Raw genomic sequence first — 121,327 nt, 5'->3', positions numbered from 1 at the left:
GTGTAACCATTAGCCAATCAGCAACCAAGGTGCTGGGATTATGGGATGCTTTGGTGTTTCAGCCAAACATATTCACCAGTTGTAACAGGAAGACAAATCACATAGTACAGGACACAGCAGGAGAAGGAAGTAGTTCATGTCATGTTTCACTATTGAACAAACAGACTAACATGCAAACTACAAACAAAGCTGAATAACACCAACAAGATCAGAAATGATTCTACCAACTCACCATGTTGAGATGACATGAGATGAGCATTCTGTTTTAAAGATGTTCTATTTGTTAGAAAAAGTGTTGAACGTTGCTCCTGCTTGTAGTCAAGGACAGCAGGAGGCACACTACGACCCTTCATAAGCAACATGTAATCACTAACTTGATTGCATGGTTTTCCCTTTAAACACCTGATTGATTCCTACAGTATATATATGACTTCATAGTCCACTGTTTTACTGAATTGGCCCAGAGGTGTTAAATCTTCGCCTTGGAGGGTTCTCGGATTGGGAAACAATAAAGCATAATATGGGATCCTACACAAAAAAGGGTGTATATTATAAGGTATTATTATCATTATTAACTGCTAAAAACATCTATCAGGCTAGCTTTTGCCCGTGGGCCTCATTTTGGACGGCCCTGCATTAGACATTGTTTGCAAAGTGTATGTTTATAACCTCAGGATAAAGGCGCTACAAACACCATTTACAATAAAGCTCCAACGTATCAGATATCTTTATATAGGAAAACAAATGAAAACTTTTTGTCAGAGTCAATAAAACATTTGTGATTAACTGATTTGATTCTTCTTCTTTTCTTTTCCTTGCCTGCCAAATGTCCCTCTGGGAGAGGAGCTCCCTCTTCCTGTTGTCTAAAACAGAGCAACCAATAAAGCAGATCACCAACTGAACTTGGCAGCACACAATGGGAAATCACATGAAGTTCATATAAAGCTGGTAACAAGTGATTGTTTAATGCAATAAGCATCTTAGAAAGATTAAGGCCCAAGTGTGACGTAGAATAGGTGACTTTCATCTCCCCTTGTTCAGGAGAGAGGGGGGTCATAGTCATGTGACTTCTGTGCAGGATCCTGGGCTCTATAGAAGCACAAAAGAAACACATTTAAATAAAACATTTAAATTCATAATTTGTGTTTATAAAAAAACAGTTTTTTAAATCATAAAAGCCATGAGGATGACACAACTTTTAATCTGTTTAAAGCCTGGGAAACATTCAGTACAGACGTTTAGTTTTTGATATGTATCATGTTAGCTACCTGAGGAACTGTGTATTTGTCACTGACGTCCATGCAGTGATTGGTCTGAGCTGAGGCTTCATCAGTGTCAGCTGTGCCTGAATCTGAGAGGCTGTGAGAAACCACACGTCTCTTTTTAAAATACTGAACCACAAACACCACCTAGAAAGAGAGAAGAAAACAGACACTGTCATATTAGAATAACATTTCTGCATGATCAAAAAAGAATACCAGAATACAGTGACAGAAAACAGAGACATGTTTCTGTGACCCAGGTTTTTGTTCCCATCACGTACACAAAAGAAGAATTCAAGTGTATTCATGCAACAGCAGCGTGTGTGTGTCCTGCAGCTGTTTAGTCCATTAGAGCAGTTTTGTGTTAGGAGAGAGCCTGAAGACACATGATGTGCAGTGACCTGACTCTCTGAAGACACATGATGTGCAGTGGCCTGACTCTCTGAAGACACATGATGTGCAGTGACCTGACTCTCTGAAGACACATGATGTGCAGTGGCCTGACTCTCTGAAGACACATGACGTGCAGTGGCCTGACTCTCTGAAGACACATGATGTGCAGTGACCTGACTCTCTGAAGACACATGATGTGCAGTGGCCTGACTCTCTGAAGACACATGATGTGCAGTGGCCTGACTCTCTGAAGACACATGATGTGCAGTGACCTGACTCTCTGAAGACACATGATGTGCAGTGGCCTGACTCTCTGAAGACACATGATGTGCAGTGGCCTGACTCTCTGAAGACACATGATGTGCAGTGGCCTGACTCTCTGAAGACACATGATGTGCAGTGACCTGACTCTCTGAAGACACATGATGTGCAGTGGCCTGACTCTCTGAAGACACATGATGTGCAGTGGCCTGACTCTCTGAAGACACATGACGTGCAGTGGCCTGACTCTCTGAAGACACATGATGTGCAGTGGCCTGACTCTCTGAAGACACATGATGTGCAGTGGCCTGACTCTCTGAAGACACATGATGTGCAGTGGCCTGACTCTCTGAAGACACATGATGTGCAGTGGCCTGACTCTCTGAAGACACATGACGTGCAGTGGCCTGACTCTCTGAAGACACATGATGTGCAGTGACCTGACTCTCTGAAGACACATGACGTGCAGTGACCTGACTCTCTGAAGACACATGATGTGCAGTGGCCTGACTCTCTGAAGACACATGATGTGCAGTGACCTGACTCTCTGAAGACACATGATGTGCAGTGGCCTGACTCTCTGAAGACACATGACGTGCAGTGGCCTGACTCTCTGAAGACACATGACGTGCAGTGGCCTGACTCTCTGAAAACAGACTCTAAGATTATTTGGTTCATTTGAAAATGTAACGTTTAACCAATAATGTTACCCAAAGACTTACTATAGATTTATTTGACTGATTCATTGTTTTTATTGATGGATTAACCCCTACAATAATTGAATCTGTCAAATGTTTTCTGGATAGCTTTGATGTACTCTTCTAAAGTGTTTACAGTACATGCTGTAGTCTAAAACAGGGGTGTCCAAACTGTTTTCACTGAGGGTCACATACAGAAAAACATACGAAGGCTGGGCCCCTCACTCGAGGTGAGGTATATTGTCTCATAAGTTAAGTTATAAGTTAGCTAAATCAATCAAACGTAGGTCCATTATTCTTGATAATTGAATATATGAAAAAAGCTGCCTACATCACAGCTCTCCATAGGGTTTACTTCAGTGTGTTCCAAGCTCTTTCCTCAGAACAGAACCCCAGATTGCAATATGCAAATAAGTTGCTGGCCTTTTTTTTTTATCAACTAAGATTTGTTAGAAAATGTTTTCAACTTGAATTGACTGAATGTATTTAAACATTGGGCTTATGAACACATGAATACTATTCTGTATGCTTCATGTGTATATATTCCATTATACTTTACAATTTGCTGAGGGCTAATTACAAATGGACCACGGGCTGCATTTGGCCTCCGGGCCGTAGTTTGGACACCCCTGGTCTAAAACATAATAACATTGAAACTCATATGGAAGCAATAAGGAAGCACACTCCACTGTCTTTTCCAAATTATAAACATGACAACTTTTGTAAACATCACTGTCTCACAAATAAAATGTATATAATATTGAAACCGACCCTAACGCATGAAGCAGAGCAGATCATGAGCTCTGCTCTGTGATCATCAGGACTGACACCACACACTTCATGTTTAGGTGCTGTAAGCTTCTTTGTGACATGACAAGCTTTAGTATTTGAGGCCCGGGGAGTGAAAGATTAAACACACAGCTTTATTCACTACTCAATAATAGAGTGTTGCAGTGATGATTTGTTTTTGTAGGCAATCGCAGAAGTTAGCATCGCAACGGCTCCCTCGAAAAAAGCAATAGGACTTTCCCATTGGACCTGTGAGAAACACAGGTTTATGATTCGTACACTTTTTGTGCCGAAGGGTAATCTCCACATATTAACACCACTTTCTAATAGGAGTAAATGCAATAGACATACTGTAAGTAAAAAGCTAACGTTAGGCTATTACAAAAATGACATCACGATCACGTGACTTCACATCACCACCGCTAAGCTAAAGGCGGCTAATGTTTGGTGCAATGATATTTAGTCGTCTAACTTAGTATCTTTTTAAGACAAATAGAAGCGTCAGACATTCACCAGTGTGATATTTACTGAGGTATTTTATGCCGTAGGACAAAACGTGAAAATGTCAATCACGCAGACCTTATTTCAGCCCTCTAACTAAAAACATGATCACAAAGAACGATGACTTTGAGACAAAGGAACCGGGAGTGGTAAAAAGCTGACTCATTTCATTTCCTACAGATTCTAAGAACGAAGTGTTTTATCTTGTATAGACAGATGTATAACTTAAAACATAAGTGTGGTCTTAGTAACAAGTTAGACAAAACACAGTTTGTTAGATTGATCACGAAGGGGAATTTGAATGGCAATGAAGCAGTGAAAAGTGTCATTAGATGTATGGACACGTATAACAAAATATATAAATAAGATGAATGATAACAGACCAGAAAGACAGCGATAGCGCCCCCGATGGCTTGTCCTGCGATGACATCACTCCAGTGGTTTCGGTACTCGGCCATTCTGTTGATGCCTGTGAGCACAGCCGCACTGACCAATGAGAGGCTGAGGAGGGGGCCCATCAGGCGACCTCCACTGGATCCCACACAGGACATGACGTACATCTGGAAAGGACGAGTATTTTACTGTGTGACACGGCTCAATGCTGTACTGTAAGGGTAGATACACTGCTGGTCCACTCACTGCCAGATACACAGCTGTATACACACTCAGGGCAGCCTCTTTGGAGGGGAACGTCTTCCTGGCTCTCATGATGTCATCAGCATCACCAGTACAAGCATCTGATTGGCTGACAAAGTTAGCCGTGTCCAGGCAGCCGAGGGCAGTGTAATTGGGCAGGCAAACAGACAGGAAGTAAGGAGCCAGACTTCCTGTGACCAGCTGACCTGCGCTGATAAAGATGTCTGTTGTAAATAGACCGAAGATATACACACCTGCAGAAAAACACACAAAGATGAGATGAAATCAAGCTCAAATAAATGACTCACATCCACACATTGGTGATATTATTCTGTATTTAAATCCTTTACTTAAAGATGCGCACAAATAATGAAGCAGCTAATGATGCTGTCAACAGAAACAGAGCTAACAGTGTTAATCCAGGCCATAACAGCTAATAGCAACATTTTATTACATTTAATATTTAGTATTTTTGAGGTTTGGTTGAGGTGGAGCTTAATTGCATTATTTTATATAATGTTGCATAGTTTACTCTAAACCAATGCATGATGTTTAAAAAGATCATATGTTCTATGTAAAGTCTTAATTTGTAAAGTAACTATTATAACTTTCCCAAATAATCTATTGAAGTCAAATGTATTCCATTTCCCTCCCATGTACTTGAAATGAAAGTAAAGTATCACATTTCCTCCATTTCTATACAAGTTGATGTGCTAAGTTACTTTGAACCAATGCATTTTTCGTTTTTCTGTTCTTACTGTTAAAACAAGTATACCACTCAATGTTTCGTTTCCATAGGTGGGTGGGTCTCCAGTGCCTCCTTGCTTCTGATTGGCTAGTTTGCCCTATGCTTGCGCTGTACTCTTCAAAATAAAGGTTCATACTCTTTGCCTAGACAGTGCAGTGCGTGTTTGCACGAATATACATTGAATATATGGCTACATGCAAAACATACAGAAGACAGTCTGTCCGTGTGTGGGTGCGTATGTGTGTGCGCGTCTGTCGGTCTGTCTGTCTGTCTGTCTGTCTGTCTGTCTGTCTGTCTGTCTGTCTGTCTGTCTGTCTGTCTGTCTGTCTGTCTGTCTGTCTCGCGATCTGTCTATCTGGCTGTCTGTCTTGCACTGTCATGAATCCCTATCTTATAAAGTAGAGTATCTCTCTGTTTGATGTTACTGACACTGCTGAATTGATGCGGCCGTATTTCCCGTTTGCGTGGTCAAGTCAGCATCGAGGTTTTTTTCTTCAAATCTATATTAAAATAGCTTGGAGGTTGAGGATTGATAAATACTATTACTTTTACTGTGTACTCTGTCAAACTCCCCTCTTGAGTACAATAATGCATGTTTTCTGCTATCTTTGATGAGAGATAAAATGATGTTCTGCCATCAATTCTTAATGAGAGTGATACTGTTTGGCTAATTTAACTACACCAACAAGTACTTTTTCAGGTATTCTTTTTCAAATTCCCCTCCTTAGTACAAGAATGCATCTTAAATAAAAATGTGTCATTCGACTTATATTGTTGGACAGAGTATTTGAAGAGGATATGGTAGACATGATATCAGCACTACTTCCAGTCAGTACTCCAGCAGCAGCTTTTACCCCTTGGGAAATCTTCAGAGAATATCCAGCTGGTCTATCCTTCAGCAAAGTGACACACCCTGTCACTCTTGTTGGCCTCTTATGATGATGCTGTCTTAACCTTTAGCAGCCAGCGCCACCATTTGGTAGAGCACATTTTGTGTTTTGATATCTTGTTGAAAAATAAATAAAAAAGTGTAACTCCATCTGATTCAGCCAGCTCTATCGTTTGGTTGACATGTTATGCACAAAACAACCTCTAGATGTCACTGTGGTTCGAACAGAATGCCCTTCAGCTAGCTTCCACTGAGAAAGTTGGCATGCTAAAAATCACTGCTGACGAAATCACTCTTTTTGGTCAACTTTTGTAAGGTAACCATATCATTGACATATCTTAGTGTCAGAGCACTGACTGAACATTATTATATAACTTGATGCACAAAACATTTTTGTAACAAGGGTGTAATTACTTTTTTGAAAATATGCTCAACCAACTGGTCGAATTGGCCTTTTATGGTAAACTAGCAATATGACTTTTTCAGAGTTTCAGAGATGTTTTCCAATAAAATATGGTAAATAAATGTCTAGATTCATGGTAATATTACTACATCTAGTACTGCCTTATGATTCTCAGAGTGAAAGAGTGATCATTATTTATATAGCACCTTTCATGCATGAAATGCAGCCCAAAGTTGCACACACATCAGCAAGTTAGGCCAACACAGGATATAGATATTTGCTGTTAGGCCAGTTGTTTGTTGTTAGGCCAAACTTTTTATAATGAAAAACACTTTCCATTACTTTTTTCCATTTCTTTTTTGTTTTACAAATATAATTTATTATTTGTTATGAATATATCTGGTTGTATATATTGCTCATCTTCCATAAAAGAAAAAAATGTATTTGAGTTTGTGTTTTATTTGAGTTTGATGCATACAAATACTGTACTATATGATGATTGTTGACCAGCTCGACCAGTTGGTAGAGGCTCATAAAAACAAAACTGTGTGGTCAGTAACAAAAATAAAAATGGTTTGTGGTTATTTGTCCTATTTGATAAAAAAATGCAAAGAAATCATTTTTCCATAGATTTCTTCTTGGTCTGGCAATTAAAGGGTAAAAATTAGGGCTGTCAAGTTAACGCGTTAATAACGCGTTAACGCAAAAAAAAATTAACGCCACTAATTATTTTAACGCGATTAACGCATGTGTATTTTTTGTCCTCGGCCGCCGTAGTTTCAGAGCGCATCGAGTTTAAAATACCATCTACAAGCTGATGCTGACAGCCCCGCTCCTACCGCCCGCTTGTGGCAGACCACACTTCCACGCTCACCGGCAGGCCCGGACTGGCCATCGGGAGGACCGGGAGGGTGTGTGTATGTGTGGCGCGAGCGAAGCACACCTTACGTGTTGTTGTTAGCATCTGGTGCTAGCTAGCTGAGCTAACGGATATAAGGAGCTGTTTCAATGAAAACAGAGGAGCGACATTTCGCCGACAACTGCGCCGAGCACTTGACTTTATGCAGGTAGCCAGACAGCACACTCAGCACGGATAGTACGCGCAACACAGCTCATACACACAGGCATATATGCCTTGAGCTGCACATAGCTCCAACGATCCTCCACACACACACACACACACACACACACACACACACACACACACACACACACACACACACACACACACACACACACACACACACACACACACACACACACACACACACACACACACACACACACACACACACACACACACACACACACACACACACACACACACACACACACACACACACACACACACACACACACACACACACACACACACACACACACACACACACACACACACACACACACACACACACACACACACACACAGTATTATTGTATGAGAGAGGTTCCAGGTTGAATTGAAGCGAATATTTGTAATGTTCAGAGGTTGTTGTGTTTAATATTCATGAGAATATTTGTCATTGTTCAAATGATAATAAACAAACATATAAAGCATATTTGTCCACTCATATGTTGATAAGAGTATTAAAAACTTGAAAAATATCCCTCTAAGGTACATTTAGAACAGATAAAAAATGTGCGATTAATTTGCGATTAATCGCGATTAACTATGGACAATCATGCGATTAATCGCGATTAAATATTTTAATCGACTGACAGCCCTAGTAAAAATATGATTATTTCTCTGCCCCTAGTTCGTTCCTCGCAGATTCTTCAGTCTCATCAGCCTCATCTTTCCATCTGTCCCAGTCAACGCATCAGCCTCCAGCACACTTTCAGTGTCTGACTCCATAGAGATATTGTCCTGATGCTGTACAAGGGTGATGCCCCATGATCACAAAATGACCCCTGTAGAGTCTGAGTGCCACTGACCTCTACATGTCACTTGTTAGTTGCTTTTACCTTAAAGCGACTTACATACACTCAATACTATGGATAATCCTCACCGGAGCTATTTGGGGTGAAGCCCAGGGACACAACGACATGCTGACTGCAGTGGGGATTGAACCAGTGCCCCCCTGATCCGAAGATCAACGCACGATCAGCCACAGCCTCCCTAGCCATATTATGTCTGTCATTAATAACCCCTTATAACGATTTTCTTTCCTTTCTTCTCTTTTCTCTTCTCTTGACTGAATTAAAAAGTCCAGTCTTTAAGAAATATTTGAAGTCCTTTTCCTGCACCTTTTTAAGGCTACTGTATGTTTGCAATATGTATTCAAAGGTCACTTATTTAAATAAATCAATATCTGAGGTTAGCAAACAGATACTGCCTTTATCTAGAGAGCCAATGACACCCATGAAGAATTGCAAATCTTTTCATCTGCTCTATTAATAAAATTGCCATGTGTTTTCAAATTGAAAATAAGGCACCAGAACATTATACAAAATATATATATATTTTAAAAGGGACCCGTAAGGCTTAATCAATGTTATATATAGATCTTTATATAATATCAATATTATAATAAACTTCAACCAAAGTCAATTTCAGGAGTGGCGTTTGACACAGTTTACGTTCAATTTCAACTATTCAACCTTTTTAAATAATTTACTTTAATTTAGAAAAGGTTTTTCTGAGAAAAATGTACTAACAAATTGAAAAATACAAGTTTAATAGGACAATGTGGATCTATTTTCTCTCACCTTGTAATTACACAATCAAAGAATCTATAATACGACTTTGGACTTCACTCAACAACCATTTTCTTTTTTTATGTTTTGCATTTGTACTATTTTGTAGTCAATTTGGACAAATATCTGTCGAACTAAAAATATCCTATGATTGCATATGGTGTGAATATATGCTCACTCAGTATTATTTTAGGTACAATTTATATTTTAAATGTAATGAAAAAGCCAACTCAATAGTGTGTTAAAAATAGACTTTAGGATATTGTAAAACAAAAAACTGCTATATAATGTATTCTTAACCCTCCTTTATCTTCACATTTGCTTTACACCCTCTATCCTTGGTGGTCATTTTGACCCCAGGAGTTTAAAGCTCAAGAAAATGATCATATTCAAAATTGTTAACAAAATGTACATTTCAAGTACTTTATGTTTCTTACTGTAGTTGACTATCTAAATAAAACACTACCCCCACCTTCCCCCTCCACCCACAGCATTATACATCCATCATTCCTATTATGTGACCATTGTAAAATATATAAATCACCATAAAATCTCACTGATTGACTTAACATTTTAAAGGATGATCTTATGTTGTCAAAGGATCTATATTATTTTCAAGTACAATTTTGGCATTTAAGAAATGTACAGTATATTATCAAGGAGAGTAACATGTATTGTGTTTGGGGTCATATGGAAATATTTCCCTTCCAGTGTCAGCATTCCAAAGGCATGCCGTTGCCTCCCTTTTTGATTTCTACACTCCTGTCAAAATGAACAACCCAATGTGGGCTTGTAAGTGGTTCCCACCCAACTCCTAACTGTCCCCATGCATGCATCTCACCTTCAAATTCACAATCTCAAGTATATTGTCTATCAATCCTCTATTGATGGTGTTATGAAGAGCTCAATGCTGACTTCAGGTCTTAGACATGGCTGACAGCGTATCTTGTGGGGCCTGGAGCCATTTTCATTACATTAGCAGCACTAAGCGTACCCTGTTTTTCACGTGGGGAGCGGGACCAAGATAACTTTCCATTTTTAGAAAGTAATGTTTCTGCTTGTGTTTGACAGACAACAGGAGCATCTGCATGGGGTATTCAGGGTGGACTTTGACAGAGGACTTCTCTGAAAGTACAAAATAAAAGTATTTTATAGTCTTTGCACTAGTAGTCTAACTACTGAGTCCAAAATGATCAGTCTTCTTAAGAACTTAAAAGTATTTGTATTGCTCGTCACATATAGCAGCAAGACAGGCATTGTTGTACCATGGAGGGGACTTTGACAGGAGAGTATCAAGAAGTACACAGTAAAAGTATTTCATAGTATTTGGGATAGTTGTAACTACAACTGATTCCAACTTCATCAGTCTTATGAAAAACGTATGGCCAAAAATAATGTTATCGCTCATCAAAGATAGCAGAAGCTTGTTATTTGTGCACTGTGTAAAGGCAAAGAGTTAGAACCTTTATTTTTGAAGAGTACAGCGCAAGCATAGGGCAAACTAGCCAATCAGAAGCAAGGAGGCACTGGAGACACACCCACCTGGAAACGAAACATTGAGTGGTATACTTGTTTTAACAGTAAGAACAGAAAAACGAAAAAACGAGCTGAATTGCTGTTTTTCCGTTTGGGGCAAAATTGAAAAACAAAAAAACGACCCGTTTCTGTTGTTTTTTTTGTTTCAATTAGAACTAAAAAACAAACGGTTAAAACGTACCTTCGACCTAACCCTAACGCTGATTCAAAAATGGTTTTCAGTATAATTGAACCACAATTGAATATGACATTATGAATGAAAATAACAGCTCAAAGTGGGTTTAATTTAGTAATTATATTACCAAGGAAACGGAAGGTCCTGCGCACCATAGGGTTCACGTAGCAACAGTCTCCCATGACAACAACCTTGTCCTGGTCGTACAGGTTGTCTGAGTTGTAGTGAAGGAGGAAGATAACAAGCTCCACACCTGAAATCTGAGGAACACAGAGAAAAATACTTTCGGATGGAAATACTTAGTAATACTTGGAATTAAATAACCAAAATTGAAGCAAACTGGCACACACATGCACTCACCTGCATTTAAAACCATGCAGAAACATGTCGTCTTCTAAATTCACTATAGCTAATTATTAGTTCCCTCACAATAATGAACACGTGGGCCACTTTGAGGTGGGAACACCACTGCGCATTGATGCAGAAGATCTGGGACATTTTAAACCCAGCGGTCAATTGTTAGCTTCATGCTCTGAGCACCTGCCTCTCCACCATGCTGTATGCGATTCTCTATATACGGAGCCAGCACTATAAAAGCTACTATAAAGTCTGTCCTTGAATGAGTAATAAAGTCACACCACTGGTCTGTTAAATGTTGGAGTTCCTATTTGAAGGCCCGAAAGCGTTTCCTCTGTTTACCGTCCCTCCCACTAGAATAACCCTTTAACAGCCAGCGCCACCATTTGGTAGAGCACATTTTGTGTCTTGATATCTTGTTGGAAAACAAATAAAAAAGTTTTACTCCATCTGATTCAGCCAGCTCTACCATCTGGTTGACATGTTATGCACAAAACAACCTCTAGATGTCACTGTGGTTCGAACAGAATGCCCTTCAGCTAGCTTCCACTGAGAAAGTTGGCATGCTAAAAATCACTGCTGACGAAATCACTCTTTTTGGTCAACTTTTGTAAGGTAACCATATCATTTTTGACATATTTTAGTGTCAGAGTACTGACTGAACATAATTAGATAACTTGATGCACAACAAAATATGCTCAACCAACCGGTTGAATTGGCCTTTTATGGTAAACTAGCAATATGACTTTTTCAGAGTTTCAGAGATGTTTTCCAATAAAATATGGTAAGTAAATGTCTAGATTCATGGTAATATTACTACATCTAGTACTGCCTTATGAGTCTCAGAGTGAAAGAGTGATAATAATTCATAAAGCAGCTTTCATGCATGGCATTCAGCCCGAAGTTGCACACAGATGAGCAAGTTAGGCCAACACAGGATATAGATATTTGCTGTTAGGCCAGTGGTTTCTTGATAAGCCAATTCAGCATATACAGTAAGATGAGCAAGTCTTTTTTTATTATGAAAAACACTTAACATTACTTTTTTTACAATTATCATTTATTATCTTTTATGAATATATCTGGTTGTATATATTGCTCATTTTCCATAAAAGAAAAAAAATGTATTTGAGTTTGTGTTTTATTTGAGTTTGATGCATACAAATACTGTACTGTATATGATTCTTGAAAATGCACTTTTACCATAGAAGGCCAGCTCGACCAGTTGGTAGAGGCTCATAAAAACAAAACGGTGTGGTCAGTCAAACAAATACAAATTGTTTGTGGTTATTTGTGGCCCATTTGATAAAAAAATGCAAACAAATAATTTTTCCATAGCTTTTTTCTTGGTCTGGCAGTTAAAGGGATAAACGATAAATCCCCAAAGGAAAATATTCGACAATGTGATGCACTTAATAATACACATGCATATTACTCTACCTGCCAAGCTTATCATCCCCCAAGAAAAAAGGTCTACTCAGATATTCTCCTTGGACCAAAAGCAGATTATCAACACAGGCATTTAACTGAGGTGATAAGTGCATAATATCTAGTGAGGGTCATACATAGGTGCATTTAGGCTAAAGTAAATGTTCAACAAATGTAGTTATTACTCTTATAGACTTAAATGGTAATTTCTTAAAAAGTGAACAGGAACGAATATTAAACTGCAGAGGGTTCCAGCTTTATTTGAAGCCGGCAAATGGTAGTGACAGGCCTTAACATTGAATGAATTATGTTGAATTTGGTCGTATTTTAGTCTGAAACTACCTTCTGTTAGCTCTTTTAAAAATTCAATTAGGGCATTATGCTGTTAAAGAGGACGTAATATTATTTTTTGGGTTTAATACAGTAGGTTTTGGTGCAGTTAAATGGTCTGCAAAGGATGGGAGTTTCTCTTAAACTCAGTTACTCACCAGTACCACAGGCAGCCCCCCCACCACAGAGAACAGTATGACGGGCTGCAGGCGGCCGTCCTGTTCTGGGCCGGGGTCTGGTTTGGTGAGGCTGGGGTCCCTGCAGATGAAGCCCTGCAGGGCGGGGCTGAAGGTGTCCGTGAACTCAAAGTAGTACGCCAGCATGGCTGCAGCGGCCAGGATCACCACCTGGAAGTACAGCATGGCCCCTCCAACAGTCCTGCTACCACGGCAATAAGGGATTTAGATCCTGACTACTGTCGCCACGGTGATGTAGAATCCAATTTATAACTTCCAATTACTGCTGTGTTTTCAAATCCAATTTTGACAACTTTTTGTTTGCTTCACGAAGTCTTGAAGCATATTCCAGTTTTCAAATATAACAGGTAATGATGATGATGATGATGATGAATGATGATGATGATGATTATTATTTGCTATTCCAAGACAGACAACGTTGGTCTTCTTCGTCTTCTTTCTGCATGAGGGTATTCTTGTCCTACCGCTCCGTGGACTCTTAATCCACTGAGTGCAGAGCAGCAGAGTTCCTTCTGTCTCACTGAACACTCTCTAAAGAGCAGCCTGCAGTCTGCGGAGCACTCAGCAGGGCTGGGCAGGGTGGGGATTAGAGAAAGTGCAGGGCAGACTGACAGTAGAGCGATGAAACATGCTATATCTGAAACACTGCATTAAATTAAAGCAAGCAGTTGCCTATTTATTGACAAATCCAGTCGACACAGAACTATATATATATATATGTATATATATATTATCATTCATCAGTTATTGGATTATGATATATTAGATAAATAATTTTAGTAGCAGCCAGTTTAATGTTATGGATGTTGTTTCAAAGTTCAGGTGTTTAACAGTCTTATTGCCAGTGGGATGAAACTGTCCCTGAGTCTGGTGGTTTTAGTCCTGATGCTGCGGTACCGCCTGCCAGACGGCAGCAGACAGAACATGGTGCACCTGAAGGTCAGGATCCTCTCTATGGTGCACCTGTAGAAGGTCAGGATCCTCTCTATGGTGCACCTGAAGGTCAGGATCCTCTCTATGGTGCACCTGTAGAAGGTCAGGATCCTCTCTATGGTGCACCTGAAGGTCAGGATCCTCTCTATGGTGCACCTGTAGAAGGTCAGGATCCTCTCTATGGTGCACCTGAAGGTCAGGATGCTCTCTATGGTGCACCTGTAGAAGGTCAGGATGCTCTCTATGGTGCACCTGTAGAAGGTCAGGATGCTCTCTATGGTGCACCTGAAGGTCAGGATCCTCTCTATGGTGCACCTGAAGGTCAAGATGCTCTCTATGGTGCACCTGTAGAAGGTCAGGATCCTCTCTATGGTGCACCTGAAGAAGGTCAGGATGCTCTCTATGGTGCACCTGAAGGTCAGGATGCTCTCTATGGTGCACCTGAAGGTCAGGATCCTCTCTATGGTGCACCTGTAGAAGGTCAGGATCCTCTCTATGGTGCACCTGAAGGTCAGGATGCTCTCTATGGTGCACCTGTAGAAGGTCAGGATCCTCTCTATGGTGCACCTGAAGGTCAGGATGCTCTCTATGGTGCACCTGAAGGTCAGGATGCTCTCTATGGTGCACCTGAAGGTCAGGATCCTCTCTATGGTGCACCTGTAGAAGGTCAGGATCCTCTCTATGGTGCACCTGTAGAAGGTCAGGATGCTCTCTATGGTGCACCTGAAGGTCAGGATCCTCTCTAAGGTGCACCTGTAGAAGGTCAGGATGCTCTCTATGGTGCACCTGTAGAAGGTCAGGATGCTCTCTATGGTGCACCTGCAGAAGGTCAGGATCCTCTCTATGGTGCACCTGTAGAAGGGCAGGATACTCTCTATGGTGCACCTGTAGAAGGTCAGGATCCTCTCTATGGTGCACCTGAAGGTCAGGATCCTCTCTATGGTGCACCTGTAGAAGGTCAGGATCCTCTCTATGGTGCACCTGTAGAAGGTCAGGATCCTCTCTATGGTGCACCTGAAGGTCAGGATGCTCTCTATGGTGCACCTGTAGAAGGTCAGGATCCTCTCTATGGTGCACCTGTAGAAGGTCAGGATGCTCTCTATGGTGCACCTGTAGAAGGTCAGGATCCTCTCTATGGTGCACCTGTAGAAGGTCAGGATCCTCTCTATGGTGCACCTGAAGGTCAGGATGCTTTCTATGGTGCACCTGTAGAAGGTCAGGATCCTCTCTATGGTGCACCTGTAGAAGGTCAGGATGCTCTCTATGGTGCACCTGAAGGTCAGGATACTCTCTATGGTGCACCTGAAGGTCAGGATCCTCTCTATGGTGCACCTGTAGAAGGTCAGGATGCTCTCTATGGTGCACCTGTAGAAGGTCAGGATCCTCTCTATGGTGCACCTGAAGGTCAGGATGCTCTCTATGGTGCACCTGTAGAAGGTCAGGATGCTCTCTATGGTGCACCTGTAGAAGGTCAGGATGCTCTCTATGGTGCACCTGTAGAAGGTCAGTATCCTCTCTATGGTGCACCTGTAGAAGGTCAGGATCCTCTCTATGGTGCACCTGAAAGTCAGGATCCTCTCTATGGTGCACCTGTAGAAAGTCAGGATGCTCTCTATGGTGTAGTCAATGAACAGCATTCTCACATGTGTTCCTCTGGTCCAGGTGTGAGAGGGCAGTGTGGATGGTGAGGGCTATAGCGTAGTCTGTGGACCTGTTAGCTCTGTAGGCAAACTGCAGGGGGTCCAGAGAGTCAGGGAGGGAGGAGGTGATGAAGGTTTTGACTAACCGCTCAAAGCACTTCATGATGATGGAGGTGAGTGCTACTGGGCGGTAGTCCTTGAGGCTGGTGGTTTTAGTGTTTTTGGGGACAGGAACGATGGTGGAGTGTTTAAAACATGTGGGGACTACAGACTGCAGCAGGGGCCTGTTGAAGATGTCTGTGAACACCTCTGCCAGCTGAACTGCACACGGCCAGGGATGCCATCAGGTCCAGGAGCCTTGTGTGGGTTAACCCTTTGAAAGGATTTGAACGAATGAACGAAGGATTTAACTGAATATTTCTACACACTGGTATTACTACATTTACTCAAGTAAAAATATTTGAGTACTTCTTCCACCTCTGGTGATATGAAAGTGTATGTAAGTCACTTTGGATGAAAGCATCAGCTAAATGATATGTAAAGTAATTTGAAAGAAAGCAACACCTTTTAAATAAAAAGGCTAGATTACCAATCAGGATACAGAGGGTTCCCTGCATGGAAATAGTTTGTTAATAATGTGTTAAAAAGCTTACACCATCACATACAGGCTGCTGTGTCGTCTAACTGATGGGGTAGGGGGGGTAGGGGGGGCACCAAGAAAGGAATTGGCAACAAAACTTGTCTTAAATGAAAGAGTACCAATTAATACTTAATCCCCACTCATTTTTTCAAAAACAAACAAACACTGACCAAACCTGTTTTTCCTTGTTACTGTCTATTGACATTGTTTTTACATTGTTGTTCAAATAATATTTCATTAACATGTTCCATTTGTATAGAGTTGGTGCTTCTTTTCTTTTCCAGTTTTGCAAAATCAGAATTCTAGGTTCTCATGCTCTGAGCACTGCTGCCCTCCAGTGGTCATATGAGTAATATCACTCCAAGTTATGACACACTTCTACATTATAGCAGAAGTGTCATTCAACATAAATTGAACAATATGGTCAACATAAAGCAGGGAGTTTATGTCTCACATCCTCTGATGCAGTAATTATTTGGTTTTTCACATTGCTTCCTCTTGATGTCTGTCACTGGTGCCATCATATCAGATTGTATTACCATGATGTCTGTTTGGTTCCCAGTTTCTCACACAAGCCTTACAGGGGACCTATCATGCAAAATGCACTTTTTGATGTCTTTTATACATAAAGATGTGTCCCCGGTGTGTCGGGGGACTCACGCAGCGTCAGCAAATAAAACCCTCTCACTTTTCCTCCGTACTCAAATCTCTAAAAACGGCAGATTTGCGGCCGATATGACGTAAAATCACCCGACTGTTTTGGACGTAATATGGTCGGTGTTTACATTAGCATCGCTAACACTCAGAGCTAACCTGTACTGCACAGAGCATGTGTGTGAAGAAGCAGGAAATAAAAAGGAACTCACCTTGTGGTATAACCGGCAAGAGAGAAAGCCTTTGAGCTCCATACTGTTTCAGAAATAATCCTTGATCTAATAATCCTTGATCTAATAATCCTTGCGTTTCATCACCGCAGCATTTTAGACAGTATCTGCCAGGTCCCGCATGAGCCAGCATAAGCTCCGCCCCCTCTTATTTTATTTTTTTATTTAGCCTTTATTTATACAGGTGAAAATCTCATTGAGACACAGGGTCTCATTCTCAAGAGAGACCTGTTTATACCCAGAATCAGCACTTTTGGAACAGGAAGAGAAATAGAGGGATATGAGGCATGGCTAGAATGGGTGATCTGTTTGGTATTTTGACCAAAACACTTCATAGACATGTTTTTTATATATTTTATATATCTGAGACCTATGCTATTGCGTAAAAATAGCATGATACTGCTCAGTGTGATTTATGGGACCTGACTGCAATACAGTTTCCATTTTATTCATTTAGCATGAGTGTTCAGAATATTTCAGTTAAAGGAGATTAAAATGGTTGTTTGTAATCTCATATTATTCTTTTGCCTCGCACCATTTCAGTAACTGTCATTGAGTCCCACACAGTGATGACTGATCAGATAAGGGATGTCCGAAGTTTGGCAATGTGCATCTTTATACTATGAGTTCAAATGATCCAACTACCATTCATTGTCATTCTACATCACAGGGTTGCATAATGATATGCTACACACTAAAGACATGGCAACACAAAACAGAACCAAAACAGTAGCAGTATTCATGTAGTACATTTTGTATTTAAATCACAAGGAATGTCAACAAATACAAATCATTTAAAGTCCTCTGTTCCCTAAAACGTTAAGAGTGTTTCTTTCATTGTTATCTCTGATAAATTGAGACATTTTATTTGGTCATAATTCTAAATTAGCATCTGCACTGGACAGTCAGATATATCTATATATCACTTTAAAGTGGCAATAGACAACCTTTAACTTCTCATTATGAAGTAAGATAGCCATATTCTAGACATTAGGCATTTACAGCGGTTCAGTGATGATGTATCTCTTTAGGCCGACCTAGAAGTTAGCATCAACATACCGTAAACCAAATAGATGTTTCCATGGGATTTTGGATTATTGCAGAAAAAACTGCAGTTTATAATACATACATGATTTGTTCAGCAGGACAGTCTCCACATATTAACACCACTTTAAGATTTTTGAAGCGTAAATGCCATTGCCAGAAGTAAAAAGCTAACGCTAGGCTATAAAGGAACTACATCAAGGTCACATGACTTCGGTAGTCTCATTTAGCCACTTTTTAGCAACTGACATTTTTATGACACTTGGAGCTTCAGACATTCGTCAGTCGTGTGTTTACTGATGTACTTTATGTCGTAGAGCAACAGGTGAAATTATATTGTGTCAACCACAGACCTTATTTCAACTATCTAACCAAAAACACGTTCAAAAACGCTGACTTTGGAGATGAGGAAGTCGGAAGTGGCACAATGCTAACTCATCTCAGGGTTTTAGGACTCATTCCTGCACCAATCTATGTTTTTCTTGAGATAGACATAGAGATCTGACAGCAGCATAAAAACAAACAAATATTTGAATACATTTTAAGGAGATAAACAAACTATTAGCAGGAAGCTTCAGGAGACGTCCCCACAGAGGCAGTGTTGTAGTAACAATGGTTCTCTTGATGTTCAGTGTTTCTCATTTGATTGGGTGTATGTAACCGGTGGGTCAGTCCTCTGGAGAGCTGTTCCTCAATAGAGAGGCGAAGTCCCTCCCCTTCCGGTGGGACTCATGGGACCTTATTTCAGAAAAAGTTTGTATTGAAGTCAATGGAGAGAGAAAGATTATCTTTCGATCCCGTTTGAATTGTGCCATGAATTACACATATGATGTTTGTCAATCTTAAATAATAATTTCCATGTCAAAAAAGTCACAGTTTGTCATAAAACTGTTGAAATATAAGACTATGAAAAATACGCAACTAGAAAGACTACAAATCCCAGAATCCCGGTCCCGCATGCTGGCTCTTACGGAACCGACTAACTCCCCTTGTGTGTATGTACAGCTCTCAACATGCCAGACTTGGAGTGATTTTCACCTCTTTTAATACTTTTCGCCTCATTCTGAAAGAAAGAAGTGAAATGTGCCAACGTGACGGCCGTCTTGGTGTGTGGTGCGAGACGGGAGATGTAGGTCATTGAGCAGTTTCACACAAAAAAAAGTGTTACTTCACAGTTTTACGACACATTTTTTTTTTTTTTGACTTGCAAAATTATCTTTTAAATTGACAAACATCATATGTGTAATTCGTGCCACAATTCAAACGGGATCGAAAGATAATCTTTCTCTCTCCATTGACTTCAATGCATAACTTTTCCGAAATAAGGTCCCATGGAGCTCAACCGGAAGGGGAGGGACTTCGCCTCTCTATAGGCCGGCTGTTTTAAAATCATCATTGACTTAAAGGGCCCATGTCATGGCCATTTCCACTGATCATAATTACATTGTTGAGGTATACTAAAATAGATTTATACTGTGCAATTTTCCAAACTCACATTGGTTTCGCATACAGCATCTCTGTCAAGCATGTGTATTCAGCAGTATTCACTTTCTCCACTAAACGACTCGTTGGAGCTCTTGCCCCCCCCTCCCTGTGAGCCTAGTGTGCTCCGATTGGTCAGCTCGGCCACTCGTTCTGATTAGTCAACCACCAGAGAGGCTGCGCCCATGTCAGTGCTTTTCCCGGCTGCTCTCAGCGTAACATCAGTCTTATCATGGCGTCGGTACAGCGGTATATTTTATATACATATATATTTTTAACTGTTGTTATAGAAGAGTGTGACGGCCCCAGGGCCTTTGTCTTACGATGGGGTGGAGCTGAAGAGGGTAATCAGCGCGATCACGGACACCTCCGGACACTACGGCCCCAGTCTCTCTCCAAAGCGGCTGCAGGAAGACTAACTCTGCGATCCTCTCAACCACCTATCTTTGCATTTACCACAATAAATGTGCCGTGGTTTTGTAAACTCGTGTATGTCTCCTTGTCTTTCCGTTGTGGCCTACGAGCTACTCTCATAACAAAGAGTAAGTTATTTTTACCCGTTATAAACTACTACTGTTTGATGAGAAATCAAATCATGGTTTGCTATATATGAATTCAGGGAAGAAAGGATAGGCCTACTAAGTATTTCCATTAAACTTTATTTTTAGAAATGTACAAAATGAACATAAATATACATATATACACGGTATATCATCCATTCCTCCTCCTCTTGCCTGCGCACAGCCGGTGCGGTGCGGTGCCTTTTAGCACGACGCCTCAGTAGTAGTAGAATCCCTTCCCCGTCATGGATTGTCCGCCAGGATCTGGCTGGACGAAATCAAATGCAAATCACAAAATATTAGAGAAACTTAGTTGTTTTAGATTCGTTAGTAGTAGTTGTGTAATGAACAGCTTGCCTGCTAATATGCTAACCTAGCTTTGTTTACCTTGGTAGCTAACACGATATGAACGTTAGCTTGGAGGAAAGGCAACTATAATGCAGTGTAATAAAACTACTATGAACAAAAGCTAGTGGTTCATATTAGGCTAGCAATAACGTGTTTATAATTGCAATCGTATACGGGTATTCTGCTACCATACAATGTAACTTGCATGAATACATTGTTTTGCGCTAGCATACAGCTAGCCTCGTTAGCTACATGCAGTATATGTACGGTCACAATGTACGGTAAACCGGAGTATACTGTATGAGTATTCCGTGTGTGTGACTGCAGACATTCTCCTGCCATGACAAACATGTAAGGCCATCTGCTGACATTGTAGTTGATATATTTAAACGCTAGCAACGTAGCATCACAAAAATGTTTTTCTGACCAAAACTAGCTCAAGCTCCGTGTGTTAGATCGCTACGCCAGCTATAATGTAATTACGTTTCGCGACTGACCGGCAAATCACCCGCAGTATACTGTCAATAGGTATTTTGTGTGTGAATGCAGACATTCTCCTGCTATGAGATACATGTATGCAAGGCCATCTGCTGATATTAGAGTTGATATATGGAAACTCTAGCAACTTAGTTAGCACAGTTAGCACTGTGTCAATGGCTTAGCAGTCCAACACAGTTTACACATTTAAACAGTCTTGTTTGATAAATACACAAATAACAATGCAAACTTACAGGTTGTATACCCAGATCTTCCCCTGCTCCAAACGGTCCAAACAAGCTGTGCATATCCGGCCTCAAACTGGGCAATGTTTTGGAAGCTTTCGTCTGTGAAATGCCGGTTCTTCGAACCTCTGGAGGAGGAACACGCCGCTGCTGGTGTGGCCATAGCTCTTCGGGATTGGTCCATTTCGTTCCGGGTACCGCATGACATCAGGCGGTACCCGGAACTAAATGGAAGACTCAAATGGGCAGTGACGTATCTCCAACGAGGCGTTTTGGGGAGGTATTTTCTGTGTTAGAGTTTTACTCGCTACAGGGTGTACTTTGAGGGTTTTGACTCTGCACACCGTTTACATGCATAAAAACCTTCATAACACACAAGGGGACGGGTAATAACCGGAAAAGCATGACATGGGAGCTTTAAATGTACAGCGCTGCAGTGTAGGTAACCATGGCGATCCTCCTTGTGATAAAGGCCCCAGCTCTCCGATAAAAACTAGCAATGTGCAGCGACACTGTTACAGTCAGTGGAATATTTAATTTGTATACAAATATATATTATACTTCATGTGAACAGGTCCCGACAGTCATCCAGCTCTGGCTCTGATTCGTAGCCATGGAAACAATCAGTTTGATGGTGTCGTCCTTTCTTCCGCCTCCCTTTATACACACTTGTTTTCTCCTCCTCTGTCTGTTGTGATCCCTGTGAGATGGGAGGATCTGGGATTTGTAGTTCTTTTTGTTTCTCCGTAGGCATGGCTGCCAGGAGATTCTGGTGGAACCTGGAGTTAGGGCAAATAAAATAATGCCCCCTGCTGCTTGCTTGGAATGTTTTATTTTCCTTTTCTACTTATTCAATACATTATTAATACAGACAGTTAATGACTCAGACAACCGAAAACACAATGAGTAGAAGCGTGAGGGCAGAAAGCATAGCTCATAAAGAAAATAGCCCCCGGTTAGTCTTCCAGTTTCAGTGTTTTGGGTCAGTTAACTGCAAACTTAGGAGGTGGGTTTCCATGTGTGTATGTATATAAATACAACCTAAATAAACAAAATGATATATATATATATATATATATACATACACATACACCTATGGACTGATTTCCAGGGCGAAAAGAAAGGTACAAATGTATTCATGCAGGTCCATGTACAGATTACTATACAGTTTTTCTAAGTACAGTTCATTTCTCATCCTATTTTTGTATAGCAGACCGACCTGTGGATGAATCTCAGGTTCTCCTCCATCTTCTGATTGGCTGTCTGACACAGGAAATGGATGTAGTCATGAGGCACCAGGAGCTTCCCTTCATGGCTGAGAGGAGCCTCCAGGCCGTGGGTGCTGTGGACGGCCTGCAGGGACACCATACAGCACGGACACTTTGACTTCTTTTACAAAGCAGAGCGATAGTTCCACTGCCTAGATTGTCTAAATGTCCATTTGTATTAATTGACAATATTATTAATATTCAAGATAATCTATTAGTACAACCGAGGAAGTGGCATTGATGTCCCAAGCCTACCGTGATGATCTTGCCCGTCTTGCTGACAGTCAGGCCGGAGTTCCTGAAGCCTGAGTTGATGGCCACTGAGTGCTGGAGGAGACCACACCTCACTTTAGTAATAGACAGTAGAACAGCAATGCACAGAAAAATACCCCACACCATAACACAAGCTACCACAACAAAGTATGGGCTTAGATTTGTCTCATACATATTTGTGTGAACATAAAAATAGTTTGTGTGTAAATATGTGATTTGTAAATGTAAAACACCATCCACAAATGCATTTAAGAGAATTCATTTACAAATAAACAAAAGGAATTTGTGAATATCTCTTTAACATTGACAACTTTCGATCAGGCATTTGTGAATCCATTTTGTATTTGTCAACCAAAAATGCGCTTGTGGATCTCAAATCTCTGCTTGTGGATCGTCTTTTTACACACACAGAGTTTTGCAGTCTGTGAGTTGTTTGGACTCGTATCCAAGGAGACAAAACAGGAAGCTGTCATACACTCTGGAAGCTACCATTAGCAGCTAATGAAAACTCAGTTTTTGACATAAAAATGGAATTATGGATCATCAATCATTTTTTCAAAGTGACAGACACATTGGATTAACCTATGGATTAACCTTCAGCTGCGTTTTTCTCGTTTTTGATCAGAATTGTTATTCTGCAAAAGGTGAGCATATCTCCGTGTTTTGCTACCTAAAGCTACATCGTGTGATGTCTGTATTTGCTTCCCCTGTCGCGAGTTCTGATCGCTCAGTGATGATACTTATATTTCTAGAATCTGTGGAATCTCAGCTTGTTAGCATAAGCTTGTTTGTGCATATCCGATAAGTATATCGATTGATTTATACCTAGAGTGCGTTAGCATTTTTTCGCTCAGGGCTCATTTAGACGCTTCTTGTGAGACTTGTGTTTTGTTTCGGTAAACATGGTTCATATCATCAGTTAGCTGCGTTTCCTCTGAGTAGGACACATGAATAGTTTATTACATTTTAAGAAGCCCTGAGACACAGTTTCGTGAGAAAAAAAATGGGGGAAAAAAAACCCCTTAACAGGTTAAATGGGAATTAAATCATTTTAAGTAATTTTGAGTGTTCCCAAAGCCCCGGTGTTCTGCAGTTTGTGTGGGCCTACTGTACTGTTGCACAGTTTATGCTGTAGAAACTATGTCCAGGACAAGGTGTTTGGAAGTTTTGGAAGATTCATAGCTAACCACACTGAAGTTATGGAGGTATTGATCAGTCTTCTCATATTTTTAAACTTCAAATTGTCCTTCCCCCCCTCTAACATCACCAGAAGTCATAATTTAGGGGGTCTTTTCTCAAAAATCTTTACCGGGGGAGCATCCCCCCGGACCCCCCTAGTATTGTTTGATCACCATTTCCACAGCCCCACCTAAAATATTTTCCACCAGCCGCCACTGTATGGGTGTCAGTGTATGTTTTGGTCATTGGATTTTCTTTTCACAAATGGATATTCAAAAACAAAAAACGACTGGATATTTAATTTTCGTTTTAAAATTGAAAAACCAAAATTGAAATACAAGGCGTTTTTCTTTATCATGGTCAAAAAGGGATTTACTAAACTTAAAAAACGGGATGATATTCATTTTCCTATTCCTCAAAACAAAAAATAAAATCACTAGAAAACAGAAACAAAAAAACTACCGTTTTTTCATATTCTGCTACCGGAAGTTACCTTACAAAATAAGAGCGCAGATGAGGACGGTCAATCCGTGTATCTACGGTCCATTTGTTTTCACAACGAAAACAGCCAAGATACATATCGAGCCCAGAAAATGAATGTTATTAAGGGCTGTAAATATAATAAACCTGTGTCTAAAATGGACAACGCCCTGGAAATCAGTCCATAGGTGTATGTGTATGTATATATATATATATATATATATATATATATATATATATATATATCATTTTGTTTATTTAGGTTGTATTTATATACATACACACATGGAAACCCACCTCCTAAGTTTGCAGTTAACTGACCCAAAACACTGAAACTGGAAGACTAACCGGGGGCTATTTTCTTTATGAGCTATGCTTTCTGCCCTCACGCTTCTACTCATTGTGTTTTCGGTTGTCTGAGTCATTAACTGTCTGTATTAATAATGTATTGAATAAGTAGAAAAGGAAAATAAAACATTCCAAGCAAGCAGCAGGGGGCATTATTTTATTTGCCCTAACTCCAGGTTCCACCAGAATCTCCTGGCAGCCATGCCTACGGAGAAACAAAAAGAACTACAAATCCCAGATCCTCCCATCTCACAGGGATCACAACAGACAGAGGAGGAGAAAACAAGTGTGTATAAAGGGAGGCGGAAGAAAGGACGACACCATCAAACTGATTGTTTCCATGGCTACGAATCAGAGCCAGAGCTGGATGACTGTCGGGACCTGTTCACATGAAGTATAATATATATTTGTATACAAATTAAATATTCCACTGACTGTAACAGTGTCGCTGCACATTGCTAGTTTTTATCGGAGAGCTGGGGCCTGTATCACAAGGAGGATCGCCATGGTTACCTACACTGCAGCGCTGTACATTTAAGTCAATGATGATTTTAAAACAGCCGGCCCAGCGCCATATAGATAGAAGAGTTACGACAGCGGAAGTCCAAAATGCTTGATCGTCACGTGGTTCAGGGAGAGTCAATAGTTCCCCGGAAGTTCGTGGCGGGACATATGAATGCATGATTACCGGAGATAGAACTACGATTTTTGGTAATAAGTAGTGAATAAAGGTCTTGATTTGCAATATTTATACAACATACCGATATGTGTATGTATTTACATCAATATGTTTTAAAAATAAAATAGAATCTGCTAATATTTATGGATAATATTATGAATAGTGTGAACAGCTAGTTTACTTGTTAACATATACATGTTAGGTTATTACCTTGGTTAAAGAGCCTGTTGCTGTTGTGTATTGCTTTGAATTATTTAAAACAAATATTATCTTCTTAAACAGGTATGGTAGTCAGGAGCATCACTTCCTAATGTTTATTGATATATTTAGAGGTAGGGGATGGCAAGGAATGCTTCAAAATTTAGATTAGATTAATTTCTACCATTTTTTTAATTCATGGTGGTTTCAGTAATCCCATGGTACTTGAGGACATAAGTAATCTAAATGACTAATGTACTCTTTATGACTTTCAGAAAGGACAGGAGACCGACAGGTGACTTATCAATGGACTAGCAGCAACATGATTATGACGTTAAAAGTGTTGTTTTAGGAACATCCATTGTAAATACATGGAATTCAATAAACATTGAATAGCATGTCATGCAGTTTGTCTGTGCCTTTTCCTCCGTGTTGTCCTGGCATATCGTCTCCACCATGGTTTGCTGTGCTGCCTGGGGATGCTCCAATCGCTCAGAGAAAGGAGTAAGAATCAGAATGTACGGCTTCCCCACTGACACAGAGAGGAGGGAAAAATGGCTAGCTCAAGTCAGCAGGAGCAATTTAACAATCAAAACAGACAGCCGCAACAAAATATGTGAGGTAATCATATTCAAACACTGCATTTGCACTTTTTCACAAAACGAAGACCACACCATTGGGAAGCTTAATGTTTGGTTTAATACAAATAACAGGGAAAGGCTTGAAGAACTCTGAGAGTTGAGACTCAGGGTGCAGGGTGAGGGTCTCAGTGCAGGTATTCAGGCTCTATTGAATCCCCCTCTGGTTCGTGTGCTGAAAGAGGGAGAAACAGACAGGAGAAAGGGTTATACACACCTATATAGCACATCTATTGGATGGGAAATTGCCTTGGGGAGATAAGGTGTGGTCTTTGTTTCCAACTGAAGTTATGGAACTTTATTATTTGTGAGTTTAACAAAGTATGACAAATGGCATCAGTAATGGATGTGATATGAATTTGTATAAAGTTGTCTCACATTCTTGGTCGTATTTTACGTACAGTATGTAATGAGTGTATACATGTCCAGTAAGTCCTCCACCTGTAACATCACTGCCCCTCCACCTGCCATACAGTAGGTTACTTTTTGTTTACTGTTTGGAAGTCTCAAATATGCCCTCTAAATTCATATCAATAGCGATGTATCACACAAATAGCTCTCTTCCTTATTATTGTGTAACGTTAACTTTATTATACTAGCTTGTAGGTCTACTCCAAAATGGAGATCGTAATTTCTCCACCTCCACTCATTACAATCACACGTGACCCAATGTTATATTTAACTAATATTATATTCCTCCACCCCACAAAAAAATCACGTTTAGAAGCCCTTTTTCTCTAATTCCACAACGTTGGATGAAATAACATTAGGAGAACGGATTAATAGCTGTTCATGGTTAACGTGTGTTGCTAACTTTATCCGGTATCCTAGCCTAATCTGTTATCTGTAAACGTTCCCTAAATCTACTGATTTAGGGATAGTCCACTAACATCCTTTAATACACATGTTCATTTGACTCAGATGTGCTGATAATATCCGCAATATAAATCTTTAAACGTCTTCTTACCTTTAAAAGTCCATCACGAACGGTCTATTATGCTGCAACTGTACTGTGTTGCTGGTCGCAAAAGTTCCCCGGAAGTCAGCGGCAAGCTAACTTCCGGGGAACTATTGACGGTTCCACGATCCGCCATTAGCCGCGTTCACACCGGAGTACTTTCACCGTACTTTTCGCGTTTTAGTTCCGTGAGTACCCCTTATGTCGCGTTCACACCAAAAATCGTACTTAATCTCGGGTACTTTTACCCCCATTTTTAGAGCCAGCTCAGAGAGCGTACTTTTCTGTGGGTGAAAAGTGCTCCAAAAGTTCCCCAGTGCTGATTGGCTGGGCGAATTGCAAACCACGCCCGTACAACTCTGAAAATGTTCTGTGGAGACGCCATTGTTTTTCCTCGCTACAAAAACACAACGCTCCGTGCGTTGTGTTTGTTTTTGAAAGCAGTTATGGCAAGCATCAAGAAATGATGAGGAGGTGTCGGCGCTTCTGGAGATCTACGCCGAGGACGCGACCCAAGGAATGCTACTGAAGCCAGTTCGGTAGCTTTCACTCGACCTGGGAATTGTGCACAGCCGGCTAAATATAAAGAAACTCAGGACTACAAACGGCGGATTCAGTGGCCAACGATGACTACCACGATGAAGGTAAAATCAACTACATGCACTGGGGTTTTAATCTGCACAATAATGGTCTCAGATGTACTTTTATTTGCTCAGTAGATCAAGCTAGCCATGCTAGCCATAATAGGCTAACACCGGCCCCGGCTAGCTACATCCTAGCTAGATATTCTCCGCTGTATGAAAACGTTTTGACTTGTGAATAACTGTGCAGTGTTTCTGTAATTTGCTCCACTAACTCATGGCACTAATCGTCTGTTTCAGGCGAGGATGGACAACTCTCGGGATTGGAAACAAGTGAGCTTTGCATTCTAGATCACAGCGCTTTGTCGTCCTCCTTACCAGCAACCAAACGCAAAGGTACACACACTGTAACTTGGTCTTGAAAGAACGTTACGCATCGAACTGATGTTCACAATCATGTTTATTTCATAATATTCATCATATTTTATGTTTAACTTGCCTCAACAACATTAAACAAAGTTCAAGCATACATGAAGCACTCTTCAAAAAGGAACAATCCTCCGTGTTTGAACCTCTTGAATCGCTGCATAGCCGATTTATTTGGACTGGATTATCCCAGAGAGGCCAAACATTCTTTATAACACAGTTTCAGATTTGTGAAACCTTAATTCTATTTGTGAAAATACAAAAAAGGGAGATTTCAGTGCTTTTTTTACATGTAGACCACATTAGACCAGGTCCTGATCTAAAACCACTATACCTAGACTCATCAAATCTGGACTGGATTATCCCAGAGAGTCAAAAGATTCTTTAGAACACAGTTTCAGATTTGTGAAACCTTAATTCTATTTGTGAAAATACAAAAAACACATTCCTAGTATGTTGTAAAACTACATGGCGACTAAGATCTTGTATATTGCTTATTTTCCCCTCTTAGGAAAGCGGACACGGGATGCGAATTTCTTTGACACCGCCCAGGCGTTGGAGGACCGGCGTGCCGTGGTGAATGAGTCGCTGCGTGGAGATCAGATGGTGCTGTTCACCAAGGCCCAGGAAACGGAGGACAAGATGCTCACCTCGATGGAGCGCCAGGCAGAAGTGTTCAAGCAGCAGATGGAGCGCCAGCAGCACCAGGATGAAGTGTGGGCGCTGCGCCATGAGGAAGCGTCGGCGCAGCGGCAGGATGAGCGACAAACTGCATTTAATAACAGTTTATTTGGTATAGTTTTTGTAAATACTGACACACGACACACAACGTTGCACTAAGGTGGGTTTGCTGCTGAGACTATCCCTACACCTGGGACAGTTTATTTTATATTGTTATTACTGTTGTGACTTTATTTTATATATAATGTTTACTGACATGTACAACTGACACTTTATTTACATTTAAAATTGTTCTATTTAATGTTATGTCTTGAGAGTGCAATAAAGAAAACCGACATGGCGATTAAGCTTATTTCTCCTGACACTTTATCTTTTGTGACCTGTGTAGCATCCTATACATCACATGTAAGTGATTATTCTGATACCATCATGTTTCATCGGTTATAAACTGGCAAAGCTTTATTTGTCATTTATTTATCATCAATGTTGCAACCTTGTGGGGGAATGGCAGCGGCACATACACAAATATGATAATTTATATCATTTTAAATATTATTTGACCTAAACTTTTAATTCCCCCCCATTTCACACAACACAACATGGAGTCCACTATGGGCCAAAACTAACATGTATGTTTGCATAGTGTTTATGGCAGACGGATGCAGTGGGTCTCAGGAAGATATATAATAAAGGTGGGTTTGCTGCTGAGACTCCCTACACCTGGGAGTTTATATTGTTATTACTGTTATTATATAGTACAACTGACACTTTATTTTATATTGACAATGTTTACTGACATGTACAACTGACACTTTAGTTACATTTAAAATATTTCTATTTAATGTTATGTCTTGAGAGTGCAATAAAGAAAACCGACATGGCGATTAAACAGATCCTGTATCAGCCATCCTACGGTGAAACATGGCAATCGTGTGCTTTCCGTCGGCCAATCCTTTTCCTAAAGCTTTTGATGCTGAAGAAACTTTGCGATTATAGCATTCGACGTGTGGCGGCTCCGGATTTTTGTCGGACGTCTAATAGGCTCAGGCTCTGGCCGCATTAACGAAGTTACAAAGCTGTATAACATGAGCACAAACAGCACAACTTCAGTCGACTCCATCTCCATCATGTCTGAGGTCGGAAGGTAAACAACAGACAGTATACGCGGGAAGTTTTTCTTCTTCTCTTGTTTTGTAGCGGATTGCAAACAACTTTAAGGTGCTTACCGCCACCTACTGTACTTGTAATCTTCCCTCAGGGAAAAGTACTCCGGTGTGAACGCGATCTGTACTAAGTGCCCTGGGGTTAAAAGCGCCAGGGCTCTTAGTGCCGGAACTAAGTACAGGAAAGTACTTGGTGTGAACGCGGCTATTGCTGTAAAAAAACTGGTCCATTGGAGTGAACGGAGATGTCGTAACTCTTCTATTATACGGCTCTGAGCCAAGCCCCCAGGAAGTGCGCCGGACTCTGATGAAAATATTCGTGCTGGCCAAACGGCGGTACTACACTTCCTTTTGGTTGCCAGGCCCGGAAACACTTTTTCCCATTGACTTACATGGGGAAAGAGTGGTCTGTAAATCGTTGGATAATTTTTTTTAAACTAAATAAACTACCCAGTATGAACACTTGTATAGCCCTTATTAAAAACATTCGTTCCTCAAGTTGTAAAATGTGCTAATAACGTTATTCTGAGAGTTATTTCCCTCTGCATTATGAACGCGCATCGAACCCACGGGACCGCGCCGCCCGGCACGTTCATGTTACGTGTTCAGCACTACATGCGTTTATCTTTACCCATGGATGCACAATAAGAACGGACCCATATCGCCTTACTGCCAGCCCACGGAGCTGTAATAATGGATATATTGCACATGTTTGCTGTAATTCATCATTTATAAAATATTATACTACATGGGCTGTATGATTAAATCTTGTACCGTAAATGTTGTATTAAATAAAGTTAATATTACCGACGTAGATTAACGTCCCTGTAGCTTCTTATTGCACTAAGAAGCTTATTGCACTGTGTGTATATATATATATATATATATATACAGTGCAATAATTCTTTCATGCTAAATGAAGCTCTGTTGCTTGGATATCACTAGATCCTGTTACAGCGTAATATAAAAGTACATAACGATTGATGTGTAAATTAGCATAATTACTAGCTAACCGCTAGCTGCTAACTGCCGCCTCGTTAATATCAAATCTATCATAACAAACATTACCATGCTGTCATGAACGTGCGGTGCTGTTACGTGTACGCAAATTGACGTGCTTGATGTGAACGAGCATTTTGGGGGGCATGGTTAAAGTTGCGCATGCGCTATGAGCGCACATACGGGTACTTCTCAGGCATGCCGGGTAATCTGTGACGTTTCGCTCTCTCAAAAGTTGGGCCATTTTATCATCATGCGCGAATGAGCAACTCTCATAGGAATGAATGAGGCCCCGCCTCCCACGCTGTATCCAGTTCTTATTATACATCCATGCTCTGAGCCGGCCTATAGAGTGGCGAAGTCCCTCCCCTTCCGGTGGACCTCCATGGGACCTTATTTCGGAAAAGTTATGCATTGAAGTCAATGGAGAGAGAAAGATTATCTTTCGATCCCGTTTGAATTGTGCCACGAATTACACATATGATGTTTGTCAATTTAAAAGATAATTTTGCAAGTAAAAAAAAAAAAAATGTGTCGTAAAACTGTGAAGTAACACATTTGTTTGTGTGAAACGCTAAATGAACTACATCTCTGGTCAACCACACACGTCACCAAGATGGCCGTCACTACTGTCTTGTCAACAAACGATTGACTATCACCACAATGAAACACGTCCTGAAGAATGTCATGCAAAGCTGCCTGCCTGCCTTCCTTTGATTCTCTCTGAACTGCCTGGTCGTTTTAATGTTTAATGTCAACCATTTGTGCAGATAGCATGAAGTAGAAAAGATCGCCGATGCTAACGTTAGCGTTAGCATTTCTCCCCCGGAATTAAATGGTGTATTATAGAATGATCACACCGGTGACAGTACTATTCAAAGGGTTCACGAAATATGACTACTACTCTTACTGTTTAACATTTTAGGTTACTTAATGTTACTTCATGTTAAGGCTAATAAAAATGACAAGGCTGTAATGCTAACTAACGTGCTAGCTACTAGCTAGGTAGCTAACTTGATCAAGCCACTCCTGGTCGTTTCATCAGACGGGAAGCAAAAGAACGAGCAAGACCCATTGCTGGTATAATAACAACCTGGTACTAAGCACACAGGCATCTTGTTAAAGTTATCTTATCTTAGCCAGCGCCATATAGATAGATTATATCTATATTGCGCTGATTTTAGGTATCTGAATGGTGGAGGTAAACAATTGTGACATCACTTACGCGACTCTGGGATTTGTAGTCTTTCTAGTTACGTATTTTTCATAGTCTTATATTTCAACAGTTTTACGACAAACTGTGACTTTTTTGACATGGAAATGATTTTTTAAGATTGACAAACATCATATGTGTAATTCATGGCACAATTCAAACGGGATCGAAAGATAAGTTTTCTCTCCCCATTGACTTCAATGCATAATTTTTCCGAAATAAGGTCCCATACCCCGGAAGTAAGTGGGAGGGACTTCGCCACTCTATTGAGAGGCGAAGTCCCTCCCCTTCCGGTTGAGCTCCATGGGACCTTATTTCGGAAAAGTTATGCATTGAAGTCAATGGCGAGAGAAAGATTATCTTTCGATCCCGTTTGAATTGTGCCACGAATTACACATATGATGTTTGGCAATTTAAAAGATAATTTTACAAGTCAAAAAAATAAAAATGTGTCGTAAAACTGTGAAGTAACACTTTGTTTTGTGTGAACCGCTCAATGAACTACATCTCCCGTCTCGCACCACACACCAAGACGGCCGTCACGTAGGCACATTTCACTTCTTTCTTTCAGAATGCGGCGAAAAGTATTAAAAGAGGTGAAAATCACTCCAAGTCTGGGCATGTTGAGAGCTGTACATACACACAAGGGGAGTTAGTCGGTTCCATAAGAGCCAGCATGCGGGACCGGGATTCTGGGATTTGTAGTCTTTCCAGTTGCATATTTTTCATAGTCTTATATTTCAACAGTTTTATGACAAACTGTGACTTTTTTGACATGGAAATTATTATTTAAGATTGACAAACATCATATGTGTAATTCATGGCACAATTCAAACGGGATCGAAAGATAATCTTTCTCTCTCCATTGACTTCAATACAAACTTTTTCTGAAATAAGGTCCCATGAGTCCCACCGGAAGGGGAGGGACTTCGCCTCTCTATTGAGGAACAGCTCTCCAGAGGACTGACCCACCGGTTACACACACCCAATCAAATGAGAAACACTGAACATCAAGAGAACCATTGTTACTACAACACTGCCTCTGTGGGGACGTCTCCTGAAGCTTCCTGCTAATAGTTTGTTTATCTCCTTAAAATGTATTCAAATATTTGTTTGTTTTTATGCTGCTGTCAGATCTCTATGTCTATCTCAAGAAAAACATAGATTGGTGCAGGAATGAGTCCTAAAACCCTGAGATGAGTTAGCATTGTGCCATTTCCGACTTCCTCATCTCCAAAGTCAGCGTTTTTGAACGTGTTTTTGGTTAGATAGTTGAAATAAGGTCTGTGGTTGACACAATATAATTTCACCTGTTGCTCTACGACATAAAGTACATCAGTAAACACACGACTGACGAATGTCTGAAGCTCCAAGTGTCATAAAAATGTCAGTTGCTAAAAAGTGGCTAAATGAGACTACCGAAGTCATGTGACCTTGATGTAGTTCCTTTATAGCCTAGCGTTAGCTTTTTACTTCTGGCAATGGCATTTACGCTTCAAAAATCTTAAAGTGGTGTTAATATGTGGAGACTGTCCTGCTGAACAAATCATGTATGTATTATAAACTGCAGTTTTTTCTGCAATAATCCAAAATCCCATGGAAACATCTATTTGGTTTACGGTATGTTGATGCTAACTTCTAGGTCGGCCTAAAGAGATACATCATCACTGAACCGCTGTAAATGCCTAATGTCTAGAATATGGCTATCTTACTTCATAATGAGAAGTTAAAGGTTGTCTATTGCCACTTTAAAGTGATATATAGATATATCTGACTGTCCAGTGCAGATGCTAATTTAGAATTATGACCAAATAAAATGTCTCAATTTATCAGAGATAACAATGAAAGAAACACTCTTAACGTTTTAGGGAACAGAGGACTTTAAATGATTTGTATTTGTTGACATTCCTTGTGATTTAAATACAAAATGTACTACATGAATACTGCTACTGTTTTGGTTCTGTTTTGTGTTGCCATGTCTTTAGTGTGTAGCATATCATTATGCAACCCTGTGATGTAGAATGACAATGAATGGTAGTTGGATCATTTGAACTCATAGCAGTGTTGTAGTCAAGTCACCAATTCACGAGTCCAAGTCACTCTCGAGTCACCACTCTTCGAGTCCGAGTCCAAGTCCGAGTCACCAAGGGAGAGTCGTAGTCGAGTCCGAGTCCAAGTCCGAGTCACCCAAGGAATGTCCGAGTCGAGTCCGAGTCATCATTACCTGTGTTCGAGTCCGAGTCCAAGTCCGAGTCACCTAAGAAGAGTCCAAGTCAAGTCCGAGTCACAAGTCTTCATGTATTAATCTTCATGGATATATGTGTTGAAATGTAGCTGCTCCTCTACATTGCTTTTATCCTGTCATGTTATACTAATCTGTCTATTGAACTGCTGTGAAGCCAGTTTGGCTACAATTCTTGTAATAGGTGCTATACAAATATAAAGCTTATTACTAATATTAATATTATTATTATTATTATTATATATAAACTATGTTTAAAATGAGTTACCTTTTAGAGAAGTGATTATATTTGTATGCCAATATTTTCCTATGGTAAAGTTTTCGTTTTGCACTTTTATTTTGATAGTAATAAGATCGGGACTCTTATTTTGAAGGAACTTTTACCGGTTAAATCGGTTTACTGATAAAGATTTAGCCCCAGAAAGCACATGGCTACTTAGCATGCAAAATGACGTCATTCTGCATGTTAAGTAGCCATATGCTTTCGTGTTATCGGCTGAATCTTTATGTATTGATTAGATGACGTTACTCTGATGATAGTGTTCAAGACAGCCTATATGTCTGAACTCGATGTTTAGAGTAATGTGTTACGGAGCCTTCTCTTCAATATTGTTTCCACATAGAGCATTTTGCGCTGCTCTTTTCCAATGTGGAAGCAGAATGTGTGAAAGCATACAGCACGATGCGGGGTGTGTCTCTAGACATCTTTAGACTGGAATAGCGGGGCCCAGTACGTGAACTCGCCTCGCAGCCGGTGCACACGCCAGGATAGAGGACATCAGACTCCATAGAAAACTTGCTCGAGTCCGAGTCCGAGTCCAAGTCGGAGCGTCAATGTACAAGTCGAGTCCGAGTCATCATGGGGGGAAAAATTCACGAGTCCGAGTCCGAGTCCAAGTCAGCGTACGCGATAATTCACGAGTCCGAGTCCGAGTCCAAGTCATCGTGCGCGAGAATTCACGAGTCCAAGTCCGAGTCGCGTCAATCAGTGCGGGAGTCCGAGTCGAGTCACGAGTCCCGAAAATCGGCACTCGAGTCCGACTCGAGTCCGAGTCCAGGACTCGAGTACTCCATCTCTGACTCATAGTATAAAGATGCACATTGCCAAACATCGGACATCCCTTATCTGATCAGTCATCACTGTGTGGGACTCAATGACAGTTACTGAAATGGTGCGAGGCAAAAGAATAATATGAGATTACAAACAACCATTTTAATCTCCTTTAATTGAAATATTCTGAACACTCATGCTAAATGAATAAAATGGAAACTGTATTGCAGTCAGGTCCCATAAATCACACTGAGCAGTATCATGCTATTTTTACGCAATAGCATAGGTCTCAGATATATAAAATATATAAAAAACATGTCTATGAAGTGTTTTGGTCAAAATACCAAACAGATCACCCATTCTAGCCATGCCTCATATCCCTCTATTTCTCTTCCTGTTCCAAAAGTGCTGATTCTGGGTATAAACAGGTCTCTCTTGAGAATGAGACCCTGTGTCTCAATGAGATTTTCACCTGTATAAATAAAGGCTAAATAAAAAAATAAAATAAGAGGGGGCGGAGCTTATGCTGGCTCATGCGGGACCTGGCAGATACTGTCTAAAATGCTGCGGTGATGAAACGCAAGGATTATTAGATCAAGGAGGATTATTAGATCAAGGATTATTTCTGAAACAGTATGGAGCTCAAAGGCTTTCTCTCTTGCCGGTTATACCACAAGGTGAGTTCCTTTTTATTTCCTGCTTCTTCACACACATGCTCTGTGCAGTACAGGTTAGCTCTGAGTGTTAGCGATGCTAATGTAAACACCGACCATATTACGTCCAAAACAGTCGGGTGATTTTACGTCATATCGGCCGCAAATCTGCCGTTTTTAGAGATTTGAGTACGGAGGAAAAGTGAGAGGGTTTTATTTGCTGACGCTGCGTGAGTCCCCCGACACACCGGGGACACATCTTTATGTATAAAAGACATCAAAAAGTGCATTTTGCATGATAGGTCCCCTGTAAGGCTTGTGTGAGAAACTGGGAACCAAACAGACATCATGGTAATACAATCTGATATGATGGCACCAGTGACAGACATCAAGAGGAAGCAATGTGAAAAACCAAATAATTACTGCATCAGAGGATGTGAGACATAAACTCCCTGCTTTATGTTGACCATATTGTTCAATTTATGTTGAATGACACTTCTGCTATAATGTAGAAGTGTGTCATAACTTGGAGTGATATTACTCATATGACCACTGGAGGGCAGCAGTGCTCAGAGCATGAGAATTTAGAATTCTGATTTTACAAAACTGGAAAAGAAAAGAAGCACCAACTCTATACAAATGGAACATGTTAATGAAATATTATTTGAACAACAATGTAAAAACAATGTCAATAGACAGTAACAAGGAAAAACAGGTTTGGTCAGTGTTTGTTTGTTTTTGAAAAAATGAGTGGGGATTAAGTATTAATTGGTACTCTTTCATTTAAAACAAGTTTTGTTGCCAATTCCTTTCTCATCCTGTAAAAAAAAAAAAAAAGGAGAGAACTTTCGAGTTTCTTCACTTATTTAGTGGTGTCTACTAATATAACATATTTATATTAAATTATATTTCCCAGGGTAAAGTCATGGCTGGTGGAACCCTATTGGCTATTGGCCCATCCCACCTCCATCATGATGTCTTCTGTAAACTGTGTTAATACCAGTAAATAAATGTAGTAATACCAGTGTGTAGAAATACTCAGTTAAATCCTTCGTTCATTCGTTCAAATCCTTTCAAAGGGTTAACCCACACAAGGCTCCTGGACCTGATGGCATCCCTGGCCGTGTTCAGTTCAGCTGGCAGAGGTGTTCACAGACATCTTCAACAGGCCCCTGCTGCAGTCTGTAGTCCCCACATGTTTCAAACACTCCACCATCGTTCCTGTCCCCAAAAACACTAAAACCACCAGCCTCAAGGACTACCGCCCAGTAGCACTCACCTCCATCATCATGAAGTGCTTTGAGCGGTTAGTCAATACCTTCATCACCTCCTCCCTCCCTGACTCTCTGGACCCCCTGCAGTTTGCCTACAGAGCAAACAGGTCCACAGACGACGCCATAGCCCTCACCATCCACACTGCCCTCTCACACCTGGACCAGAGGAACACATGTGAGAATGCTGTTCATTGATTACAGTTCAGCTTTCAACACCATTGTGCCCTCCAAGCTGTCAAGCTCAGAGACCTCAGGCTCAACAGCGCCCTCTGTGACTGGATCCTGAACTCCCTGACGGGCAGACCCCAGGCAGTGCGGGTGGAAAACATAACATCCTCAACACCGGAGCCCCTCAAGGCTGCATGCTCAGCCCTCTCCTCTACTCCCTGTTCACTCACGACTGCGTGGCCACACACAGCTCCAACACCATCGTGAAGTTTGCTGATGGCACGACCGTCATCGGCCAGATCACCGACGGCGACGAGACGGCGTACAGAGAGGTCGCAAACCTGACATCTTGGTGCCAGGATAACAACCTCCATCTCAACGTCAGCAAAACCAAGGAGCTGATTGTGGATTACAGGAAGCAGCAGGGAGAGGGACACGCCCCCATCGCCATCAATGGGACTACGGTGGGGAGAGTCAGCAGCTTCAGGTTCCTCGGTGTCCACATCACTGAGGACCTGACATGGACTCATCACTGAGGACCTGACATGGACTCATCACTGAGGACTTGACTCATCACTGAGGACCTGACATGGACTCATCACTGAGGACCTGACATGGACTCATCACTGAGGACCTGACATGGATTCATCACTGAGGACCTGACATGGACTCATCACTGAGGACCTGACATGGACTCATCACTGAGGACCTGACATGGACTCATCACTGAGGACCTGACTCATCACTGAGGACCTGACTCATCACTGAGGACCTGACTCATCACTGAGGACCTGACATGGACTCATCACTGAGGACCTGACATGGACTCATCACTGAGGACCTGACATGGACTCTTCACTGAGGACCTGACATGGACTCCTCACTGAGGACCTGACATGGACTCATCACTGAGGACCTGACATGGACTCATCACTGAGGACCTGACATGGACTCATCACTGAGGACCTGACATGGACTCATCACTGAGGACCTGACATGGACTCATCACACTAACACCATCACCAAAACAGCTCGACAGCGGCTCTTCTTCCTCCACAGGCTGAGGAGGTTCAACATGGACTCCAGGATACTCTGCAACTTCTACAGGTGCACCATAGAGATGATCCTGACCTTCTACAGGTGCACCATAGAGAGCATCCTGACCTTCTACAGGTGCACCATAGAGAGCATCCTGACCTTCTACAGGTGCACCATAGAGAGCATCCTGACCTTCTACAGGTGCACCATAGAGAGCATCCTGACCTTCTACAGGTGCACCATAGAGAGCATCCTGACCTTCTACAGGTGCACCATAGAGAGGATCCTGACCTTCTACAGGTGCACCATAGAGAGCATCCTGACCTTCTACAGGTGCACCATAGAGAGCATCCTGACGTTCTACAGGTGCACCATAGAGAGGATCCTGACCTTCTTCAGGTGCACCATAGAGAGCATCCTGACCTTCTACAGGTGCACCATAGAGAGCATCCTGACCTTCTACAGGTGCACCATAGAGAGCATCCTGACCTTCTACAGGTGCACCATAGAGAGGATCCTGACCTTCTACAGGTGCACCATAGAGAGCATCCTGACCTTCTACAGGTGCACCATAGAGAGCATCCTGACGTTCTACAGGTGCACCATAGAGAGCATCCTGATTGGCTGCATCACGGACAAAAATATTTTGCGTATTTGCAGATCCGTTTTACATTTGCAAATTTATTTGTGAGTTTGCAAATCTTTTAAATGCATTTGTGGATGGTGTTTTACATTTACAAATCACATATTTACACACAAATTATTTTTATGTTCACACAAATAATTATGAGACATATCTAAGCCCATATTATTGACACGAGCGGAACAACTCTGAAACGCATCTTTGTTTACGTTGATTCTTCTTTTTTTCTGTGAAACATGGCTTCTTCTTCTTTTGTTTTAGACAACCAACAAATTGGTTGTTTACCGCCACCTACTGGACTGGAGTGTATTGCAGTCAGGCTTCGGAGGGTTAGTTCAAAAATGTATTCTGTTACAATTACTAGCTACCTGTAGAACATGTTATCAGTAATCTAAGTATCACACTATATATACATATCTTTTGTTACTTGTCAAATGCAATGCCAATAAATATCAATACTTAAGTGTATTATGTAGGGCAACAGAACAATGCACGGAGAAATCCAGATATTCAGTATCAAAATGTGTCATCTTAAATTATAGGATAGGCCTACAGAATAGTATAGTTTACAAATGCTGTTTCAGTATAACACATGAACATGTGCACATCTTTCATCTAGTTGAATCCGTTTGCATAACACAGATTCATGTTTTCCAGCTGGTTTAATGCCGGTCACTTTGTTGCCAGAAGGGATTTATTCATACTTGATGAATAATTTAATATAATTAGAAAGTGTTCCTCCCTTCTACACAGAATGTGTTGTGGGGAAACAGCATATGGTCATATTTTGTCAGCCCAAAACAAGTGATACAGTACATTTACGGCCTCCCATGAGACTTGTGCTGGACATTTAAAATTATTTAGGTTTTATCTAAGGTTTTTGGTGTTTGCTGGGTTTTTACTCACTTCTCTGAACCAGCTAAGCAGAAAAAGGCTATTAAACAAAAAGGATGCATTATTATTAATTGGGGTATTCACACCAGCTCCAACATTGAATCTCATTCACATTATTACACAAACTAAAGTTATTTGTTTTGCCAGGAACCAAAACATATTTATTTGTGATATTTCAGATTTGGACACTTTCATAATAAGGCAGCATTCAATACAGAAACATCAAATTACACTTTCAACTGACAATGTGTTACTATTTGAATGAAGAAAGATCACAATTATTATTTTGATTAAGAAAACAGATTCCTATGATGGAGTCACTGACTCACACACTCTTTTTATTTGTTTAACTATTTGTAAATGTAATTTGTATTTTAACAAAGACTTTTATATAATATAAAAGTAAAATATGAAAGGACTAGATCCGTTCTACTCTGGAGATATGGAGGGGGAATAGGGAATAAGATGTGTGTCTGTTATTTGGGTTTAGTGGTGGAGTTTCTGGAGGTCAGAGGTGCGACAGCTGAAGCACTGAGGTTTATGGAGTGATCTGTTTTCTGACTGGAGGGCTTCCTGAGGGGGGGGGGGGGGGAAGAGCCACAGAAGATACAAAATAAGCATATTGAAGAACACATTTACAACCAACTGAATTGTCTAAAAAAGAAAAAGTAAATTTATCATTGCAAAATAGGATTAGGGTTTTATTGTTATACAGTGATTGAAGTGCTCTTGCTTGCAAAATAAGGTGAACGATGCGTTTAAGGTTATTTGTTCTATAAAAAATCTGTATTATTTGTAAAATGGATACAAAATGTCTCATAAGATGTGTTATTCTTTCACCAGAGCCAGTTAACAGGACTCCACACACTGCAGAACAGCAGGTGAACAGACCTGAGCAGAGGCCCCTGGAGGCTGCTGGACCCGGCGGCTCCCCTCCTGGAGGGGGTGTGTTTGTGCTTCCGGGTGGGGGGGGGGGGGTACGAGGCCCGGACCAGCCGGGTTTTGGAGAGCAAGCTCAAACTGAAAAGTCTGAGCTGGATTCAGGGTCAAATCTCTGTAAAGACACAAGGAGATGATGATGTAACATAGCAGAAATCTCTCTGCGGAGGGCATTACATTACAGGTCATCTAACTGTTGCTTTTATCCATAGCAACTTACAAACACTTTTAATAGCAACAGCTTTTCTCTAAATAACATAATTGTACTGTGATCGTGATTGGATATTCTCCCAAAGAAATGTACCAACATTTGTCATTAAGAATACTCAAGTATTTATTTATGTAATTGATGGCCACTAGTGTCAAATGTATAGTGCAGTAATACTCTGTTACAGTAAAAGTCCTGCATTCAAGATGTTACTCAAGTAAAAGTAGAAAAGTATTTGCATCAAAATATAGTTAAAGTACCAAAAGTAAAAGTAGTAATTGTGCAGATTGGTCCATTTCAGAATAATAGATATGATATGTTTTATAATGATTGATCATGAAAGTGTTCTCAAAGCTGGTAAAGGTGCAGCTAGTTGTATACTGCAGGGTAGCTTGTGAATTTACTCCAGGTGGAACTAAAGTCTGATTCAACCCTTGATTAGATTTCACATTATAAATTAAGATCTGCAAAGTAACTAACAGTATTACATGTAGTGGAGTGAAAGTACAACGTAGCATAAAATGAGTACCTCAAATGTTTACCTAAGAACAGTACTCGAGTACATAGTAACTTCCCACCTCTGGAAACTTAACATTTTCTTTTGGTTTATTTTAACAATGTGATCACATGATTCCTTACGATATTATTGCAGATCTACCATAAGCTAGCTAGCTAACATAGCTAACCAAGTCATTTCAAATATATTGACAAACACAGTTATGAAACAGACTGCCAACAGAGACATCTGGCCTGCTTTAAAATCCTGAACATCAATAAGCGCTCCTTTCCCAGCTGTGTGCGTCACTTTTTAGTGTCCCCGTTTCCGTTGTGATTTTAGCTTCTTGCTGTGTTTTGTATATTATTTGCAGCTATTGTTTTTGCAGCGTTTTTTCATACTGTTGCATATGATGAACACACAGGGGCGGACTGGGACTATAAATCAGCCCGGGACTCTCGACCGGCCCACTTCGGTACCGCCGGCCCACCTCGGTACCGTAAGTTAATACCGCGAGGAAATTGTCGACGGGGGGGGGGGTGCTAGTGACTTATCCGACCGGCCCACGTCGTCCGACCGGCCCACTTCAGTACCGGCCCATCGGGATTCGTCCCGAACGTCCCGATGGCCAGTCCGCCCCTGTGAACACAGTTGGATGTGGACAGAACAGAGGCCTGTACTGCGAAGCTGGTTCAACCTAACCTGGATATGTTTGAGTTAGCCGGTTGGCCTAATCCAAAACATACGCGCTCTGGCTAAGCGGTCCTACGACGCGGGTTATCAAGTGGATCGCTCAAGCCAGCTGTGCCCTATCTAGTTAGGTGCGCGTTCACATGAAAGGGGTGGGGTTTGGAGCATTCGACCAATCACAAACATGGACAAGTGCACTGACAGCGCAGCGTCATACTTCCTGAATGAAAAGTGAACTTTAATATTAGTCAAATATGAAGAAGTTAAACTTTAAACATCCATGACTTAAACACTTTATCCAGGATCAAAGCCACATAGCTGCACCTGCAAGGTGAATACAGCTGGTAAAAGAAAAAGTGTTTGAATGCGTACATTAACAGGTTTATGATATCACTGCTGCCCCGTCTAAGACACGAGTGGATCTGACTTTAATTACATTTGACTCGAGTGTTTCGTCAACTTAATGTGTTGCTTAAAATAATACTTTTGCATACAGTATGTGACACTGTGAGTGTTGCACGGCCAGATACGGCTCAGCTGACTCAGATAAGGAAATATATGATACATTATGATGTGATATCATGTGATATGAATGATAATGGGACACATCGACGTCTGCACTCACAGTGCCGCGGACTGTAGGCTACGTAATGTTACTTTGATCCGGTTACTTATGTTGTGGCAGATATTTAATTAAGCTTTCTTAACATAATAGTATAATAATAGTATAATTAGGCGCGTTCACACCAAGTACTTTTCCCACAATAGTTCATGAGAACTCAGTTCATGAGAGCTCTTTTAGTTCTGATGAACTAAAGCAGATCGCGTTCACACCAAAATTAGTTCCTGGGGGTGGATTAGGCAAATGAACCGCTGACGTCACTTCTTCTTCTTCTGCTTTGGGTTTACTGGCAGGCCGCAAACAACTTCACGGCGAGTACAGTAGGTGGCGGTATGCACCTTAAAGTTGCAATCCGCCAAAAAACCGAGAGAAAAAGAAGAAGAAAAACCTACCGCGCCCACTTGCTGTAAATGAGGCGTCTGTTTACCTTCCGACCTCAGACATGAGCTTCGTCTGAGTTATTTAAGCAAACACAAATACAGATCGTCGACCAGTCAAATGCAATAGCAATGCTGATTCGGAAGCGAAGGCGGTTAAGAAGGATTGACAAAAGGATTGGATGACGACATGCACGCGCTACGCTACGTGTGAAATGAATAAACTGTGCCAGGTGTGTCGTATGCACACTAAATAGGCTCAGCAGCTAACACACCTTTATTATATATCCTCCTGAGAGCAACTGCATCCGTCTGCCATGAACCCTACAGAAACCTACGTGTTAGTTTTGGCCCATAGTGGCCTCCATTTGTGTCTTGTAAAATGGGGGAAATCAAAAGTTAGCAAATCCCCATGTCATGTTCATAAAAACATTTAGTTTTAGGTCAAATCATTATTACACTGCTCTGAAACTCACTACACTAACTCCTAAGATGTTCCCTTACTATAATTAATTAAAAATATTGAACTCACAACACTGGTAATAACAAACTTAACCATTTCTCTTTCTATAAATAAATAGTGCTTGTGTTGGACGTCATTTTGAAATACAATGAAATTATCTTTTTGAAAGCCACAATAAATAAAGCTTCGCCAGTTTATAACCGATGAAACATGATGGTATCAGAATAATCACTTACATGTGATGTATAGGATGCTACACAGGTCACTGTAAAGATAAAGTGTCAGAGGAGAAATAAGCAAGCTTAGTTACATGAAATGTAATGAAAAATGTAAGATACAGGCTCTGTTTAATCGCCATGTTGGTTCTCTTTTATTGCACTCAAGACAATATCAATAACAGCATCACGCTGTCCCAGGTGTGTCGTATGCATGTAAATAAAAGTTAACATTTTCAATATCAAATAAAGTGTCAGTAGTATCAAAACATATATATAATGACAATATAATAACAATAGGTAGGCTCAGCAGACACACCTTAGTGCAAAGTGAAGTGTCAGTATTAATAACAGTGGCATATATATATAATCACAATAATACAAAATTAACTGTCCCAGGTGTAGGCAATTTGGGGTGAAGTGTCTTGCCCAGGGACACAACGACATGCTGACTGCAGTGGGGTTTGAACCTGTGCTCCCCTGATCCGAACACCAACGCACCAGACCACTGCACCACACGTCTCCCAACAAGTCATTGTACAGTTTATCAACGACGACAAGTTTTTCTTAATTTTTTTATTGAAGGCCTGTTGGATTTAATCAGCTCGCTTAGCACTGCCAGAAGCCCAGCCTGAAAGGTATTTTGTTGCTCCACCTGGCGCGCCGACACCTCCACCTGGCGCGCCGCCGAGTCAGCATGGCGCAGCATCACCATGAGCAGCTGGTCGTCCGATTCCTGGGCCTTGTGTGAATGCAGCAGCCGTTCCTCGTGCATCTCCTTGGCACGCAGGTCCTCATTCTCCTTGCTGACCATGGCACGGCGGTCCATCGCCATGATGGTGTCAAGGAAGCTGTCATCCCGTGCCCGCTTTCCTAAGGAGAAATAAGCAAGATACAAGATCAGTTTAATCGCCTAGTAGGTTGTCAACAGAGACAACATTGGACATGGTGCAGGCAGGGACAGTGTACAAAATGCAGGTGTAAAGTAGAAGATAAGATAGGATCAAATAAATATCAAAGTGCCCTTATTTATTGTTTTGTGCTTAATGTATGCTTGAACTTTATTTTATAGGGATTAGTGGACATCAGTTAGATGCGTAGCCTTCTTTCAAGGCCAGAGTAGTAACAGTGTAAGTGGATTGACATCTAACATAACATGGCTAAGTACAATTATAACAATCAATAAAAAAAAGGAAAAATAAATTGAATTTCAATTACATTTTTGCTTAAATGTGCAAAAATATTAGAACATCAGTCTCTGTGGCATGCAGGTAATCAACTGTTTAAGCTTTTACCATTAACATGTAGAATGAATGTTGCAAATGATGAAATTATAGCAACTACAATGTATTGTTAGAGGTAGCATTATGTCCACCTAGCATGCTAATTGCTAATGTTATATTATCGTTTTATCCCGGAGGGGAAAACTAGTTTCCGATCCAGAGAGAAACACCTCGCCTGAAACACACGATTAGTGCCATGAGTTAGTGAAGCAATTACAGAACATTGCACACTTATTCACAAGTCAAAACGTGTTCATAGCGGGGACGGCTGAGAATAGCTAGCTAGCTAGATGTTGTTAGCCAGCTTGGACCTATGTTAGCCAGTTCTAGCATGGCTAGCTCGATCTACTGAGCAAATAAAAGTACATCTGAGACCAGTATTGTGCAGATTAAAACAGTGCAGTGCATGTATTTTAGTTTACCTTTGTCCCGACATGACTTTGCCAGGTCTGCTAACTTTGCTGAACCACGGAAACTGCATTCAGTAGAAGCTTCTGAATGCGGCGCTTCGCGTCCTCCGAGTAAATCGCCAGAAGCGCCGACACATCCTCATCACTCCACCGCTCCGATGATTTATTTAGTGTTGCCATAATAACTGCTTTCACAAAAGTAATCCACTCGTGCGCTGTGCTGAGCTTAATGCGAGCAAATACAATGGCAGCCTTCAAAAAAGATTCTAGAGATTCACGGGGCGTGGTTTGCATTCCGCACAGCCAATCAGACGTATGAACTATTTTCTCCCACGACAGTCCCTGCTCTCTAGCAGGGACTGAAAAGCGGGTCAGATGAACTAATTTGAACTACTTTAGTTCCTGGGGCTTTTTGGTGTGAACGCAAATATATCGTAGTTCTGATGAACTATTGTGGGAAAAGTACTCCGGTGTGAACGCGCCTATAGTTATAGGCTAATAGTCAGATTGCTCTGAAGATGGGAGGTGATATTCTATTCATTTTCACGTTCACACAGTCGGTGATTTTGGCCGGCCGTCTTTCCTGCAACGGCAGTTTAAACTGTATTTCCTCCGCACACTGAGCTCTGATTGGTCAGCAGGCGGTGCTTTCACTGAGTTGATCTCTTATCCTGGAACCTATCCTGCTCCGGAGCAGGGGGGTATACTACGAATCTAGTTCAACATATCCTGGATATGTTTTGAGTTATCCGGTTGACTAAATCCAAAAAAAAAACGGTCTCGCTACAGGGTCCTACGACGCTGGCTATCAACTCGATCGCTCAAGCCAGCCGTGTCCTATCTAGTTAGGTGCGCATTCACATAAAAGGGGTGGTATTTGGAGTGTTCGACCAATCACAAACATGGACAAGCCGTGTACTGACAGCGCAGCGCGTCATATATTTCCTGAATGAAAAGTCAACTAATATTAGACAAATATGAAGACGTTAAACTTTAAACATCCATGACTTAAACACTTTATCCAGGATAAAAGCCACATAGTTGCAGCTGCAAGGTGAATAGGCTACAGCTGGTAAAAGAAAAAGTGTTTGAATGCGTACATCAACAGGTTTATGATATCACTGCTGCCCCGTCTAAGACACGAGTGGATCTGACTTTAATTACATTTGACTCGAGTGTTTCGTCAACTTAATGTGTTGCTTAAAATAATACTTCTGCATACAGTATGTGAGACTGTGAGTGTTGCACGCCAGATATGGCTCAAGAAGCTGACTCAGATAAGGAAATATATGATACATTATGATGTGATATCATGTGATATGAATGATAATGGGACACATCGACGTCTGCACTCACAGTGCCGCGGACTGTAGGCTACGTAATGTTACTTTGATCCGGTTACTTATGTTGTGGCAGATATTTAAGTAAGCTTTCTTAACACTAATATTATAATAGTCAGATTACTCTGAAGATGGGAGGTGATATTCTATTCATTTTCACGCTCACACAGTCGGTGATTTTGGCCAGCCGTCTTTCCTGCAACGGCAGTTTAAACTATATTTTCTTTCTCCTGTCATATGAATTGATCGCTTTAAACTCCGCACAATGAGCTCTGATTGGTCAGCAGGCAGTGCTTTTATCCTGGAACCTATCCTGCTCTGGAGGCTAGCCGTTCAGAATAAGTTATCTAGCCTGCTAAAAAGTGAACCAGCTTCGTAGGACCGGAAACCCCTGAAGTTAGCTCGCTAAACGAAAATCCTGATTCGTAGTATAGGCCCCAGGGGGGTATACTACGAATCTAGTTCAACATATCCTGGATATGTTTTGAGTTATCCGGTTGACTAAATCCAAAAAAAAAACGCTCTCGCTAAACGGTCCTACGACGCTGGCTATCAACTCGATCGCTCAAGCCAGCCGTGTCCTATCTAGTTAGGTGCGCGTTCACATAAAAGGGGTGGTATTTGGAGTGTTCGACCAATCACAAACATGGACAAGCCGTGTACTGACAGCGCAGCGCGTCATATATTTCCTGAATGAAAAGTCAACTAATATTAGACAAATATGAAGACGTTAAACTTTAAACATTCATGACTTAAACACAGTGGCGAGCCGTGAGCTTTATACCTAGGCCCTCTGACCCCCACCAATTCCCTCGAAAAAAAGAAAAAAAAATAGTTATTACGTCACAGCGTATACTTCAGCGGAATATCAAAACAACGGCCCAGGGTGCAAAACGCATCAATGACAGCGACCCTCTACCACACAAAACAACACCTGTGAACCCAATTTGTGTTCTTTGACATTGAAAATGATATTGCATTGTGTTTGTTACTTTCGTTGCAGTTGTATGTCTTAAGTGTAATTTGGCATGCTTTTATTTTGAAGGCGAGTTCACGCTGTTGACAGGAAGTTGTTGTTGCTATGGAAACAAGAAAAGTTTCACAGCGGGCGGAACTTGTCATAAAGTCCGCGATAATAAAACCCACCCATTTAGAGGGAAGATATGATTGGTCAATTGTACTGTCATTTGACATTACTCTCTCGTTCAGTTACTATAGCGGGCCCTCTGTGAATCGCAGAGAGGGCCAGACGAGCTTCTTTCATGTAACCCTTCACATTCAACAGAGACTGAACAGGCAGATTCAAAGGATTTATTTCTTTGGAAATGTTATTTTAAATACAATTAAATCAAGTTTTCTTTCGGAAAAACTAATGAAAAATATAACAAAAATAATATTAAAAAAATATATATTTAAAAGAAATATATATTTTTTAAATGTTTTTAAATATTATTTTTTAGAATATCTTAAGCCCTCACAGAGGGCCTAGAGGGCCCTGACGGCTCGCCACTGCTTAAACACTTTATCCAGGATAAAAGCCACATAGTTGCAGCTGCAAGGTGAATACTGCTGGTAAAAGAAAAATGTTTGAATACGTTCATTAACAGTTTTATGATATCACTGCTGCCCCGACACGAGTGGATCTGACTTTAATTATATTTGACTCGAGTGTTTCGTCAACTTCTACTTATGTGACACTGTGAGTGTTGCACACCAGATACGGCTCAAGAAGCTGACTCAGATAAGGAAATATATGATACATTATGATGTGATATCATGTGATATGAATGATAATGGGACACATCGCCGTCTGCACTCACAGTGTCGCGGACTCTACGTAATGTTACTTTGACCCGGTCAGATTGCTCTGAAGATGGGAGGTGATATTCTATTGATTTTCACGTTCACACAGTCGGTGATTTTGGCCGGCCGTCTTTCCTGCAACGGCAGTTTAAACTGTATTTCCTTTCTCCTGTCATATGAATTGATCGCTTTAAACTCCGCACACTGAGCTCTGATTGGTCAGCAGGCAGTGCTTTTATCCTGGAACCTATCCTGCTCTGGAGGCTAGCCGTTCAGAATAAGTTATCTAGCCTGCTAAAAAGTGAACCAGCTTCGTAGGACCAGAAACCCCTGAAGTTAGCTTGCTAAACGAAAATCCTGATTCGTAGTATAGGCCCCAGGTTTGCCGTTCAGCATAAGTTACCATGGAGATCTAGCCTGCTAAAAAGAGAACCAGCGTCGTAGGACCGGAAAACCCGAGTTTTCCCTGAAGTTAGCCGGCTAAGCGAAAATCCGGCTTCGTAGTACAGAGGCCTGTACTACGAAGCCGGATTTTCCTAACCTGGATATGTTTGAGTTAGCTGGTTGGCCCAATCCAAAACATACGCGCTCTGGCTAAACTGTACTACGACGCTGGTTATCAAGTGGATCGCTCAAGCCAGCCGTGTCCTATCTAGTTAGGTGCGCGTTCACATGAAAGGGGTGGTATTTGGAGCATTCGACCAATCTCAAACACGGACAAGCGTACTGACAGCGCAGCGTCATACTTCCTGAATGAAAAGTGAACTTTAATATTAGTCAAATATGAAGAAGTTAAACTTTAAACATCCATGACTTAAACACTTTATCCAGGATAAAAGCCACATAGCTGCACCTGCAAGGTGAATACAGCTGGTAAAAGAAAAAGTGTTTGAATGCGTACATTAACAGGTTTATGAAATCACTGCCCCGTCCGAGACACGAGTGGATCTGACTTTAATTAGGAGAATTTGACTCGAGTGTTTCGTCAACTTAATGTGTTGCTTAAAATAAGACTTCTGCATACAGTATGTGACACTGTGAGTGTTGCACGCCAGATACGGCTCAGCTGACTCAAATAAGGAAATATATGATACATTATGATGTGATATGATATGAATGATAATGGCACACATCGACGTCTGCACTCACAGTGCCGCGGACTGTACTTAATGTTACTCTGATCCGGTTACTTATGTCGTGGCAGATATTTAAGTAAGCTTTCTTAACGCTAATGTTATAATAGTCAGATTGCTCTGAAGATGGGAGGGGATATTCTATTCATTTTCACGTTCACACAGTCAGTTGATTTTTGCCGGCCGTCTTTCCTGCAACGGCAGTTTTCCGGTATTTCCTCTATCCTGTAATATGAATTGATCGCTTTAAACTCCGCACACGGAGCTCTGATTGGTCAGCAGGCGGTGCTTTCACTGAGTTGATCTCTTAGCCTGCCACCTAACCTGCTCCGGAGCAGGTTTGCCGCTCAGCATAAGTTACCATGGAAATCTAGCCTGCTAAAAAGAGAACCAGCGTCGTAGGACCGGAAAGCCCGAGATTTCCCTGAAGTTAGCGAAAATCCAGCTTCGTAGTACAGGCCTCAGGCCTCTGATGTTATTTGCATAACGTTATTATTATTATTATTTGTATTATCATTACATTTTGATATTGTTAATTTGTTCCACCAGTTAAGGTCTGCGTCATTCTTTTATTGAGCTTAGGTGATATTGGTCATACCAATAAAGCTTATTTTAATTGAATTAGTATTTGAATTTTGAATCTGTAAGTGAGCCTGACCTGAGTGCCTCCATCTCCCCCAGGACTCCTGTTTGTTTGCTGTGGAGCTGCTCCACCTCCTGCTGACAGTCTTTCAGCTCCGCCTGCAGCTGCTGACACTTCTCTGTGAGCTGTTCCACCACCTGATGGACAATCAATATCATGTATGCAAACATCATTGAGTTAAAATGTTGACTACATCAGCAGCGTGCAGATGCGTGTTCCTCTCACCTTCTTGTGGACGCAGCTTTGGCGGGACGTCTCTCTGAGCATCTCCTCCAGGTTCTCCACCTCCACCCTGAGCCGACCCTTACGCTCCCGCAGGGCGAAGTTCTCCTCCATCAGGTCGTGGTTCTGCTCTGACAGCTGGCTGATCAGACTCCTAACCTCAGCGTTCTCCTGGAGGGCCGACCTGGCTGCCTCCGGGACCTTCTGCTCCACCAGCTGCTGCACCTCCGCCGCCATGACCGCCACGTGGCTCTCCATCTCCTTCTCTAACCTATAGGGTAAACGTTTAGGGACAGCTTATTTTATAGAAGCTTGAGAATCGATTTTTACCACGCTTTCCTGCTTTATTTGTATGTTATTTTTCTTCCTGCTGTGATAGTACGTTACAAGAACGTGGTGCAGGAATGAGTCTTAAAACCTGGTAATGAGTCAGCATTTTACCACCTCTGGTTCCCTTGTCTCAGAGTCAACTAATCCTTTACGGTGTTTTTGGTTAGATTCCCCAAATAAGGTCTGTGGTTTACACAAGCTGACAAGAGATGTTCACATTTTGTTCTCCGACATAAAATATGTCAGTAAATGCTCCACTGGTGAATGTCTGAAGCTTCAATGTGTCATAAAGTATTCTTCTGGCTAATGTTCAGTCAATTGAGAATAAACTAGATGAACTTAGAAGTAGGATTGCTTTTCAACGGGACATTAAGAACTGTAACGTGATAATTTTCACGGAGACTTGGCTCAACTCCGCTACCTCGGACTCCGCCATTGTTCCAGACGGATTCACTATTTTTCGCCAGGACCGGACTGTTAATTAAGGGAAAAGTAAGGGAGGAGGTGTGTGCGTCATGATAAACAATAACTGGTGCACAGATGTGGGGATTATTTCTTCGGACTGTTCCCCTCATTTAGAGCACCTCATGATCACATGCCGGGCTTTTCATCTGCCAAGAGAATTTACATTGATTGTGATTACAGCAGTGTACATTCCGCCACACGCTGACAACAACACAGCATTAGGTCAGCTGTTTGGTGTAATCGACAGGACCGAGACTTCACGGCCAGAGGCAATATAAAGAAAGTCCTGCCGAGATACTAGGGATGTAACGATCCTGTAATGATGCTGTATGATGTCCTTTTTGTTGTTCTGTTTATGTTTTTAATGTTTCATGTGGAACCTACTTGAGCAGGTCTCCCTTGAAAAAGAGATCAATGATCTCAATGGGATACACCTGGATAAATAAAGGTTTGAAATGAAATGAAATGAACGATAAACTCAACTCACGATACGATTCACAAATTATGACTGAAAAATATTTCTGTATTTATATAAACTGTACAAAACAACGTACATGTTCACATCAAAAGTGCAACTGAAACTGTAACTGTGCAACTGTATTTTATCTTAAAGTGGACCTATCATGCTATATTATAATAATATAGTGTAGGACCATACCTATACTGTATAAGGCATATTTATACTTTTTTTTTTTCAAAATACCAAACAGATCATGCATTTTAGCCATGCCTCATTTCACTTTTTTACCCCTGTTTTAGCAAGGGCTGATTCTGTGAGAACAGCACCATCTACAGGCCTGGCATATGTACTACAGCGTAATGGCCGTGGCTGTCTCCTCCTGATTGGTGGAGTTGGCCCAATAGCCGTAGCGCCACTGTCCTGACGTCAGGACAGTGTTCAAATCTGGATCAGTTTTTATCAGATCCGTTGCAGCCCCTTTTTTAGAGATTTGGGTATGGAGGAAAATAGAGAGGGTTGTGTTTTCTGACACTTGGTGAGTTCCCTGGAACACCGGGGACACATATTCATGTATAAAAGACGTAAAAAAGTGCATTTTGCATGATAGGTCCCCTTTAAATAACTAAAAGATACATAATTGGATTTTGAAAACAAATCCCACATCAAAACAACACATATTTCTTTTTATTTATGGATATTTTACTAATCACTCCCCTTTTGAACTGTATTTTTTTTATTTATTTACTGTCCTATAGTACACATTGGAATGATTTCTTACCTTGTTTTTTACAACTATATTAAATAGATAAAGGTGTGCATTGGAAATATTTGTTTACATAGATGACCAAACAATTTGAGACCCACTGAGATAACTTAGACTAAAGTTAAAGTGTTATCTAAACACTCAGAGTCCTTTACCTCACTGAGCTGTAGTTATCTCTCTCAGTCTGACAGGAGAGAGCTCTCCCTCCCCCGTGTTGTATTAACAGCTCTTTATACCCGTTAGCGCAGCTAGCACCAGATGCTAACAAGTAAAAACAATCCCAGTAACTGATGCGCGCTCTCTCTCGCTCACTGTCACAAAATGCGCTCGTGCCACACACACACAAACAGAGTATGTGTGCTCCTCCGTAGAGATGACGGCTTGCGTTAAAAAGTGCATACAGAGCAAACAGGTCCACAGACGACGCCATAGCCCCCCCCTCCACACTGCCCTCTCACACCTGGACCCGAGGAACACATATGTGAGAATGCTGTTCATTGACTACAGTTCAGCATTCAATTCCATTGTGCCCTCCAAGCTGGCCATCAAGCTCAGAGACCTCGGGCTCAACAGCGCCCTCTGTGACTGGATCCTGAACTTCCTGACGGGCAGACCCCAGGCAGTGCGGGAGGATCCACCCTGATCCTCAACACCGGAGCCCCCCAAGGCTGCGTGCTCAGCCCTCTCCTCTACTCCCTGTTCACTCACGACTGCGTGGCCACACACAGCTCCAACACCATCGTGAAGTTTGCTGACCACACGACCGTCATCGGTCAGATCACAGACGGCGACGAGACGGCGTACAGAGAGGAGGTCGCAAACCTGACATCTTGTTGCCAGGATAACAACCTCCATCTCAACGTCAGCAAAACAAAGGAGCTGATTGTGGATTACAGGAAGCAGCAGAGAGAGGGACACACCCCCATCGCCATCAATGGGACTACGGTGGAGAGAGTCAGCAGCTTCAGGTTCCTCGGTGTCCACATCACTGAGGACCTGACATGGACTCATCACTGAGGACCTGACATGGACTCATCACTGAGGACCTGACATGGACTCATCACTGAGGACCTGACATGGACTCATCACTGAGGACCTGACATGGACTCTTGACTGAGGACCTGACATGGACTCATCACTGAGGACCTGACATGGACTCTTCACACCACCACAATCACCAAAAAAGCTCGACAGCGGCTCTTCCTCCTCCGCAGGCTGAGGAGGTTCAACATGGACTCCAGGATACTCTGCAACTTCTACAGGTGCACCATAGAGAGCATCCTGACCTTCTACAGGTGCACCATAGAGAGGATCCTGACCTTCTTCAGGTGCACCATAGAGAGGATCCTGACCTTCTACAGGTGCACCATAGAGAGGATCCTGACCTTCTACAGGTGCACCATAGAGATGATCCAGACTTTCTACATTACTGCGTTACCGCAGCATGAGGTCTAAAACCACCAGACTCAGGGACAGTTTCATCCTACAGGCGATAAGAATGTTAAACACCTGCACTTTTGAAAGAACATACATCACATTAATCTGTTTGCAACTCACATATATCATATATACCAATATTCCAATTACTGTATAAAGACTATTCTGCACAGTTTCTATCATATTCTGTTTCTATTATATTCTATTTTATTTTATTTACTTGTAAAAACTGTCTATTTTATCTGTTTATTGTGTTGCACTGTTGGAGGAGCCTGAGACCTAAGATTTTCATTGTCATATTTACACATGACAATAAAAGCCTTGAAACTTGAAAAAACTAGCTAGCTAACAAGTGACTAAATAAGACTACTAAATGTCTTTACGCTGAACATTAGCCGCCTTTAGCTTAGCCATGGTGAAGTTGAGTCATTACGTAGTTGGTTTATAGTCTAATGTAGCTTTTTAACTTCTGACGATTGCATTTACCCTTACAAAATCATAAATATGTGAAGATGTCCTGCTGAAAAAAATATGTAAGTATCATTAACATGTGTTTGCCAATGGAAAAATCCCATTGCTTTTTGTGTATGGAGCACTTGTGATGCTCATTCCCGGGTCGGCCTACAAAGATACTTCATCACTTCACCACTCATGTAATGCTGTAAGTCAATGAGCAGTTGGAACCTCTTCTTCTCCAGCAGTGCTTTCATCTCCAGGCTGTGGATGGTAGCTTTGTGTTCCTCCTTCTGATTGGCCAGCTGCTTCTCCAGAGACTCCATGTTGGACATTATCTGCTCCCTCTGCTCCTGAAACTCCTGCAGCGCTGACAGCCTGGACGCTAGGAGGAGGAGAGAGGAGAGAGGAGAGATTTTTGAAACCACCTTTATTCACAATTATTCACAAAAACAAACAGACTAATAATAAACGTTTTGTTTGACGTGGTGCTCAACTTAAAATCAGTAACATTGTTTAACTTTCACACAAAAACCCCCACAACTGAGATCAGGAAAAACATAGCATCTCTGGAAACGAGTCATTAGCCGCGTTCACACCGGAGTACTTTTACCCGTACTTTTCGCCTTTAGTTCCGTTAGTACCCCTTATGTCGCGTTCACACCAAAAAGAGCACTTAGTGCCGGGAACTTTTACCCCCATTTTTAGTGCCTGCTGAGAGATGGTACTCTCCTGGGGGCAAAAAGTGCCCCAGTTCTGATTGGCTGGGCGAATTGCAAACCACGCCCCGTACAACTCTGAAATGTTTTGTAGAGCTGCCATTTTATTATCCTGGCATTAGCATTATTAGCATTAGCATTCGCCCAGCGCAGAAACGCAGAGAGACTAACTTATGGCAACACAAAATAAAACATGGGAGCGGTGGAGATGAGGAGGTGTCGGCGTTCTGGCGATTTACTCGGAAGGCTTCAGTAGAAGCTGCTGGGAGTCCCAGCAGCTTCTACTGAAGCCAGTCCCCAACTCCGGGGACTTCCGGCCGGGGACTCCGGGTGGCAGTATACGCCGTGAAGTTGTTTGCGGCCTGCCAGTAAACCCAAAGCAGAAGAAGTCGAAGTGACGTCAGCGGCTCATTTGCGTAATCTTCCCTCAGGGAACTTATTCCGGTGTGAACGCGATCTGTACTTAGTGCCCTGGGGTATTTGGGTTGTCATTTGTGAACTTCAGACCATTGCAGTGAGCAGCAATCAGTGCCAGCTCTGCAGCAGGAGGCTGCTCAGACGTGAGGCCAGGCCTGCAGCGTTGTCCAGGCGGGGGCCACACACCTCCACCACCTGGCCCAGCGTGAGGATCCTCTCTTCACAGAGTCTCTGTTGTAGAGAAGGCCCAGCACCTTGAAGAGACCTTCATATGCCCATTTCACACCAATGCGTTTTCAGCGCTGGCTCGGAGCTAGAGCCTGAAAAGTACCGGTTTTTCCTGTTCACACCACAGCGGTGCCGCCTCTTAGCTCCGGAATCCGGTTCACTTCCAGCTCCAAAAAATTGTCGGTCTAGAAGCAAGAGCTTCGGAGCTAAGAGGCGGCGTCGCTTACGTCTCTCTTACATCGAGGCGTGCAGGAAACTAAACCCACCTCCCCTGAACATGGGTCGACTGAAGAGTCTCGTCATGCCTGCCTACAAGCAGTAGCGCTGAGCAAAGTGACGAGAAGCCAACCACACACTTATAAAAAAAAACACACTTTATAAAGTCAGGCAACACTAACCAGGCTTCGTGTGATTCTGTTTATTTGTACCTTACTTTGACCATCCGTTCGCTGTTATTGATCATTGTGGAGAGCAGGCAGACGTTTTGTTTGTTATTATAGCAGCTATCGGATGGAATCAATACATGGGCTGCACAGGTTGTCATGTCCGACTATCACAAGTAGAATCATAATGAAAAATACGCCGGTAAAATGTGCCTGTAGAAAACGGCTTAGCAAGTAGTCAGTTTAGCTTCGGTTGCTATGCTAACATCACCCATGTTATACCAGAGAAACTTTCATAACAGCGTTGTGATGCCAAACAGCGTCAATTCAGACTGACACACATTCACTTAAAGGAGAGGTGTCATGCTTTTCCGGTTATTACCCGTCCCCTTGTGTGTTATGAAGGTTTTTATGCATGTAAACGGTGTGCAGAGTCAAAACCCTCAAAGTACACCCTGTAGCGAGTAAAACTCTAACACAGAAAATACCTCCCCAAAACGCCTCGTTGGAGATACGTCATTGTCCATTTGATTCTTCCGGGTACGGCATGATGTCATGCCGTACCCGGAACGAAATGGACCAATCCGTGGAGCCGTTACGTTACGTCCGCGGAGCCGTTACGTTAAGCCCCCGCTGATTGGTCCAATTTGACCAATCCACGGACTTCCTCACACACACATCTGTGTGCAGGGAGCAGGCAGCTCTGCTGATTTCTCCTCCCTGGCTGCAGGCTGATAACAGACAGTTGGGATCGCGGCGAAATTCTCTCTGCAGACCCATTCTCACAGCGTTTATCAACCTTTTTCTTACTCAATATCAAGCCACACTTATTGTTTTTACTTCGGCTGTGACTTTGTGTGTGCTCAGGATGAATTTGGCTGTGTTTCGCTGTGTATCCTAAACAAGGAAACAACACCTCCACGGAGCTCAGCGCGATTCACAACGTCCCGACCAATCAGAGCACACTGTGCTCACAGGGAGGGTGGGGGCTGGAGCTTTTGGAGCTACAACGAGCCGTTAAAGGCAGAGAGTGAAATTCAGTGAATACACGTAGTTTACAGAGATGCTGTATGAGAAACCAATGTGAGTTTGGAAAAATGCACAGTATAAATCTATTTTAGTATACCTCAACAATGGAATTATGATCAGTGGAAATGGCCATGACACCTCTCCTTTAAGGGGAACTGGGGATATGTATCAGCTGCTTGTGTGACAGTCAGACAGTGAATACTTTAGAGCGGCCGCTGCCATGTGAGCTAACCCGGAGCTAACGGGAGAATAAACTCCCGTGGAAGAGCAGCCAGCACTGCAGCGGTCGGTAAATGCCGCTGAAACACATTAATAAACAATGAACCACGGCACTCTGGAGAAAAGTATAAGGTTGGAGAAGTCGTTATTTAATTTAATCTGGCTTCGTATGATTAAAAGCAACACGATCATCGACCCGACGCAGTCCCCCGTTGTTGTTGTGAGCGCCGTTGGGGAGCAAATCAGCGATGTAAACGGTGACGTCATGAGTCATGACGCAGCAGCGGCAGCACCATCCCGGCTCTGAGTGGTGTGAACAGAGCGGGAGCAGAAAAGGGAAACTGGAGCTGAACCAGAAAAGCTCTAGCTCGGAGCTAGAAAGGGAAAAGCGCTGGTGTGAAAGCCGCAATAGAAACCCGAGAGATTGTTCAATTGTAATCCTTTCTGGTCCATCAGGAACAGCGACTCAGCCAGACCCAGCCCACCACAGCACTCCAATAAGGCCCGAGCTACAGGTCTCCAGACCAGGTCAGCAGGTCCAGTCAGGAAACTCTGGAGGAACCGGAGCCTGAAGGCAGCCCCTCTGCTTGCCAGGTGAACCAGGCCATGTCCCCCCTCCTCCTTTGGCATGAACAGGACGCTCTGAGGGACCCAGTGCATGCGGTCCCAGAAGAAAAGCACCACAAACAAAGATGCTCTCTTAGCATAACGATGCAGCCATCAACGCATGTAAGCGTATTATGGGGTGTCAAATGCCGTTGCCATGGCGACAGACCACTCGCCATGAAACACGATGTCGCTGTAAATCCAATCGACACGGTCCAATCGTCCCCCAATCTTCACTTGTATATCACCGGTCCATGCCTCAACAGCTCTACGCCAAATCTGAGATCTCACCATATGCCATAAAAGACGATGTCGCTATAACTCCTATGAAAATGTTCAAAAAGTGCTCAAACTTGACATGTGTGCTAACAGTCCAGCCGTGAAGACATCTACGGGACATGCCGTTGCCATGGCAACACAATGCCCGCCATGAAACACGGTTTTCTCATAACTTCAGTGAAAATGCTCCAAATGGCCCAAAACTTCACAGGTTTGGTAACGATGCAGCCATCAACGTATCTAAGCGTATTATGGGATGTCATCAAATGCCGTTGGCATGGCGACAGATCATTCACCATCAAGTTAGTTCAAAAGTTTGCAGTTCAAATATTCTGCTGCTTTTCCAAGCCTTTTTACTTTCTTTTCTTCTCTCATCACACATTCAAGCCCCCAGTGTTCATGTATCATTTCAATCTAAATTATTCACTTTCTTCTTACACATTACATTTCAGCATAGCAGTTTAGCGTCAGATTTTCAGCATAAAGCATTCCCACTAGCAATTTCTTCAGGAATTGCATTCTCTAGTTAATCTTGTTTCTAGCCATGGTGAATTAAGTTATAATCAGGGGTGCACATAACTGGGACGCAGGTACGCATGCGTGGCAAATCTGAAATGCGTAACGTCACCTATGTCACTAAGCGCTTTTGCGTACCGACGGACCTGTGAAGCTTTTGCAGGAGGCAGAGGCTTAGATCACTGGACGAAAGAGTTGGTCGCCGTGTGCACAGACGGGGTTGCTGTTAACGTCGGTGTGTACGACGGAAATGTGCAAACTACGGCAACTGGCTGCGGTGGGAGACTTCCCTGTGCACATTATGTGCCCCGCGCACACACTGGAGAACTGCGCCAAATCAGCTGATCACAACGTTCCTTACTGTGAGACTTTTAATCGCTTTGTGGTCAAGCTGCTGCGGTTGTATTTACCAAAAGGTGGAGCAAAACACACAGCTGCAAACTTACTCAGGGTGTTAATGGAAGAGTTTGAAATCAGACAGAGGTGGAAGAAGTACTCAGATCTTGTGTAGGAATACTCTGTTACAAGTAAAATGTTACTCAAGTAAAATTAGAAAAGTATTAGTTATAGTTAAAGTACCAAAGGTAGTCATTGTGCAGATTGGTCCATTTCAGAATAATAGATATGATATGTTTTATAATGATTGATCATTAAAGTGTTATCAAAGCTGGTAAAGGTGCAGTTAGTTTGAATGACTTTGTATACTGCAGGGTAGCTTGTGAATTTACTCCAGGTGGAACTAAAGTCTGATTTAACACTTGATTATATTTCACATCATTCATCCACATCTGTAAAGTCACTAAAGGTATTAAATACATGTAGTGGAGTCAAAGTACACCATTTACCTCAGAACTGTAGTGGAGTAGAAGTACAACGTAGCATAAAATAGAAATGCTCAAGTAAAGTACAAGTATCTCAAAATGTTACTTAAGTACAGTACTTGAGTAAGTGTACTTAGTTACTTCCCACCTCTGAAATCAGATATGACTTCAAGTCATGTGATCATTTCTTAGTATTTGATCCTTCAACTTGGCCTCAGGAAATGCAAGGACTTCACAGTTTTGGCAACACTTTTTGAGACAGCAAATTGGAGGCTTAAACAGGGGCAGTGAGGAAGACTGCAGCATCTTCATCATCTACCATGCAAGAAGAGGAACTAGAGGACAGTGAGGAAGACTGCACTTATTAACACCACGCTTGGTGAGGGGTGAGTACCAAACGCTGTCTCCTGGTACTCATCTGAGTAACTCACTAAAAAAGTGATGTGCACCCCTGGTTAAAATGTCCTAATGGAAATGTTCAGGGCTGTGGTAACATGTTTGCACCTGTCGGCCACCGTATTTTATAGCACGTGTATCTTTAACTTCATAAAAATATTTATTTCGTGAATTTCCCGACGGGGTTAAATAAAGGCCCTTCGTATATTTGTATTTTATTCTAAGATGGAGCAACTTTCCCAAAATCCTATTAACCCAGGGATGAATGAATTATTCATATTGTTTGATTCACATTTGCCTTTGCGTCAGTGTTCAAAACAATTGTATACATTTCATGTTCTGCAGGTGCTTTCTGAGTGGCATTTTCCCTTTAAAAACAGTAAAAAAAATTGTATTTAAAGGTCACCCATTATGCAAAATCCACTCTTTAATGTATTGTATACACAAACATGTGTCCCCTCTAAGGAGACTCAGAAAGTCTCAGGAACAAAGACCCCCTCTCTTTTGGTCCTGATCCATTTATATAAAAACCTGTCTGAAAATGAGCTGATCAGATTTTGGCCACTTTGTGATGTCACAATGTTTTTTTGGGTTGTGCAACCATTAGCCAATAGAGTGGTGCGGTGACGAGTCCTAAAACCCGGAAATGAGTCAGTATTTCACCACTTCCTGTTCCCTCGTCTCAGAGCCAATGGGATTTCTCCATAGGATTTTGGAAAATAGCTGGAAATAAGGTCTGTGGTTGACACAAATTGAAGTTCTACGACATTAAATCCATCAGCAGTGACCCCACTGGTGATTTCTGAAGAGTTTATGTGTCTGAAAAACGATGGTTGTTACCAAGTGGCTGAATAGGACTACAGAAGTTGTGGAGGACGTTGTACGTCATTACGCCGAACACGTAAACACTCCTCTAAGTTTGTTTGCCCTGTTCTGCTTGAAAGCAAGTACCTGCATCCTGCAAACTGTTCAAACAAACGCTTCAACTCGTACCATTTAGAATCTGTATGTTTGAATATGGATCTTAAGTTGGCGTGACGTTGAAGTCGTGCGACCCTGCTGTAGTTCGTTTATAGCATAGCGTTAGCATTTTGCTTCTGGCGATTAGATTTATGAGTAGAAAATTATAAAAGTAGGGTAGACATGTGGAGATTATCCAGCTGAACAAAATGTGCATTTATCTAACAGGTTCGTTTTCCACAGACCTTATTTCGAGCTATTTTCCAAAATCCTATGGAGAAATCCCATTGCTTTTTTGTCGAGGGAACCCATGCGCAGCTTACTTCCGGATCGGCCTACAAAAATACATCATCACTGCACCACTCTATGGCTGCTTCTCAGGTCGATTAAATGGAATCCTTGCGTCCCTCACTTGCGTCGTTTCCCTGCGTTTAGTCCCTCCCACCAGGGAAGCATGGAGAGACGCAAGGAAACCACGAGAAGCAGGGAAATGAGTTTTAAGAGCAATGGGACGTCCTTTCCTCCGGAGCGTCACGTGAAGCGACGTCCGTTTGTGATGACGCCGCACAGCTGTTCGTCTGACAGCAGCTCTGTCCCCGTTGTTTTCACAAACACCCCCGCCTCTGTTAGTACACATTTACTGACACAAACATTTGTATCATCTGTTGTAGACCCAAATACATTAAATAAAATAAGAACTCATTCTCAAAAAAGATAAACGCCATTCTTAAAAGAACGGCGTTATAACAATAGTTAGATTAATATTGATTAGAGTGCACAATAGAAATAAAATAATTCAGAGAAGAAAAAGAGATATGTTATCTATCAAAACCCAGTTAGATTAACATTCATTGCATTGGATTGCACACTTTGTTTGTGTGGATATGTAGCAAATGAACATGTTAAATAGCACTTGATGACTGACTGAATGGAAATGAGGATGGTCTGGTGGTTCCTCGGTTATCGCTCCTCCATTATCGCTCCTCGCTCCTCGTTCCTCCGGCAGAAATAAGAGCCATGGGACGCTACTCAAGATGGCGCAGACAAATCAACTTCCGGTGATACCGAGGACCGACGACCGAGGAAATGAAAATAGTCGACCTGAGACGCAGCCTAACCAACCAAGGTAACCCCCCCCCCCCCTTATCACCAGAATCTCCTCCTAGAGCACCAATGTGTTTTTTTAACCAATCATCTCACAGAGGGGCGTGGCCAGCAGCAGCTCATTAGCATCTAAAGTAACAGACAGAGAATCAGCACTTTTGAAACAGGGCTGAAACAGAAGGGATTATGGGATGCTGCAATGATCTGTTTGGTGTTTCAGCCAAACACTTCAGAGACAGGTTCTGTATATATCTGAGACCTATAATATAGTGTTGAATAAGAGTATACTAGGGGAACTTTAAGTACTGTTTCATGTGGAAACATTTCAAACCAATGAAAGGTTACCATCTCAAAATCATCTTCATAGGATCTTCAATATGTTACATCTGCATCCTGATTAAACCCAATGAGATATTCAGTCTCACCTAGGGATTTGTTCTCTGAGGAGGCGTCTGTTACCCGGCTCCGCAGCTCTCTCCTCAGCTCAGTGAGCGTCAGCTGCTGGGAGTCTCCGTGCTGCTGGGCTGCCCGCTGCTGACCCTCCAGACGCTCTGTCAGCTCATCCACCTCGGCCTCCTTCTCCAGCAGCGAGCGTTTCAGATACTCAACAACGTCCTTCTTCTCTTTTTCCAGGATACCGCACTGACAGTCTAAGTCCTTCTTCTGCCTCTCTAGTGCCTCACATTTCAGCTGATATCTGGAGGAGGAAGATAATCAAGCAGAGCCGACAGTTTATGAAAACATTTCTAATGATACCTGAAGTGGTGGAGAGAAACTAAATACATGCATATACAATATGCGTATATATGTACATGTTTTACTTAATGCAAAATATAAATCAATTGCGATGAAAGATTATACATTAAAATAATATATGATTGATTATTAAGGACATTGATAAGCTACACAGCAAATATAATTCATACATTTGTTAAAATAAGCACCATATTTAACAGCTGCAACATTATAGTATTAACTGGCCCAATAATTCAAATAAAATTGTTTATTATATTAATGTCTGTTTTTTTCTTTCATGTCATGGTTTGGAAACCTGCCTTTTTTCCAGCCATCGTACAGATGCTATGGACGCTATGCCTATTCATTTATTTGTTAGCTTTCTGGATTGCTCATGTTTGTACTAGTGGTTTTTCAATTATTTTAGATGGGATGGAGCAGGGGGTACTTTTTAGTTTTTTGCCTGTGTTATTTAAAAATGTGTGTCATAATGGATCTTTTGTCTGCAAACCAAAACTACCTACGGGTACAATTAGATATCCTGAAATCATTCATCGAAAATGATCCGTAAGAAATAAATGTTTTTTAAACTTGCCTTTGAAATGTATGCAAAACATACAAATACTAATGGAAAATACAAGTAACTGAAATGTGTATTTTAGAACGGTAACCTACTGGAATAATCTTACATTAAAGTGACACCATACCAAATTATAAGCTAACATAGCATAAGTGACGCAGTGGTGGGAAGTTACTAATGGCGCGTTTCCACTACAGCGCGGAGCACGGTTTAAGGCGCCGTTTACACGAGGAGAAAACTGCTTGTATCTGCATAGTTTCGCGTGCGTATAGCCCTATTATTTACACGAGGCCGATAGAAACTGACCCCATAAACTGATAGCAGTGGAACGAGCCGGCATGCCCACTCCCTTTCTGGCCACCTCCACGTTTTGGCAATGCGCTCAAACCGCAATAAATAGTTCTCAATGTCCTCACCGCACTGGTACTGTGGAATTTTTGGCTCTGCATAGTACCTCCACTCAGGCGTTGGCTGATTAGGCTGGCTATCGGAGTCTGATTGAGGAAACGGATTACCAACTGGAACAGAAGTCCGTAGGTCTCGGAGCTCTGCCAACAGGAACTCCTCTCGCCTTTGCTGCCTTTCATCAGTGACAGTAGTTCTCCCCCTGGTTCACTGGTTGACCCTGAGGCTGTAGGAGCTGCTGGGGGCACCCAGGACCTGTCTTCATCATCGTCCTCCGTCTCCCATGCCCGCTCTGATTTGGCAGTTGGGTTCTCCTCCTGCTGCTGACGCTGGGAACGTAGTCCTGTGCGTTGCTTCGTAACGCGGGTTAGCTTTTTCCGACTAGCCATCCCACTTCTGACACCATATGTGACGGGGTTCTATTTGTCCGTTCGAAACATAGGCTTAGTCAGTTGATTTAAGCTCGAAAACTTTATTTATAACAGCAAAAAAATATATATACTGTTTGACAAAAGTGAAACAGTACAACTCAAACAAACAAAATCAAAGCTACCAAACTAGGTTGTCTATTACTCATGGAGTAGACACAGTCCAGCCGTTGCCTTCACCGCAACAATCTCCCGAACACAGTCTAGCTGTTGCCTTCACTGCAACAATCTCCCGAAAGACACTTCCAGGGCCAACACCGTCCCTTTTGAACCCATAGCCCCTCCCCACAGGCTTACCGTCAACAGGTTACACAATTAATTCAAAACCACATTGTCAACATAAATGTAATCCCTTAAACATGAGAAAACTATCCGACCCAAACATACACAGGTTAACTACCTCTTAACACAATCATTCCCCATAATTAATAAACGCTAAAGAAATAATAAATTGCATGGTTCATGACTTCCTATTTAAATCACGGAAGTGATGCGCCTCCGTTTTTTCCACATTCCCTTTGCTGGGGAGACGGCGGTGAAACTCCGCCCGCTGCTCCCCACGTAAGTATCGTGTAATATAATTAAATGTGTGTTTAAATAATTGTAGACTCACAAGCGTGCACTCATGGTCGCGCTACAGAAAGGGAGGGGAAAACGGGACGTTTTAGTGATGATTTAACCTTATTTATTGACGAACGGAAGAGAGCAGGAAATGTTCGGTGTGTCTGATGTGTGTGTGATGTGCAGTGTTTCCCCTACCATTGTCTTGGCGGGGCGCTGCGCCCTGCCAACGGAGCCCCGCGCCCCGCCTGAAATTCAAGGTTTTTATTTTTTAGTTTTGTATTTCTTTTAATTAAAAAAATATATATATATAGCACCAAATTGCAACTGAAGTAATCTATCTACGGTCACTTTTCACATTGAACATGTGCTCTTTTATTAAATAAACCCAAATCTTACAGATGGAGCATCTTATTTCAGACTCCAGCTTACTGCTTCCTGCCTACTACCTGCCAGTTACCTGCCTAAGACCTGCCAAAGACCGGTATCTGGGAATGTTAAGCCCTCCCACTATTTTCCAAGAGGGCGTTGCCAGATTTTCAATTTCAGGATTTAACCAGGAGATGGCGCTTCATTCACAAAAACAGGAAGACAACTTTTCATGGACTTTCAGTTCAAATGAAGTATATCTAATCTTGTAATTCAATAATATATAGTCTTTATATATTAAATAACTATGGCCAAACTAAGACTTAGTTTTTCACAAGAGAAAATGCAGATATTATATAAAAAACTAAAGTTAAAATCTTGTTTTTAATGCCCCAAGAGCAATAAAAACACTTGGTAAAAAAATCCTGAGTGAGGCTTTCATAAATTGCATTTAGCTGACGCTTTTATCCAAAGCGACTTACTATTTAATAAATGATAAATGATTATTCATAACAAATATGAGTGATGTGTGATTATTATTCATGCTATATACTGATATAGGGCTAAGTAAGCAATCAATCCTGCAAATTAACCCTTAGTTGTTCAATATATTTATTCAGACAATGTGAGTAGAAATACAGAAATTCTGCTCCCACCTAAGGCCAACGTTGCAATATTACAACATTTCCCTAAAAACTTACCAAAACGTAAACATTTTTAAAACTCTTTCATTTCTGCTCCAGAGGCCAGGGGTTAAATTGGTTGTGGGGGGGCTCTGTTAGAAGGTGCGACGGGGGGGGGGGGGGGGGGGGGGGAGAGAGTTAGACGCTCGTGAATTGTCAACGGGGGGGGTGGGGGTGTTGTCGGCCGTAAGCGAACCGGGCCGTTGGCGTCCGGCCGTTCTGTGATTCTCCAGAACTCACAGCTGGCCAGGGATAAATCCCGACTCTCCCGACGGCCAATCCGTGCCTCCCCTGACTGCACGTTGCTGACACACACCGCTGCAAACCAAGGCAATGCTTTTTGCTCCCAAGTCAGCGTCCTCCTCTTGCCTCTCCATTGACACCCTTGATGGCGTTTCTGTTGAGTTTGTTGATACCTACAAATATCTGGGCTTTTGGTTGGACAGTAATCTGAACTTTAAACACCATATTGAAGTTTTAACAAAGAAATTGAAATTCACTCTTGGCTTCCTTTACAGACTTAAATGTTGTTTTTCAATTTCATCCCGTAAAAGGTTGGTCTCTGGCTTATTCCTGTCCCAGCTGGACTACGGTGATACAATCTATAGATTTGCCTGTCCCACTGTTTTGGCCAAACTTGACCCACTTTACCATGCTGCACTGCGTTATATATCAAATGCACCCTATGGTCCTCACTTACTATGCGTAGGATGCAGCATTGGTTTTTATTAATGTGTAAAGTCATTTTAGGTAAGCTTCCACTGTACATATGTGTCAGATTTGCCCCAGTTTGTGACTCTTACAACCTCAGATCCAGTGCCTGGATACGGTTCCAGCAGCGACGTGCAGTCAGGGGAGGCAGGGGAGGCAGAGCCTCACCTGTCATACTCCAATGTAACAGAAAAACAACTAAAGAAAAACTAAATAGTAATAATAATAAAATGTCTCCACTGATCTGTGTTGTAAGTGTGATTTATGTATGATTCCAATCGCTTTTTATAGTCAAAATCAGCAGATTTGCCGAGCTCCGCTACGGGAGCGATGAGAAGTGAGGCAAGGACGAGCTCTGCTTCTCGTAAGCCCACAGTAACTTGCTGGAGCACGGGCACTAATTTAGCGCGGGCACTTATTTTGTGAGCGCGCTCAAGCCAGTGACTGTAGGCACAGATGAGATCTGCCTCACCTCAGAATGCGTCACCCCACAGAAACTGGCTGGAAAGCAGGCCCTAAGCGCATGCCTGTTACCATCTCACTGTAGGTCTCACTGTAGGTCACCAATGTAATGTTTGTAGATCCCTTTATTACATTTATCCTCGCCATCCATAGTCTCTAAATAACTTATTTCACGTATATATGATATTTAGGCCCGCTGGTCTCATCATACAACGGCAATGAAAAAAGCACCAGGGGAGGCAGCCATAACCTCTGCCGCACTGAAGGGGGCGCACGTGAGCCCACAGGTTCTTGTTGCTACTGTAATTCTACGCAAACAACAAACTAGACTTTTGAAACTACAGGAAGATAAGGAGGACTTTTACAAAAAAGTAATAGAGATTGTTGTCCAGAAGGATAGCATGGACTTCCTCTTCAAGTCAAGGTAAGACCACATTTGTAATGAAAATGGGATCTTACTAAGAAAGAACAATCCAATATTTAGATTTTGGGTATCCTTTTGTTGAACGGTCTGTTTAAAAGGAATCGAAGCATCAGACTAAAAAAGCTTTTGAAAATAACCGAATATTTCGATTAAGGTCAAAATATAATATTTGTAAATCTGACTCAGTGAGTCAGTGCCTCACCAGCCATGAACCTCACCGCACGTCACTGGGTTCCAGGTACCTGCTGTGCGGACTGAGGCTGGAAAAAGAACTTCAGACTTGTGCTAATTGACGGGAAAATATTCCTAAAACGTCCAAATAGTCACAGCAGGGATTTGCCATTGTGCCACTACAGTTGATCTGTGTGTCTACAAAGAAAGCTTTTCATTTGCTAGATGCTGATGTAGCTATTTGGATTACTTTTGAAGATGCAGTTGGGAATATTTCCTCAACCCTGCTTTGTTATTTTCAGAAAAGTGAAACTTAAATAGACCTATAAAATGATAGAATTTAAAAGAGTCTTGAAAAAGCATGGTGATGGCAATAAATGCATTAATGAATCCCCAAAATCTACAGAATACATTTAATTTAAGGGGAGCAGTTACTGAGAAGTATATAATGAGAACTGCTACCAATGGTGGCCTATTTAGTTTATTAAGAAATACATATTTTTAGCTTATTTCAGACTCCAGCTTACATACATTTCCCGCCTAAGGATAATATTCCCACAGTGCAGCATAATGTACAGTATCACACTGTATTACAAATTCAAAGTAAATGACTGTGGGTAATACAACAATTTACTGCCTAGATTATAGATTTTGTTTACAGTGTATGTTGCATGTTTTAAATGTATTGTATTTACTTGTTTAAAATGAAATGTGTTTTTGATTGACTTTTAAAATCTAACTAACTACAGATGAAAAATAGCCTCTTGGCTAACTCTAAGAAGAAAGGGTAGACATATCTGTACTTAGTGCCAAGTAGCTAAGCAGGTATTCACTCAGAGGGGGGTAGGTACTAAATGCCAACGATTTACATGTAGGCAAACAAAGTCAAAAATCAACATACAGTAGGGGGGTGGGGGATGGTGAACGGTATGGTCAATGTTTGTAAACACAATCCCCAGGATGTGTCCTTATCAAACCAAAATAGAAAATGCAGATATTACACTCAGACATCTGAAAAGTCCTTATAAAATGATAGAATTGAAAAGAGTCTTGAAAAAGCATGGTGATGGCAATAAATGCATTAATGAATCCCCAAAATCTACAGAATACATTTAATTTAAGGGGAGCAGTTACTGAGAAGTATATAATGAGAACTGCTACCAATGGTGGCCTATTTAGTTTATTAAGAAATACATATTTTTAGCTTTTTTTGATCTGCAGTAGGAAATGGAGCGGACCTGCAGAGAGTAGCGACAGAGAAGGGCTGGTCCAACCTGATCTGTAAAGTGAACTAACTAATGGCGCATTTCCAATACACGGCCTCGCTCTGCCTCGCTTGGCCGCAATTGGCCTCGTTAGGACCAGCTCACTTTATGGCGCGTTTCCATTACAGTTTAGGAACTGGGGTAGTATCTATAGTAACGCAGTGTAGGCGGAGCGACGCTGCTTAAAACTGCCGTGACGTCATCTTCAATGCGACACAACACACAACAATGGAGGATGTGGAGATGTGGAAGCGATCGTTTGCTTGTTTCTTGCTGTGTGGTTTATTATCACAAGAAATAGGCAAGAGTTGTTTCGAAAGAGGCGACTTATAGCAAGACGAGGTATAGAAGAAGCTGACGCGAGAGTTCGGGCAGTCCTACGCCGCAGAGACTACAGGACGACTCGAATCACTACTACTAACTACAATGCTACTTGGTAAGCTAACGTTCGCTAACTAGCAATGTGTTTAGGCTCACGCTCCCTATACGACCAAAGTATTTCAAGTATTTAATTAATTGTAGCTACCACTTTTACGTATTAAAATATGTATGCTTTTGTTTGTGTATTTCAGAAGTTGCGTGTATTTCAGAAGTTACGTCGCCGCCTTAGACCATGTGTTTGGATGCTCGACCGAGCTACCGAGTGGTGGAATGTGATTGTTCCATCTTTCACACACACTCAGTGGGTGGAGAACTTCAGGATGTCTGAGGAAACCTACGTCTACCAGGGGTAGCAGTGGCACAAGGTGCAGAGGAGGGCAGGGACATACGAGAGGGTCTGAAGCGCTACCTGAATACCTAGAATGTATAATGTGATACCTAAATATTCATTGTATTGTATTGAACATAAATCAATCTTTTTTTTTTCACATACATGTGTTTGTCAAATTATTTAAACCAAAAAAATGTTATCAGAATTGACTATTTAGTAAATATTTGAATTTCAAGCACCAGTACTTACTGCCCCATAATAATAATAATCTAATAAATTAAGCAAATATCAAAGCAAACTATAAACATAAATACAAAAGTGTAAAACACAGCAGAACTATATTCATAAATGCAAGTGTAAAAAATTGTTAACATGGATGGAGGCTAAAGTATCCACAGCATAAAATAATATGATTATGATGGTTTGTCTGAAAGACACAGCCTCAAGGTTCAAGGTTTTTTATTTTGTCATACGAAGTGTAGTTATGACAATGAAAATCTTAGGTCACAGGCTCCTCCAACAGTGCAACACAATAACCCAGATAAACAGAAATATAGTGCAAGTAAATATTAAGCGCTGTGCACCGCTCTCTTTGTATAGGTGTTTTCTTTTGTTCTCTTCTCTTTGAAATATATAAGCAATGTGTTTGAGTCTAGCACAACGAGGGTATTACAATTGAGTAATGTTTACTACATGTATTTATTTATCATGTATTCTTAATACCATTACAAAATATGTAATGTTATGTTTTAGAGGACCTCAAGCTAGCAAACTCAATTTCAAACAGTATGCAGAGTTGTCCTGCTAAAGACTTAAAATGTATTATTTAACCAAGTATTTATTCTCTTATTTGCTTTAATTGCAACAGATGATAAAGGTTTCACTGTGATAAGTATTCTCTTAAATCCATAAACCCCTGTACAGTGCTTTGTGGACGATGATGGTGTTTATGATATTTCTGACTGCAGAGGGACGCCTAGATGATGCCATCTTTCTGTGTGATCGCTGTTGGGTGCAATTATTTATCAACAAGCAATAAGATAAGTCAAAGAAGTACTTTATTTAACACAATTTGGGAAGTGTTTTCTTGCAGCAGCATAAAAAAGGCATGGCATTGCACCAGTTTGTGCTGTTGATGTGGAGGATGTCGATGCAGAGGACGTTGTTCGGAACTGTTCCTCCTCGCTAGTCCCAATGTAATCATCTAGAACAGAAACATGACTTGTAAATTCCACAAACTACTGCAGCACAATACTATAAATAGCAACAACAACTATAGAAAAGACAAACTGAACGTAAACAATGGCACATATGGTGTTAGCAAACAATAGCTCTAGCTAATGCTATCTGCCTTAGCTAGCTAGCTAGCCTTCGGGGCTCCATAAAAGCATGGGTTGTCGAACATAAATGTAAGGATAAAATAGACTTATTTGTTAGAAGAGAGCTTTAGAACAGATAGGGACACAAAGCTTTCAAGCAAATAACAGAGCGTTAGCAAAAACTTACCATGCAGACTCCAGTAACGCCGTTGTAGAGTCCAGTGTCTGTGTAGTAGGGATGTGCATCTCCATCACTGAGGCCGATACGATGCGCATCTCGATACGCTACCAACGATACGATACATTAACGATACCTTTGAAACACCAGACGATGCGATACGATACGATTCACCCCTGTTGCGATACAGTTCGATACGATTTGATTCAACATTATGTGATACGGGGCGATACGATGTGATTCAACACGATGCAAAATAATGATACAATTCAATATGGTACGACAGAGGATTTTGTTTTATTCCTTATATGCAGCAAATCATACATTAACAAAAAAGTGCTTCACATATTTGCTTCTCTCTACTAGTACTGCACATCCCATCATGCTATTTATTTTTTACCTTAAAAAAAAAAAACACTTGGACCTTTCACAAACTGGCCTTTTCACAAGTGTAGTAGTGTTCTCTGTCTCCAGAGTACAGTTCAATTTTATAACACCTCACAGTTAAACAATTTAAGGATGCCCAGGATTAACAATGTGCAAATAACAACTACCATAGTGCAATGCACATACAACTGCCAGCCTGATGTGCTTAATACTCATTCATAGGCTAACTCACCAGTGAGCAGAAAGCAGTGGTTTCTATAGGAACAATAAAGAAAATAACCTTTCACAAACAGGTATTTCATAACTGCTTACAATTGTAAGGAAGACATTTAAACTATTATTGGCAGTCACAGGCTGTTGTAAACTAAACACCACTCTCTCTGACAGAACACCTCACTGAGTGATTGAACTCATATGTCTAACTTTCAGGTTTCTCTTTTCAGCCGCAGACCCCATGCTGCCTCTATGTGCATCGCTAAGTTCCGCGTACTACTTGTGTACTTTAAAGCCGCACGGCATCGTTTACAATTTGCGAGCGATTTTTCAAGTTGTCCGTCTTTCTTGAAAAATTCGAAGTGTTGCCAAACGTTTGATTTGTAGGTATTTTTCGGTGCGCTGTGTTTCTCTTTCTCCTCGACTTCCATGTGTGTTGATAACTGAGACTCTCGGCCTCCGTAGTGGCGAAGCAAAGATCAAAGATCGTCTCTGCTGAGTGCTGACAAGATGAGGGGATATTATATGAATGAATCGTTTTTTTACCGATGCAGACGCTACAATCGATGCATCGTGAGTTCAACCCAAACTGTAGCCGATGTGCACTCTTTCAACCGGTGCACTCGCATCTTGAACGTTTATGCCGGTGCACCGATGCGAATCGGTGAATCTTAACATCCCTACTGTGTAGAGACCTCCTGAAAGACTTTGATATTGCGAGTTGTCCCGTCGAGCACCCGCTGGACCTTATCATCTGCAATATAATGGAGGAACGTCGTCACTTCCTCGACCGACCATGGTGTGCTTTTCTTTGCCATTGTTGTAGCTCCTCTGTTAACAAAAATGCTGTTTGTAAAAATGGATTATCTCGCGCGCCGATTGTGACGATTCTCTCCGACCAATCAGCAGCCGAGAGTGTTGACGTCACACACTCAGCCCGGTTGTCTCTGGCCCTAGACCCACGATTTTATGAGGCCAGAAAAACTGTGAATTAGGACCCGCCGGCCGGTACTAGGCCAAGTGGAAACGCAACCAAAAACGGGCTGCTGACGTCACAGCCCTCTTAAACCGTGCTGTAGTGGAAAACGCGCCATAAGTTCTATTCATATTCTTGACGGGAAGTGCAGTGTAAATGGGGGGCCTATATGCATTTGTATTTGATAGGCATACTGTAGATAGGCCGCAGATAGGCATAGTTTGTTAAATATAGGACCATAATATAAGATTAGGATTTTTTGTAGATGATTTTGTTAAATAAAAACATGGTGATGTTTTATAATATAAGATTAGGATTTCTTGTAGATTATTTTGTTAAATAAAAACATGGTGATGTTAAATTTGAAGTTTTAACAAAGAAATTGAAATTCACTCTTGGCTTCCTTTACAGACTTAAATGTTGTTTTTCAATTTCATCCCGTAAAAGGTTGGTCTCTGGCTTATTCCTGTCCCAGCTGGACTACGGTGATACAACAGGTATTCACTCAGAGGGGGGTAGGTACTAAATGCCACCCATTTACATGTAGGCAAACAAAATCAAAAATCAACATACAGTAGGGGGGTGGGGGATGGTGAACGGTATCTGGGACACTGAAAAGTCTATGTTAAAAAGCCTCAGTCACCTTAATTCATGTAATAAAAACATCTCAGGTCAGTAACACTGAAAGCTAAATGTGCAATACCATGTTCAGCTATGTTACTATTTATAATGTTATTGTTGTTACAACAGAAGATGTTTTTCTTTATATTGAAGTTAAATGCATCAATCTGGTGCACTTTGAGGTCAAAATTAAGAGATTTATGGATACCGCTGGAAAAAGCTGCAGTACATATGCCGAGCCTGTACGTAGCGCTGTAACTTCCTCCACAAAAGCAGCCTTCTGTTTATTCAACGTGGTGGGGGCCGAGGGAACCGGGCAGAGTTTTTCGCCGGTCAACGTGTGTGAAAGTTTAAATCTTCCTTATTGAGCTTTAAAACAAATGAATAACGACTATATATAATAATAAAATAAACACTGGCTGTTGTTATGCCTGCTGTAACGTTAAATTACTCCGTTCTCCGCTTGTAATTATGCCGTTACAAGCTTCATAGTTGTATTTATCATCTAAATTTGCCGAAACAAGTTTAATATTCTGAAAGCCAAGACTTTGTTTATTTGAAATCAGATGAAAACAAACTGTAACGGACCCTGCCGTGTTATCTATGATTACTATATGCCTTACTGTACATTCATAATTTCAGCCGGAGGGAGGGGGGCGGCGCTGCGGAGGAGCAGATTGCGAGTGAGGTGCCTGTCATCTTCCCTTTACAAGCTTCACAAATGTATTTATCGTGTGATTTTGGAAATAAAAGTTTCATATTCTGAAAGCCAAGACTTTGTTTATATATTATACATGGGTAGCTATGACGTCAGAAGGAGTTACCGTAAATGAGAGCTGCCGTAAAAGTGTTTCTAGGATTTCTAAACGAACTATTACAGCTGTTATAAAGCATTAAATAAAAAGTCATGAAAGAGATAAGGAGGAGAAACGGTTTAAGGAAGTAAGCAATGGATACAGAATGTCGAAATCCTCTGTTTCACGCGATGTCGAACATTGAAGACAGAGGACGGCGGTCCCCCAATCTACACAGCGGGAGAAAGAAGATCATAAAGCAGATCGGAGGAGACATCACGATCTTCCCACATTAGTGCAATTCACCTATACTTAACCCCAAATAAAAGAACCCAATAAAAACAGTTGTTAAATAATAGTGAAGTCACGTTGTAATAATAACTCATCTCTCGGTTTGAGTGTTCTTTTACTGCTTTGCCTAAAGCCACTGTGTCAAGTGTCTAGTGACTATTTCTCTTAGCGGATGCATGTCAATTTAAATCAATACATACAACCATTTTTTAAATCAATAAAAACTAAATTACAAAATTAAATAATAATGAAGTCACGTTGTAATTAGGGCTGTCAGTCGATTAAAATATTTAATCGCGATTAATCGCATGATTGTCCATAGTTAATCGCGATTAATCGCAAATTAATCATTTTATCTGTTCTAAATGTACCTTAGAGGGATATTTTTCAAGTTTTTAATACTCTTATCAACATATGAGTGGACAAATATGCTTTATATGTTTGTTTATTATCATTTGAACAATGACAAATATTCTCATGAATATTAAACACAACAACCTCTGAACATTACAAATATTCACCTCAATTCAACCTGGAACCTCTCTCATACAATAATACTGTGTGTGTGTGTGTGTGTGTGTGTGTGTGTGTGTGTGTGTGTGTGTGTGTGTGTGTGTGTGTGTGTGTGTGTGTGTGTGTGTGTGTGTGGACACTGTGATGGATCGTTGGAGCTATGTGCCGCTCAAGGCATATATGCTCGAACGTGTGCTGCCTGGACGCTGCAATCATGGAGCGCGTACTATCCGTGCTGAGTGTGCTGACTTTTCGTACAATGTCCCACTGTCTGGCTACCTGCATAAAGTCAAGTGCTCGGCGCAGTTGTCGGCGAAATGTCATTGAAACAGCTCCTTATATCCGTTAGCGCAGCTAGCTAGCACCAGATGCTAACAACAACAACACGTAAGGTGTGCCTCGCTTGCGCGAGTCGCGCCACACATACACACTCCCTCCCGGTCCTCCCGATGGCCAGTCCGGGCCTGCCGGTGAGCGTGGAAGTGTGGTCTGCCACAAGCGGGCGGCAGGAGCGGGGCTGTCAGCATCAGCTTGTAGATGGTATTTTAAACTCGATGCACTCTGAAACTACGGCGGCCGAGGACAAAAAATGCACATGCGTTAATCGCGTTAAAATAATTAGTGGCGTTAATTTTTTTTTGCGTTAACGCGTTATTAACGCGTTAACTTGACAGCCCTAGTTGTAATAATAACTCATCTCTCGGTATGAGTGTTCTTTTTCTGCTTTTCTGACTATTTCTCATTGTGTGGAAAAATAACACCCAGGGATCCTGATCGTTTTAATGAAGTTGAATACAGAATATTCATATTTGTCAGTGATTTCATGTCAATTCGGCGAACATAAACATAAATGATCGTGGTGAAGATGATGATTAAATTAGGATTAAAAATCGGGAGAGCCGGCTGCATTTCCTCTCGTTCGTTTTTTTCGACTAAACAACATTATTTTGTTAAATAACAACATGGTGATGTTTTGTAAATGATTACATGTCTTATTTAGCACAGACTATGATCCTATCCGTGACATATGGATCTTAACAAAGATCCGCTATACATTAGTACCAGACATACTGTACATCCAGTTTACTGTATCGAAGTTGATTTCACATGAGCTCCAGTGTGGAACCCCACTGCACCCCCTGGTGGATCAATGATCCATTGCAGCTGGCTTCACAATAATTAAATTTATTTATCACGGGGGCGGTATCAAGTCAGACTGGGGGCCGGCTCTTCATCACGAACCGATCACGGACCGTGCACGAGCCAATCACGACCCTCGCGTTTCAAACTGTCCAAAATAAGACGCTCCATCTGTATAATATTTATCCAATGTATGTGCATGTTTCAGTGTCCACTGCTTTGCGTATTCACATTCTCCCTCCGCTCTGTTTCTGAAGGGCGGGGCTCCGCTCCCCCCCCACACACACACACACACACATACACATACACACACACACACACACACACACACACACACACACACTCAGGAATGCACACACTCACAATCAGAGACAAGAGCGGAGGAAAGGAGGAGAACAACAAAGTGTAAAAAAGTCAAACAAATCTGCATTATTGCCCCGAGCTCTGCTATTTGCCCGTTTGTGTCCCCCCCCCCCCCAGTTTCAAATGCGTTTATTATTATTTTTTAAGCTCAAGCCGTTATCGTCACGGAGGAGAAGGACATACACAGCCTGCCCAGGTGGACGCGCGCGAACGCGACAACGAACGTAGCGTGCGCATTCTAAAAATAGCTCACGGATGGTGAGCAGGTACCGCGGTTTTGAACTACAGCATCGAATTTGACAGAAAACAACAATGAAACGCCAGCAGAAGAATAGTCTAATGAGTTGGGTGAAAAAAAAGACAGGAGATGTGAGTTGGTTTATTCAGTAAATTAGCTCAGGATAATTGGATGTTCTGTCTACACCTGTTGATGTAAGGCTAATGCAGGATTTGCTAGCTTGATGCTCCCGACATTTAGTGGCAGTGACTCAACAAATTGCCTCTTAAAATGTATGGTCAGCAATGTATGACAAGCAGACTGCTTGTTTAATGTTAGACTCACACCAATAGCTCAATATGATCATAACACGATTGCTTTCATATCAGAGATCAGATGAGGTGGCGCTGCCTCCAGCAATAGAGGATGAGGCAGAGAGAAGCAGCAGCAGCACAGGGTTGCAGCAGGTATGTTATATGCTGTAGTCAGGTGATTTAAATGTATCAATGAAAGGAAGAAGTGTAGGCTACATGATTTGAAACAAAAATATATTGTAATATATTGGTAAATATAATACAATATACTGGATCATACATTTCCATATATGGGAAAGTAGTCCTTATATTTTTAAATATATTGCAATATATGCATAAACCATGTATGGCTATATATTGATACATATAAAAATAATATATTGCAATGAAAACAAAAACTGCACTATACATTTGTATATGTAATAGTTTTATTGAAACACTCATTTATCTTTCATGAGTTACACAAGTTTGAACAGATATTCATACTGTAAACAGTTATCTCACTTCGTTTTGTATAGTTACCCATTTTATATATGAACATATGTTTGATGGTATATATTAAAAAAGTACAAATACTCCATTGTCCATTGAATGATGGAAAATAATATAGTTTATAAATATATACAGACACACACATATATGCACGCATATATATATGCATATATGCACGCATATATATATATATATGTGCATATATATATAAATATGCATATATATATTCACATATATATATATATATGCATATATGCACGCATATTTATATATATGTGCATATATATAAATATGCATATATATATTCACATATATATATATATATAAATATATATATGCATATATGCACGCATATATGCATATATACACGCATATATATATGCATATACAGATGTAGCAGCTTATTTCAGACTCCAGCATACAGCTTCCTGCCTGCTACCTGCCGGCTACCTGCCTAAAACCTGCCAAAGACCAGTATCTGGGAATGTTAAGCCCTCCCACTATTTTCCAAGAGGGCGTTGCCAGATTTTCAATTTCAGGATTTAACCAGGAGATGGCGCTTCATTCACAAAAACAGGAAGACAGCTTTTCATGGACTTTCAGTTTTGTTGAGAAGAGCATTTGAACACATCAATATTTTAGATCAAATAAAGTATATCTAATCTTGTAATTCAATAATATATAGTCTTTATATATTAAATAACTATGGCCAAACTAAGACTTAGTTTTTCAAAAGAGAAAATGCAGATATTATATAAAAAACTAAAGTTAAAATCTTGTTTTTAATGCCCCAAGAGCAATAAAAACACTTGGTAAAAAAATCCTGAGTGAGGCTTTCATAAATTGCATTTAGCTGACGCTTTTATCCAAAGCGACTTACTATTTAATAAATGATAAATGATTATTCATAACAAATATGACTGATGTGTGATTATTATTCATGCTATATACTGATATAGGGCTAAGTAAGCAATCAATCCTGCAAATTAACCCTTAGTTGTTCAATATATTTATTCAGACAATGTGAGTAGAAATACAAAAATTCTGCTCCCACCTAAGGCCAACGTTGCAATATTACAACATTTCCCTAAAAACTTACCAAAACGTAAACATTTTTAAAACTCTTTCATTTCTGCTCCAGAGGCTATACAACAACATCTGAAAGGTCAAAAAAACAAACAGGGCTAGACAGCCATTTGTAGCATATGGGAGAATGGTGAAAAGAACCAACTGGACTGGGACCAATGGGAAAATGCCTCTTCCCCTCAATGTGAAGCAAAAGATTGAGTCCTATGTTTCCAATCGGTTCCCAAATGTGAACATTATTTTGTATTTTTATTAAATTTGACAATGTCAATTTCACTTTCCACTATGTACAGGTATCTTGGGTCAGTCTTGTCTTCCAAAAATCAGGAAGTAAAGTCAAGATGTGAACTTAACACGTAGTCACTCAGAGGGGGGTACTAATTATTTTCAAATGCATATAGGCAATGCTATCCATTTACATGTACTGTAGGCTCTTTCAGTCAAGAATTTGAATTTGAATGGAATGGGGAGACGCTCTGCTAACACTGACCCAATCTTCTGCTCCTTACAGCCCACTGCCTGTGTTTTAACATGTTTTAACATGTTCTTTTTTTTTTTTTAAGAATATTTTTATTGCAGAAATGTGTTGTACCAACCACATTGATATATCAAAGCAATCATATTTTCCATTTTCAGTAACAACAAAACAGCGGATTCAGAACATACTAGTACAATTAGGCTGTTGGCGGTTTTAAAACACATCCATGGGCGAGATAACAAGAAATGCAATATTCATGCCAGAAACAAGAGGGCAGTCCAAGAGAGCACATCAGGAAAAATAAAAAATGTACATAGCAAATTGAAAAAAAACAAAAAAAAAACAACAAGATAAAAGTTACAGGATTAACATTATTGATCATTCATCCCACACCTTCATCCTCACACAGACCTCTTAAGTGTCTCATCACTGGAGCCCAGGCCTTATCAAACACTCTCCCCCTTCCTGCATTCTTGAATCTAAGTTTCTCCAGGTAGAGGATCTCACCCAACTCTCTCAGCCACATCTCGAATGTAGGCACAGTATCAGACTTCCATAACCTCAAAATAAGTTTTTTAGCCAAAACAGTACCCAAAAACACCGGCCATTTGTCACTGCCATAGTTCAGATCAGTGTCACTCGTGGACCCCAGAATGGCCACAAGGGGATCAGGCTTCAATTGCTTGTCAAATGCTTTTGAATAAAAATCAAATACAGAAGTCCAGAATGAGTGGAGGTTGGGGCATGTCCAGAATTGGTGTGTAAGGGTGCCAGCTTGATTTTTACATTTGTTACATAATGCTGATACGCTGGAATACATCTTGTTTACTTTAACTTTTGAGTAGTGCAACCTATGTAGAACTTTAAATTGTATCAGATTTAATCTAACATTTACTGAGCACCGGTGAATATTCCTAAAACATGTTTCCCAAAATTCCTCAGTGATCGGCATACCCAATTCTGTCTCCCACTCAGTTCTATACTTTTCTGTGCTGACTACTTCCTGACTAAGAAGTGTCTGGTATAGGGTTGACACTGCTCCTCTACATCCTGGTCTAACATTAATTATCTCTTCAAGTGCCCCATGCTGTGGTATATCTGCAAATGTAGCTACATGAGACCTCATAAAGCTCCGGATCTGTCGATATCGAAAAAAGTGTGAGGCTGGGAGATTTAACATGTTCTTTTGTTTTGTTTTATTTGTTTTGTTTTAATGTTCTGTATTTTAAATTGTTTTATTTAAGTATCCCAGTAATGTATGTTGCATGTTTTAAATGTATTGTATTTACTTGTTTAAAATGAAATGTGTTTTAGATTGACTTTTAAAATCTGTCCAGGGAATAACTACAGATGAAAAATAGCCTCAGTCTTGTCTTCCAAAAAGTTTGTGACAAGATGTGAAGTCAACAGGTATTCACTCAGAGGGGGCTAGGTACTAAATGCCACCCGTTTACATGTAGGCAAACAAAGTCAAAAATCAACATACAGTAGGGGGGTGGGGGATGGTGAACGGTATGGTCAATGTTTGTAAACACAATCCCCAGGATGTGTCCTAATCAAACCAAAATAGAAAATGCAGATATTACACTCATAAAATAAATGGTAGACATATCAGTAGCCTACTCTTATGGCGCGTTTCCACTACACGGCCTCGCTCGGCCCCGCTCGGTATGGCTGGGCCTCGTTAGGACTGGCTCACTTTATGGCGCATTTCCATTACAGTTTAGGAACTGGGGTAGTATCTATAGTAACGCAGTGTAGGCGGAGCCGTGACGTGGTCTTCAGAGAACCCCAGAAAAACAACACAGCCGTTAGCTGTTAGCACTCAGAGCTCACAGCTCCTCATATATGTTCAGAAACTAGACAAAAGTTAAACAAGTACAAACCACAGACTGCCTGTGTCATGGTGAATACAGTCGCTGCTTTATTTATGTCTGTATAGGCTGTTGTTGTGAGTGTGGACGGTCGGAGCATATACTGCATTAGCTTAGCCAATCTCCATTTAGAAAACAAGCATTTTAAAAGGTTTTTCCCCTGCCGTCTGTCTGCAGACTTGACAAAGCATTAATTCATGGTTTTTACTAACCGGTATCAGTATGTTGTTACTTCGGCATCATTTTGAAACGTGTATTACAATTAAATCACGGTCAAATATGTCCATCTTGTTGTAGTTGTAGCCCCCTTGCCAGCGATGCTCTCTCTAGTTTAGCATACTCAGCCCGACTCAGCCTCGTTGTCTCTGGCCCTAGACCCGCAATTTTATGAGGCCAGAAAAACTGTGAATTAGGACCCGCCGGCCGGTACTAGGCCAAGTGGAAACGCAACCAAAGACGGGCCGCTGACGTCACAGCCCTCTTAAACCGTGCTCCGCGCTGTAGTGGAAACGCGCCATTAGTGCCAAGTTGGCTCAGACAATCTGCATTTCCTAATGTGGGACAGTTCTGTGCAAAATGTGGGACACTGAAAAGTCTATGTTAAAAAGCCTCAGTCACATTAATTCATGTAATAAAAACATCTCAGGTCAGTAACACTGAAAGCTAAACGTGCAATACCATGTTCAGCTATGTTACTATTTATAATGTTATTGTTGTTACAACAGAAGATGTTTTTCTTTATATTGAAGTTAAATGCATCAATCTGGTGCACTTTGAGGGCAAAATTAAGAGATTTATGGATACCGCTGGAAAAAGCTGCAGTACATATGCCAAGCCTGTACGTAGCGCTGTAACTTCCTCCACAAAAGCAGCCTTCTGTTTATTCAACGTGGTGGGGGCCGAGGGAACCGGGCAGAGTTTTTCGCCGGTCAACGTGTGTTAAAGTTTAAATCTTCCTTATTGAGCTTTAAAACAAATGAATAACGACTATATATAATAATAAAATACACGGAGCCTGGCCTCTCTTTGTCCTCCCTCTCTTCTGACAGCGTCAGTGTCTGTCTCATGCAGCAGCTGATCCAGTAATGAGTGACACATTTTGAGTTGTATACACTGTTGGAAAGAGGAGATTCCTAGCTTTCTAATGATATCAGGATTGTTTTTGTACTCCAAATATTAAGCAAAATATGTCACATTATATAATGAATGTCACCGAGTCATCATTTTCAGAAAAAGGCCTTCAAAGTTTCCTCTTCTCTGGAATCCATCGATCTGATTGATTATTAGCGGAGCAAATGATCAAAATAGTCCGGAGGGAAAATATTTCCGTTTGGATTACTGGTCTGGGGGAAGCTCGCGAGTGTATGTGTGTGTGTTTGTGTATTTTTGCGTAAGTGTATATTGTGTTTGTTTCCCGGGGAAAACACTCACGAGAAACACCGGCTGTTGTTATGCCTGCTGTAACGTTAAATTACTCCGTTCTCCGCTTGTAATTATGCCGTTACAAGCTTCATAGTTGTATTTATCATCTAAATTTGCCGAAACAAGTTTAATATTCTGAAAGCCAAGACTTTGTTTATTTGAAATCAGATGAAAACAAACTGTAACGGACACTGCCGTGTTATCTATGATTACTATATGCCTTACTGTACATTCATAATTTCAGCCGGAGGGAGGGGGGCGGCGCTGCGGAAGAGCAGATTGCGAGTGAGAGGTGCCTGTCATCTTCCCTTTACAAGCTTCACAAATGTATTTATCGTGTGATTTTGGAAATAAAAGTTTCATATTCTGAAAGCCAAGCCTTTGTTTATTTAAAATCAAACAAAACACCCGAACCCCGAAAAAATAGTTTTTTACGCAAATCCACGTTTATTTTGAAATGAGCCGTTGCGACTTCCGACTGATTTCGATAGAGCGGGTCACATATATTATATAGTGTATTGTATTATTAAGTAATATCATACATTAACCCCATTATAGCAGATGCCACATTGAATGGATGAACACATGTATGCATCAATAATTACAACAGAGTATTTCTAAATACAAGCTGTAAAAATACTTATATGTATTTAATACTAATAACATAATGATTCATTTCAGATGATAATACTTTTCAGTGTCTGTCTCATGCAGCAGCTGGACCTGTAATTGTTACGGTTTTGTATTTATGTTTTCATTTTCCACCTTTTGTTTTGAAATGTTTTCCTCCTTGTGTCTTCTCTGTTCCTTCTTCCTGTGTTTGCCTTCCTGTCGTTAGTTTCCCTGGTGTGTCTGATTGTCTGATTGTGTTCACCTGTTGCCCTTGTGTTTCTGCCTCTCTTACCCCAGCTGTGTCTTGTCTTGTGATTACCCCTCCCTGTATTTAGTCTTGTCTCTTCCTGTGTTCCCCTGTCGGTTCATTGTTGGTTTTTCCTGTCTCCCTCCATGTCAGTCACGGTTGTCTCTCCTGTCTCCCTCCATGTTGGTCACGGTCAGTTTTTGTACAACCTATGTGTTTCATGCCATGTTTTTGTTCAGCTTTTAAAATAAAGCTCGCTTTTTGTTTCGAGACCTTTTTACCTTTTTTTGTAGTCTGCATTTGGGTCCTACCCTTTCCTCGCATCCTAACAGAATGAACCGACCAGAATTGGACTCAGCAGACTCTGATTTTTTGTTGCTACAGGCGGAACGTCTTGGGTACTCTCTAGAGTACCTTTTTTATACCTGGTATGACGCCACATCTATACGGGGTAGAGTGGCTGCTTTGAAGGAGGCACGCCAGGAGGTTGCTCGCAAGCCCTGGCTCAGGGGTTTGTTGCCTGAGTGGCTACAACATTTTACATGTAGTCCTGGAAGCTTTTCTCAAGCCTCTAACCCTTTCCTGGGATCCGACTACTGTCCTGTTGGAGGTCCACGGTGTCTCCAAAAGGCCTCTAAGAGACGCAGGGCCAGGATTCCAGCCCGTGCCCCAGCAGCCAAGGTTCCAGCCCCAGTTCTGGCCCCAGCAGCCATGGTTCCAGCCCCAGTTCTGGCCCCAGCAGCCATGGTTCCAGCCCCAGTTCTGGCCCCAGCAGCCATGGTCCCGGCTCCAGAACCGGCCCACACAGCCATGGTTCCGGCTCCAGAACCGGCCCATACAGCCATGGTTCCAGCCCCAGTTCTGGCCCCAGCAGCCATGGTTCCGGCCTCTGTTCCGGTCCCAGCAGCCATGGTCCCGACTCCAGTTTCGGCTCCAGTACTGGCTCCCCGGCCGACGCCAGCCCCTCGTGTCCTGTCGGTGGTCCGGCCGACTCCAGCACCTCGTCTCCTGTTGGCTCTCCGGCCGACGCCTACCCCATGTCCTGTACCGTTGGAGGTCCCGCCGACTACTCTTCTGCCGAGGGTCCTGCCAACCCTATGTCCTGTCCCGTTGGAGGTCCCGCCGACTACTCTTCTGCCGGGGGTCCTGCCAACCCTATGTCCTGTGCCGTTGGAGGTCCCGCCGACTACTCTCCTGCCGGGGGTCTTGCCAACTCCATGTCCTGTCCCATTGGGGGTCCCACCGACTACTCTTCTGCCGGGGGTCCTGCCAACCCTTTGTCCTGTGCCGTTGGAGGTCCCGCCGACTACTCTTCTGCCGGGGGGTCTTGCCAATCCTATGTCCTGTCCCGTTGGGGGTCCCGCCGACTACTCTTCTGCCGGGGGTCCTGCCAACCCTATGTCCTGTGCCGTTGGAGGTTCCGCCGACTACTCTTCTGCCGGGGGTCCTGCCAACCCTATGTCCTGTCCCGTTGGAGGTCCCGCCGACTACTCTTCTGCCGGGGGTCCTGCCAACCCTATGTCCTGTGCCGTTGGAGGTCCCGCCGACTACTCTCCTGCCGGGGGTCTTGCCAACTCCATGTCCTGTCCCATTGGGGGTCCCACCGACTACTCTTCTGCCGGGGGTCCTGCCAACCCTTTGTCCTGTGCCGTTGGAGGTCCCGCCGACTACTCTTCTGCCGGGGGTCTTGCCAATCCTATGTCCTGTCCCGTTGGAGGTCCCGCCGACTACTCTCCTGCCGGGGGTCTTGCCAACTCCATGTCCTGTCCCATTGGGGGTCCCACCGACTACTCTTCTGCCGGGGGTCCTGCCAACCCTTTGTCCTGTGCCGTTGGAGGTCCCGCCGACTACTCTTCTGCCGGGGGTCTTGCCAATCCTATGTCCTGTCCCGTTGGGGGTCCCGCCGACTACTCTTCTGCCGGGGGTCCTGCCAACCCTATGTCCAGTGCTGTTGGAGGTCCCGCCGACTACTCTCCTGCCGGGGGTCTTGCCAACTCCGTGTCCTGTCCCATTGGGGGTCCCGCCGACTACTCTTCTGCCGGGGGTCTTGCCAATCCTATGTCCTGTCCCGTTGGGGGTCCCGCCGACAACTCTCCTGCCGGGGGTCTTACCAACTCCATGTCCTGTCCCATTGGGGGTCCCACCGACTACTCTTCTGCCGGGCGTCTTGCCAACCCTATGTCCTGTGCCGTTGGGGGTTCCGCTGAGGGTCCTGCCAACTCCACGTCCAGTATCGTTGGGGGTCCTGCCGACACCTGTTCCGCTGTGGGTCCTGCCAACCCCATGTCCTGTCCCGTTGGGGGTCCCACCGACTACTGCTCCGCCGGGTTTCCTGCCAACACCAGATCCTGTCCTGTTGGGGGTCCCGCCGACACCTGTTCCGCTGTGGGTCCTGCCAACACCAGATCCTGTCCTGTTGGGGGTCCCGCCGACACCTGTCCCGCCGGGGGTCCTGCCGACTCTGTGTCCTGTTCCGTTGGGGGTCCAGTCGACACCAGCCCTTGCTACATCCGGGGTCCCATTGACACCAGCCCATGTCCTGTTCGGGGTCCCGTCTGCGCCTGTCCGGTCGGCTCCGGTTCCTGTCCGGTCGATACTGGGTCCTGCCCGTCCTCCGGTGTTGTCCTGTCGACGCCTTCCTGCCCGTCCTCCGGAGCTGTCCCGTCGGCGCCTTCCTGCCCGGCCTCCGGAGCTGTCCCTTCGGCGCCTTCCTGCCCGGCCTCCGGAGCTGTCCTGTCGGCGCTTTCCTGCCCGGCCTCCGGAGCTGTCCCGTCGGCGCCTTTCTGCTCGTCCTCCGGAGCTGTCCCGTCATGACCTTCCTGCCCGTCCTCCGGAGCTGTCCCGTCTTGACCTTCGAGCCCGGCCCGCTGAGTGCCGCGGTCTTCGCCCTCGAGCCCGGCCTCCTGAGTTCCCCAGCCGTGGTCTTCGCCCTCGAGCCCGGCCTCCTGACTCTTCCAACCACTGCCTTCGCTCTCATGCCCGGGCCCCTGAGTTCGCCCGTTGTGGCCTTCGCCCCTTTTTGGACTCTGCCTTGCCCCCGGGCCGTCCGCCCGGGACCCCTTCCGGGCCCGTCCTCCGGACCCCCTCCACCCACCCTGTTGGTCCTGGTTGTGCGTCCCTCCTCCGGGCCCCCTCCGCCCACCCTTCTAGAGGTTTTGGACTTTTGGGGGTTTTCTTGGGACGTCTGGAATCCGTCCCATGAGGGGGGGGGTTCTGTTACGGTTTTGTATTTATGTTTTCATTTTCCACCTTTTGTTTTGAAATGTTTTCCTCCTTGTGTCTTCTCTGTTCCTTCTTCCTGTGTTTGCCTTCCTGTCGTTAGTTTCCCTGGTGTGTCTGATTGTGTTCACCTGTTGCCCTTGTGTTTCTGCCTCTCTTACCCCAGCTGTGTCTTGTCTTGTGATTACCCCTCCCTGTATTTAGTCTTGTCTCTTCCTGTGTTCCCCTGTCGGTTCATTGTTAGTTTTTCCTGTCTCCCTCCATGTCAGTCACGGTTGTCTCTCCTGTCTCTCTCCTGTCTCCCTCCATGTTGGTCACGGTCAGTTTTTGTACAACCTATGTGTTTCATGCCATGTTTTTGTTCAGCTTTTAAAATAAAGCTCGCTTTTTGTTTCGAGACCTTTTTACCTTTTTTTTGTAGTCTGCATTTGGGTCCTACCCTTTCCTCGCATCCTAACAGTAATTTACAGGAAAGGATACTAAAGAGCATAGACTGTGTGTATATATAAAGAGACGCGCTACCATGGAAACCAAACAATGGTGTAGCTGTATTGAAGTCCGAGTGGAAACGGTAGCATTTGGAGCGTTATGTTTGAATGAAACAGCCAGGTCGTGACTCACACAAAAAAAGTGTTACTTCACTAACTGTAAGCTTGTCACTCAGAGTAACCTACAGTTAACTTAACTGCTGGAGAAGAAAGATCAGGGGGGGGGAGAGAGCTGTGGTTGATGGGCCATTAGGTGTGTAAACACACAGCATTCAGACTGTTTAAAAAACGGTAACAACGGACTATTTTTCTTAGCGGATGCATGTCAATTTAAATCAATACATACAACTATTTTTTTAAATAGCTGCGTGTCGGGATCCTGATCTGCCTGACAAGGCTCCATTAAAATATAAATATGTTTAGTGAATTACTGAGTTTAGGCACGTTAATAACGTTTTAATGAAGTTGAATACAGAATATTCATATTTGTCAGTGATTTCATGTAAATTCGGCAAACATAAATGATCGTGGTGAAGATGATGATTAAATTAGGATTAAAAATCGAGAGCCGGCTGCATTTCCTCTCGTTCGTTTTTTTCGACTAAACAACATTATTTTGTTAAATAACAACATGGTGATGTTTTGTAAATGATTACATGTCTTATTTAGCACAGACTATGATCCTATCCGTGACATATGGATCTTAACAAAGATCCGCTATACAGTAGTACCAGACATACTGTACATCCAGCTTACTGTATCGAAGTTGATTTCACATGAGCTCCAGTGTGGAACCCCAATGCACCCCCTGGTGGATCAATGATCCATTGCAGCTGGCTTCACAATAATTACATTTATTTATCACGGGGGCGGTCTCAAGTCAGACTGGGGGCAGGCTCTTCATCACTGGCCTTTCACGGGCCTTTCACGGGCCGTTCACGGGCCGTTCACGGGCCGACCACGACCCTCGCGTTTCAAACTGTCCTAAATAAGCTGCTACATCTGTATGCACGCATATATATATATATGCATATATATATAAATATGCATATATATACACATATATTTATATATATGCATTAGGGCTGTCATTTGAACAATGACAAATATTCTCATGAATATTAAACACAACAACCTCTGAACATTACAAATATTCGCCTTAATTCAACCTGGAACCTCTCTCATACAATAATACAATGCAAAGTGTGTGTGTGTGTGTGTGTGTGTGTGTGTGTGTGTGTGTGTGTGTGTGTGTGTGTGTGTGTGTGTGTGTGTGTGTGTGTGTGTGTGTGTGAGAGAGAATGTGGAGACACTGTGATGGATCGTTGGAGCTATGTGCAGCTCAAGGTATATATGCTCGAACGGGAGCTGCCTGGACGCTGCAATCATGTTGCGCGTACTATCCGTGCTGAGTGTGCTGACTTTTCGTACAATGTCCTAATGTCTGGCTACCTGCATAAAGTCAAGTGCTCGGCGCAGTTGTCGGCGAAATGTCATTGAAACAGCTCCTTATATCCGTTAGCGCAGCAAGCTAGCACCAGATGCTAACAACAACAACAACAACAACACGTAAGGTGTGCCTTGCTCGCGTGAGTCGCGCCACACATACACACTCCCTCCCGGTCTTCCCGATGGCCAGTCCGGGCCTGCCGATGAGCATGGAAGTGTGGTCTGCCACAAGCGGGCGGCAGGAGCGGGGCTGTCAGCATCAGCTTGTAGATGGTATTTTAAACTCGATGCGCTCTGAAACTACGGGGACCGAGGACAAAAAATACACATGCGTTAATCGCGTTAAAATAATTAGTGGCGTTAATTTCTTTTTACGTTAATGCGTTATTAACGCGTTAACTTGACAGCCCTAATATGCATATATTTAAATATGCATATATATATACACATATATATATATATGCATATATGCACGCATATATATATGCATATATGCATGCATATATGCACATATCTTTTCATTCTTGAATGTACTATAATATACTTACTTCTTATTTCTATTTGTTTAATATATATGTTTATTTTGAAATTGGAAATAACCCAGTACTGAGATATTCTTGGAAATTAAATCCATAAAACAGCTTGCGTTTGGATTCTGTTTACGGCCGACCGGCTATTTGGAGTGGAATGCAGCCCATCCACGGTAGACAGCCCAAACAGTAATTGAATGCGCCACTTCCGGCTGACAGTGGCTGACCTCCGTCTTCGCTAAACATAACTCTCTAAAACGTGTTAACGTTCTCATTGGACACATTACGTGCCAGTGATCATCACCAATCAATCTCACAGATTTCGGGGAGGCCCCCCCCCCTCTCCAGCAATAGATTGATCTGATTGGCAGATTCAAATCTGCGTTGCCGCCTCTGTCTGTTGATGATGGCGCTGTGAGAAAGCATTCATCAGGTGCTTCGAAACGGAAAATTAAAAAGAAACGAGAGGAAAATACAGCACGAGAGTCAGGTATGTGTGTGAGCATTTAAAACTATTTTAAATTGAAATAATTCTGCATGTACACTACAAGTAGTCTAGTTGCTTAATCCGTATGTCCCGTCTCTCGGCACTACAACAGCTACATTAGCTAACGTTAGTTAAAGTGGACCTATCATGCTATATTTAAATGATATATTGTAGGGCCATACCTATATAAGGTATATTTATACGTTTCTGTTTTCAAAATACCAAACAGATCATGCATTTTAGCCATGCCTCATTTCGCTCTATGTGCTGTTTGCTGTCTACGGGTCTGATTCTGCTGACCACGCCCCCCTGCAGGAGAGGGTAGCCGTGCTCTGATCAGCTGCTGGGCTGTCAGAAGAGTAAGTAAGAGAACATAGCGGAAACTAGCTCCGCGGCTAACGGACAATTTCTGACTGGTAAAGATGATGAGCTAGTTAAGTAATGTAACCACAGTTAGTCTATGTGTTCTGATGTTAGTAACTATGTAGGCTAACATTAGTTAGGCTATGTGTTGTGGACTAATGCATTCAAGTTAGTTCACATTTTAGTTGTTATTGCCCCTGCTGACAATTGTGTGGATAATATGTAGCCTACAGTCAATGGAAATTCACATTTTGCTCTCCAGTGTATGTTATTTTAATGTTGACCCATAATACTATATCTATATATTTTACAGGAGCATTGTTGAAATTCATAGGTCGAACTAAGCCTGCAGAACCACAAGTCAAGAGGACAGAGGAGCCAGATAGCAGTGGTGACTGAGGCAGAAGAAATAAGGAGAGAGGGCCCATGCAGAGAGGCAGACATCAGTAGTGAGGAATCAGACCCAAAAGACACAAGGACAGAGGAGCCAGATCGCAGTGGTGAGGAACGCACTGTCATTTAATTTCACTGTAATTTTACTTTTCACATATCACTTTATTCACTATTCAGCTTAGTTATTTATTCAGTTATTTTATTACTGGTACTGCTGATTGCACTATGCGTATTGTTGTATATTGTATATACGTATGTATTTACTACTACTACTTACAAAATCGAGGGTTGTAGCTTTGCGTCAGTACATATTTCAGGGTTTTTCTATGCCTTTGTTCATCTAAATTCTAATACTCATAGGCGACTACAACTCCTGCCGATGCCGAGGCCCAGTTCTCCCTTCCCACCACCCCAGGCTCATTGTGCTAGGTAAAACTCTCATTCAATAAAAGTAGTCTTTTAAAGGTGGGGTAGGTAATTTTGGAGAAACCAGCTTGAGTGCGCTCGATTTTGAAAATACACAGCCGGAAAAAATCTGCCACTTCCTTACAGAGCCCCTCCTCCAACACACACGAACGCGCACATGACCAATGAGGGCACGAGATAAGTTTGTGCACAGATGGAAGGCTGACAGGCAGGTAGGCCATCCAGTCATTTCAGCCGGGCCGGCTAAAATGATTCGTCGTGCTTTTTACAGTACCACGGCTTCCACAGATTACATTTTTGTAATGGATTTTTTGTCAAAGCACTTAAGTTAAGAGCATTCCATGGAATATAACAAAAAGTGTATCTCGAGCCGGTTTCTCAAACTTACCTACCCCACCTTTAAAGATGAATGCAATTACATTTTAAAAAGTTTTAAACAGAACTGTTACAGATGCAGATGCTTGGTCCAAATTCCATAAAATATACCAACCAGTAGCGCCACACTCAGACGAAAATGTACAAAGCCTATTCTTCCACTATTTGTATTCCCACATTATTCACCAAGCCAGCCCATGCTTTAATATAGATATTATGGATATTGTTATAATTCCTGCTGTCTTTTGTGAACTTCTAATTATTTGTAATTGTTCTGTTCCACAGATGCTGTAGTAAACCACCATCCAGGGACCAAGACATCAGATATAAGAACATCCATTAACACAAGAATTTGTGAGTTAAGGCACGAAAAAAACAAGATTGACGATTAAATAGGGTACAAGACTGTTTTTTTGGCCCTGTTCCGGACCTTGTTTTAATGAGTGATCAGCTCATGTTTAAAGTTGTCACCAGGTGAAACAAAAAACAAGATTGTTAAATAGGATAACAGACTGCTCTTTTTGGCCCTGTATGAAATAACAATGCATCATTTATTAACTATACCTATACAAAATGTAATACATTTTCCCTTCATTATGTAACACCTCCTTTGTAATAATTTGCCCATTATGTAGTAAACAAGTTCAATGCAAATATGTAATACATGTCGCCACATTTTGAAATATATTATTACATACTGCTGTGGTTATTACAAAATGAGTTGCAAACAATAACATTACAACTGTTTATTTATTTATTCAACCATGAATCATCCTTACTCATAATTTAAAAATATTTCAGTAGAATATCTTTCATTGGCCAAAACTAGATCAAGTGTTACCATATTCATTAGCCAACATGTATATCAACATCAATTTTGGGATATATTTACAGTTTGGTTATGGTTGCATAAATGAATATTACAGTTTTTTAAAAGGGCAACTCACGCATTTTGTAATAACCATTGCAAAATGTAATAATTTATTACAAAATGCAGGGAAATGTATTGCATATAGCGTTCAGGCTGTTGATTACAGAATGCAGCAGATTATTACAAAATGTGGGTTTTATTACATAATTACGTGAAAATGTTCTTGAGTCATTACATAATGTGTTGTTTATAGGCCTTTTCTTTTATTCTTTCCTTGTCCTTCTTTTAATGAGTATTTTGATAACTGTTACACATTGATAGAAAAAAACAAATTAAGCTTCTCATTATTCAGACTCAGCGCTTAAGCTTCTTTTAAATGTTGATAAAACCAAGGTAATGCTCTTTTCGAAAGCTAAAAAGACACCAGAGCCTGTTTTAGATATTGTAACTACGCAAGGAATAAAACTTGAAGTGGTTACTTGTTACAAATACCTTGGTATCTGGCTTGATGATGGTCTCACTGTTAAACTTCATGTCAATAACCTGCTTAAAAAACTGAGGGTTAGGCTAGGTTTCTTTTACAGGAACAAGTCCTGTTTCTCGCTTGAGGCCAGAAAAAGGCTAGTCACTGTGACCTTTTTACCTGTACTGGACTATGGTGATTTGTTTTATATGAATGCACCTGCCAATTACCTGATCAAGTTAGATGCCGCCTATCACAGTGCACTGAGATTTGTGACAAACTGTAAAGTATTAACCCATCACTGTACCCTGTATGCAAGGGCAGGTTTGCCTTCACTAACTGTACGGAGGCTCAGTCACTGGTACATTTTTATATACAAAGCCATGTTAGGGAAACTTCCATCCTACATCTGCTCCCTGATCTCACGGCGAATTGTAAGTGGCTACTGCCTGAGATCGAATGCTGTGGTTTTATTAAATGTGCCAACTGCTAGGACTGTCTTAGGGAATATAGCTTTTAGATGCGCAGCTCCGCTAACTTGGAACAGTCTGCAAAAGGAATGGAAGCTGAGCAATTTGGTTCCACTAAATGTTTTTAAAGCAAGGATAGATGCTATCCAATCGGAAACTGTTGGAACCTGTAAATGTTACTAGCTATGTAAACTGTAGTCGCTGTAAATATGCTGTATGATGTCCTTTTTGTTTTTCTGTTATGTTTACAGTATATGTATTCATGTGGAACCTACTTGCAGCAGGTCACCCTTGAAAAAGAGATCAATGATCTCAATGGGATTCACCTGCATAAATAAAGGTTTGAAATTAAATGAAATGAAAGATTTTTTTTATCAGAACATGCATTTCTCCTCATTGTGATCATATATTGCACTCATGTTCAGAATATATGGTACGTACATGGTCTTTTATAAAACTGAATATATAGTGCATACATGTCCCCATATTATTGTGAATATATAGCGCATACATGTCCCCATATAATTGTGAATATATAGCGCATACATGTCCCCATATAATTGTGAATATATAGTACATACATGTCCCCATATAATTGTGAATATATAGTACATACATGTCCCCATATAATTGTGAATATATATAGTACATGTCCCCATATAATTGTGAATATATACTACATACATGTCCCCATATAAATCTGAATATATAGTACATACATGTCCCCATATAATTGTGAATATATATAGTACATGTCCCCATATAAATCTGAATATATAGTACATACATGTCCCCATATAATTGTAAATATATAATACATACATGTCTCCATATACATCTGAATACAGAGTGCATACATGTCCCCATATAAATGTTAATATATAGTAAATGTATGTTCACATATATACACAACCAATATATTATATATATTTACTAGGGCTGTCAAGTTAACGCGTTAATAACGCGTTAACGCAAAAAAAAATTAACGCCACTAATTATTTTAACGCGATTAACGCATGTGTATTTTTTGTCCTCGGCCGCCGTAGTTTCAGAGCGCATCGAGTTTAAAATACCATCTACTGTACAAGCTGATACTGACAGCCCCGTTCCTGCCGCCCGCTTGTGGCAGACCACACTTCCACGCTCACCGGCAGGCCCGGACTGGCCATCGGGAGGACCGGGAGGGAGGGTGTGTGTATGTGTATGTGTGGCGCGACTCGCGCGAGCGAGGCACACCTTACGTGTTGTTGTTGTTAGCATCCGGTGCTAGCTAGCTGCGCTAACGGATATAAGGAGCTGTTTCAATTACATTTCGCCGACAACTGCGCCGAGCACTTGACTTTATGCAGGTAGCCAGACAGTTGGACATTGTACGAAAAGTCAGCACACTCAGCACGGATAGTACGCGCAACATGATTGCAGCTCCCGTTCGAGCATATATGCCTTGAGCTGCACATAGCTCCAACGATCTATACACACACACACACACACACACACACACACACACACACACACACACACACACACACACACACACACACACACACACACACTTTGTATTGTATGAGAGGTTCCAGGTTGAATTGAGGCGAATATTTGTAATGTTCAGAGGTTGTTGTGTTTAATATTCATGAGAATATTTGTCATTGTTCAAATGATAATAAACAAACATATAAAGCATATTTGTCCACTCATATGTTGATATGAGTATTAAAAACTTGAAAAATATCCCTCTAAGGTACATTTAGAACAGATAAAAAATGTGCGATTAATTTGCGATTAATCGCGATTAACTATGGACAATCATGCGATTAATCGCGATTAAATATTTTAATCGACTGACAGTCCTAATATTTACATATATTACTCAATATATGGAAAGCGGCAATTACTGATGTATTATCCCATATATTGCAATATATTAACACAATATATTATTCTATATATCAATATATTGTAATATATTAACACAATATATTATTCTATATATCTTCAATATATTTTGTAGATATGAATAAATATGTTTTTCATGTTGATTATTAATCAGTATCAGTTGGTGTAGCCAACAGCAATATTTCCTTTATTAAATCTTTTCAATTAACCAGTAAATCAGAAAACAAAATAAGGCAATATATTGACAGTTAATATATGGGGAAATATATTTTCTTTGCGTAAGAAGGGAATACAGAAGTAAAACAGTACAGTGTAACACTGTACTTTATAACTTTTTAATGTACAAATACTTTGTTACTGTACGATAACAATAACAATAATCCACAGCTCCTCTCTGCTCCAAAAAAAAAGAAATTCAATTTTTTTTTGCCAAGGCAGTAAACCTAGGGGAAACACTGATGTGTGTGTGAGTCGCCGCTGCGGCTGTCAGTGGCGGAGTCAGTCACTCTGTGATCTGCTCCGTCACACATGGTAACACTCTGATACTCGCGCGCACCACTCTGAGATTCACGGGCACAGACAGCAGCAGGTTGCAGCAAAACGTGTGTTTCTTTATACTGACTGGACTGGAGTTGACAAAAATCCACCAGACTTCTAGAAGGTAAGTCGTATACGTTCGTTGTTAATAAAAAGGAACTGTGGGAGTACTTATTCATAAATCACCTAACACATGTATACATAACACAAAACAAGGTTCTTTTAAATATTGTTTGAAGTTAAATGTTAACTATCCGTATTATATTCACTTCAGATGAATAGTATCAGAAAATGTCAAATAAGAAACCAAAGTATATCAGTAGGTGGTTCTCTTTGCCATTGTTTTCATCTAGTCTATACTTTCACAACAATTAAATTGTTGGTTTTGGTGCACCCCCTAGAATCTGGAGAATCACAGAACGACCGGTCGCTCTGTTCGGTTCGTTCACGGCCGGCACCGCCCTTAATGTGTTTTTAAACGGCATCATTGAAGTTGCACTGACAGGCGACAGAGGTCCACCGTGTCCCCGCAGCGAGGCTAGCCCCCCCCCCCGTTGACAGTTCACTAGCATACCTCCCCGTTGACAATTCGCCGCACCCCCTAAGTAAAATGACTTCACGCGGCTATGTGCCACCCCAAGATTTTTAGTGGCCCCATTTGGCCACCCTTAAGAAACATTTCTGGAAGCGCCACTGGTGGGAGACTCCCCTGTGCACATTCTGTGCCCCGGGCACGCACTGGAGAACTGCGCAAAATCAGCTGATCGTTCACGCTCTGTGGTCAAGCTGCTGCAGTTTTATTTACAACAAAGTGGAGTAAAACACACAATTACAAACTTACTCAGGGTGTTAATGGAAGAGTTTGAAATCAGATCTTGTGTAGGAATACTCTGTTGCAGTAAAAGTCCTGCATTCAAAATGTTACTCAAGTAAAATTAGAAAAGTATTGGCATCAAAATCGAGTTAAAGTACCAAAAGTAAAAGTAGTCATTAGCCGCGTTCACACCGCAGTACTTTTCCCACTTTAGTTCCGATATAGTTAAAAAGTTAAAAAGTTAAAAAGAGCCGGAACTAAAATTAGTTCATGAGAACCTTTTTACCCCCTTTTGCTAGAGAGCAGGTACTTTCGTGGGAGAAAAAGGTTCCTATGTCTGATTGGCTGGGCGGAATGCAAACCACGCCCCGTAAAACTCCAAAAAGGTTTTGTGAAGCCGCCATTTTATTATCCTTGCATTAGCATTATTAGCATTAGCCCAGCGCAGAAACGCAGAGAGACTAACTTATGGCAAAACAAAAGAAAACATGGGAGCGGTGGAGATGAGGAGGTGTCGGCGTTCTGGCGATTTACTCGGAAGGCTTCAGTAGAAGCTACTGGGAGTCCGGGGACTTCGGGTGGCAGTATACGCCGTGAAGTTGTTTGCGGCCTGCCAGTAAACCCAAAGCAGAAGAAGAAGAAGTGACGTCAGCGGCTTCATTTGCCTAATCCTCCCCCAGGGACTTATTCCGGTGTGAACGCGATCTGTTCATGAGAACTAAAGAGTTCTCATGAACCTTTGTGGGAAAAGTACTGCGGTGTGAATGCGCCTATAGTGCAGATTGGTCCATTTCAGAATAATATATATGATATGTTTTATAATGATTGATCATAAAGTGTTCTCAAAGCTGGTAAAGGTGCAGCTCGTTTGAATGACTTTGTATACTGCAGGGTAGCTTGTGAATTTACTCCAGGTGGAACTAAAGTCTGATTTAATACTTGATTATATTTCACATCATTCGTCCACATCTGTAAAGTAACTAAAGGTATTCAATACATATAGTGGAGTAAAAGAACACCATTTACTTCTGAACTGTAGTGGAGTAGAAGTACAAAGTAGCATCAAAGTCAAGTAAAGTACAAATATCTCAAAATTGTACTTAAGTACAGTACTTGAATAAGTGTACTTAGTAACTTCCCACATCTGAAATCAGATATGACTTCAAGTCATGTGATCATTTCTTAGTATTTGATCCTTCAACTTGGCCTCAGGAAATGCAAGGACTTCACAGTTTTGGCAACAAGTTTTGGAGAAAGCAAATCGGAGGCTTAAAAAGAGACAGGGAGATGCATCTTCATCATCTTCATCATAGCATGCAAGAAGTGTAAATAGAGGACAGTGAAGGAGACACTGAGGAGGACCACGCTTCGTGTGGGGTGAGTACCAAACGCTGTCTCCTGGTACTCATCTGAGTAACTCACTAAAAAAGTGATGTGCACCCCTGAATATAATACATTAACCGTGCTTTACCTGAACCTCATCATGACACTAGAGAGGACGGCAAGATTGTAATTTCCCGTATTCAGTGAATGCAATTATTATGTAAAATATTATTTCCAAGGCACACCTTCATATGATCATTATAGTTATAAAAAACAATAAGAGAATAAATGAAAACAGGTATGAAATACTATATGACAGTAAAACAAGAATACAGTTTAAAAGGGGAGTGATTTGTAAAATATCCATAAAGAAAAAGAGAATCTGTTTACAGTTCTGTTTCCTATTGGTGTTCAGAGATGTATCCATAGATCTCTTAATGTTGCTCTCAAAGTACACCAGATTGATGCTTTTGACTTCAATATTTAAAAAAAAAAAAAAAATCTATATGATATGCCGTGAGCACACAGCACCATGGATGTATAATAAGAACTGGATACAACGTCGGAGGCGGGGTCTCGTTCTTTCCTATGAGAGCTGCTCATTGGCGCATGAGGACAAAATGGCCCAACTTTTCAGAGAGCGTCTACGATTACCCATCATGCCTAGCTGTCAGAGCATGCGCCCCTTAAGCCCCGCCCCCCGAGCTCCCACTCTCGGCTCAGTAGAATTAATGGAGACAGAAAATAAATCTAGATTCGCCTTTTAGTGCATTTTACAACTTTAAGGACCGAATGATTCTAATAAGGGCTATAAAATAGTTCATACTGGGTAGTTTAATTCGTTTTTAAAAAAGTATCCGCTGATTTACAGACGTCTCTTTCCCAATGTTAGTCAATGGGGAAAAGTCTTTCTGGGCCCAGTGACGTCACGGACTGATACGGAAATTGTAGTGCCGCCGTTTGGACACAACTAATATTTTCATCAGAGTCCGGCGCACTTCCTGGGGGCTTGCACAGCACCCCCAAAAGAAAATCTCTGGTGCCGCCACTGTGGGCTAAGCCCCGAATGTTTCCAGGTATTATTTTTACTTTTACCAGGGCTGCCAACCCTCACGCATTGAGCGTGAGAGTCACGCAATTAACCCATATCTCACGCATATTTCTACCAAACTCACTATTTGCATTGTTGTTGTTAGCATCTGGTTAGCTAGCTGCGCTAACGGATATTAGCTGTTTCTAAAACAAGGAGAGAGAGAGTCCTCTCCAGTGGCGTAGCCACCATAGGGCCAGGGTGGGCCCAGGCCCACCCAGTTTACTCATTGGCCCACCCTGAGAAAGCTTCGGTGTAAATTTAATTTTTTTTTTTTTAAATCTTTTTTTAAAAATTATTATTATTATAAAAAAATGTATTCACCCATTGAGAATATCCAAGCATTCAAAGTGAAATTCAAGTGAACAAATATCGAGTTGAATTAATGTTGTATGTGTTTTATCCTCTGAACCAAACTCATTTACGATAAAAACTGGTTGTTGGTTCCGGCGCAGAGAGGCAGAGAGCTGCCTGCAGGGACGCGCTTTTCTGTAAAATGTGCAGACATTTCCCCAGCCCAGGAGCTGAAGGTGCATTTACGAGGGATGGATATGTAGACTGGAAGCACCTGCGTAACTCGTTGGAGGGACATAAAAAAGGCGAGGACCACTGCAAGTCCATGAGCAGGTTTTAATGCTTCAACCTATTGTTGCTGTTACCTAGTGCAATAAAAGAGTTACATAACGATTGTAAATAACCCAATTTGTGACATATTTACAAGTTGTAAATATGTCTTAAATGTAATTTAGGTTAATTTCCTGTGTTATTTAGATGCTTTTATTTTGAAGGCGAGTTTACGCTGTTGACAGGAAGTTGTTGGAACGTGACGGAGAAAAGGAGCGGAGATTAATTAATCTACATATAAAGATGGAGAAAGTAAAGGATAAAGTTTATGTTTAAAGGGGACCTATCATGCAAAATGCACTTTTGTACGTCTTTTATACATGAATATGTGTCCCCGGTGTTCCAGGGAACTCACCAAGTGTCAGAAAACACAACCCTCTCTATTTTCCTCCATACCCAAATCTCTAAAAAAGGGGCTGCAACGGATCTGATACAAACTGATCCAGATTTGAACACTGTCCTGACGTCAGGACAGTGGCGCTACGGCTATTGGGCCAACTCCACCAATCAGGAGGAGACAGCCACGGCCATTGCCGTTCGAAAGCGCTGGAGACGCTGTAGTACATATGCCAGGCCAGTAGATGGTGCTGTTCTCACTGAATCTGCCCTTGCAAATCCAGAGCTAGAAATTGTCAAATTGAGCAAAATGAGGCATGGCTAAAATGCATGATCTGTTTGGTATTTTGAAAAAAAAAAAGTATGAATATGCCTTATATAGGTATGGTCCTACACTATATTATTCAAATATAGCATGATAGGTCCACTTTAAGTTTAGCACCCCCCGAAGAGGCACAAAGTTGGTATTAACTATAATATAAACATGTAGGTTGTATCCTAATTCGTTTGTATGCTGTTTTGTAGCTTTGCTGTCTGTTTACAGTTCACTTTTGGTAGTATGCTAAAGTGATTCTAATACGGATGGAGCCTAAATGTATTTGTTATTTTTGTGTCTTTATAGCTCTTACGTTGATATTGGAGATTTCAATGAATTCATATCATCAGTCAGGTCTTCGACCATTATTCTGAGGGAAATGCTACAACGATGCTTGGCAATGGGCATTATTATATATTATTATTATAGGCCAGGCCTACTTTAAAGTTATTTTTCCCCCTGGAAAAAGCTGGCCCACCCTATTTTATACAGGCCCGCCCTAAAGTACATTTCTGCCTACACTACTGGTCCTCTCCTGTCAGACTGAGAGAGATAACCACAGCTCAGTGAGGTAACGGACTCTCTGAGTGTTTAGATAGTTAACTTTAGTCTAGTAGTTATCTCAGTGGGTCTCAAACGGTTTGGTCACCATTTATGAGAATAAATGAAAAACAGTTATGAAATACTATATGACAGTAAAACAAGAATACAGTTTAAAAGGGGAGAGATTTGTAAAATATCCATAAAGAAAAATAAAATCTGTGTACAGTTCTGTTTCATATGGATGTTGAGAGATGTATCCATAGATTTCTTAATTTTGCTCTCAAAGTTCACCAGATTGATGAATTTAACTTCAATAATTTAATAAAAATCTTCCTGGGGGAGCATGCCCCCGGACCCCCCTAGAGGAGGTGAGGTCCCCCCCCCCATAAAATATATCTTTACCTCTGCTTACACGAATATCCGAATATTCGTTCGTTGGAGTACTATTCGGGTTTCAATTTCGTTATTCGGATATTCGTTTTTTTGTTTTTCGTTTTTGATTGAATTGATTGAAATCTCCAATATCAACGTAAGAGCTTGTGCCTCTTCGGGGGGTGCTAACACTTAACCATAAACGTTATCGTTTACTTTCTCCGTCTTTATATGTAGATATGACTTTTCTCCGTTAATCTCCATCACGTTGTTTCCATAGCAACAACAAATTCCTGTCAACAGCGCTAACTCTCCTTCGAAAATAAAAGCATGTCCATAAAAAATAGGAAGCCAAGCCAAATTACACTTAAGACATATACAACTGCAACGAAAGTAACAAACACAATGCAATATCCTTTTCAATTTCAAAGAACACAAATTGGGTTGTATACATTAACATATAACTATAAAACAACAATACTGTAGAATAACTAAATGAATGCCGTGAATAAACCGAAATACACGTGTTGAAGCGGTTCGCTGCTGACTACGCCCCCCACCCCCCGCGCGGGCCAAATATCCGAATATTCGCTGCTGATTACTACCGACTATCCGGAGCCCGAAAAATGGTATTCGGGACAGCCCTAGTTTACGACCTATATGCCATTTTATATGCTGTGAGCTGTTTATCGAGCCTTCATTGTAACCCCTAATTTCCACCGGGTCCGTCTGCGTCGCGTTACGGCTGCGTTACGGTCGCGTTACGGCTGCGTTACGGCTGCGCCGCGGCGTTCGCAAAGATCGCGGCCACTCTAGTCAATGGGTGCTATTCCACCACACGCGGCGCGTTACGGCTCAGAAGCGTCTCTGAAGCGTCCCAGAAGCGTCTCGGCGCAGGGCTCCTCTAAAATTAGGATGAATCCTATTTTTGACGCGACGCAGCCGTAAGGTAATGTCGGGCAGGCAGGAAGTGGAACGTTTAGAGCATATATATATATATATATATATATATATATATACAGGGTTGGGTTGTAACGGAATACATGTAACAGCGTTACGTAATCAGAATACAAAAATCAAGTAACTGTATTCAGCTCGCGTTACATTTGAAAAACGAGTAATCTGATTACAGTTACTTTCGTAAACCTGAAGTGAATACATTTTGGATTACTTATTGGAATTATTGGTGGAAAGATTTCCTCACAACATTTAATATTCATTACTAAAGGTACAGCCGAATCATCACAGCGCACAAAACCTATTACCGCCGCAGATGGACCAAAAAAGGGAGCGTTTGAAAAAAATGTGCGGGTCCGCTCAGTGATACAATAACAATGAAACATGGAGGAACAAAAGTCTGCGTTTAAATCATGTGTGTGTGTGTGTGTGTGTGTGTGTGTGTGTGTGTGTGTGTGTGTGTGTGTGTGTGTGTGTGTGTGTGTGTGTGGGTGTGTAGAGGTGTGTGTGTGTGTGTGTGGGTGTGTGTGTGTGTGTGTGTGTGTGTGTGTGTGTGTGTGTGTGGGTGGGTGTGTAGAGGTGTGTGTGTGTGTGTGTGTGTGTGTGTGTGTGTGTGTGTGTGTGTGTGGGGTGTGTAGAGGTGTGTGTGTGTGTGTGTGTGTGTGTGTGTGTGGTGTGTGTGTGTGGGTGTGTGTGTGTGTGTGTGTGTGTGTGGTGTGTGTGTGTGTGTGTGTGTGTGTGTGTGTGGTGTGTGTGTGTGTGTGTGTGTGTGTGTGTGTGTGTGTGTGTGTGTGTGTGTGTGTAGAGGTGTGTGTGGTTAAAACACATCAGCCTGCGGTCGCTCTTTATCCTTTCTAATGATTCTGAAGGTAAACACAGTGAAGGCGGTGCGTGAAGGCTCCTCTTCTCAGAGGCTGAGTTAACCCTCCCGCTGCCTCCTGGTGCTGCAGAGATTTCATGAAGTGAAGGAGGTTTTCCTTCTATAAAACAGCTGTGGGCAGCAGATACTGCGAGAGTCACGGACATGAATTCATAGATCAAGGCAGACTGGTGCACACACTCTCCTGTTTTGCCAATCCGGTGCTTAAACAAATATAGCTCTACACCCCTGGCCGAAATGTCCTTAAAATGAAGTCCGAGTTCGACATTTTAATTCATGTCCTGCCAACACTGGCAGGACAGAAGGCGACACGCCCGTTCTAAGCCGTGTCCCTCACTCCTCACATCCCAAGCTACATCCCCAAAAAGTGTATTATGTTGTTACATCGTTTCAGATGTTATGTTTCAGTTGTGCTCTTGATAAGCCATTAAAACAGTAAAAACACGTTCAGTTTCCTTTTGCTTTTTGTGTCTCCTGTTCACCAAAACATACCCATCTGTGATGGAAAAATAAAGTAATCCAAAAGTAATCTAAAAGTAATCTGATTACGTTACTTTTTTAAGACACGTAACTGTAACTGTATTCGGATTACTTTCAGAGCCATGTAATCAGTAATCAGTATCTGATTACATTTACAAAGTAACCCTCCCAACCCTATATATATATATATACACACACACAAACTAATTTTGCAGACCCTATCCCTCCGTAGTCTTTCAAGTAGGAGGAGAAATGCCAGCGTTCTCCTCCGGTTTACAGGCACTGTGTAAATTATATATATAGAATAATTATGATGATGAATGCATTTTTTTACCACTAAAATACAGCAACACATCTTTGATTCATGTCGTTTATAACTGGAATATTACAGTTATTATTAACTTTGTCTGTACAAAGTAGCCTGTCCAGGAAATATGCCCAAATCAACAAAAACTGCGAGCCGGCAGGCAAGACGCTCCGCTTCTGAAATGCTTCTGAAACGCGCCTGGTAGGGTATGACGCTGGAGGAGGCCGGACCAAAACCGCGGCACAGCCGTAACGCGGCGCAGGCGGACCCGGTGGAATCTAGGGTTGCGGTCGAATAGTCCATTTAGCTTAGGAACCTTCCTAACGGAGTGAAATGACCCGGAAGTCCCTCAGTGGCAGCCATGATAAGTGCTGTTCGAATTCTCTAAATGAAAGGAAAGGAGGTTTCAAACTTCCTTTATAATCTCCTTTAGCTTAGGAACCACTGGACCTCCCTAACCTAAAGGAGAGGAGAAAATGCTGCCCCACAATGCCTTGCGGCCGCGGCATTTACCGTCACACAACAGTCGGCCATTCACGGAAACAACCGATTATGAACGAGAAATGATATCATGAAAGTTACGGTGCTTATTAAGCTTTTTAAAACGTATGTGGTAAGTTGCCAAAGTGCTTTGTTTGGAACGTTCATCAGTATTATAATCAAAAAGAGAAATATGAACGTTAGTTTTTACTGAAATGATCAAATAAAGTCAACATTTCACAGTCTTTACTGAGCTGTGTGGGGTTTGTTCAACTTTTAAAAGATGTTTGAATGGTGATATACACAGTGATAGATGTTAAGGACTAACGTTTATAATAAATACATTTGTATTGATTTTAAGATATTTTCATACAATCATACGTAGGCTATTGGGATCATTTGTATTAATGTGGACCGGAGGGAGAGGGTGACGAGCATAAGTTTCAATTTCCTTTTTTATTTCAATTCCAACTTTGGTCATGAAGAATATGTTTCTCTGTTGTCCCCGTTCATAAAGCATTAAACAACAGCATCAGAGCACGGTGCAGAGTCTCTAGATGAGTTTACAGTAGTCCCTCGTTCTTATTAAACATCCATGTTGCAGTCCGCTGTATAGAAAACTGTAGTTTCCATAGTTTCCCCACAGCAGCAGACGCACATTTATGACCTCGGCTGGATAAACACGTCGGATAGTGAAAGTGCAGTCGGATTCTCTAAAGTACCGCAGTCTCTTCTCCTAAATCCTTTTGAATTCTCCTATCCACTATCCCTTAACCCCGTGACGTTTCACTCAGAGGTCAAGGAATAGACGATAGGGTTAGAATTTAGGAGCTGATTTTTGGACTATTCGACCGCAACCTAGGTCGCGGGTACACTGTGTATGTGCGTATTCCACTGTAGCGCCCGGTACATTAATGGGAAACCCTAGTTTGTACTGTTCAATACATTTTTAACACTGTACACATGAACGTTTCTTTTTTCGGTTCACCAAAAAAGAAATCTCACTCTAAGCTGAACTCAAAGGTTGGCAGCCCTGCTTTTACTGGACTAAATAAGTTATATAAAAAATGTACTCACACAAACATTTTACCAAAGTATTCCCAATAAAGTAAGTTAACTCAAAGTAATTTGGTTTCGTAACATTTATATATAACATTTTATATATAGCCTATAGCCTATATATATATATATATATATATATATATATAAATCTCACCTTTGCAGCTGCTCGTTCAGATATCGTTTTTGAGTCAGATATAAATAATTCTCTGTGCCTTCAGCAGCAGCAGGACTGTCTTTTTTCTGCGTTTTCTGGACATCATTTTGTTTCTCGACACTTTTCTTTTCCTTCTTTTTTGGCATGGTGTCGGAGAAAGTTTGTGAGAGGCGAGTAACTAAACCACACTGTTGCTAGGCAATGCTGCCTTCAGGCACTCCTTGAAAAGTTTGCCTCTTCACAAAGCCGCATGAGCAACAATTTGATCATGCCAAACGAACATTACAATTTTCACCGATTTTTAACCAAACATAAACTTGTGTGACACGTGTGATGTTTATTAGTGTGTTAAATTGCTGTTTTGGACCATGTTTTAAGATTGAAAAATACACTGTTTAATAATTGTTCGAAATCCGATAGTTATTTCTGAGCATGAAGCCATCACCATACTTGGCCACACCAGATTGAAATTCTGTTCAAATAAAATCTCTGCTTGCCAAAATAGACAACATACCTCCCCAACCCTCAAATATTTGCCTGATATCACTCTACAATATATGTTTGGTCTTTGTAGTCACTTATTGGCCCAGTGGCACAACATCTGCCTTGGTCACTCAGACATATTTTTACATTTGCAATGGCACATAAAAGGAGATATGACAATCTGGTGCACTTTGAGAGCAAAATTAAGAGATCTATGGATACCTCTCAACACCCATATGAAACATAACTGTAAACCGATTTTCTATTTCTTTATGGATATTTTACAAATCACTCCCCTTTCAAAATGTATTCTTGTTTTACTGTCATATAGTATTTCATACCTGTTTTTCATTTATTCTCTTATTTTTTTATACCTATAATGATCATATAAACGTGTGCCTCGGAAATACTTATTTACATTAATCGTGACCAAACCGTTTCAGACCCACTGAAATAACTTAGACTACAGTTAACTATCTAAATACTGAGAGCAGGGCCGGCTCTAGAAAATGTGCTGCCCTAGGCGAGATTTTAGCTGGCGCCCCCCCAGCCAGAGAATTGTACAATAGAAAAAGGTAAAGATCAATAGAGTATCCAAGGAATACACAATAGAATGGGGGATGGAGGTCACATCCTCTAGGGGGGTCCAGGGGTATGCCCCCCCGGGAAGAAATGTTTGAACATTTTAACCTGTTATGCACGGCCCCCCCAGTACCGGGCGGATAAACGCGTCATTTGCAGGAAACAACGTCTAAGGAATCTTAATATTTAATAAACTATGAATGTTTTATATCCATGTAACGGGAAGAAACTCAGCTAACTGATCTTTTTTAAAAAAAAATCAAAAAAAAACCCACAATGCTAGCACTCAGCCTCTGAATTAGCCACGAGCGAAAACATTTAACCTAAAACGGCACTTAAACTCACAATAACTCCCTTATTACTTATCCTAGATGCACAGCCAACCACTCGTTTTTGGTGTCCTGGAGACACTGAATCTGTGTAAAAAACCTCAACACTCAGTGATAAACATTTGCGACGCTATAAACGAAAGCGTACATCATAACATGTGGAGCTAAGTAGCTAGAAACGCTAACATGGCTTACCTTGGTCAAAACTGGTCTTCAATGGCATTAAAACGATAAAAAAACGATGCTGCAGTTAATCCATAGGTTCATCCAATGTATCTGTGCCCTCTTTGAAATTATTTCTGATAATCCATAAGCAATAAAACTGCTTTTTTGTTTCCAAATGCCAGAGCTAGAATGCAGCTCCACTCTGCCCTAAATTTACATGCGCGCAGCCCCCACCTTTTGTCTTCACAACGTCTGTGTGTGGGAGCCTCCCCCTTCGATTCTATTGGCTCTAACGGTCAGAAAGAGGTGTCAACCATCAAAATCGAGCAAGGGGGGCCAGAGATATGGAAAAAAAAACATTTTCACCCAAATCACCTCAGAGGTGGGGTGGTTTTGGCTAAACCTCTCTAAAAAGGTCAAATGTCACTTTTTTTGCATCAATCTTGATACAGGGTACTTATTATATGTTGTACTTTGGATTCCTAAAGCTTTTAGTCTACTAACCCATCATCCAAGGGTAGTTTTCACTATCTGTAAAATAATCTTTGGACGGACACTATAATTTACAGTTTTTTACGATGTAAAATCTGAATTTTCTTTAAAATAAAAAACATCTATATTGATTCTGACACTTCTACGTCCAACTCACAGATGTAAACTTGCTTTGATAAAAGAAATTATTCATATAACCCTTTTAGAAGTTAGGTTGTAGTCATTTGTTTTGGGCATGTCATTTTCGAGCCTGAAACATGAAAAACAGGCTTGGTGCTTAACAGGTTAAAGTAAAATGCTTCAATTTGGTGCACTTTGAGCACACATTACTAGAGACTAGATCTAGGGGGTACAACTCTAAACACCCATATGAAAAAGATCGGTTTACATTTTAATAATCAAACAAGTATGTGAACATAACCAATAACCTACCATAGCCAATAACACATAAATGTAACTTATTTTATTTCTGTTGTTCATTCATATCTTATTTTACCTAGTTAACATTTATTTATTCATGCATATTTTTTTTATCTCTCCAGTTTTAAACGATATTTTTGGTTTACTGTCCTATAGTATACATTGAAATTATTTCAAACCTGTTTATCCCAATAATTATAAAGGTGTGCCTTGGAGATATGTGTTTACATAAATTGTGATCAAACCGTTTGAGACCCACTGAGATAACTTAGACTAAAGTTAACCTAAACCAGGGGTCGGCAACCTTTTTGATATGAAGTGCCATTCAAAAAAATCAGCGTGCCGACGATCGTGAATTATCAAGGGGGGGGGGGGGGGGGGGGGGGGGGGGGGGGGGGTGTGGGGGTGAAGAGCTCGACGCTCGTGAACTGTCAACAGGAGGGCGGGGGAGCCTCGCTGCGGGGAAGCAGTGTGTGGACCTGTCAGTGCAACTTACATTAGGGATGCTCCGATCGCCGATCCGATCGAGTGGGCGGGTCCTATGGGGATCTTCCATTTAAAGAAATGTTTAATACTCAGTTAATGGGGCTCATTCACTGGCGCTTCCACAAACAACAACCAACATAATTATTACATTCAAATGAAGTACATTATTCAAGTTTACATTAACTTTGGATAATAACACGGGAGAAATGAGCTGAAGCGCTCTCTTTTCCTCTCTCCCCCTCTCTCTCTCTCCTGACAGCCTGTCAGTATCTCATGCAGCTCACTGATCCAGTAATGAGTGACCCGACAGTGAAGAATATTTATAACTAGTTCCAGAGGTAGATCGAATAGCTAAGTGTGTTAGGTCTAACTCTAGTGTGTGTTTTGCTCCGCTCACCGGTCCGTCACAGCGGGTGGAGCTGCAGGATTTCTGCTTCACACACGTTGCACCGCTATTTTATTGTCATTTTCGAACACCTTAAAATACTGCCAGACTGGTGAAGCCATTTTGGCGAGCTTGTTTTGCCGCACACAGAGAAAAGTGTCATGTATTTTACGTCACGCAAAAACTGCGGTATTTTTACAGCTCCTTATGGGTACTGCAATTTGCGAAGTGCTTTCCTCTGTGGTGAAACTATCAGCACTGCATTACGGAGGAAAGCGGCAGAAAGTCGCCTGGAGTTAAAGAGAGCGGGGCTGCGCTGCGTGCATGGCTTCCTTCTGCAGGTAACGGGGAGACGCGCTCTGGCGGCGGTCTCGTTCAGGATCCGAAAATAACATTTAAATATTTTGCACACTTATTCCACTTATTCCTAGTGTGCCACTGGTTACGGTGCCGCATGCCAATGGTGGCACGCGTGCCAGGGGTTGCCGACCCCTGATCTAAACACTCAGAGTCATTTACCTCACTGAGCCTCTCAGTCTGACAGGAGAGCTCTCCTCCACATTATTGTAGAAACATCTCCTTCTTATATCTGTTAGAGCAGCTAGCACCAGATGCTAAGCACAATGATCTCCGGTACCGGTGCGCGCTCTCTCTCTCTCGCTCGCTTGCGCACGCACACAAAATGGCTCGTGCCACACAAACACAGAGCAGAGCTTGAATGAAACACAGAGACCCAGAAGTACTTGTACTGTACTGTAGCATATTATTTTCGATTCAATAATTTTTCAAATTCTGAATTTCACACATAAAAAAAAAAAGAAGACACATACATTTCTTGGGGGTGCTTAGGGTGTGCTATGGCTATCCTAGGGGGAGCTGCAGCACCCCCTAGCGACTCCCTGGCGCCGCCTATGGCTGTGAGTGTGTGTGTGTGCTCAGGCTGAGTTCCGTAGTGTCTCGTTGTCTTGCAGACCCCACGCAGCCACCAGGAAACAACACCAGTAATCCAGCTCATACTGTCCGCTCCTCGAGCCTCAAAGGGCGGAGCAGCGAGCCCCGCAACGTCCCGCCAACACAGCACTCAGCACTCAGACCCCACGCAGCATTCTCATCTGTTTGTCATTACTGGTGTCATTTTCTGGTTGCTAACAAACGCCATTGTAACACATAAACACACATCAGAGCACAGTGGGCTCATAGGGAGGGGGGGGGGGCAGGAGCTCCAACAAGCTGTTTAGGACAGAGAGTGAATACACATACTATACAGAGATGCTGTATGAGAAACCAATGTGAGTTTGGAACATTGAACAATGTAAATCAATTCTAGTAGACCTCAACAATGGAATTATGATCAGTAGAAATGGCCATGACATGGGACCTTTAAATAAAATGTCATATCTCCTTTAATTTTCCCACCACATTTGAGCACACTTGAGGCCCAGCTATGGCCATAAATCTGTATGAAACAACAACATTTTGGAGCTAAAATAAACCTTATCTTGCGTTGTAGGTGTTCTGTAAATGTAGATTGTTTATAATTTGATTTAATTAATACACCTAGTGATGTGGCCATGACCTTTGGCCCTTCTACCAATCTGATGATTTCCAACTCAATGGCTTTTTGGCAGAGGTAGTAGTAACTGAGTACATTTACTAAAGTACTGTACTTAAGTACAACTTTTAGATACTTGTACTTTACTTGAGTATTTTCATTTTATGCTACTTTGTACATCTACTACATTACAATTCAGAGGTAAATAGTGTACTTTTACTCCACTACATTTATAGTAACTTTAGTTACTTTGCAGATATATGGATTCTTGATAAACAATACGATCAACACCTGGAGTAAATTCACAAGCTACCCTGCAGTATACAAAGTCATTAAAACTAGCTGCACCTTTACCAGCTTTGATAACACTTGACTAATGATCAATCATGATAATCAAAACATGTAATATATATATTATTCTGAAATTGGCAAATTATATGCATAATGACTATTTTTACTTTTGATACTTCAAGTATATTTTGATGATAATACTTTTCTACTTTTACTTAAAGGTCTCCTATCATGCTATTTTTAGGCATATATTATGGGTCTCAGATATATAAAAATATATTAAAAACATGTCTATGTGTTTTGCTCAAAATACCAAGCAAATCATGCATTTTAGACATCCCTCATATACCTCTGTTTTAGCCCTGTTATGCCGCGTTTCCACTATACGGCCTCGCTCGGCCCCGCTCGGTATGGCTGGGCCGCGATTGGCCTCGTTAGGACCAGCTCACTTTATGGCGCGTTTCCATTACAGTTTAGGAACTGGGGTAGTATCTATAGTAACGCAGTATAGGCGGAGCGACGCTGCTTAAAACTGCCGTGACGTCATCTTCAATGCGACACAACAATGGAGGATGTGAAGATGTGAAAGCGATCGTTTGCTTGTTTTTTGCTGTGTGGTTTATTATCACAAGAAATAGACAAGAGTTGTTTCGAAAGAGGCGACGTATAGAAGAAGCTGACGCGAGAGTTCGGGCAGTCCTCCTACGCCGCAGAGACTACAGGACGACTCGAATCACTACTAACTACGATGCTACTTGGTAAGCTAACGTTCGCTAACTAGCAATGTGTTTAGGCTCACGCTCCCTATACGACCAAAGTATTTCAAGTATTTAATTAATTGTAGCTACCACTTTTACGTATTAAAATATGTATGCTTTTGTTTGTGTATTTCAGAAGTTACCGACCGAGCTACCGAGTGGTGGAATGTGATTGTTCCATCTTTCACACACAAAGTGGGTGGAGAACTTCAGGATGCCTGAGGAAAACCTACGTTCATTACATGAATTCAAAAGAGGGCATTATGAACAGAAAACAGCGAAGTTGTCATTCAGGAATTAAGGTGTTTAAAAATGTGTAAAACTGATGTGTTTTTTCATGTTTGCAAAATGTAATACATGTTTATTCAGTGATAAAAGCAATAAATACTGAGGACATTGTGAGAAAGCGACATTATTGTATAATATATGTTAAAAACCGGAATGTTTTGCTCGTTATAAGTTAGTCAACATTACATTACATGTTACTTGGGTCTGATGCGCACCTGAATACCTAGAATGTATAATGTAATACCTAAATATTCATTGTATTGAACATAAATACATCTTTTCTTTTTCACATACATGTGTTTGTCAAATTATTTAAACCAAAAAAATGTTATCAGAATTGACTATTTAGTAAATATTTGAATTTCAAGCACCAGTACTGCCCCCATAATAATAATAATCTAATAAATGAAGCAAATATCAAAGCAAACTATAAACATAAATACAAAAGTGTAAAACACAACAGAACTATATTCATAAATGCAAGTGTAAAAAATTGTTAACATGGATGGAGGCTAAAGTATCCACAGCATAAAATAATATGATTATGATGGTTTGTCTGAAAGACACAGCCTCAAGGTTCAAGGTTTTTTATTTTGTCATACGAACATAGCTAGTGTAGTTATGACAATGAACATCTTAGGTCACAGGCTCCTCCAACAGTGCAACACAATAACCCAGATCAACAGAAATATAGTGCAAGTAAATATTAAGCGCTGTGCACCGCTCTCTTTGTATAGGTGTTTTATTTTGTTCTCTTCTCTTTGAAATATATAAGCAATGTGTTTGAGTCTAGCACAACGAGGGTATTACAATTGAGTAATTTTTACTACATGTATTTATCATGTATTCTTAATACCATTATGTAATGTTATGTTTTAGAGGAGGACCTCAAGCTAGCAAACTCAATTTCAAACAGTATGCAGAGTTGTCCTGCTAAAGAGTTAAAATGTATTATTTAACCAAGTATTTATTCTCTTATTTGCTTTAATTGCAACAGATGATAAAGGTTTCACTGTGATAAATATTCTCTTAAATCCATAAACCCCTGTACAGTGCTTTGTGGACGATGGTGTTTATGATATTTCTGACTGCAGAGGGACGCCTAGATGATGCCATCTTTCTGTGTGATCGCTGGTGGGTGCAATTATTTATCAACAAGCAATAAGATAAGACATGGCATTGATTCTGCTGGGCCAGTTGCCGTTCCTGCAGGGCCAGATCGTCTCCTCCTCGGTTTGTGCTGTTGATGCAGAGGACGTTGTTCGGAACTGTTCCTCCTCGCTAGTCCCAATGTAATCATCTAGAACAGAAACATGACTTGTAAATTCCACAAACTACTGCAGCACAATACTATAAATAGCAACAACAACTATAGAAAAGACAAACTGAACGTAAACAATGGCACATATGGTGTTAGCAAACAATAGCTCTCGCTAATGCTATCTGCCTAGCTAGCCTTCGGGGCTCCATAAAATCATGGGTTGTCGAACATAAATGTAAGGATAAAATAGACTTATTTGTTAGAAGTGAGCTTTAGAACAGATAGGGACACAAAGCTTTCAAGCAAATAACAGAACGTTAGCAAAAACGTACCATGCAGACTCCAGTAACGCCAGTGTCTGTGTAGAGACCTCCTGAAAGACTTTGATATTGCGAGTTGTCCCGTCGAGCACCCGCTGGACCTTATCATCTGCAATATAATGGACGTCGTCACTTCCTCGACCGACCATGGTGTGCTTTTCTTTGCCATTGTTGTAGCTCCTCTGTTAACAAAAATGCTGTTTGTAAAAATGGATTATCTAGCGCGCAGATTGTGACGATTCTCTCCGACCAATCAGCAGCCGAGAGCGTTGACGTCACAAACTCAGCCTCGTTGTCTCTGGCCCTGGCCCCACGATTTTATGAGGCCAGAAAAACTGTGAATTAGGACCCGCCGGCCGGTACTAGGCCAAGTGGAAACGCAACCACAAACGGGCCGCTGACGTCACAGCCCTCTTAAACCGGGCTGCGGGCTGTAGTGGAAACGCGCCTTTAGAGAACTGCAGGTTCGGGGTCCTTGGCTTAAAAGAAAAGAAAAAGAGGAGGCGGAGCTAATGCCTGCTCAGAATTGTACTGCAGATTTAGCTAAATGCTGCCGTGATTAAATGCCATATCATGTTCCAAACCACTTCAAGGATTTTTTCTGAAACAGTATGGAGCTCAAATGCTTAGTTTCTTGCGGGTTTACCATAAGGTGAGTTCCTTTTTTTATTTCCTGCTTTTTTACACACACTCTCCAGCACAGCGTTAGCTCTGAGTGTTAGCGATGCTTGCTAATGTAAACAAAGACCATATTACGTCCAAAACAATCGGGCATTGTTTCTGATAGCAACGTTTCTGATAGTGCCGGGGGTCCACATTTCAGATATGATGTTTTTAGAGATTTGGGTATGGAGGAAAGGAGAGAAGGTTTTATTTTCTGACACTTTGTGAGTTCCCTGGCACACCGGGGACACATATTTATGTATAAAAGACATCAAAAAGTGCATTTTGCATGATAGGTCCCCTTTAAGTAATATTTTGATTGCAGGACTTTTACTTGTAACAGAGTATTCCTACACTCTGGTACTTCTAATTTTACTTAAGTACAAGATCTCTGCTTCTTGGCTGGTGTGAGTAGGCCTGTCACGATAATTCATTTTGTTGGACGATAAATTGTCATCTGCCCCCAGTCACGTGACTTTGTTTACAATTTGACGGCTGGAAGCAAAGGAAAGCCCTCCGGTCTCATATGGCTATGGTGATCATACCAAATGCCCGCCTGGCTTTGGTGGCAAATCCCCCGGTCAATCTGTCCCCGTTTTTAAATATGCTTTTAAGACCACCTCTAGTGTCGGATTTTGGAAAATTGATTTTGAGTTGTCTCATGGCAGTTAGACTAGGGGACAAACCAGGGGACTTTACTTCCTCTTGACACCGTCGGTTATTTACAAAAAAACACCTAAATATAGCTTACTTGTTATTGTGCTTCTCTCTTTCTGTGTCTTTTCATCTTTAAAGTCCCTCAACGGGGCCGCTCGCTCTCTTTTCTTGATCGCCCTCTCACGGGTGAACAGTTCACTGTCCCGCGTCATTGTAGGATTTCTGCCATGTCTCTACCACTTCAGTTTGACCATCTCTGTTATTAAGTTATGGAATACTAGATAAATAAGTAATTTATAAGAAAAAATAAGTAAACAGAAAACACAACCCTCTCTATTTTCCTCCATACCCAGATCTCTAAAAAAGGGGCTGCAACGGATCTGATAAAAACTGATCCAGATTTGAACACTGTCCTGACGTCAGGACGGTGGCGCTACGGCTATTGGGCCAACTCCACCAATCAGGAGGAGACAGCCACGGCCATTGCCGAATGAAAGCGCTGGAGACGCTGTAGTACATATGCCAGGCCAGTAGATGGTGCTGTTCTCACTGAATCTGCCCAGAGCTAGAAATGGTCAAATTCAGCAAAATGAGGCATGGCTAAAATGCATGATCTGTTTGGTATTTTGAAAAAAAAAAAGTATAAATATGCTTTATATAGGTATGGTCCTACACTATATTATTCAAATATAGCATGATAGGTCCACTTTAAGGTAATTATAGAAGCCCTATGTTATCAGTATGTCTGCACAGCAGTTACAATCATCAAACTACATTAAAACAGAATTGTCCCCATTCTTTCTTTAATAGTTATAACATTACATATTTTTAAGAGATATGGGCCGCAAAACAAAAAATGTCCCTTGTTTTCATTTAAAAAATCAAGTCACTGAATGCAAGTAGTCGCCTTGGCTTATTTTGTTATGAGATGATGATGTGAATTACTGTTCAAATGAGTTAATGTAATAATCGTTTGGTTTTTTCATGCATAGCCTAATGTTACATTTCTGTGCTTAAGAATGCTTTCAAGACAGAGGAGACTGAAGCAGAGAGAGAGAGATCTGAAGGAGGCAGCTAAAAGGACTGCCACTTGGCAGAGCTGGATAAAAGGTGCCAGCAGGGCAGCTGCAGGTGAAGCACTGTGATTATGTCAAGCAATACATACATTGGAGTATACTAATAAAACAAATCTGTGATAAATGCAAAGCCTGTGTCTGTGCTGAGTGAAGTTCATATTTTCTGTTGGGGGCTAACCCCAAGCCTCCAGTTCAGAGCGCATTTGAGAGGCTGAACTGAACACAGACTGAATAACGAATTTAGCAGTTGACATAAAAGTCAACTGAGTGTCACTTGCAATGAAAGTGTTGTGTTTTTATTTAATTAACCTTTTACATTAAAACAAGTTAGAATTTTCAAAAGGTCTTATGTTTTTTTTCGGGAGGAGGGGGGGGCTTTTTCAGTTTAGAGCAATAGCCCCTCCAAATGTCTGTGCACGTCCCTGCCCAGATGCCTCAACAGGCCATATCCAAATCTGTATTTGAAAGATTTCGAGCAAGGAACAACAACATGTTTGCATTGTCGGGCAAATGCATCTTTAATTGCAAACTGTAGGGAAGTGGGGGCTCTCCATCTCCAGCTGCCGTGTTTGCTCCCAGCTGGGAAAACGGAATGGGTAGGTTGTGTTTCAGGTGCAGTTTAAGGTTGGTCGTATTGCTAGCTTTTGTTGCTACCTTTTTAAAACAAATGCTACACACCGCCCGGCTCATTCAAGTCCGTAGGTTCGCCTCGTTGATTTGGCTTAAATCCAAAATATTCCCACACCGGAGATGTGGTATTAGGTTTTGCAACCACTTCCATTTAACTTCAAATTCCCCTCGAGTAAGTCACGCCCGCCCAAGCCCCCAGGAAGTGCGCCGGACTCAGATGAAAATATTCGTGCTGGCCAAACGGCGGTACTACACTTCCGTTTGGTTGCCAGGCCCGGAAACACTTTTTCCCATTGACTTACATGGAGAAAGAGTGGTCTGTAAATCGTTGGATAATTTTCTTAAACTAAATAAACTACCCAGTATGAACACTTGTATAGCCCTTATTAAAAACATTCGTTCCTCAAGTTGTAAAATGTGCTAATAACGTTATTCTGAGAGTTATTTCCCTCTGCATTATGAACGCGCATCTAACCCACGGGACCGCGCCGCCCGGCACGTTCATGTGATGTGACGTATTCAGTACTACATGAGTTTTACCTCTACCCATGGATGCACAATAAGAACGGACCCATATCACCTTACTGCTAGCCCAATGAGCTGTAATAATGGATATATTGCACATGTTTGCTGTAATTCATCATTTGTAAAATATTATACTACCAGTGGCGTTTTTATATGTACAAAAGTGGTGGGGCACAAAAAACTTAGATGTCTATATAAGCTTCTGCAGCAGTGACGTGCAGTGAGGTTCATGGCTGGTGAGGCACTGGCACTGACTCTTCAGGTTTACAAATATTATATTTTGACTTAAATCAAAATATAATATTATTTTCAAAAGCTTTTTTAGTCTGATGCTTCGATTAATTTTAAACAGACAGTTCAACAAAAAGATACCCAAAAAATGTAATTTTATCATTTAAATATTGAATTGTTCTCTCTTAGTAAGATCCCATTTTCAATCAAATTGCGGTCTTACCTTGACTTGAAGATGAAGTCCATTTGCCTATCCTTCTGGACAAAAATCTCTATTACTTTTTTGTAAAAGTCCTCCTTATCTTCTTGTAGTTTCAAAAGTCTATCATAAATCTAATCGATAGATTTATGATTCAACAATTATAAAAGTAGGGTAGACATGTGGATATTATCCGGCTAAACAAAACGTGCATTTATCTAACAGGTACGTTTCCCACAGATCTTATTTCGAGCTATTTTCTAAAATCCTATGGAGAAATCTCATTGCTTTTTTGTCGAGGGAAGCCATGCGCAGCTTACTTCCTGGTTTTAGGACGCGTCACTGCAGCTCTCTCGTCTCCTCTTCACACACCACACTTTTTGCGGCAAACGTACTTACAGCCAATCAGCTCTGAATGATGTGAGATGACGTATGGTGGGGATGGCAGCTCAGTGCCCCTATGGTCATTATTTTTTTGCCACACACATTAAATAGGAAAATACTCTGAGCATGCGCAGTGTAGTTTTTACAGTCACCGTTCACTTAGACAGTGAGAGGGAGGGGCATAATCAGGTTTTGTCCCACATGGCTCTAAACAGCTCAATAGGCACACACTGTAGACACTAATTAGAAGAACACAGACTAAAACAGCAATGTACAGACTAATCAGATGATTAAACATGACCTTAAAATATATTTTATATTTTTTTAAATATTTTTTTTGCATTTTTTGTAATCATTATTTGTAATACTTTCTGCTGACACTAGGTGGGGCTGTGCCCCACCTGCCCCTAATGACCAGTCGCCACTGTATACTACATGGGCTGTATGATGTAAATGTTGTATTAAATAAAGTTAATATTACCGGCGTAGATTAACGTCCCTGTAGCTTCTTATTGCACTTGCAATATACCATTAAAGGAGTTGAACGTTGCTGTTTGCTATTACTATAATACCACGCAGGGATAAGCCAGAGTTGACAACCTTTGCATGTGGGCACAACACGTTTTGACCCAGATTAATTAGCTATACCATATGATATCGCCGAGGAAGTCGTCATACTTATATATATATAAATAAAGATATATGTGTCAAAGCTCTAATCAAATTAACAGTTGTATTAATTATACTTGTATATGTATATATATATATGTATATAGCCTGTGTTGTATTTGTATACACACAAATGAACAACCTTGTGTGTGTCAAATAACAAGTTGTATTGTAGTGTTTATTTTAGTGTTGTTTTATGCTTATCCACATTTTGATTTCAGAGCACAGGAGAATGCTGGGCACAACATAAAACTCAACAGTGAAGCTGGCAATGCTGAACAAAACCATCTAGAGTTATAATATTTATTCAGCTGAAAAAGTCAAAGCTTTACGAAAATGTAATTAAAAATACATAAGCATTTCAGGTTTTTATATAGAAATTCACAAATATAAGAAATGAAACCTAAAAGAGATGTTACAAAATGTATACCTCTGATGGCTGGCATAGTAGAACTAGGTGAAAAAAATAGTGACAACAATTTTTAATACAATTTATATAGATTAAAAGGTAATATAATATTGATTACAATGATTCTATTAAAAAATCCACCAAACATGATCAACAGGAAAGCCCTCTGAAGGCATGTTATGGTTTGAAAAAAAGTTGAGGATGGGATCCAGACAGTTAAATCAGGAGAGACTTCATTTTGTTTAAAGAACATTTATTGACACATGCCATACGATAAATGTTAAGTCTTTGGCGATTAGACCCCGATCCTGAAATCGTATATCTAAAGGGGGGATGCAGCCGTGAGCATATAGGGAACCCCCCGGGGTCTAGACATTGGTGATGATGCAGAAGATCTGGATTTGATGAGGAGATGGGATGAAGAGGAGGTGTGATGAGGTCTTTGGATTAGCTCTCCTGGCACTGGATATGATGAAAGGAGATGGGACGAAGAGGAGATGTGATGAGAAATGCTTTTTTCACCCCAATCTCTGCTGCTGAATGATTTTATATATTGTTACTAAAAGTGCTTGTCTTTGATATTATAATGATTACACCAGAAAGTCACTCTTTGTGAGATTTATTTGTTCACATTTTTCCCAGCCACAAGATGATTTCATTCATTGGAGGCCTCAAAGCTGGGTGAAGGTATTGATGCACGGATCAATGCAATCCTTTACAACAGCATTCCACTATGGTTGGGGATGTCTGTAAAAAAAGGAGGAATAATCTTAAACAAAACAAGTGTCGCAATATAGGGAAACAAACTGTGACAAAAACATATCAATTAGATCAGAATCAGAATACATTTACATTGTTACAGCAGAAAAGAGCCAAAGACAGCCTAATGTTACTTAAAGTATATGCATAAAAAAGTATTAAAGATTCAAAACCAGAAACTATAATAAAAAAAGTTACACATTTTACAAAATACACATCCTGTAACAGTTTGGAGGATTTAGCAGCCTGGTATATTACACAGTTTTAGCGGCATATATGTATATATATATATATATATATATATATATATATATATATATATACACACACATGGTTGGTATTTAACAACAAGGGGTGTTATAGTCTGTGTTGTAGTGTGTGATATTGGTATTTATGGAAACATTTTACACCTTTCCTTCAAGTATTATACGTTTTAGTTACTTGTTGGGTTATTCATTCATTAACATGAATAATCACAGTTACTATTCTTTTAGGAAGAAAATAGGCTATTGTTATTTTAACTCCACCACAATCATCAGCTTTACTTTTTAGATAAAGATTTAAATCACAATTGATCATAACTCAAAATACATATATTTGTATATATTACCAAGTGGTTTCATGTAGGCTACAACCCACACAAGTATCATGCTAAATTAAGCTCTGTTGCTTGGATATCACTAGATCCTGTTACATCAGCGTAATATAAAAGTAGCCTACACAACGACTGATGTGTAAATTAGCATAACTACTAGCTAGCCGCTAGCTGCTAACTGCCACGGCCGCCTCGTTAATATAAAATCCATCATAATAACAATCCATTACCAGGCTGTCATGAACACGCGGTGCTCTTACGTGTACGCAAATTGACGTGCTTCTTCTTCTTCTTCTCTTGAAATTGACGTGCTTGATGTGAACGAGCATTTTGGGGGGCGTGGTTAAAGTTGCGCATGCGCTATGAGCGCACATACGGGTACTTCTCAGGCATGACGGGTAATCTGTGACGTTTCGCTCTCTCAAAAGTTGGGCCATTTTATCATCATGCACCAATGAGCAACTCTCATAGGAATGAATGAGGCCCCGCCTCCCACGCTGTATCCAGTTCTTATTATACATCCATGGCCCCGCCCCTCACAGCGCGCCGGTGTCAGTACCATATATGCACGGCCTACCAGATCAGCACGGGGTCCGTTATGCTTACTAATGACGTCACGCATTGGCTGTACGGCAACCCAAGAGGACATTTTACACGGCCAAATTCCGCAAAGAATATAAAAAAATAACAATCGACAGTGAATGTATGTTAGTGGAACTGTGTCAGGAAAGTGAAGTGTTAATTAATTAATGTTATTGAAGAACTGAAATGCATAAAATTGAAAGTTAATATGTAGCATATCCCTCCGAAATATGGTCATAGACTTTACTGATGATTTAGAATTGATTGAAACTCCAGACTCAATGTAAGAGATTGTGCCTCTTCGCGGGGTGCTAACATTTAAACTTACTTTCTCCGTCTTTATATGTAGAAGATATCAGATA

General features: G+C 41.4%; 3 protein-coding genes across 3 annotated transcripts; all 3 read right to left on the bottom strand.

Annotated features, from left to right (window-relative positions):
• Positions 1-1,059: 1,059 nt before the first annotated feature.
• On the bottom strand, positions 1,060-13,465 carry LOC117473260 (phospholipid phosphatase-related protein type 5-like). The gene is made up of 6 exons (XM_034118784.1): positions 13,262-13,465; positions 11,116-11,248; positions 4,544-4,794; positions 4,288-4,464; positions 1,269-1,409; positions 1,060-1,089 (listed from the first exon to the last, which is right to left on the bottom strand). Exons 1-6 carry the CDS (start codon positions 13,463-13,465, stop codon positions 1,060-1,062), a joined length of 936 nt encoding a protein of 311 aa, XP_033974675.1.
• Positions 13,466-22,115: 8,650 nt separating this feature from the next.
• tyw3 (tRNA-yW synthesizing protein 3 homolog (S. cerevisiae)) lies at positions 22,116-23,268 on the bottom strand. The gene is made up of 4 exons (XM_034118782.1): positions 23,233-23,268; positions 23,077-23,148; positions 22,773-22,906; positions 22,116-22,332 (listed from the first exon to the last, which is right to left on the bottom strand). Exons 1-4 carry the CDS (start codon positions 23,266-23,268, stop codon positions 22,116-22,118), a joined length of 459 nt encoding a protein of 152 aa, XP_033974673.1.
• A 17,490-nt stretch (positions 23,269-40,758) lies between these two features.
• cfap157 (cilia and flagella associated protein 157) lies at positions 40,759-105,920 on the bottom strand. Its single transcript, XM_034119243.1, has 7 exons — positions 105,775-105,920; positions 63,455-63,726; positions 55,584-55,737; positions 51,448-51,715; positions 51,238-51,359; positions 41,492-41,654; positions 40,759-41,173 (listed from the first exon to the last, which is right to left on the bottom strand). The coding sequence occupies exons 1-7, from the start codon at positions 105,918-105,920 to the stop codon at positions 41,087-41,089; spliced, it is 1,212 nt and encodes a 403-aa protein (XP_033975134.1). The 3' UTR covers positions 40,759-41,086.
• Between the last annotated feature and the right edge of the window lie 15,407 nt (positions 105,921-121,327).

The sequence above is a fragment of the Trematomus bernacchii genome, unplaced genomic scaffold (genome assembly GCF_902827165.1).
Source record: "Trematomus bernacchii unplaced genomic scaffold, fTreBer1.1, whole genome shotgun sequence".
In the NCBI taxonomy this organism is placed as follows: Eukaryota; Metazoa; Chordata; class Actinopteri; order Perciformes; family Nototheniidae; genus Trematomus; species Trematomus bernacchii.
The sequence above is the reverse complement of the archived record's forward strand: the minus strand, read 5'-3'. Positions and strand labels throughout refer to the sequence as shown.

Bases quoted from the DNA above. Each gene is read 5' to 3' on its own strand.
- LOC117473260 (XM_034118784.1), bottom strand. From the start codon at position 13,465: ATGCTGTACTTCCAGGTGGTGATCCTGGCCGCTGCAGCCATGCTGGCG. The intron at 11,249-13,261 runs GTGAGTAACTGA...TGTGTTCCTCAG, and splicing joins GGGGGCTGCCTGTGGTACTG to ATTTCAGGTGTGGAGCTTGT. The intron at 1,090-1,268 runs GTAGCTAACATG...GTGCTTCTATAG, and splicing joins ACAAATACACAGTTCCTCAG to AGCCCAGGATCCTGCACAGA.
- cfap157 (XM_034119243.1), bottom strand. From the start codon at position 105,920: ATGCCAAAAAAGAAGGAAAAGAAAAGTGTCGAGAAACAAAATGATGTC. The intron at 63,727-105,774 runs GTGAGATTTATA...TTCCTCCTCCAG, and splicing joins CTGAACGAGCAGCTGCAAAG to ATATCAGCTGAAATGTGAGG. The intron at 51,360-51,447 runs GTGAGAGGAACA...ATTGTCCATCAG, and splicing joins AAAGCTGCGTCCACAAGAAG to GTGGTGGAACAGCTCACAGA.
- tyw3 (XM_034118782.1), bottom strand. From the start codon at position 23,268: ATGTATGAGACAAATCTAAGCCCATACTTTGTTGTG. The intron at 22,907-23,076 runs GTAGGCTTGGGA...GTGTCCCTGCAG, and splicing joins AGACGGGCAAGATCATCACG to GCCGTCCACAGCACCCACGG. The intron at 22,333-22,772 runs GTCGGTCTGCTA...CCCTAACTCCAG, and splicing joins AACCTGAGATTCATCCACAG to GTTCCACCAGAATCTCCTGG.